The sequence below is a fragment of the Dama dama genome, chromosome 5 (genome assembly GCF_033118175.1).
Source record: "Dama dama isolate Ldn47 chromosome 5, ASM3311817v1, whole genome shotgun sequence".
Classification (NCBI taxonomy): domain Eukaryota; kingdom Metazoa; phylum Chordata; class Mammalia; order Artiodactyla; family Cervidae; genus Dama; species Dama dama.
This window is the reverse complement of record NC_083685.1, coordinates 94,665,178-94,787,073: the sequence shown is the minus strand read 5'-3', so window position 1 is coordinate 94,787,073 and position 121,896 is coordinate 94,665,178. Positions and strand designations below refer to the sequence as shown.

The following is a 121,896-nucleotide window of genomic DNA, read 5'->3' as shown; positions in this document are numbered from 1 at the left end:
GTATGCATATGGCTGATTCACTGTCGTCAGCAGAAACTAACATCATAAAGCAATTTTACTCCTAAAATACAAAATCTTTGCTGGGGCAGGAGGTAGGTAGATAAGGTATTTGAGAGGAATCTGGCATGAGGGGAGGGAAGTGGGCTGTTGAATGCAGACTTAAGGGAGGGAGGCAGGAAGAGGTGAGAGGTCCTAAAAGGCAGGTGAGGAAGATCCTGGGCGGCAAAGGGTGCCTGGAGCAGGGTCCAGGGGTCAGGAGCAGCTGCGGCCATAGGGCAGCAAGCCACTCTGGTTAAGGGGAGGCGGCCTCTGTTTTCCAGTCAGGGGGCCTGGAAAGCTATTAAGTGAGATGAATGATAAAGGAGAGGAGACAGAGAAAGGAAGAAGCATAGAGAATGTTTGGGTCAACAGCTGAGGGGATTGGGAGGTGTTGAGGTGAAGGTGCAGACGGGGAGACTCTGAACCTGGATTCATGCCAGGTTCATTTCCTTATCTGTAATGTAGGAATACTCCTTGCCCCCAACTGCCTAACTTGAATCCAAGAGGTAACACATGAACTGGGCCCAGTGTGGGAGATTACAGATGACCCTGGACACACCACCCACCGTCCAGGCTGGTGGTACTGGCTTTTGCAACCTTTCCCAGGCTTGGATGTTGTGCTGCCCAGGGTCTGTGTTAGGGCTGTGAAACTGCCTCTGGCTCAAAATGCGGACTTCTCCCTTTGAAAGCACACCATCCCAAATGGCAACCCGCTCCAGTATTCTTGCCTGGAAAATTCCATGGATAAGGCAGTTTGATGGGCTACAGCCATGAGGCACAGAGTCAGTCACGACTGAGCACATGTGTACATACAGATGCACGTCCCTGATTTGAAGTGTTCAAGAAAGGAATTATATCCTTGCTTTAGATAGTTGCTTTGCAGCTTCCCTGGTGGTCCAGCAGTTAAGAATCCACCTTTCAATGCAGGGAACACGAATTTGATCCCTGGACAGAGAACTAAGATCCCACATGCCACAGAGAACTGAGCCCGTGCACCACAACTACAGTGCCCACACGCTGCAACAAAGACCCAGCGCAGCCAAATTTTTTTTTAATTAAAAACACAAAGGACTACATAAATTGTTGCTCTGTTCAGAGACATCTGGATTTGCTGCATCTACACAAGCAAACGCTTTTCCATTTCCAGAATCAGCCTGTCTTGTTTCACCTCTATATGGGTCCAGCTCAGATTAACTCAGTGTGGCTTTTGGTTGTCAATTCATGTTTGCCTTCGGGCACAGGTCTTACATATAAGAATGGTCGTAAAAGGGCTCACAATAGCACATGGGGAACGGGAACAGGGCTGTGTTAGCACTGTTCATTCATCTGGACTTTCTGGATGTGTCGGCTTGTTTCTGGATGGTGAAGGAGTGAGTGCCAGAGCCCCTGATCCTGACCGGGGTGGGCGTTACAAGCAGGGCCAGGCCAGCGGCTGATCTGGCAGCCCAGGAGTCCCTGGGAAAGAAGCTGTTGGAGTGCAGAGTCCTTTTGTGTGTCGGTCCAGTGAGTTTCGAGTTGGTCATATTTGTGCCCATCAATGTCTGCCAACTCCAGAGGAGAAGGAGACCCGAGGGACAGCGGCAACAACAGACTGACCAGTACCAGGCAGGGTGCCACGCGCTGGCCTCAGTCACCAGACGGTGAGCCCGCACGGAGGGGCAGGAGTCCCGTCTGCAGAGTGTAGCCCAGTCTTCCCAGGCTCGCTCGTTCACGTAGGAGCCATCCTCCGGCTTGTTAGGGCTCTAGGCAGGGTTCCCTGGGGGTTACGGACACACAGGCTACAGCTTAGAGGGGGACAGAGCATGTGATGGCGAGTGGTGGGCAGCCTGGATACTCCCCCAAGTTGGGGTGGTCCAGGTCCCCACGATTTCTGTGCATAGGGTTTTCCGGCAACTGGTCACTCGGGGGGCCAGTTGTTCTCACACACACACAGTGGGGCTTGACACCTGGCTTAAACAGCTTCCTGGGAACGCCGATCCAGTCTCTGCTCACACCTCCACTAAGGAAAGAAGGAAAAAGGGCTTCTTATAAGCACTAACTCCTGAGTGTCTCTGGAGAGGGGAGGGAGGAGGCAGTGAGCCAGGCCTTGTGAGAAGTGAAAGCCATTCCACTTCCCATCTTGGTGTTTTCCCAAGGTGATGGTCTGCAGTGTTCACCTGAACTTTCATGCTCTCCCCCCACACCCACCCCGGCTTCCTCCAACTTCCCCTTCTGAGGGCAGAGTCCTCCTTTCTCTGCGCTTCCCCTGGCCCCAGATGTCTGCCTTCCCAGGAGACAGCCCCACTTCCCTGCTTGGTTAACAACCCCAGTGAAAGGCTCCCCCTCCCTCACTGGCCTGGGAGTATCTCAGAAGCCCTGTCTGGCTTAAGAATCACTATCCCAGGGCACATGGGTCTTGACAAAATTCTCCTGGGTTAACTCTCAACTTATGGCCTCAGGGAACAACTCAGACCAGATGACCTAGAAGCTGGATCTGGGGGAGAGGCGGAAGGAACAGATGGGAAGCCCATTTACCTCTGCTGGGAACACCAGAACCGGCTACCCCTGATGAAGCTCCACTCAGCGTTGCACGGTGGGAACCTCTGCTTCTCTATCAGCTCCTGTCTGTTCGCTTCCAAGCCTTTGGTCATCATGGCTTCTGCCTGGGTCAGTTCTGGGGTGGGGAGCCCATCCTCTCTGTAGAACCTTCCTATCACCCTTCCTGTGGCGGCAGGAAAGCTGACATCAGCACGGTGGTGGGCAGGGGCAGGACAGAGGCCTCTCCTGCAGAAACCCCAGGAGAGCTTGAGTCCCCAGGAGAGCTCTGCCCCTGGGGCTCTATGGCGGCCGGCTGGCTGCTGGTTTATCAGGAGCTGGCTGGAAGGACTTGTGGCACCTTCTGCCCCGACATCTCTCAATGTCTTATACCACTCTGGATACAAGCCTCCCTGTTCTGGGTGTAGAGACCTCCAGGACAGAAAACAAAATCTTCCCCCCTTCCAGACATCAGTCCCCGAGAGTAGAACCACCTGTCACTCGTTTTTAAGTGTTTCACAGCGCTTGAGGTGAGCAGGTGTTCAATACACGCTTGACGAATGTATCGCTAATTGCATAACATTTTTGTGGCTAAGTTCTTCCCCACATTGAATTATTTTGTCTTATGTAACATAAATAAGTCATCCATCGAGCGTTCACTCAGTATCAGGAGCTTTGCTGGCACTTTACCAATGTTTTGTGATCCTCATACACCCCTATGAGAGAGATATCAGTGCCCCATGGTCCTGGGAGATGGACCGGGAGATGTAGTAGCTGGGGAGTCTCTGAAGTTAGTAAGTAGGTCTTACCCCAAGCTCATGCTCTCCCCCATCCATCATTCTTTTCTGGCTCAGTCCTTCAGTGGACACATTGCATGGACTGGTTTTAGTTTAAAATCTGTCATAATTTGTAAGGTCTAAGCAATGGCAGCAAGAGCAGCTTCAGGAGGCCAGAGCCAAGAAGGTATCAGTTCTTGGATGCAGGGACTTTTATCTCCAAGTCCTAAAGTACAAGTGGCCTTCACTAGCAGCCCCTGTCATATGGCAAGAGAAGCAGCAGAAAGCACTTCTAGAAGGTTTATCTGGGGACTTCCCCAGTGGTCTGGTGGCTAAGACTCTGAGCACCCAACGCAGGGGGCATGGGTACGATCCTCGGTCAGGGAACTAAGACCTCACATGCGGTGCAGTGTGACAAATTCAAGACAACTAAATGAAATCTATGGAAATGACCTGCGGAATACCTACCCATGAATTTGTAATTCTTCTCATAGAATGAAAGCCAGTTTTGTAGTGTCAGCATCTCAGAAAATGACAGGTCGGATACATCATCTACAAGGCCTGCTTCAGAGTAGTCCCCGGTCACAAACGCTCTGGATGCATCTCGGCCTGCAGGAGAGATGTTTCCAGTAGATTAACTTGTAAATCACCAACACTATACCAACTCAAGAATCTATTTTCTGAGAAATACCTCCCCAAAACCCTCACTCCCCAACCCCAAGCAAAGCCAATCCCTCCTCCTCAGTGACAGATGCTCCTGGATCCTGGAGACACATTCTGGCACATACCCCATTCTTTCATTGACTTTCAGCAACATTTCACACGGCGGAGTCCCTTGGCTTCCGTGACACTACAGTCCTGGTTTTCCTCCTACCCCTCTAGCTCGTTTTCTACCAGTCTCAGGGATCGATTCTTGTTCATCTCTTCTGCTCCATCTACACCCTCCGCTTGATGATCTCATCCACTCTCGTGGTTTCAAGTAGCACCTCAATACCAAAGGTGTCAAATTTGTATCTTGAGCTCCAGACCTGTATATCCAGTTGTCTGCTCAACATTCCTTAGAGGACTTTCAGACATCACAAGTTCAAAATGTCCACATGGCATCCCCAGTCGCTGGAAACCTGCCTCCAATCTAATACTCCCTATCTCAGTTCATAAGTAGTTGCTCAATCCAGAAGTGCAGTCCTTGACACCTCCTTCATCCCTCACATCCAGTTAGTTCCCAAGTCCTATAATTTCTTCCTAAATAGTTCTTGTATCAGACTACCTGGCTCCATCTACCACTAAGCAAGCCCAGGCTGCCGGCATCTCTCATCTAAGCGATTAGGGTAAAGCCCAGAAGGTCTCCCTGTGTTTATTTCTGTCCACCACTAATCTATTTTCTGTATAACACTTAGACTGATATTTTAAACAAATTGATCATTCTCTGATCCCTGGTCTGGAAAGATGCCACATGCCGCAAAGCAACTAAGCCCATGTACTACAACTGCTGAGGCTGTTCTCTAGAGCCCAGGAGCTACAACTCCTGCAGCCCGTGTGCCCTAGAGCCTATGGCCTGCAACAAGAGAAGCCTCCTCAAGGAGAAGCCCGTGCATCACGATGAAGAGTTGTCCCTGCTTGCCACAACTAGAGAAAGCCTGCGTTCGGCAGTGAAGATCCAGTGCAACCAAAAAATATAAATTAAGTTAAATATGAGTTACCACATGACTCAGCAATTCCCCCTCCTAGGTATATACACAAGAAAACACATGTCCACAACAAAACTGGTACATAATGTTCATAACAGCATTATTCATAATAAGCAAAAGGTGGGAAAAACCTAAATATCCAAGAAATAATGAACAGATCAACAAAATCTACACAACAGAATATTATTTGGCCATAAAAAGGGATAAAGTACTGATAGACACCAATACATCATGAATGAACCTTGAAAACATTATGCCAAGTGAATGAAGCCGGACACAAAAAGTCACAAGTATGACTCATGAACATGAAATGCCAGAAGAGGCAAATCTTTTGAGACAGCACGTAGATACTCATTGCCAGGGGCCAAGTAGTCAGAGGGGATGGAGAATGACTCCTAACAAAAATGGGGTTTCTTTGAGGAGGTGACAAAATGCCCTGGAATAAGACAGTGGTGATATTTACGCAGCTCCGCATGTTGTGTGGGCTTAGTTGCTCAGTCCTGTCCGACTCTTTTGTGACCCCATGGACTGTAGCCCACCAGGCTCCTCTGTCCATGGGATTCTCCAGGCAAGAATACTGGAGTGGGTTGCCATGCCCTCCTCCAGGGAATCTTCCCAACCCAGGGATCGAACCCAGGTCTCCCACATTGCAGATGGATTCTTTACTGTCTGAACCACCAGGGAAGCCCAAGAATACTGGAGTTGGTAGCCTATCCCTTTTCCAGAGATCTTGCTGACCCAGGACTCAAACTGGGGTCTCCTGCATTGCAGGCCAATTCCTGACCAGCTCAGCTGCCAGGAAAGCCCAACTTCCCAAGTTAAAAACCACTAAATTCTACTGTCTAAAAGGGTGGAGTTTATACGATCTGAGTATCTTAATAAAAATACTGACTGAGCAAATGAATAAGGGAACGTATCTACTTCCCTACTAAAGTGTGTAGGGGGTTGGGGACAAGGCGAGCTAATGGTGGTGGTTAATAAATGGATGGTGAATAACATGGGACACAAAGGAACTCACTCTACAGGAGAGCACATTGCAAAAGAAAAATCACCCCAGAAAGGGAGAGGTTTTTGCTCACACGTGCATACAGCCGTGACAGCTGCATCAGGGCATGGCAGGAGAGTGCATCCAAAAGTGTCCTCACCTGGCAGGTGAATAAAACACTTGATTTCAGTTGCATCTCTGCTTCTCACTCACTGGGCAGCCCTGGGTAAGTCCTTTCCCTCTCTTGGACTGTTTGAGGACCTCAGCATCATCAACTGCACGTAATTCCTTCTCTGTCAGTGCTTCTACTTTTCAAGTTCTCCCTAGAGACAGGGACATGCTTTGTATTTAAGTGCCAGAGGCAACTTCCCAACTCCCCAGAGATAATGACAAATGGACAATGCTTATTTAATATCAGCTTAGTCACTGGCCTTAGGCTTGCTCCTCCTTTGCTTTTTCTCTTTTAATCTGGGAGGTGGTCATTCCTCTAGGCTGGTAAAGCAACATCTCTAAAAGGCATGGTCCTAGTCAGGACTTAGTTGTGAGGGCTTTAGGCAAATTACATCCTCCAATCCTCCCGGGCTGTAAAATAGGGTTAGAATAAGTCTCATTTGACAAATGTTCTTTGTGGCCTAATATATGCCCAACTTTGCTCTAAGTATAAAGATGGCCAGACTCCTTCCCTGTGCTCTAACCTGATGAACTTTATATGGCTGCACCAGATCTTACTTGCAGCACGTGGGATTGTCAACCTTCCCTGCAGGTAGCATTCAAACTTTTAGTTTCCTGACCAGGGATCCAACCTGGGTCCCACGAAAGTCCCCTGATAAACTTCTTTAAGACAGATATAAGCATTTGTACTAGAAGTAAACCAAATGTAAACCAAATGTACTATTTTTAGGGAAACCTGGGATGGGGGAAAGGAAGTCACTTCTCACTAGGACACATTGAAGAAATGATTGGAATCAGCTGGGGAACCCTGAGGGCAGCGACTCATCTCTGTGCCCTGAGAGCCACGCAGTGTGGCCCAAAGCAGGTCCTGGGAGCTTCTGCAGGCCGGGAAAGAGTAACTGACAAGAGGCAAGTGATGTGTTTCTCCAACCTAGTCAGGAGGAGCGGTGGGGAAAGACAGGGAGAATAGAGGCCGGTGACAGTTGCCCATAGTCAAAACACACCAGATGGATGATGCGGCGGAGCCCGGGCCCCACGCTGGCCTGACGAAATGTGGGGAGGAAAAAAAGGAAATAAACACACGAATAAATGAATACGTGCATGAATGAAGCGCAGGCGGCTACCCGCCCGCGTCGTAGCAGGAAAAGGCGCGAACCGCCCTGCTAATACCTGCGAAGCCGCTATAGTGGGCCCCGGGCTCGTAGTGCCTCCGGCCAGAGGACACATCGTAGACGCGGCCGAGCAAGGCCAAATAGAGGCCCGGGTCCCCTGGGCGGCCGCGGTAGCGGGCCAGCTCCTCGGGTATGAAAAGGCGAAAGTCGGCGCGGGGACTCCACCAGCCCATCAGCCATGCGGCCATCGCCGCCGCTGCCGCCACAGCCACGGCCAGGCCCAGCCAGAGCCCACGCCCGCCGAGCCCCGGCATTTACGCAGCCGTACCCCTCTTGGCTCCTCCGAAGTTGCCACCTCTCGGTCCACAGCTAAGATGGCGGAGAACCGGCCGCGACGTCACCGGAGCGACGCGCGCTTTCCCGGGTCCGCATGTCACTAAGGGGACAATGGGGCACTGGAAGGGAAAGTCTTTGGCGAAAAGCTCACTCCTTGGCTCCAACCTTCCTCGTACTTTTCCAGCATAGCTAGCGATTGCTGAGAGATACTAAGGAAGTGACTAGCGAGAGGATATTCTGGCCTGCCGGTTGTCCGCCCCCAACAAAGATGATAGCAAAGGAGGCTGCAGGTTACGTAGACGTAATGACAAAAGCGCCCTCTTGGAAATCAGGCTGTCCCCGGCTTGCTGTCTCACGACAGCTGGTGGTGTCCGCTTAACGGCGCCTTTGCGACAGCAGTCCTCGCTTGTCGGCGAGGAAGCCGGAAGCCGCAGCCGCCGCCGTCGTCCCTTCCCGGTCCCCGCCCGCCGGGTGCCGTCGGAGGTTGACAGGTCGTGGCGGGGAGGCGGCGGCGGCGGCAGCAGAGCCGGGCGCCCGAGACGGAGACCTCATGGGGAACGCTCCGAGTCACAGCAGTGAAGACGAGGCGGCAGCCGCCGGGGGCGAGGGCTGGGGCCCGCACCAGGACTGGGCCGCGGACTCGGGCACGACCCCCGGCCAGGGTCCTGCGGCCCCGGCGCTGCCGCCCGCCGCGGCGCTGCTGGAGCCGGCCCGGCTGCGAGAGGCGGCGGCTGCTCTGCGGCCCACGCCGCCCTGCGAGTCTCTGGTGTCCAGGCACCACGGCGCGCTGTTGCGCTGGCTGGAAGAGCGCCTGGGCCGCGGCGAAGAGTCCGTCACTCTGGAGCAGTTCGGGGAGCTGCTGGAGGCTCGTGGCGCCGGCTTCTCGGGCGAGCGGTTCGAGGAGGTCAGGACTGACTAGCGATTATGGGGCGGGGGCAGGGCGGTCGGCCCTAAGGGCGTGAAGAGGTAGGCAGTGGCTTTGGAGTGGCTGGGCAGGAATGGTAGGGTTGGCAGCTTCAGAGAATAGGAGCTTGGGTATGCCGGGACCCACAGTGGGAGCTTCCAGCCTGTTCAGTCTGGGAGCCGACTGTCAATCTCTCTAACCTTTACTAGAGCTGTGGAAAGCCTCGGCTGGCCGTTCTGGCTCAGAAGTACTGGATAAGATGTCTTTGCATGTTGCTGTAGCACAGACCTTTGTGCTGTTGCCTGACGCTGCATCAGCTGCCCTCCAGGATGGCCTAAGGGGATTGTAGTGCAGGGATCAGGGAGTGGCCATGAAAACCATTCGGTTTTACTGGCCAGTGGGTTTTTGCACAAGCACCTTCTGAGTCCAGTGTGGGGTCCTAACGAATGTGGGAGGAGAATAACATATATTGGAAAAATTCACATTCTGAAAGCCATTCTCATCTCGCAGAAACTAGCTTTTCCAAAACCCACATTGGTTTTTAGATCTTTGAAGGGTCATATTTTAGTCTCATTTAAACCTCCCTAGAACCTACAACTATTGGGTAAATACCAGGTTTCCTGTGACTACTTGTGATTATATTGTTTGGGGCATAATCACCAATATCAGCTTTGTTAAGTGATTAACAGCAAATTGTTATGGCAGCAAAGTATTTTCCTTGGAAGGGATCTTAGGAATTATCTGTATCAGACACTTCATTTTAGAATTAAGAAGCGATCTGATCCAACATCACCCTGTGAGTCGTTGATGAAACTGAGACTGACACTCAGATTTCTTGGCTTTTGTTTGTTTGTCTTATGTCACAGTACTAGCTTCTTAAGGCCCTCTTTCATTGAGTCCACAGTGTTATAACAAAAAGGTACTTAATTTGTGAAAATGGGTAAACCATGTAGTATATTCATTGTCAATGAGAGATGAGTACATAAGCAAACAGGCAAGGTATTTTAATGCCATTAGAGACTATTTCACACTTTAAAACCAGAGGCTTTTCAAATATTTTTTAAATGTTTTCCTCTACATGCCCAGAGTTCAGACAATGTAGTTTGTGTGTGTCTTATATTTTCTTTTAAGAATACCTGTAAGGCATCCGGCTTTTGAAAATGTCAGTCATGTTACTTAGTGAAAGGTCTCCTTTTTTTTTTAACCTCCAGGAATTTGCTTTTTTATTTTTTCTTTTTGGCTGCAGTGTTTGTGGGATCTTAGTTCCCTGACCAGGGCTCAAACCCTGGATCCTTCCCAGTGAAAGTGCAGAGTCCTAACCACTGGACCACCAGGGAATTCCCAGTACTTTCCACTCTAGTCCTAGACGTATAATGAGAAAGTGAAGCAGTCAGAAAGAGCTATGCAGATATCTTGATAAGACAATGGGGGGAAAGTGTTTACAAATGTGAGAGTGTCTGACAGGAATAGAGCTTCAAGAGTCCTGTAATGTAAGGCCAAGAAGTCCTCGAGGTGTGGTCCATAATTCATGCAAGGGCTATGACTTTATCTATTCTTTCACTGAGCAAATGCTTGTTGGGCATATACTGAGTGCCGAGGACTTGAATGACAGTGGACAAAGCAAGATACTTACTCTTAAAGAGTATCTACTGCTTAGGACTTCGCTGGTGGTCCAGTGGCTAAGACTTCACCTTCCAGTGCAGGGGAGTATGGTTCAATCCCTGATCAGGGAACTCAGATCCCACATGACCTGGGGCCAAAGGGCCAAAACATAAGACAGAAGCTGGCTCAGTGGTAGAGAATCTGCCTGCCAATGCAGGACATTCTGGTTGGATCCCTGGGTTGGGAATAGCCCCTGGAGAAGGGAATGGCCACCCACTCCAGTATTCTTGCTTAGGGTTGCAAAGAGTCAGACTGGACTTAGTAATTGAGCAGGCATGCAAGATAGAAGTAATAGTCTAACAAATTCAATGAAGACTTTAAAAAATGGTCCACATTTTTAAAAAAAAGAGTATTTAGTACTGAAAGAGATGCATATTAACCCAACAATTTGTAGGTGTGGTGAGGAAAAGGGAAAGCCTAATGAAAAAATAGCAGGAGTATTTGACCTCATCCAGGGTGTCAAAGAAGATATAACTGAGAAAGTAACTTTCCAGCTGAGTTTTGAAGACTGAAAGCAGACAAGGAGCAGAAGGTGTGAACTCTGTTTTCAGACAGCGGGTGTCAAGTGCACAAGCCCCATGTCCACAGAATAGACAATCGGGAAGACTGGTATGATGTCTTTGGGCTACAAACTGCTTCAAGGGACAGAAAATCCAGTGCATCAGTGCTTTAAACAATAAAGAAGCTTTTATTGTAAAAGTCCAAGTAGGCAGTCCAGGATTGATACATGCAAGTTTCACAGTCGCCAGGGACTGTTTCTGTCCATCTTGTGCTGTCATCTTCCACAGTCACCTTCTACTTAGTGACCCACATGACTCCTTTGCTGCTGCTGTCCACAGTCAGCCAGAAAGGGAAGGAGAGGGCCACAAACCCCTTTGACCAAACCCAGTCACATGGCCACCCTTAACTGCAGGGGAGGTTGGGAAAGAGCCCTTATTCCATGGCCATATATTCAGCTAAAAACCAGTAGTTAAATTACTGAGGAGGAGAACAGATATTGGGTTACGGTTTCGCCATCTTTGACTCACATGGCTAGATCATAGAACGCAGCAGGAGAACAAGGCTAGGAAGCCAGCAGTGACCAAATTTTAGAGCAGGTTCTCGTCGGGGTATAGTATTTACTAGTGTAATGGTGAAAATTTCCACGTTGTGTATGTTGGTTCTTTTGGCTCCTGCTGCCAACCATGTCTGTCCAGCTGTCTTGCCTTCACATTCCTGTGACCTTGCTTGCTTGAGGTGTCGTCCTAAAGAAATTCTTGAAGTTATATCGGGGACCAAAGTCTGAAACGTTATCATTTTATGGTTACAACACACCTCTTCTCTTCATGGGTGTAGTCCATGGAAAAGGAGTCTTTGATTTGCTCACAAGGAGCAGTATTTAATTGACTCCTATGCAGAAGAGGAATTGGAGTTAAGATTAAATTCTTATTTGACTCAGAGATTAGATATTGTGCTCTTACTATGATATGCTTCCAGTAGATCATGTATATGCTCTAGAGCAGGAAAAAAGTGCTGAGCACAGGATGATAGCAGATGGCTTGAAGTTGGGGATTTAGGATGAACAGGTCTTATTTGATTAATTTGCCTTATTAGCTCTGGTGTCTACTTTGTGAGATTTGTAGGGTTGTAAAGTCTGAAGGAAGGACTTTTTAAATTCATTTATTTATTGTCTTAGCACAGTCCCTGCTCAGAGTCAGTGTTTGATTTGACAGTGCTCATTCTCCAGCTTCATATTTTATATTCAATCCATTACCTTTTAATAGGAAGATAATTCTTTTCTTTCTTTTTTTCCGGCTGCACCATATGGCTTCTGGGATTTTAGTTCCCCAACCAGGGATCGAACCTGAGTCCTCGGCAGTGAGAGCTCAGATTCTCACTGGACTGCCAGAGAATTCCCAAGAAGATATTTATTGACATTGAGGAAGCAGTTAAATATAGTTTTAGTGAAAACTTTAAAAGATTCTTAGTCACTGCTGGAGTTTAGAGGAAATTTGGAGAAAAATACCGTCTTGGCATTGTCATGTCATAGTATTGATTAATTTAGAATGGCTCTGAGCCCAAGAACTATGCAAATAGAGTCATGCAGATGTAATTCTGTGCCCTTTCAAGACAGAGTATGAGAGCCACATATGTGTACCATGAAGAGGAAGTGGGCTTACCCCAAGCTGAGAGCCTGTAAGGGTTCCTCACTGCCAAAGGGACCAGGTACTTCTTCCTCGGAATGAGGTGGAGGCTGCAGGCTGGCCTGTCTCCTTGTCTGACCTCACCTACTTCTGTCCCCCGTGGGACGCTTGCCTTGTCCAGTGTGTGGCCCTTTCTTCTGTGCGTTCTCCAAGATTCCCCTCCTTGGCCCCATCACCCGGTCAGGACGGTCGGGACCGATCCTCTCCTGTGGTGTGATTCAGATGGCTTCTGTATCATGGTATTTTCACTCCTTCCCTTGAGGCTCTTATTTCCTGTTCTGCACAGGTCTTTTGACACTTAGAGCACACCGTGTGGTCTTGCTCTGCGTGAGGCTCCGAGGGCCCCGCCGCCTGCCTGCATGCCTCCAGCACACAGGAAGTCTTCATTGAGCGCTGGCCATTGATAGTGATGAGGCAGTGCAGAGAGGACAGTCCTGGGTGAATTGGAGGTTATTGTGGCTCTGCATGCTTTGCTGTGGGGGACACGATGGTATTGGTTTCTTTTGGAGAGTTTCATGATCCTCAAGAACTATGGAGGAAAGGCCACTGCTCTGTTTTGTCTTTCTCTGATTTCCAGACTACCACTTCATTGTGTACTGTCTTGCTTTAGGAATTTGAGTGGCTCCCCATTTTTCTGAGGGCCGTTTCCCCCAAATGCCTCTACCACTCCTGGGCTTCTGGCCTCCAGAGTGTCTGTTAGCTCAGGTCATAGTGGTTGACAGTGTGGGGTCCCAAATCATACCAGAATTCCCATCCAAGCTCCATCATTTACCAGTCCTAACCATGTGACCTTGAGCAAAATCCCTTACCTCTCTTTCCCTGTCTAGTTAAAGTGGTGGTACCAGCCTTAGGATTGTGGAATTTAGTGACTATTAGCTCTTGTACTTGTTATGCTGTTACTTCTAGTATTGTAATGATCACACCCATCACATTGCTGCTGCTGGTTTGTGGCTCTGTCTTCTAGGCCGCGGGGATTTTGGAGAGCTAGGAGTCCACCCTGACATCCCAGTGTGCACAGAGCCAAGCCCGGGTCAGGCGTAAGTGGCTCCCTGTCAGCTGGTGTTAAATAAGTGCTAAGTAAATTGGCTCCTGTGAGACAAACTAGGTGCTAAGTGGTAGATTTCAAAAGCTCTGCATTTTTTTAAGAAAAATTTCCCAAGTGTTAGGAAATTACATATTTGTTCCGTGAAGCTGTTAGTAGCACTGTTCTGATTTTTTTTTCTCACCCAAACTGTCTTTATTTTTTGTTTGTTTGAAAATTCTTTTGATCATATCCTTTAACTATTGACAGATCAACAGAGTCTGTTAAAAATAGAAAAATGTCACTTATTCGTATAGCCTTGCTCATATAGAAATTTTACCAGCAAGAGTTGTGTGGGAAGTTGGGAACAGACAGCACTTGAGATGAAGGTGGCACTTGAAGTGCAGAAGTTCTGGTGGGAGTAGGGCTTGAGGGCTGCTTGCGATTTAGAGAGAGTGAGTCTCAGCTTTAAGGCTGATGTTGAGTAAGCCTGGGCGCAAGGTGCCAAGAGCAAGGGTTAGAAGATGGAGGAAAGGGATGGATAAGAGAGAGGTTTGGAGCACCTGGTCTCGGACAGCAAGGAACCCCAGGGGTTATCTGGTCAAAGGAAGGAGAATGGGGTTGTGAAGAACACGAGCTCTGGAGCCTTGGAGTCAAATACTAGCTGGGTGACTTTGGGCAAGTTTTCTGACCTCTCTGTAAAATGTACAACTTTAAAATGAGGAGGTTAATAGTAATCTTGCTGTTATGTGGAATAAATGGTTTGTGCACTGCTTAAAATTTAGTGAGTGCTCAAATATTAATACAGAGCTTCCCAAACCATCTGTCATTCCGCATTGAGTGGGTTACCGCTGTGCTAATCCCCTCAGACTTTGAAGCATACAGTATTACTGTTCCTCACTGTGCTACAACGTGAAGGAGCTGTTACTGGTGCTGTGCATTCACGTCCTGGGGCCTCAGGGCAGACAGAGGCTGTGCTTCTGCTCTACCTCCCTCCACACCCATTGGCTCTACTCTTCACATTAGGGTGTGCTTCAAATGTTTTAATGTTTATAACTTCCTCTTTATCACTATAAAAGCAGCATATGTAGATTGTCATATTACCATTGTTAATATCTTGATATGTACTCTTTCAGATTATCGTTGTTGCTCAGTTGTATCCAATTCTTTGCAACTCCGTGGACTGCAGCACTCCAGGCTCCCCTGTCCTTCACCATCTGCCGGAGTTTGCTCAAATTCATGTCCATTGAATCAGCGATGCTGTCTGACCATCTCATCCTCTGTCGTCACCTTTTCCTTTTGCCTTCAATCTATCCCAGCATCAGAATCTTTTCCAATAAGTCGGCTCTTTACATCAGGCGGCCAAAGTATTGGACCTGCAGCTTCAGCATCAGTCCTTCCAATGAATATTCAGGGTTGATTTCCTTTAGGATGGACTGGTTTGATCTCCTTGCGGTCCAAGGGACTCTCTGCTGATAAATCTATGTATGTTTGGTACCAATGTGGAAAGTGCATAGTTGCTTTTTGTTTAAACTAACATGAGATCATTTTCTATCTAGTACTCTTCTGTAACTTAGTTTTTTCAGTTAGTGGTCTTCACTGTCCTGTTAATATCTGTTTCATTAACACCCAGTCCATATTCTAATTTATCCATAGTCCCAGAAATCCATCTGCCTCCCAGCTTCCAAAATTTTGTTGCTGTTGCAATATCTCCTGTTTGCTTTGTCCTTATACTTAAAAAAAAAAATTCCCTCTATAATATGGTCTTCGTGGAATTTCAGGGGGGAGCAGAGGTAAATGTATTTGTTTATTGTGACATCTTTGAACACTCTTGATGACTCCTTGTCCAGCTTTTGCTAACTGAAGCTTTGAGGGATGAGTTGGGCATTCTGTCTGGAGCCTCCTAATCCATCTTTACACCCCACCAACAACAGATGCATCCGTCTTTATGATGAGCTTTTCCCTCTAGCTTCCATCTGATGACCTTAATTATAACTACTCCTTCCCCTAATAGCCCATCAGATGTTTGAAATGGAGCCTGTTACTCCCAGTCATCTTTTCTCCTCACTGGAGATTCCAAGCTTTTCTCACAGGGCAATTTCTAGTCTCATCTTCATCACAGTCTGTTTCTTCTGATCTCTTCTATCTTATTTACTTTGGGTGTGTGACTTCCAAAGTAAATTCAGCTTTCCTGATTGGGTCTAATCAGAAAAGAACAGGATGAAGGACTTCCCTGGTCTAATGGTTAAGACTCTCAATGCAGCGGGCGCAGGTTTGATCCCTGATCTGGGAACTAAGGTCCTACATGCTGCGCAGCACAGCCAAAAAAAAAAAAAAAGGAGCTGAGGCTTATGGAGGCAAGGGAGTGTGTTGTGTGAAGTCACATGGTCAGCTAGTGACAGAGCAGGATTCAAGCCAAATCCCATGCTGTACCCAGTTCCCCAACATGAGCAGGGTGAAATTAGATTATCGTTAAAGGTTAGTGTATACAGGGCTGTAAAGTAGATAAACCAAGTTAGCTCTCAGGTCCAAAGAGAGTTTAAAATAAAAAGCCCTACTAAACCTGAGATGCTACCCTAAGCCAATGCTTTGTGTTTGGCACTTTGTAACCAGTTGAACATTTTTGCAGTGATTGCTTTCTTCTGAAATTATCTGGGAACAGGGGGCTTACTCTCTTGAAAGAGACGAGATGACAATGTTGGATGTTGTGCCTACAGGTAGCAATACTTTTCCACACACATTTTGCAGAACATCGTGAGTTACTATCCCAAACTTATTTGTTCTTTGAATGATATATCTGAACTCTTCCCACAACAACAACAACAAAAATCACTGGTCTTAAGAAGTGTCAGTTATTCAAAATTTGGAACCCATACATACCTGATTTTCTTGCCTCTCTTGTCTTATAGGCCTTTGCCCAGTTTGATGCTGAGGGTGATGGTACGGTTGATGCTGAGAACATGTTGGAGGCCCTCAAGAATTCCAGTGGAGCTAACCTTCAGGGAGAGCTGAGCCACATCATCAGACAGTTGCAAGCCTGCTCTCTTGTTCCAGGTGAGGCCCTCATCTGAGGGCTGAATGCTGAAGAATGCTCTCTTAGAGCTCAAATGAGCTTTGCTGTAATATGGGTTGTAATTAGACAAGCTTGTGGGCACCATGAAATAGTCATGATTTTCTGATAGCCTTCACTAAGCTCGTGATCTAAATGTGTGTTGAGTGTAATCATTTCTTGTGTTCCCCACACAGCGGTGGCTGAGCAGTTCTCCCGTCTTTATGAACCTTTGTCATGAGGCCACCTTCCTTACTGGATCTCTGCGTTTCACTCTCTCGAGAAGTCTTCCCTGGCCCCAGTTGTAGGCTTTTTTAGCATTGTGTGTTTGTTTTTGTTTTTTGCAACATATCACTGTGCTAATTAATTAATTATTACTCACTTGTTTGTAAATATCTGACTTCACTTTTGTCCTGTGAGCTCCACGAGGGCAGGGAACCTTCTCTTTTACTTCTGCTGAGTCCTCACATTTAGTAGTTTGGCACTTGGTAGGCACCCAGTTTTTTTAATTTTTAGAAAGCCATTGCTCTGAAATTTGTGAGAATAAAAATAGCTTAAAATGAAACAGTACCTCTGCATTGTCTCTATGAAAAAACTTTGTCTATATTTTTTGATGGTTTTATTTAGGGAGCTCAGAAACAGAATCAAAATAATATTACCTTTTCTTGTTTTTTTTCTAGTGAGAAAGCAATTGAGTTTGAAAGGAAAAGATGAAACTTGGCATGTCATCCTTTCGGTTCAGTTCATTTTATCCAGGAGCTTTCCTGCTTTTGCACTTGGAGTCATAATATTTAGCACAGAGGATCTCAGGCAGCAGGGAGGCAAACAGACTTGTTGGATCCATAAATGTAACTCTGATTGACCTCTCCGGCTTCCTTCTGAGGATGTATTGAGCTAGGGAAGGAGGGTTTCTGTATATTAATGAAGAATGCCTACTTCTGCTCTTCTTCAAATTGTCTTGAATTACGTAATTTTTATAGAGCATTATAGATAGCCTGACATATTAATTTTTCTCCTGTCCTCATGGCAGTAAAAATTACACTTTGAATTATGCATAGCTAACTTTTGGCATTTCGTATTACCCCCACCTCTGTATTACCAGCATATGGGTAGCCTCAGGAGCTTTATTTGAACACCTTAAAGAGGTGTTTTGGGAGGAGAGGAAAGGAGTGGAGACCAGGGGACCCAGCAACACTTAGCGCGTTGTTGCTCTGGGTGACCCTAAGGGGCGGTTGGGTTAGGCTCGAAAAACTAGGGGGCCAGACCTTCTCTAGCAGGGTTGTGACTTAGGACTTTCTACTGAAATATTTTATCTTTTATTTTAACTTAAAAGAGTTTTTCTTTTTTTAAAAAAAAAAAATCACAATCCTAGGCTGAAACTTGGCGAGCTGAGCTCATCTCTCTGGTGGAATCCCACGTTCCTGGTCCCTCTGTCTAACCTAGACTGACACTTATTCCTTTCGTATCTCTTTGTACGAGTGCTGAATGGTTAAAAAAGTGACAGCCCATTTACCAGATTCATTGCTTGTTTCACCATATGATAAAAGTTTTCCCACTACAAGCATCAGTCTGTTGGGAGCAGATCAGTGCAGTACCAGCAGCGTCATCGCATGAAGTCTGGGTGTTACCCTGGGTGTCCGTTAAGAGGAACTGAAAGAGGAGATACGAGGGATGGCGTAAACTTCTGGGGCTTGGGAAATCAAACCAGGGGCTCCTGGTTTTGTGTAGAGGCAGAATCAGATGGGCCACTTCTAGGGCACAGGTTCTCCTCAGGCTCATGTTCAGCTTCAAAAATTAAAGCAGTTTCCTTCTGCTCTAATATAATCTTTTTGTTTCACACTTAAAAGCAGTTTCTCCTGCGGACTTCTGGAATCCTGCTCTAGGTGCTGCTCACTTGGGTGTGCTCAGCTTGTGACAGTTCATCCAGTAATACAATGATAATATATGTACTTTTGTTTTAATTAGAAAGTAAAAGAGAAACAAACAAACAAAGAAAACCTTCCCCAAATCTATAAGCATGTCTGAGCTCCAGGAAAAGCTGCCGTGTTTATTCTCTCTTCACTTAACTGTCTGGGTCATGTGCACCTCAGTTGAAAGCTTGTTATTGAAGCTAAACCTACAATAACAAGAGCAGGATTCCAGAAGTACGCAGGAGAAACTGCTTTTAAGTGTGAAACAAAAAGATTTTATTAGAGCAGAAGGAAACTGCTTTAATTTTTGAAGCTAAACATGAGCCTGAGGAGAAATTGTGCCCTAGAACCTGCCCATCTGATTCTGCTTCTTCCCTTGTGGCTCAGCTGGTAAAGAATCCACCTGCAATGCAGGAGACCTGAGTTCGAAGCCTGGGTTGGGAAGATCTCTTGGAGAAGGGAAAGGCTACCCACTCCAGTATTCTGGCCTGGAGAATTCCATGGGCTGTATAGTCCATGGGGTTGCAAAGAGTCGGACACAACTGAGCGACTTTCACTTCACTTTAGACATGGCCTGTTTTGTGTTTTTGAAAGGTTTCTGAGGTTAACATCAGAGAAAATGCAGCCAGGGGAGCCACTTAGGATACCTGGGCGGGTGTGTGAACGGAGGTGTTGAGGCCAGAGTCTGGACCGTGAGCAGAGGGAGGGACAGATGGAGGAGCCTTCAGAGGGGCCACTGCGGAGAGAGAAGACTGGAGTGGTGGAGGGAGAGCTTGAAAGCAGTGCAGGGGCTATTTCCAGTCCTGCCTCTTGCTGCTGACCCGGAGTGTCACCTGAGCCTCGCTTCCTCAGTTTTAAGAGGAGAGTACCAGACCCTTCGGTGCCTTCTCCTCTCCACCCTCCACCGCCACCACTTACTATGGGGACTGACTGAAATGATGTCTGTGGCAGGACCTCGAAAACTATAAAAGGCAGTCAGGAATTGTGGTCAGGGTAATGGTTGTATTTTCATTATCATTATCTTCTGTAGCTTAGAATAAAAGCAGTCACACCATTACACTTTAACGTGATAAACTTTATTCCTAGCCTATATTCAATATGCAAAACTTTTTCAAGAATTTCTAGTTAGTATTTATATTTATAAATTAACCTTATAAAAATTGGACACTTGGATAGAAGGAAATAATCATTATTCTAAGTCTTCTAAAATTTCTGTGAAACTACAGTGAAATTAATTTTGAAATTGAGATCACCACTGGTTCATTTCTTAAAAACGTCTTTAGATTTTTAAATGATTAAAGCTGAAACTACCAGAGAGGATTCTTAATGGCTGCTTTTGATTCAGATAATTCCTCTAGGCCGCCAGGCAGGGGATGTGGAACCTATTGTGGTAGGTTCCCAAAAACATAAAAAATGGACTTTTTCTGCTTAGGTTTCATAGACATATTTTCAGAGTCCAAGGAGGGCCTGGATGTCCATGCGGCGATGATCCTGCGCTTCCTGCATCGCAACCGGCTCTCCAGCACCGTCATCCCCTACCCCATGTTGGACCACTGCAATAACATGAGCACCATGAGAGCCTCTGTTCTGAAGGAGTCTCTGGATCAGCTGGTACAAAAAGAAAAGGGTATGTGCGCGGGGGTGGGGCTGTTCTTGAGGATGCCTGATGATCATTTCTTCCAAGTGAGTGTTTATTGACAGGATGAGCCAGCCCTCCTCCCTGCTTTTATTTCTGAAAATATAGTGACCAGTTTGTAGCAGAAGAATGTGAACTGCTCTCCCTTTCCCTTTCCTTCCCCTCCCTCTCCCCCTTGCCTTATTCTTAACCCAGCTGCTTTCTCATCATCCGAGTCTCCGCTCAGATGTGGCAGGCCTCTCCTCATTACTCTTGACTGATGCCCCCACTGCCTCCACTTCCCCCCTTTGGTCACAATCCCCTTTGCAGGTTTAAAAGTCTAAATGGCACTTATTACCTGAAGTTGTAGCATTTTTATTTACTTGCATTTTTGTCTGTCTTAGTCACTTCATTATCCTTGGGACCCAGAACTATGCTTGCCACACAGTAGGTGCTCAGTGAATAGTTGTTGAATAAATGAGGGAAGCCACTACAGACTCACTGGTGACCGCAGCAAAAGTTGATAATGTGAATTGGCGGGTCCGTGGAGTCTCACAGTCTAGAAATAGACCCAGTTGCATGTGGGAACATGGTACCAGATGTAGTTAGTTAGCATTACAAGTCAGGGCAGGAAGTGAATTAGCCTACAAATTGGGTTAGGGAACTGGTTAGACATTTGGAGAAAAAAATAAAACTAGATTCTTAACCCACTTAATCAAATAAATTTCAGATAGATTAAAAAGTTCAACCAAAAAGAAAGCTGTAAGAATGCTAGAAGGAAGGAGTTCCACTTTATAAAAGCCCTGACATGGGAAAACCTCTCTAAGTAGGACATGAAACTACAAAAGAAAAGATCAGTAGGTTAGACTGTATGTAAATTTAAAGTTCTGTACAGCAAAAACCTATCATAAGCACAGTCAAAAGACAGATAACATTTTATGGAACAAAGGTATATTTTGTAACATTGTGGCAGTGTTTTTTTTTTTTAACTAACTCTGACCTTGGGCAATTACTTAATCGCCTTAGTTTCCTCATCTCTAAAATGAATTAATACATAGAAAATGTGTAGAAAAATGCCTGGTTCACAGTAAACAGTCAATAAATATTACTTACTATGTGTGTGTATGTATACATTACATAATATATACAAAATGTATAAATTGATAAGAAGACTTGTGACCCAGTAACAAGTAGATGAGGATAGGACAAAGCCATACTCAGAAACACAAGTGGCTTATAAACAAGTGGCTTAAAAAGTCTCACTCATAATTAAAGAAATGTAAGTTAAAACTGCAAGACACCATTTTCATCTCTTGGTTAGTTTTGCAAATATATCAGTGATTTATGCTGTACTACAACCAACCCGTGGAACAGTCCTTGGCCAATTTCTTCTTTATACATGTTGTCCAATTTAGAAGGAGATTTTACAGAGCATTTATTTTTCTAGGGCCAAAGTGCCAGGAATATTTCTGTTAGATATTTTATTTTTTTCAATTTCTCCTTTATTTATTTATTTATTTATTTCCAGTGGGTTTTGTCATACATTGATATGAATCAGCCATAGATTTACACGTATTCCCCATCCCGATCCCCCCTCCCACCTCCCTCTCCACCCGATTCCTCTGGGTCTTCCCAGTGCACCAGGCCCGAGCACTTGTCTCATGCATCCCATCTGGGCTGGTGATCTGTTTCACCATAGATAATATACATGCTGTTCTTTTGAAACATCCCACCCTCACCTTCTCCCACAGAGTTCGAAAGTCTGTTCTGTACTTCTGTGTCTCTTTTTCTGTTTTGCATATAGGGTTATCATTACCATCTTTCTAAATTCCATATATATGTGTTAGTATGCTGTAATGTTCTTTATCTTTCTGGCTTACTTCACTCTGTATAATGGGCTCCAGTTTCATCCATCTCATTAGAACTGATTCAAATGAATTCTTTTTAACAGCTGAGTAATATTCCATGGTGTATATGTACCACAGCTTCCTTATCCATTCATCTGCTGATGGGCATCTAGGTTGCTTCCATGTCCTGGCTATTATAAACAGTGCTGTGATGAACATTGGGCTGCATGTGTCTCTTTCAGATCTGGTTTCCTCAGTGTGTATGCCCAGAAGTGGGATTGCTGGGTCATATGGTAGTTCTATTTCCAGTTTTTTAAGAAATCTCCACACTGTTTTCCATAGTGGCTGTACTAGTTTGCATTCCCACCAACAGTGTAAGAGGGTTCCCTTTTCTCGATTAAAGATCTAAATGTAAGACCAGAAACTATAAAACTCCTAGAGGAGAACATAGGCAAAACACTCTCCGACATAAATCACAGCAAGATCCTCTATGACCCACCTCCCAGAATATTGGAAATAAAAGCAAAACTAAACAAATGGGACCTAATGAAACTTAAAAGCTTTTGCACTACAAAGGAAACTATAAGTAAGGTGAAAAGACAGCCCTCAGATTGGGAGAAAATAATAGCAAATGAAGAAACAGACAAAGGATTAATCTCAAAAATACACAAGCAACTCTTAAAGCTCAATTCCAGAAAAATAAATGACCCAATCAAAAAATGGGCCAAAGAACTAAACAGACATTTCTCCAAAGAAGACATACAGATGGCTAACAAACACATGAAAAGATGCTCAACATCATTCATTATCAGAGAAATGCAAATCTGTTAGATATTTTAAATGACCTTTTTAAAAAATGCTTTGTGAAAAAGATGTCATGATAAAATCTGGTTTTTCTCACAGAGAGCCCTGGAGATCTAACTAGAAGCCCAGAGATGGACAAACTCAAGTCTGTTGCGAAGTGCTACGCTTACATAGAGACATCCTCCAACCCTGCCGACATTGACAAGATGACAAATGGAGAAACCTCATCCTACTGGCAGTCAGATGGCAGCGCCCGATCACACTGGATTCGGTGGGTGCCACAATACCAGATTCTTGGGTGAAGGTCCAAGGAAATTACCGGCTTTCTTTCTCTTACCCTGTCAATGTGTTAAAAAACTCATTTTTTAAAATTTTAGACTATTTTTTAACTTAACTGCCTAGTTTTTTTCTTCTTTTGATTATCTGTGAAGATGCTGTAAGAATTGAGTTAAAAGAATCATGTGAAATTATATAACCATGTTCGTATATTCATAAATACGGATAATTTCTTTACTGGTATTTTAAGGGAGAAAATTAACATTTGACTAGTATTTATGATACTAATATCAGACATTTTTCACTAGTTTTTCAGGAAGGTTAGTGTCACAAGGAACAAGGGATACTTTTCTTATATCTGATGTGATTTTAAGATCATTTCTACACATTTAGTGCATGCAACTAAGTTGGCCAGTTTGGTAGAGAAAGAGGGAATGGGTGGTCAAGAATCCTGAAGTGAAACTGATGACAGTCAACTGTGATGTTTCTATATGTTCTGAAGCTGCTGTCCAAAATATCACCTGTCCCATCAGAAAATGGGCTGATTTCAGTTGGTGGAAATAGAAATAATTACTGTTTTCTCATAAAGGATAAATAAGCTCTTTAGCCATCTATACATGAGCAAATCTACTCAGTTCTTTGGATACAGTTAGAACTTGCTTCATACTGGGTAAAGGAATTTTATTAGAATGTTCATATTATACTTTCCTGCCTGTACTGGTATCTTAAAAGGAAATAGAGGGTATCCCTGGTGGCTCAATGGTAAGGAATCTGCCTGCCAGTGCAGGAGACATGGGTTCGATGCCTGATCCGGGAAGATCCCATATGCCTCGGAGTAACTGAGCCTGTGTGCCAGAACTATTGAGCCTGTGCTCTAGAGCTTGGGAGCCAGGACTCCTGAGCCCATGTGACACAACTCCTGACACCTGCACCCCTAAAGCCTGAGCTCCACAGCAAGAGAAGCCACTGCAGTGAGAAGTCCAGGCACGCCACAGCTAGAGAGTAGTCCCCACTTGCCACAACTAGAGAAAAGCCCGAGCAGCATCAGAGACCCCGCCCAGCCAAAAATACATACATACATAAATAAAGTTTAAGCCTTAAAAAAAATAAAGAACTAGAAGATTGATCTTGAACTGAAAGGAATTTTAGAAACTTGGGAAGGTCATAAGAACTTTGAAACTAGTAGCCAGCTTTTCAAGTTAGTTGCTTTTAGGGGAGTCAGTCTTTGGGTATATATCACCTGTAAGATCTTGGAAGTGGGACTTGTGGGCCCTGCCAGTTCTCAGCCTGTATTCTGCTTTCTTTTTGTGTTTTCCAGTTTAAAAATGAAGCCAGATGTCGTACTCAGGCACCTGTCCATTGCCGTGGCGGCCACTGACCAGAGCTACATGCCGCAGCAGGTGACCGTAGCTGTGGGGAGGACGGCCAGCGATCTTCAGGAAGTCCGCGACGTGCACATTCCCAGCAATGTCACTGGCTATGTGACACTGCTGGAAAATGCCAACATCAGTCAGCTCTGTGAGTCAACCAAGAGGCATCTTGCCCTTCTAACTAAGAGGACTGGAGGGGAGGAAGGAAGTCCTGTTTTTTGGCAGGAAGACCTCTGAAGTAGAAAGCCTGTTTGTTTTTCTTTGGAGATCTGATTTGCTTCTCATCATGTACATCAAAGTGCTCATTATTTCACCTATTCAGTGTTTTGAAAAGTTATAGAAAAGCAGTAAAGTCTTTTTAAATGAAAAAATTTTTTTTTCTTATTAGAAAATTAGAAATATTTACACAAACAAAAAATTATTCAAAATCCCACTACTCAGGGATTGTAACTGTGAATTCATTGGTATGGATCCTTCCAGACCTTTTCTTATATTTGTGTATGTATATAAATATACACACACAGACATATATATATATATATATTTTAACTTAAAAATAGGTTTGCATATATATATATATTTATGTATATCTTTACGTATCTTTTTACAAAAGTGACATTTCGTTCATGCTGTTTTGTAACTTTTTAACTTGTCTTATCATATATTCATGCACACCTTTACTTAGTGTTGTTAAGATTGTGCCTTAATTTTAACAAGCTTTTTCTTCTTGGACATTTCGGTTGTTTCTATTTTTATACTATTATAACCTTGCTTCACACACAGGGTTTTGGAAATAATCACAATTCTGTGATTTTTTTCCAGGCTTATTTCATTCAGGGAGCCGGAATGCTTCATGTTTTGTCTCATTTCTCCTAATGTTTTCCTGGGCCAAAAGAAGTGTTCTTACTTTGCTCAGAGGAACTGAGGCCTAGGGAGGTAGAGTCTTTGTGTCTCACCCCTAGGCAAAGAAGTAGTTAAGCTTGTGGAGTAGCAGCTTCCTGTTTTACACTGTGGTGGTCTTTTCTCTAAGTTGTGTCCCTTTTAACTTCTCACCTCCTCCTCTCCAACCCAAATGAGAAATTCTGACAGCTCTTAAAAGTGAGTCATGCCTATGTCATCTATTGGGACTTGATTATTAAAAAGAAATTTTCACAACAGCTATGAGCCAGCTGCTGTTTTATAATTAAATCTAAATTTTGGAACTTTAGGAAAAATTCTAGACATTTTCTTACCATGTGTTTAGCCAGGATTTTAAAAATACAGTTTTGTGTTGATTTTCAAGAGTCATAAATTCCTTTGAAGCGTTGTGATGTAAAGATTTAAGCCACCCTTAATTTTACACGTGATACTTTTGACTCCTTAGATTAGTCACTGCTCTTTTGACAAATTGATTGTACATGTGCTCCATTGCACACACCGTTTATTTCTGGCATCAAAATATATCTTCAGCATTTTTTTTTTCGAAATGTGAATTACTCTTTTGCTTTTAGTTGGAAGCCTAGCATTTGCCGAACTGAAGAAGTTAATCCAATACTGAATTTGTTGTTTGCGCTTGACAGATGTCCAGATTAACATAAAGCGTTGTCTTAGTGATGGATGTGACACTAGAATTCACGGTCTGAGGGCTGTTGGCTTTCAGAGAGTCAAGAAGTCTGGGGTCTCAGTCTCAGATGCTTCTGCAATATGGTATTGGTCTCTACTGACGTCTCTGGTGACGGCTTCCATGGAGACAAATCCTGCGTTTGTCCAGACGGTGCTGCGCAACACTCAGTAAGTCACTGGCTTTCCGGGCCAGTCACGGCGTGCTCACTCTCCTGCTGGCAGGACGCGTCACTGCGCACCCTCGACCTTTGAGACTCAGTCAGTAGCCGAGCCCCAGGTGCCCTGCTGTCTCCTGTTTGTGCCTTCAGCTTCAGGCTTGGTGGGGGTGGAGCTGGGTCACATATGCCATCCCTGTTCCTTATCTGCTGGGCTTGCATTTATATGTTTATATGGGATAAAACACCTTGAGATGCTATACATTTTTTACCTACTTGCATTGCAATATGTATGTGTAAAAATTATCCCTATTTTACAGTCAAGTGTACTGTGACCTTTCCTGGGTACATGACCAAGCAATGATGGATCAGCTAGAGGTCTTTGGACCTTGGCCCTAGGTTGAAGGCTCTTTTCACAAAAGAGTCAAATCTTTTCAAGGGTACCAAACTAATCTATTTTTAAATGTAAAGCACCTTTGGAAATTTTCTTTTAAAAAACTGTTAGGGTGTACTTGCCTGGCTGTCCAGTGGTTAAGACTCGGCGCTTACACTTCAGATGGTGTAAGTTCATATTTTGTGAGGAGGTACTTGGAGACTCTGTAAATATCGCATTCCTCATTAGACTTTACTTGACGTGACTCATGATTCCTATTTTACTCCTGGAGTTGTTATCCATCACAGCACTGCTTCTCAGATTGGCCCAGATTTGGCCAATAGGAACTCGGACAGTCTGGTTCATGTGTCCTTTTGACATGTCCTCATCTTGGAACTCTTCCTTGGATCAAAATATTCCAGGCTTACCTTGAATGTTCCCTGCCATAGTCCTAGAATTAGCCTTTTTTCTCAAGAGTCGTGGTCACTTTTAGTGGAGAGTTGTGTTTATGAACTGAACAAACTAAACCCATTGCTGTCGGAGTGTTGCTTCTCTCAATGGACACAGCTGGGAAATATATGTGTATGAGTAATAGACACATGTGTATACATAGACACAGTGACTCCTGTGTTTATTTCTTGTCTGTAACACTGAGAACTCTTGAGTTTACACTGATACTTCTAATCCAGTACTACCATGTTCATTGTGATTTTCTCTTTCTGTGTTTGTAGCTCCCTGCTATGACTGTGAGAAACTTGGCTCACATCAACCCTGATATATTTACTTTTTTAAAGAGTCCCACTCCGTATAACCAGCCTCCCAGCTCCCCGGCCCTTGCCTAAACACCCTCCTCACCTTCTTAGGGCTGGCATTCCACACCAGGCTGTCTCTTTGCTCAGTACCCTGCTCTAGTACCTCACTGGGCCACCATGTGCCCCACCCAGGCACACACGAGTGCCTGCCTTGCATAGCCCTACGCTATGGACTGAATTTTCAGGAAGGAGAAGAGGATGAGTTTCCTACCTTGTTTTTGTGGTTGTGGAGTTATGCCAAGTTGTCAAAGATCAGATATATTTAAAGTTTATATGCCTGATATTGTCTTCACAACAGGTTAGGTGGATTCTCTGTGGATGCCTTCTTTATATACAAACAGTATTTAGAATGCCGTTCTCAAGTCTAAAATTTAAAAAACATATATTTCTGAGTTAAACAACTCGAATTCCAAAATTTCAACTGAAGTGAGCAACTGAATACCAGAGTCGTGTGTATTCTTAAAGAAAACTCTTAAAGAAACTGTTTTAAGAGATTCTTAAACTCTTTAACTCTTCAAGAAATTCTTAAAAGGAACTCTCAAAAAAAAAAAAGAAAAGAAAAGAAATCCCATTAAACAGTTTAGCACTGGGACCCCTGTAGGAAAAAGGCTGATTTATATTATATGCCAGGTTCTCTGTAGGAACACTGTTTCTTAGTAAGGGTTTAATCCAAATAAGCTTCCAACAATGTATTTTTATTTGGTCTAAAATTATATTAGTAAATTTATTGTTGGCCTGGGTTTGTTCTGAATGTGCACCTTACACTTCTAGGAAGGCACTGCAGCACATGCCTCCGCTGTCCCTCTCACCAGGATCCACAGATTTCTCCACTTTCCTGTCTCCCAATGTTCTGGAAGAAGTGGACAGCTTCCTCATAAGGATTACTAGGTGAGAACTCAAGGTCGATAAGTGGGGTAGGGGGAGATGGGGGACTGGTGTTGGTGCCAGATAGAGGGCATATGTGCTTGTCAAGTCTTTATTTATTTTTTTTTTCTAATTTTTCAGTGTTTCATTTTTTAGTGACTGAAGAGAAAGTGAAATAACGGTGCCCTCCATTAACTAGCAGTGTCCCCTGACCTCAGGAATTGGGGGTGGGGGCGGAGTAGGCCTCAGATTAAGCTAGGGCAGAGGTGTCACAGTCCAGAACTCAAAGCCTCTCTGTTCCTTCACATCCCCAGCCCAGCAGCTGCTTGCCTCCATGGGCAGGCCTAACAAGCCTGGTTGGCCATAGACCTGGGAAAGGACACCCTGGTAGCTGATAGAGGAGTCGATTAGTGTGGGGACACTCAGCTCTGTCACAGAGAGCCCTGAGGACGTTACTGTGTTCGAGTACAAACCAGGCCCTGAGACATCTAGACAGTTTTAAAAGTTTCAGGGTAATGTGTTTAAGAAACTAGATAAGCGTGACATGGAGTAGATCTAAAATACATTACTGGTGCTTGAAGGAAAAAGCCCTTAGCTGCTTGAGCAAGCCAGGTCATTACTCAAGGCTTCTTGATAGCAGGCGCTTATTGCAACAGCCTATTTATTTTTGGTTTATAAAGTTGGACTTCTTGAAATTGATAGCATTATTTTATACTTACAGATTAAGGTTACAGAGGTGAGGGTTTTATTTCCTATTCCTCCAGACCGATTTAGTTTTTCTTTAGGATATCTTAAGGATTTTGAAAAAGTGTTTCTGGTAAATGGATGAAGCTTATGGCAGGTTGATTTTGCTTTTGGTGATCAGTTACACAAAGTTTGAACTACCTGGATTTTTTCTCGTTTTAAGAAGTGAAACGCTTTCTGCTCTTTCCTTGTAGCTGCCGTTCTACTCCAGAGGTGGAGCTGACTCTTCTGGCCTTTGCACTAGCAAGAGGAAGTGTTGCCAAAGTGCTGAGCTCTCTGTGTACTGTCACTGATCACCTGGACACACACTATGATGCCTCATCTCTCATCTCATCCATGGCATTGGTCAGGCAGAACCTGCTCCTTAAATATGGTAAGTGACCTCAGCAAGGTGCACAAAGATGCATAAAACCATCACCAGCGGGGGGCCTTCTGGCATCTTCTTATCTTGTTGGGTAGTAGTTTGTGCGCTGGGTCTTTGTAGTTATACCGTGGTTTCTGGAGGAACATGTCTTCTTTGACTAGGATTGATAGGAAGGAGGAAGATGTTGGTTCATTTTTGGATGCATTAGCAGAAAAGAAACTTGAGTGTTCACTGCACTGCACTACCAGGATTCACTGACCTAATGACTGAGGCTTGGTGGCCATTTGAATGCCAGACCCGGAGCAAAGGATCCTTGTCTTGGAATGCATCCCTCTGCATCCTCGTGATAGCTGATAGCTGGTTGGAATGACCTATATGGGCAGACATACATGCCAGCCTCCACTTTCCCTCCTGGGCCCAATGGCAATCCATCTTAGCACTTTTCCACTGATCCACGTTGGAGCTTCTTTCTTAATCCTTCTGAACACAGGAGTCTATACAACTGCTCCCAGATGACTGCACTTGACATGTGCCATCCTGGCCTCTAGGGCTAAAGCTTCTGTCCACAGAGTACAGCGTTGAATCCCATCCCGTCAGAGTACTGTGATCATTCCTTGTGGTATTTGTTGTTGTTCAGTTGCTCAGTTGTGTCCGACTCTTTGCGGCCCCACACACTGTATCCTGCCAGGCTCCTCTGTCCGTGATTTCCCAGGCAAGAATACTGGAGTAGGTTCCCATTTCCTTCTCCAAAGATGATATTTGTACCTTTGCCTTAATATTTCCTAATAGTTTACTTTTAATTTTTTAAGTCAGACAATAGATATCATGTAAATCCAGTTACCCCCTCCCCAATTTTGGGAAGATCATTTTTTTTTTTGGAAAAGTTGAGACCCATGGCCGGATGGGAGGGATCTATCTGGAAAAATATTCTCCAGAAAAGTTTTCGATTCAGTTTAGCTGTCATTTGGGCAGAGAGCCCAAACAGGGGAGGAACGCCTAGGGGGCTGTTCATTATTGATAATGTTCTAGTTCCGGTTTGGTTTATAGGTTAATAGGGTTATAGAGTTTTCATTATATTACTAAAACAAAAGAAAACATTTTTAGATCATTATAGTAAAAGTTGATCTGTTTAATTTTGAAAAGTTCCAAAATTTGCCTGGAGATAATTTTAAGAAACAAGACCCCAAACCCCAAGACATTATTTATGTATGTTTTATTTTATTTTTAGTTGGAGGATAATTGCTCTACATTGTTGTGTGGCTTTCTGCCATACAACAACATGAATCAGTCATGCGTAAGGATACATCCCCTCCCTCTTAAGCCTCCCCACTCCGCCACCCCACTGCTCCCCTACCACCCCACCCCTCTAGGTCGTCACAGAGCACCAGGCTGAGCCCCCGTGCTATACCGCAGGCTCCCACTAGCTGTCTGCTTTACACATGGATGTGGATATATGTCAGAGCTACCCTCCCAGTTTGTCCCACCCTCTCCTTCCCCGACTGTGTCCGCAAGTCCGTTCTCTGTGTCTGAGTCTCTATTTCTGCCCTGCAGATAGGTTCATCAGTATTATTTTTCTAGATTCCATAAATATGCATTACTATATGATATTTGTTTTTCCATTATTTATATATTTAAATTCAGTTACAGTAAAATTCATTATTGACTCCCAAACAGTGTCTTAGGAATTCCTCTCTCCTCCTGCTCAACACACAGCTACGTTAGTCTGTGTTATTAATCTATGTCTTACAATATGCTTTGTTTCTGACTAGTCGTTATTCTAGAGTGATTCTTTTTGGAATTACTTATTCTTTGTTTCTTTCAGGAGAGCAGAACAGGGTAGTATCACCTTTTATCTGATATTACTTCCTATGTTAGCTTTTAAATGGGTCAATTTTTAGTTAGCAATCTGGATGGCCACAGGCTCTCTGTTTCCACCGATGAGCATTCTAGTTTTCATTTTTTCATAGTGCTAGCTTCAGGCTCTCTCGCTTTCTCTCTTTTCTTTGATCAGGGAAACCTCTCCAATTGACTCTTCAGGCCTGTGATGTCAAGGGAAAAGAAGAGAAGTCAGGACCTGAAAACCTGCTTGCTGAGCCATGGACGAGGGACGGTGAGTGGTGGACCTGCGGGGTTTTAGTGAGTGGAAACGGCCACTGGAGGCCCTGTGGAACCACACTGTGGTCTTTGAAACTTTGAGGACGCGCAGCCTTCACTGCCAATGTGCGGTGTGCTTCAGTTGGCGTCAGTGGTTCCTGAACCGTTTGTGTGATTTCTTTACTACAGTGTTGCTATCTGCTAGGTATCAGTCACCTGTAACAGCTTAAAAGTACTTGAATGTTCACATTATACATTAGCGAGGGGACCACTAGGATGTTATACAGGCAGGTCAGGGGAGAACTCGTTAACACACGGAGACCAGTAGGAATGTTGACATGATTCTACAGATAGCCGCAAAATTAGTCAGTCTTCATAAGGAGTAATCAGCTGTGTTCCTATAGACACACTTTTTATTTCTGTGGACAAGAATCATTTGTATTACTATCATATTGTACAATTTAGGGAATTATCAAGTAGCTCAGAGACAATGAAAGGTGGAGAGAACTCAAGAGTGGGCTAAATAAACACTTGGGGGAGGCTTCCCAGGTGGCTCAGTGGTAAAGGATCTGCCTGCCAATGCAGATTGAATGTGGGCTCAATCTCTGGGTCAGGAAGATCCCCTGGAGGAGGAAATGGCATTCCATTCCAGAATTCTTGCCTGGAGAATCCCATGGACAGAGGATCCTGGTGGGCTACAGTTCATGGGATCGTAAGAGTCAGACATGACTAAGGACACATACAAACACACACATTCTTTTCTTGTCCATTTTGAAGACTTTCACAGTCTTTCCTGACAGTATTTGAGCAACTAATTCCTCTCTCAGCCTTTAAGTCTGCTTGCCCTTAACAGCCCAGCCAAACATCAGTCGTGGTTTTAGGAATGGTTCAGAAAGATGATTAACTGTCTAGTCTTTTGTCTCTTTGAATTAAAGTCACAATCTTTATCAACTTTTTATTTCTTTATTATTGCCTCAGAGCAGGGCTGCCTGTATAGTTGAAAAGATTGTGCTCTGACGAACTTATACCTGGCCCATTACCTGTTACCTGGTGGTTGATCAGTGGGGTTGCATCTGCCCAGAGAGGAATTCTTTTTCTAATTTTTATGAGAGGACCAGATGGGCTAGATGCCTCTGCCTTAAAGGATATGCCTTGGTTTTGTTGGTCTTAGTTCTTAGGGTTATTACAGATGTATCAGTCATCCTAATGTTAATTTTTCTTTTTTGTAGGTTTTCTTACAGAGACTGGAAAAACCAGAGCAAGTACTATTTTTTCTACAGGAACTGAATCTGCCTTCCAAGTTACTCAGATCAGAATTATGGTAATTCTTCTGCTGCCTTCTTTCAGAAATGTTACTGCTAGTTTTAAAAATAGGGTTGCATTGCAGAAGTCCATGTCCCTGACTTTTCATTGATTTTAGTGATTTTTCTGTGTCAGGCCTGTAGCAGACACAGGGGCACAAAGATGAATAGAGTTTAAGTCTGTGAATGGTGTGAGCGTAAGGATCAAAAATGTTGAGGAATCCTTTCTTGGGAAGCATCTTTCTTACTTTTCCAGGATTTAATGTATTTGAAATCTCTCTTTGTTGGTTTCGTTTTTTGCATTAAGTGCTTTGAATTTGACCACATTATTTGGGAACAGAATGGCCACAAAACTCTGGCCCTTCAGTGTTCTTTATTTGGATCTCTGTTTGCAGGTTCGACGTGGTGGCATTGGTGCCCAGTGTGGCTTGGTGTTTGCTTACAATTCATCTTCTGATAAATTTCACGCAGAAGAACACTTCAAAAGATTTGAAAAATATGACAGATGGAAGCTTCCGGAGTTCAGGCAATTTGTAAAAAGCAGGTAAGGAACAGAATAAAAATCTTTCTAGTTAATAAGATAATATACATTCTCTTACTGGTGACATATATTTTCTTTATAGAAGAAAAGTTGCTACTAACCCATCTTTAGTAGCCAGGAACATTCATTGCTTTCTGGCAGCATGTGTGAAGACATGTATTTTAATTTGTTCATAGACTTTTACTTGGTCCCTTTTGTGACCAGGTATATAGATCTTCAAAATGGCTGGGTAATGATAGCCACGTGAATTGTGGACAGCCTGACGTCTTTAGTCTTCTCTAGCCCCTGGGAAATGTACCCCGGCCCCAACTTCCTTCCTCCTGTTTTTGTGCTTTTATTGAAAATAATTATTAAGTACCTGTGATGTGCTCGGCCTGCTGCTAGGCACCAAAGATACCCTCATGAGCAAGTTGGCACAGTCTCTGCTCTACAGAGCCTGCTGTGGAGCTAAGGAGACAGATGGTAAAGCCTAGAGAGTCACTGTGCTGTCCAAGCAAGATAAGTGGGAGGGATCAGGTGTTCTAGGAGCACAGGGCAGAGCACCTGACCTGATCAGGGAAGGCTTCCTGGAGGAAGTGTTGAATTTGGAGGAGTTAAAGTTAATTAACCTCTTGAAGTGGTGGGGGGAGAATGTCCTGAGCAAAGAACAGAGTAGAGTTGAGAACTCAAAGGTGGAGTCTGACCTACTCGAGGGACTGGTGAGCCACACATTGCTGAGGTGTGTGGTGAGGCAGAGAGTGGGGTGAGGTGAAGCTGGAGAGAGAAGAGGGTCAGGTCATTAAAGGCCTTTTGAAAAATAAATAAATAAATAAATAAATAAATAGAGGCCTTTTGTCTCTGTTTAAGAGTTGAGACTTTTATCCTGAAAGCAGTGGGGGCAGGAAAAGGGAGTTGGGGATTGTGCTATCCTAGGAGAAGGAGGAGATTGCATGTGTGGTTTGGAAGTACTACTCTGGAGCCTGCTGTGTGAGGCAGGGGCTGGAGGAGAGTGAACAGGGAGGCAGGATGCAATGGGTGAGGCTGTTGCTGTCACCTTGGAGGCCAGAGTATGGGTGACGTCACCTAGAGCTGCGACAGGAGCAATGGAGAGATGTGGACCGACTGCAGACATGCTAGAAGGTAGAACCAGCAGGACTTTTTGTGTGTGTGTTAGTCACTCAGTTGTGTCTGACTCTCTGGGACCCCATGGACTGTAGCCTGCCAGGGAAACAGCAGGATGTGATGAGTGACTAAATGTAGAGCAGGAGAGGGGAGAAAGTGTAGGGATCACTGAGTCCTGGGTTTTGACTTGGCAGGAGGGACACTGGTAGTGCCTTTTTCTGAGATAGAACATACTTCTGGAAGGACAGGTTTGTGGGAAGATGATGAGCTCAGTTTTGGCCCTGTTGGCTTTGAGGCTGTAGGAGACATCTGAGATGTCCCACAGCTAGTTGGATAAGCAGGTCAGGAGCCTGGAAGAGACTTTGTCTTGAGGGCACAGAGAGCAGAAACATTTCAGCGATGGTTTAAAATGAATTCGAAGAGATCATTCTTGAGCATGTGTGCTGGGAAGAGCGCAGAGAGGTCAGTATGCTGAGAGGCACCAGTATTTCAGGGGCAGCAGAGAAACGGGGGCTGATAAAAGTGGCCAGAGAAGCAGCAGGAAAGCCAAGGGAAAGTCGTGGTCAGAGAGGCAGGGAGTGGGCAGCCCTGTTGGATGTTACCCAGGAATTAGTAAGATAAGTCTAGATGTAGTAAGCTAAATCTGCTGGACTTAGCTGCAGAGGGCATCGGTGACCTCCTGGTCAGTGTTGCCTCCCTTAGCACTAGTAGCAAGTGAAAACTCACAGAGCTGAGCCTGAGATTTGCTCTTTTTGCTCCTGTATTTCATAGGTAATAGGGTGCTGGAGATTTTCCTATCACCCAGTACTGTACTTGCCTGGAGGATTCCATGAACAGAGGAGCCTGGTAGGCTAAAGTCCATGGGGTTGTAAAGAGTCGGACACGACTGAGTGACTAACACACAGTACTCTACTGGGCTTTCATGGACTTACAAACCACTGAGAATTGTGTCAAACGTGGATTCTGATTCAGTGGTTCTGCATGGGGCCTGAGACCTTCATTTCTAACAAGCTCCCAGGCAACTCTGGTGCTCCCTGTCCATGGATCACATGTGAAATAGCAAGGTTCTAGACTAACTTCCTCTCTCCTCTGGGCTTCCTGTGGTGGCATCTCTGACAAATGCTTATTCAGCCTCCCTGGAATATCCTTAGTGGTGGAGCACTCGGTGCATCTCAGTGATGAGGACTCGTTCGATTGAAATCTTGTAGCTGTAATCTCAACTCAGTGGTCTTAATTCCAGTCCTCTAAATGAAACATCTCTCTCCCATCATGCATACATGCTTTTTAAAAAATGCTTTTCTTTTAAAATAATGATCAGAGATTAAACTGTTTTTAAGTAGCTTTGTCCCACTCCTGGCACATATTAATATAGGTCTTCTTCCCTAAACCTGCTGTTAAACAAGATCTTCCACATCTTATATAGGATTTTTTTTTTTTTAACCTAAATACAGGTTTATTCACTAGTCCATTGCTGATTTTAGCTCCTGGTTCCAGCCTGAGCTCCTCTGAAATCCTCATTTACTTGGCCTACATATTATCGGTCCCTCTTCAATTTGGAGATCAAAATGTTAACAAGACATGTGTCTGTCTTCTTGCCCTTTTTATTTACCTGCCCTCTTGTCAGACGTCAGTTAGTCAGCATGCTCTGGGACCAGCTTTGGGGTTGCTATACATACTTAAGGACTATACATATTCAGCTCTGTGTTTTCCACCCTGCCTATGAATTGATATAGTAAGCAAGGTTGCTTCTCCCCCTCTCTGACACCCTGCCAACTCTTTATATCTCAGAGATTACCTTGATGACTCCCAAAGTGAATTAAAAAGTCCTCAAACACTCAACACTGATGAGAGTCATTGACACGATTTTGGGCTTAGATGGAATACCACTGGTTTTAGGCTTAACTATGTCATGAATGTTTCATGCTTAGAATGACTTATGGTGAGAAGAGAATGTTTTTTCTCTGTCTGTTATAGAACTTCTTCTGGGTCCTTTGTTTTTTTCCTTGCTGTTGTTGTAAATGCCTGTGTTTGCTTTCTTAATCCATATAGAATTACGCATGTGTTGGCTAGCTTGTTAGCTGTAGCACAGACTAAATAAAGTTTTAGGAATGTTACTTGAAAAGACTGCCATTTTCTCCTTCTCATTTATTTAATTCCTAAAAAAGGAAGTACCATTCATGTATCAGTTTTTTAAAAGAAATGGCACACAGTTGTGCTTCTTCAGCTTTTGGGTTGAAATGCTTTCCTGTAAGGACTTCTCAAGGAATAAGAAAAAATCCTGAGGCCTGTGAAGGCTGAAGTTTTCCTTTTTTGGAGCTCCAGGATCTGAAAGCTCCCCAGCTTTTACCCTTCAGCTGTTGCAAGTATAAACCTCAGGCCAGTCGTGGGGAAAGAAAACTGAACCTGCCTCTCCTTTGACTCTTTCCAGAAACACATACCAGCTGTTGCATTGGACTTTATTCCTGAGTAACTCATCTTAGATACCTTAACTTCAGGTCTCATTCTTCAGATAATCTAGTTATCCAGAGAAGCAAACTTTCTCCTGAATTCTCAGGTCATATTTGGGCCTAATCGTTCAGATGAGGAGGCTGAGAAGTGGGGAGGAAGTTACCACCACTTCCCTTGTATACACAGGCACCAAGTGGCGCACCCCAACCTCAGTTGTTAACAGACAGGCCGTCTAAACAAGTTAAATGCCATGTAAAGTGAAAGTGAAGTGAAAGTCGCTCAGTTGTGTCCGACTCTTTGTGATCCCATGGACTGTATGATCCATGGAATTCTCCAGGCCAGAATACTGGAGTGGGTAGCCTTTCCCTTCTCCAGGGGATCTTCCCAACCCAGGGATCAAACCCAGGTCTACACTGCAGGCAGATTCTTTACCAGCTGAGCCACAAGGGAAGCCCAAATGCCGTGTAAGTGGTGCCTTATTTGTTAGACTCTTGAGAAGTTGAGAAATAGGAGAATGTTTTATGAGTACCTTGTGTTTACAGGATCGGTTGCTCGTCTGATATCCTCAGCGAAGATGATCCCATTGGCTGGTTTGAGCTGGAAGAAGAGTGGGATGAAGCAGATGTCAAGTTGCAGCAGTGCAGAGTTGCCAAAGTAAGCATCAGTGAGTTGTGGCCTTCACGTACCTCCTCACTCCTCCCCTCCTTTTGTCTGTTTTTTTTTTTTTTTTTTTCCCCTTTAGATATTTATTCATTTGGCTGGGCCAGGTCTTAGTTGCAGCGTGCAGGATCTTTGAGTTGTGGCATGTAGGATCTAGTTCCCTGACTAAAGATCGAACCTGCGCCCCTGCATTGGGAGCACAGAGTCTTAGCCACTGGACTACCAGGAAGTCCCATCCCCTCCTTTTGTCTTATAAGTGTTTATTGAGTGGTCATTGTGTGCCAGACCTATGCCAGCACTGGTACCCTGGAGGTGAATCAGACATGATCGTGACCCTCAAGGAATTCAGAGTCTAGTGGGAGTCACAGACATGTGAAACACTGCGATTGGGCTGAGACATACAGGGTGTTGTAGCCCAGAGGAAAATATTTACCCAGTCTGGAATTCACCACGGAAGGCTTCCCAGGAAAGTTGGTGTGATGCCAAGTGTTGAAAGTTGATTAAGCTGCCTTCTTTAGCCAGGCTGAGAGGTGTGGAGAAGGGCATCTCAGGCTTAGGGAACAGTTAAGTCCACAGGCATAAGTGCAAGAGAGATGTCTTACTGTAGCTGTGAAAGAAACAGTGATTATCTGACTACTTAATTTTTTGTAGCCGCCATTGTAAATCTTAGCAAGAAGCTCAAATAAAAGAAATAAGAATTATCTTTAGGATATATACATAGTAGCTGCTCAGTAAATGTTTATGCAACTGAGTAATGGATTCTGAAAGATCCTCAGCAAAGGAGCTTTCACTACAGAGAGTGTGCATAGAAGTTGGGCTTTGAAAATGACTTTAGCTCTGCGAAGACAAGGCTGTGTCCTGGGCTCCCAGCACATAGGTTACATGTAACTGGAGGGTTTTGAGATGGTCTTCTTAGGGCAGTCATTGACTGTTTTCACTATATAGCTGTTTTCTGTTTCAAAACAACTGTGCTGGGACTTCCCTGGCAGTCCAGTGTTTAAGACTTCGCCTTCCAATGCAGGGTTTGCAGGTTCAATCCCTGGTTGGGGAGCTAAGATGCCGCATGCCTCTTGGCTAAGAAAAAAACAAAAACAGAAGCAGTATTATAACAGTTCAATAAAGACTTTAAAAATGGCCCTCATTTAAAAAAGAGAAAGCTTCAAACAAGAAACCCAAGTGACTGTGCCACAGAGCAGACATCTTTCCCTTATTTATCCTGTCTTACTCTGTTTTTGCCTTGAAGAGGGGGTAATGCCATTCTCTTATTGTGATCTTTCCCAGAACCTGACTCCAGCATTTGTATAGTCTCTTTCCTGTTTGCTGTAGATTCTAGACTTATACTTTGTGTCCCCCGTGCTAGGCGTTGTGGGGCCTCATTAATCATGAAAGTCACAGGGAGACCTGCCCAGAGTGACCTTCACCTCCCTTTCATCAGTACCCAGAGCTTCTGAGTCCCTCTCATCACGTCTCTCTTGTTCTTTCCAGTATTTGATGGTGAAGTTCCTCTGCACCCGCCAGGAGTCGGCAGAGCGCTTGGGAGTGCAAGGCTTGAGCATCAGTGGGTACCTCCGGCCTGCGAGAGCAGGAGCGGAACAGAGCATCGTCTGTGCTCACTGCAGAAGGGGCACGGAGGAGAGCGTCTGTGGGGCCACACTGCTCCTCAAGACCCTTCAGTTCATTCAGCAGCTTGCCCACGACCTGGTAGCATTTCCTCAGTTGTTAAACCTTGTTGCCTTGGGAAAAGTCAATGATGTGTTTGGGGGAAGGAATACCATCCCATGAAACCTGGCCCTGCTGAGGCCATGCAGTTTGAATGAGGATGGCAGGCATCACTGCTGTGATGATGTTGGGAATTTAAGGGGAGTACAGTGTGGGGCATTGATGGCATCAGTAAGTGGAAGGCGGAGTGGCCTGTGATCACCATCTTGAGGTTTCCTGGAATAGACTTGCACAGAGATCTTAAAGATGCCCAGCTGGGATTGCCAGGGGTCACTGGGGAGCCAAAGCACATTTATGGGATTTATGTCTTCTATAAGTCCTAGAAGTACTCCTGAAGTGTAGGTGAGTTCTGTCTCTTTATTTTAACTCCGAAAATAATAACAGGATTTTTTAAAAGTTGAAATGTAGTTGACTTATAGTATTAGCTTTAGGTGTACAACATAGTAATTTGATATTTTTATAGATTACACTCCATGCAAAGTTACTATAAAATATTGGCTATATTCCTTGCTATACATTATATTCTTATAACTTAAAATTGATGTTATACCTGATAGTTTGTACCTCTTAATCCCTTCACCTATTTTGCCTTTCCTCTCACTCCTTTTCTCACTGGTAACTAGTTCTGTTCTATGTATCTGTGAATCTGTTTCTGTTTTATTATATTTGTTTGTTTCATTTTTTAGATTCCACATATAAGTGAAAGTTTACAGTATTTGTCTTTCTCTGTCTTACTTCACTCTAGGTCCATCTATGTTGTTACAAATGGCAGAATTTCATTCTATTTATGGCTGATTAATATTCCATTGTGTGTGTGTGTGTGTGTGTGTGTGTGTGTGTGTGTGCCATATCTTCTTGATCTGTTCATCTGTTGACGGACAGTTAGGTTGGTTCCACATCTTGGCTATTGTCAGTAATGATGCTGTGAACATTGTGTTTTCGATCCTGACTTTTGCAGTCGCTAATGAAAACACAGTGACAACCCACTCAAAGATTTTTGCAGTCGTCACCATAGAGAACGTGGCTTATGTCTCAGGAATCTCATAGCGCTCTTCTGTGTGGGATGCAACAGTGTCTACTCTTTACCTTCATTCTGCTTCATGGCACATTCAGAGACTGATAACTCAGTTTGTATGTGCACTGTTTGGTCTTTGGAGCTCTCCTATCACAGCAGAAAAGAGCAGATGAGAGAGAGATGCGTAGATGTAGCAAGAGCGTTTACAGCAGGATTGATCTTTCAGCCTGTGTTCAGGGAAGGATCAAAACAAGCTGCAATATGATCTTGGACAGTAGTCATCACCACGTAGAGGTTCCCTCATGTCCCAGGTGTCGTATCTGTGAAGTCAGGGAGCTTTCACAGGGATGTGTGTGCGTATGTTACATGTATATATACACTCACATGCATGTGTACACACACACACATATTTTATAGTTTCACCCAAAAATAGTTATCCACAGATTGTCATTTAAGGGTCACTTCAGTTATGTTGGGATTGTACACATAGGAGGAGCTACCTTATCCCTTAATAATGAGAAGTAAATGAGCTGTTACAATATTTCTCCAAATGAATTTTTCAGTTTTATTTTTTCTGGTCTTTATAATTTTTTAGGTACAGCAAAAGGAAAGTGGCTTAAAATATAAATCTTTTCTGGACTTCGCGGGTCTTGACTTGCAGATCTTCTGGAATTTTTACAGTAAATTAAAGCAAAAGTAAGTCGGAATATGTTACAAGATGATAGTCACATGGGACTTCCCTGGTGGCTCAGATGGTAAAGATGATAGTCATATAAGCACAACTGAAAACTCTTGAGTTTTGCTATTCTAAATAAACAGTTGTTTTTTTTTCCCCCCAGGATTTTTTGCTTGCTACTAGTTTATCTTGTTCTGATTTGAAAGATTTGGTTATTGTTGAAAATAATATCTTACCTTTCTGTAAAATGCTTTATTTGAGCAGTGTTTTTGCAAGCATTTTGCCCTTTATAGTACCTTGTAATGATAGCCAGGTCAAGTATTACAGCATCTTCATTTTTCCTGCTGATGAAACGGAGTCAGAAATGCATTTCCTTGCAACAGAGTAGGCAGAGTCAGACAAGGTCTGTGTCTTCAGACATACCATGTACACTGTTCTTTCCTTTCCACCTTTCTTCTGCTCAGTTGGCATTTTTCCTGAGCCTGGTGCCTAGTGGGGAGAGTCCTTCGTAGACAGCTGTGGGAAAACAACAACAGCAAGGGGAAAACAACTGGCCCTTTTGCTCTCTGAAGGTCTTTGTCTTTCTGTAGCCCCAGGGAAGAGTGCATCTGTGCCCAAACTCTGCTTCTGCAGCTCCTCCAGAGCTGCTTCTCGGTGCTGCAAGGAGACGCCCCGGCCGCCGCGGAGGACGCCAAGGCTCCAAGCCCGCGCCCTAGGCCGGTGGAGGCTGCCAAGGAGCTCTATGCACACCTGTGCAGTGGTAGGATTGGGGTTCCTCTTTACTGTGACCCTATTCTGGTGGTCTGCGGGGCCTCTCACTGTAGAGAACCAGGGATTCTTTGACCATGCAAACCCAGTAAAAGGTTTATGTCTTTGGAAAATGAGTTTCCTCGATCTTCTCTGAATCATTATTTGGAGTTCAGGATTTAGTCCTCCTCAATGCCTTCCTCCTGGTTTCTGACATACAGTTGTGTTATACTGAGAGTAATTATTATTACATTCTCCAGTCTTTTTGCCTTTTCATACTGTTCATGGGGTTCTCCAGGCAGGAATACTGGAGTTGTTGCCATTTCCTTCTCCAGTGGAGAATGAGATGGTTAGATAGCGTGATAGACTCAATGGACATGAATTTGAGCAAATTCCAGGAGATAGTGGAGGACAGAGGAGTCTGGCATGCTACAGTCCATGGGGTCGTAAAGAGTCAGACATGACTTAGTGACTGAATAAAAACAACAGTCAGTCTTTCCTTCAGCTAAGACACAGGGCTAAGGCTGACGGATTGAAGGGAGGAGATGGTAATGATGGATTGAGAGTAAGACATGCGATCATCTGAAGTTATTTTTAAGACTTTGCCAAGTTGTGTCTCAAAAGAGCAGAGAAATAATGAAAGAAAAACTGGAACATAGAGTCTTTATTTTTGTTAAATGTAAACAAACCAAAAAATAATTCCTTTACACTGCCTAGCTTGTGCAAAGGTATTTCTTTGTTCTGGTAGTGCGTTTATGGATTAAAGCAAATATATATATTGTAAGTGAATAGATGAGCTATATTAAAGCTGATTGTTCATTTTTATCAGTGGTGGATAGGTTGGATGGAGACTCTGTGCCCGTGGAAATACTGAAACAAGAAGTCAGGAACACCCTTCTCAATGGGGCTGCCATCTTCTTTCCTGACCGACAGACCCGGCGGAATCATCTCTTCACCATGATGGTAATTATTTATGTTATAAGTGCAGATTCCACTCTTGACCTATCTTGGCATGAAACTTAGTAGTTTTTATTTTCTCTGATGTCCTCTCGGTTTCCGTTTCCCAAAGGTGTATTTAATACTTGCCATATGCAAAGTTTTGTGTGGGATACAGGTATCTAAGGACATAGTACTATACTCAAGATGGGGATGACAGATAATCCCAACCTCCATTTCACAACTTGTTGGATCACAAGGGGAGGGTTTAGTCTCCTTCATCTTTATGACATGCCTACAACCAAGTGTTCTTTTTAACATTTTAACTTTTTATTACGGGAAAATCTAAATAGAGAACTGGACTAAATAATACACATCAGTCCTTCCAACCCCTCAAATGTACTCATCACCTAGATTCAGTAATTACAAACTCAAGCTAAACTTGTTTCACCTATTGTATACCTCGAATACTTCTCCCTGTACACCATTATATCAAAGTAAATCCCTGACTTATTCGTTAATATTTCAGTTTATGTCTATAAAGAAAATACAGCTAAGTTTTAATCCTCAGCTGCATCCTCTCACCCAAAATCATGATTGAGTTTGAGTTATCCTAGGAATGAAAGGATGGTTTAACAATAGAAAATCAAAAAAAAAAAAACAATAGAAAATCAGTCAATGAAATCAGAGAGGAAAAAGATCAAATTGACAACTACAGAAGATACTTTAATAAGATTTAATTCTAATGATGACTAAACAACAAAACCCTTACAAACTCCCCTAATCTGGTGGAGGGCATGTATCTAAAACCTACAAAAATCAATGTACTGGCCTTTGGATTACTGACTCATCCCTTTCAAAATGAGGTATAAGCCAAGGGTGCTTACTGTCACTGCTTCTCTTGATATAGTAGTAGAAGGCCTAGCCACTGCTGTAGGACAAGGAAAAGAAATTAAAAAAATAACAAATAATAAAACATACAATCATTATTAGTCTGTTTAGACAAGCGACTAAATAGAATTACTGAGAAGAGTTGATAAAGAAGACGAGATGCAGCATTTTAAAAAGGCATTTCTGTATGTAACAGCTACTTAGCACATGCAATAGAAGTGCCCCGTCAGATGCATAAAGCCCTACAGAAACAAAAAAGGGAGTAAAAGAAACATAAAATGTGGTCCCTGTTGCCAAATGATTGCAGTACAGTTGGGGACACTGCCACAAGGAAGAACTGACCCCAGGTTGCAATAGACATTTTAGAGGAGAATTCTGTTAAGTGGTTGAGGAAGGTTTCAGAGAGGAGGGAGGATTTTTCGTTGTTTTCAGCTGTCTACAAAACGTGCATATCAGCTTGAGGGATCAGGTTTTTGTTTTTTTTCCAGTTTTACTGATATAATTGACATACAGCATTGTATAAGTTTAAGGTATACAGCATAAAGATTTGACTTACATAAGTCATGAAATAGCGCAATAAGTTTAATTAACATCTATCATCTCATATAGCTATAAGATCAAGGAAATAGAACTTTTTCTCCGTGTGGTGAGAACTCCTAGGATTTATTCTTTAGTTCACTTTCATATGTAATGTACAACAGCATCGATCACATTGGTCATGTTGTACTCTACACCCTCAGTACTTATCTATGTCACAACTGGAAGTTCATACCATTTGACTACCTTTATTCAATTCCCCCCATCCCTCCCTCCAACCTCTTTTTCTGTGAGTTTCTTTGTTTTTGAAGTATAATCGACCTACAACACTACATTATTTCCTGTTATACAACATAGTGATTCAGTATCTCTATACATTTCAAAATGATCACCACGCTATGACTTGTCACCATCTGAGAATATTATTTAGTTATTGACTGTATTCCCCACACTGCTTTTCATACCTGTGACTAATCTGCAGCCAGAAGTCTGTAGTCTTAATCTCTATTATCGATTTCTTTCCTCCTTCCACCCCTCTCAGCTCTGGGAACCACTGGTTTGTTTTTTGTATCAGTGACTTTGTTTCTGGTTCATTATGTTTGTTCATTTGTTTTTTTTTTTTTAGATTCCACATATGAGTGAAATCATACAATATTTGTCTTTCTCTGTATGACTCATTTCACTTAGCATAATACCCTCTGGGTCCATCCATGTTGTCACAAATGCAAGATTTTATGACTAATATTCATACATACATATATGTATGTATATTCCACACCTTCTTTATCTGATCATTGATGGGCACTTAGGTTGCTTACATATCTCAGCTTTTGTGACTAATGCAGCAGTGAATATTGGGATGCATATATCTTTTCTCATTAGTGTTTCTGTTTTCTCTGGATAAATAACCAGGAGTGGAATTACTGGATCACGTGGTAGTTCTGTTTTTAATTTTTTGAGAACTTTCAAAAGCTGTTACTGTTTTCCATAATGGCTGTACCAGTTATATTCCCACCAGTAATGCATGAAGGTTCCCTTTGAATCAGTTTTCACTTTGTGAGTATAACCTCTGACAGCATCAGCTGACGTGACCCATTGGATTGTGGGCAAGTCTCTGTCCCGCTTGTTTGCTGGAAGTGTTTACCAGGCAGCTGAGCAAACTTTTTTTTTTTTTTTGCTAACCTGTGTCCCACACAGAAAAATAGAAAGAGGACGTGCAACCTTTTGAATGACATTGTTGTCTGTTAGTAGAGCAGCTCATTAACTTTTCCTTTGTCCATCTATCTTGAGGGCTGTATTTTTTCCCTCTTCTCATGCAGATGAATTAAACTGCTGTCCTTTGTGACCATATCGTCTCTCTCCCACTCTCTAGTGCCAGGCAGGGCCTTGGGTCTTAAATTCTCTGGAAATCGTCCCCCGTGCCTTGCTAGCAGTAGATGTTCAGTACATTTATTGAATTAAGAAGAGAAAAAACACCTGCAAAGTAACCAATAGCCTCATCGGGGTTGTGATTTCTGTAACTGTCACCATTGGCTCTTTGGACTTACACAGAGAAAGCTTAGATCCTGTTTTTAAAAAAATAGGAAGCTCATAAAAAATGTTCTCCATCTCTGCTCCCTCTTCTCAGGATGGCATGCCCAGTGATAAAAGTATACATCTTTTGGAAGTCACCTTCCTAAACATTTGCATCAGACTTTCTTGCAGGAAAGCTTCACCATGTCAGCTTCAGCAGTGAAGAGAAGTAAACCTGCCTGCCCTCTTTTATTTAGGCAGGGAGTTCTGCTCCCTCTTAGCACTAGGCCAGGTCTCAGTCCAGCCCATGAGGTGGTCTGCCAACCACAGCGTTCATCATGTTTGGGAACAGTGGGCCATGGTATTTCGTTCTGCTCAAGGGCTCTGGAACTTCCATGGAGTAGATTTCCTGAATGTGCAGTTTCTTGTTTTCTAGAAGAATGTCACCGAGCAGGAACATAAGCAGTCCATGCAGCTCACTTTCCGCTCTCTCTGCACATATTTTAGGTAAGTTTATAATTCTCAATTGTCCGATACTTCAGATCTTTGCAACGTTGTTTTCCTGAGTTCTCCCTTCCTTTCAGGTGCTTCTGGAGTAACCAGGTACTTCCCTCACTCAGCCAGGTTTCTAGAGTGAGTTATCACTGGCCTTCGACGTGACTAAAAATAGTGATAGAACGATAGTCTTGTCAAGAGCTTGCTCCAAGTCCCAAGTCACTGTAAGACCATTTAGAGTGGAGCTCATTGGGAGTCTCCTTGAACACTTCAGTTTCTACATAATTTTTGAAGACAAAAATAGAAGCTGCAGGAGTTTGGGCTAAAAACCCAAATATGTGAAAGCCCAACTGCAGAGGCACAGAATGGTAGTTCAGCAAAAAGTGTGCTGGGAGCGGTGATGTGGAGACTGCTACCTGGATTGACTACCAGAGAAGCTTATGGGCCTGTAGGTTGCATTATTGGAGGTATAAAGTCTTGAAGAAGGGAGGGGATTAAAGCCTGAGCTGTCTGCAGGTAAACTGTGCCTTGTATGGACGCCAGGCTTAGAGAACTCTATAAGATGTCTTCAGAATCAAGTGTCAAGAATGATGAAAGGACCTGGGGCTCATGTGAAGAACCTTTGAAGATGCAGGAAATATTCAGCCTGGATTGTCAAGTCAGCAGTCGTGAAATTAGGTGTATTTCCTATTGGTGGCCAAGGTGATTTATTCATCATATTTATTCCCTGGCATCTTTTCTAAGGACTCGAAGATTTATGGGCCTGTGCTTATATAAGGACTTGTGGATGGACAGTGGCACAGACCCCACTGGGACCCTGACCCTCTTCTGACTCAAACCCCTCACATGCCATAGAACTGACACTGAAAACTTGCTGGGTTCTCTTTTGAGATAGAAAGCATGAAAATCCCCTTCCTGACACGAGGTGTCATGACTACTTTATGTCCTTCCAGTGATAAGGATCCTGGTGGCCTTCTGCTGTTACCTGAGAAAGGCGACCTGGCCAACATGGACATCAACGAAGTGCTGGCGGTCATGAACACCCTGCTGTCTGTTGCCGCTCGAGAGGTAACCGATGCCGCTCCATTTCCTTGGAGTCATGGCTCCTTCCCCTTTAGCCCTCGTTTACGGCGTGACTGTAACTCCATGCCTGTGAGCACAGAGGTTCCCTGTCTGCCTTTGCTCCAAGTCAGGTGAGGGGACGCTCCCCTGCCTGGCGGTGGTCGGCCAGCAGTAAACACCCGAACATGCCCGTGAAGACTCCCTTTGAAGAAGAGGAGGGTATTTACCGAATGCTCTTGTGGTGTCAGTCAGTGAACCCAGCACAGAGTCATGTATTTGTGGTGTGAATTCTGTGGGAAATCACGTATAACTTTTTTAAAAATTTATGATTACTTTGCAAATTTGCAGGCTGATCAAATCTGAAAGGATGGTCTCTTTTCTGTGCTAATGAATTTTAAAATACTTTTTTCCTTTTTTTTCTTTTTTAACATGAAGGGGAAAAGCTTGAGAAAGGCTTTTTGGAGGAGGTGGTACTAGAGCTCCTCATGAGCCCACGGATAGCGTCTGATCAGGCAGAGAGGGAGGGGTGTTCCCGCTAGAACAGCATGTGTAACCAGTGACAAGATGGGGAGGGGCCAGTATTTGAAGAGGAGAGTGATCATGGCTAGACTTTGAGCATGTTGGGTTTCTGGTCAGGCAGGACTTCACATGACAATGTCTGGTTGAACACTCAAGCTGAGTCAGTGCTGGGAATGGAGATTTGCCATCATTAACCAACTAGTGCTAGTTGAAGCCATGAATGTTGGTGTCCTCTCATCACCAGTAGGCATCTATGTAGATAGGGTGGCCAGGAGAGTAAAAAGGCCTGGCAGGAAGAAATGCAGGAGAGATAGAAGCAGAGCGAGGAGAGAATTCAAGGACAGTAGTCAGCGGAGCCCTCAGGACTTAGGTCAAATGGGGAGGCTGTCTCTAGGCAGTGACCAATGCCTTTGAGGACCAATATCAGCGAGTGGTGGGACCCGAAAGGGTAAAATGACAGGGAGGGGAAAGGCAAGGACAGCAGGTGTGAGCAACTCTATCAAATGGAATACATGTACCAAAAAAATGTATGTTGATGGACAAGTTAAAGAAACGGCTATTTTAAGAACCAGAATGTTCCCAGTATTTTTGAAGTCCGTTCTCACCCGCTGTTCCCTTCCATGGGTCATCTTCCTTCTTCCTCACCAGAGGGAACCACTATGTTAAAGTTTATATTCATCATACCCTTGTTTTAGTTTCTAGTTATCCCTACTTAGCATACTTGTTCTGCCTGGTTTGGGCTTTAATGGAATCATATAGTATACAGTATTCTGGGACAAGTTTTTTTTCACTCGGCATTTTTGAGATTCATCCATGTTGATGTATGTGCTACAGTTCACCCTCCTCCCCCACACCCTTCACCGGTTCACAATATTCCCCTTACGCATCTGCTATAATTTATTTATCCACTTTATTTTGGAGGGATAGTTAGGTTGTTTCTAGTTTGGAGCATTTACATGAAAATAACAAATTTTGTGCTTTGTGGATACAAGAATTTGTCTCTAGGTGATTCTTTGGAGAAACTGGAGAATAAAGGTGATGGTTAGAGAGCCATAGAGGGATAAAGAATTGTTCTGTAAAATGGATGTTTTTTGTTTTTTTTTTTTAATTTGGATTGGTGTATAGCTGGTTGACAATGCTGTAATAGTTTCATGTGTGCTTAGTCACTTTAGTCATGTCCTACTCTTTGTGACCCTATAGACCAGAACCCACCAGGCTCCTCTGTCCACAGGATTCTCCAGGCAAGAATACTGGAGTGGGTTGCCATTTTCTTTTCCAGGAGTTCTTCCCGACCCAGAGATAGAACCCATGTCCCATATGTGTCCTGCATTGGCAGGCGGTTTCTTTACCACTAGCACCACCTGGGAATAGTTTCACATGAACAGCAAAAGGACTCAGCCATACATATGCATGCATCCATTCTCCCCTAAACTCCCCCCTCATCCAGGCTGCCACATAACATTGAGCAAAGCTCCATATGCTATATAGTAGGTCCTTGTTGGTTATCTGTTTTAAATATAGCAATGTGTCCTAAAATGCGAGAGATTTGATTGAAGGTTCAGGGGAAGGAGCCAGAGAAAAAAGGAATTTTTGAAGATGAGAGAGAGGAGGAGAGACAAGTGAGATAGGTGAGATAGAAAGAGAGAGAAAGGTGAGATAACTAGGGTGTAGGGTCCCTAAGGGGCAGAAGCGGGATGGCACACAGAGCCGAAATCATCTCTAGAGGTTCTGAGAAGCCGGAGGGCAAGAGAGGAGTTTTCATGCTACCATCTTTCTCGGTCACTTTGGGGTTGAAAGCTCTCTCATAACTATTCCCCACTTGCCTATAACCTCCTCACTTCTGACAGCCGCGCTCATAGAGAGCGTCCAGGCTGCGTTCTGTGAGTGGCTGTGCTGCAGACACTCTCCTTTTGTCTCCTCCCGTGCAGTGTGAGCTGTTGATGGTTGACGGCGCTCAGAGGGAGGCGGGCTCTGTGCTCTCCTCCCTGTTCTGGTCTGTCCAGGGCAGCCTGCTCGCCTGGTGCTACCTGCAGCTGAAGAGCTCGGACTCCGGAGCCAAGGATCTCGCCGCCGACCTCACTGACAGATGTAAGTGTCAATACAGAATCCATGAAAACAGATAGGCGTTTGGGTTTGGCTCTGTGTGTGCTCTCATCTTAGTACTTCACGCATATTGTAGAGTGTTTGTGCTTTTCATTTCATTATTACAAATCAGATGTCTTCAGCTTGTTGTGTTGTGTTTTTTTTTCTTTTTTCCTTAAAATAGAATTCTGTAGCATGTCTTTTTGCTCTGAGTTTCCTTTCTGAATGTGGTAGTGTGCCCAAGTGTGTTTATTGAAGGGCTGAGTCATTTCACAGCCCAAACATCGCCTCTGCAGTCACACAGCACTCTGAGATGATACCATCCTCTTCAGTAAAGTTTGTCCTCCCTCTTTTAATCAAGTGATCCAAAAAAGGAAGTCTCGAACTTTCAAAATCTAAGGTACATGTGAGCACTTCTGTGATCCTTGCTGATGGTGAAAATTTTCAGATTCACGTCCCATAAATCCTCAGAAAATCATTGGAAACCCAGTAAGTTCTGAGAATTTGTATGTGGAAAAATCAGTTCATCAAACCTGATCTTGGAGCTGTGTCAAAAATGCTTACAGTATTGAGTCCTGACTCTTCAAGTTTGGCCTGTCGAATGGTGTACCTGGAGACAGGGCCTTTGTAAACAAAGGGAAAGGCAGATCAATAACTGGCTTGGTCAGCCATGTACTTTCATTTATAAAAATCATACCTCCACCCCATTGAAAAGTAGCAAAGACAAAAAAAAAAAGTCCCTCACTTTTAAGAGTAAAATTCTAATGAGGTTCGCAGTGGTTTTCCCTCCCAGAGGAAAACACTTGTAGGACACTTGATGGTCTCATGGACTTCCCTTGTGGCTCAGCTGGTAAAGAATCTGCTTGCAATGCAGGAGGCTTGGGTTCGATCCCTGGGTTGGGAAGATCTCCTGGAGAAGGAAGAGGCTACTCACTGCAGTATTCTGGCCTAGAGAATTCCGTGGACTATATAGTCCATGGGGTTGCAAAGAGTCAGACACGACTGAGCGACTTTCACTGATGGTCTCATGGTCTTTCTGATGAAGTCCCTCCACAGCTCCTGTGACCTTCTCCAGCTTTGTCCTGGATGGTCACCAAGCAAGTGATGTTTCTACCATAGAAACTATTAACTCTTCTCCTTATGTTTTGGCAGATGTGGGGCAGTTTCTGGCACGCATGAGAGTGATTTTGGAATCCCTTTTGTCACAATATAGCGGGAAAACCATAGTAGAGAAATTATGTAACTCGGTGTTTTCGATGGCAGCTCGCCAGCTGGTAAGACAGAGTGGCAGCCGTTTGTAAGAGGCGGGAGGCGGGGTTGGTCATCTGCATCCCTGGCTGACTCCAAGGCGGACGCTGAGTGCTTCCTTCATCTTCCTGCAGGTGATCTTTCTGCTGGACTTTTGCACATTGGACATTTCACACTGCACACTCTTGAGAGAGTTCAGTGCCCTGACAGAGCTGCTGAAGGAGCTCTGCCGTGACGCCGATGGAGGGGTGAACAAGGTACCTCGAGCTGGCCTTTGCACACGCCTTGTAGCCCCTCTCAGGAGCACCGTGCCCATGCGTCACGAGACAGACCACTCAGTACAGGTCTACACAAATAAGTTGCCTCTGGAGGAGCTCCCTCTGTCTTACCAGTATTTTTTCAGTGTTTATCAACTTTACCAGTGTTGGTTTTGCCAACAAGGATAAACGCCAGTCTGGGTTGATTTGACGTGGTCAGCATTAGACAGGAGACACCAAGGAAGCTGTACATAGATTAATTTCATCATTGTGTGGCACATGATGTTATATAAAAACCATATAAATGATTAACCAGATTGAAATCCAGAAGGGAAAATCTGTTGTTGAAAGGCAAATTAGAGGGTTTGTTATTTAAAAGCATTTTCTCCCTTACTCAACTTGACAGGACTCAAAGTTTTTTCAGTGTCTTATTTGGATCTCACAACTCTGGGGAATTCAAAGGGCGTATATTTAAAGGCCCATTTTAAAGAAAAAAAAGCAAAGACTGAAAAAAGGAGGGAGAAGACAGGATAGGCTCAGGTTTGCCAAATAGGGGTGTCAAGTCTTAAAACCAGTGGAAATTCACACTAGTACTGGTTTGTAAGAAATAGTTCTCATAGATAGTCATAATTAAAAAAATAAAAGCTAATCGGAGTTACTGTAGTGCAATAGAAACTCCATGTCTACTCTGCTGAATAAACGTATAATGAATCTTGGTCGATATATATAGATGAGAACGTCAGGTGGAGTTTTAGCCCATGTGGTGATTTGTGTGGGGGTGTCAAAGGCTGCCATCAGGGGTGCTGATGCAGGACACAGCTTCCTGTGTGTGGGTGGATGTAGAGTGACAAAAGCCCTCCTCTCTTGGCTCGTTTGTCTGCTTAGCTGGATGTTGAGACTTGGCAGCAGGAGCGCCCTGTGGTGTTGCACACGTGGACCAAGGAGTCTGCCCACAACTATGAAAATAACTGCCATGAGGTGTCTGTCTTTGTCAGCCCAGGGGCAACCTATTTCGAGGTGGAATTTGATGAGAGATGTGAAACTGAAAAAAGGTACAGCTCATCTGTTCTTTTTTCCCCAAGCAATAATGGATCAAAAATGAGAGAAGGAAAGTGATAGAGGTTGTGCTTTCACAGGTATGATTATCTAGAATTTACCGACGCCAGAGGTGGGAAAACACGGTATGACACAAAAGTTGGCACTGACAAGTGGCCCAAGGTGAGTGGTGTTTCCAGAGAATCATATGTGGCCTGTTTCTGCAACAGTTCTCCTTTTATCAGCCTCAGGGGATAATAGGGATAACGGTCTTTGAAGGGAAGTACTTATGTCATGCTTTTGTAAAAGGAGGTGTTTATATCAGAGTTCAGCACCTGTTTTGTAATTAATTTTTGGGGGGTACAGCCATGCCAGTTTGTTTATTTTTCGTTGTTGCTGCACTGACATAGCAGTGGGGTGGTTGAGTCACCACAACAGAGACTCTGTGACCCAGAAAGTCTACACTTGATCTTAGCCAAAAGGCCGAGAAGTGGTGATGACCCAGAAAGTCTAATAACTTGCTCTCTGGTTCTTCATCGGAACAGTTTGCCGCCCCTGGTCTATATCACATTGTCCAGAGTACATGGCGAATTGTTATCCTTAGTAAGAAGGGCCAATCGGTCCAGGAAGTCCCCTACCATGGTGGTGAAAGCCAGGATTCCCTCATAGTCAGGGCCACGTGGTCTCTGGGGCTGGGAAGTAAAGTGTTGCTTCACTGTCAGCGGTCTTGGTTGGGAGCAGAGGAGCAGACAGGATGGTCTCTGGCTGAGTAAGTGGTGGGCAGATGGGCATCTGAGATTTAGGAAACCGACCAGCAGTTTTCAACTTTGCCTCTTCATAAGGTGCAGTGGTGAATTTTCTATTTCACCACTCCGTTGTTCATTTCTCTGTTAGTACTTTCATAGGGGGTGATAAGACATGATGGTGGGAATTATAGGCCAGTTTTAAATTTAGACTTTTTTGAGTCAAGAAGAACACGCTTCTTACTGAAATGCTGCCTTCTCTAAGTGGTTTGACCCCATGACTTCTTTGTTTATCTCTAGAAAGTGACCTTTAAGGCTGGTCCCCGGCTGCAGTTTCTCTTCCACTCCGACAGCAGCAACAACGAGTGGGGCTACAAATTCACCGTCACCGCCTACGGCCTGCCTGATGTCGCTGTGTCTTGGGGGCTGGATTTACAGCTCCTGGTGTCTCGGCTGATGGGACGCCTCGCTTCCCAGTGCATGGCGCTCAAGTCTGTGCACCGTAAGTCCTGGAACTGTCCCTTCCCTCCTTGCTACAGCTACACTAAGAGCAAAGTGGTATCCCTGTCCTGTAAGTTGTCTCCACATGATGGCACAGCAAGGGGACTGATAAAATTCCCTCTCAGTTTCCTTGAAACCCAACCAAAGTAAAATGTCCCCTTGACGCCAGTTTCATCAAGTTGCTTCACTCAGGCACTGGGGCACATCGCCAGGGCCACGGTGCTTTCCCTGTCTGTGGAGGACGAGTCAGGGAGGGGCTGGTGTGGGCAGCACCGTCATTTTTTTGTTAAGTTTTGATACCTTCCAACAAGAAGGCAGAAATTCAGAATAAGTTAATTGTATATTCTCTGATTATGTGACTATTTATGTGACTATGTGTAAATATGTGAACATGGATTTTACCTTAAAGTGATTTCTTCAATTTATGTGTTAAATTCATCCAAGAATGAATGAAACAAATAGAATGAAGCTATCTAGTGTAATTTTTTTCCTGTATAATTTCCTGAGTTTTTCTCCTTTTTAAAGTAAAATATGGTAGAAAAAATTGCATAATGGAAAAAGGCTAAGGGGAAAAGCCATTTTTAATCCTAATACCCAGACATGGCTATTATTAACATTTTAATCTATTTCTACCTAGTCTTTTTTTATTTGTTTATTCATAAATGCATATATGGTGGGTATTTTTCTATTACTGTTATTCCTTTTCAGTTCAGTTCAGTTGCTCAGTCCTGTCCAACTCTTTGCAACCCCATGAACTATACAGTCCATGGAATTCTCCAGGCCAGAATACTAGAGTAGGGAGCCTTTACCTTCTCCCAGCGATCTTCTGAACCCAGGTCTCCTGCATTGCAGGCGGGTTCTTTACCAGCTGAGCCACAGGGGAAGCCCAAGAATGCTGGAGTGGGTAGCCTATCCCTTCTTCAGTGGATCTTCCCGACCCAGGAGTCGAACCGGGATCTCCTGCATTGCAGGCGGATTCTTTACCAACTGAGCTATCAGGGAAGCCCTTTTACAAGCTTAAGTTTACAAATTATGAACATGGCATTTCTAAGTGGTCTCCTGTTATACCCAAGAGATGGTTCACATTCTGTTTTCAGTTTGCTTCATGGCTTAGTTATTTCAGAGGGACCTGTACCTGAACCTGTCATACAGAATGGCAGCTTTTCAGGACTGCCTAATGATTTCGGTTCACCAGGGTATGTGTTTATGAAGGATCACAATTAGGTTCTGCTAAATGTGGATAAATTCCCTGAAAGTCTTAATGCCCAGGTTTTTTTTTTTTTTTTTTTTTTTAAGCCTTTCCTTCATCAGTTCAAAGTTTCTCAGTATATTAAGGGAAAAATAGAACTCTCATAAGCCTTCTTCTTCTCTTTGCAGAGTTAGGCAGTAACATGGCAGTACCTCAGGCAAAAATGGCATTAGTCCTAAACTCTCCCTTGTGGAAACCTGTCTTCAGGCACCAAATACATCCAGAGTTGGGATTAGAAGCAAGCTGGCCCACTCACCCACCCCAGGATAATAAGGAGGTATTTACTTTTCGCTTATCTTTGTATTTGGAATGAGAAATGTTTACTAATGTTTATTACTTTAAATTATAATCATTTGTGTATGTATCTTATCACCCCGCACGAAGCTGTTAGCTCCTCGAGGGCAGAAACTATCCCTTGTTCATTTGGGGTCCTCACAGGGGCCAATGTAACGGGTGTTCAAAAATATCAACTGACAGACTCTGCAGTGGTAATATAGTAGGTGCTCAGTAAATCTCTCTTGATGGCCTTGTTTAAATGAGTTGAGTTTATTTCCTGTGCCTGCTGAGTCACACTTAAGAACACATGGTGTATGCTATGCTTATTTGTTCGCCACAGGACAGTAGCACATTATTTAGGCTTATAATATTATAAACTAAACAAGTTTGCCCACTATATCTTTTCATCTCTCTGTCCCCCTCTCTCAGTTCTACCACTTTTCTCCCTTCTTCCCACTTTCCCCCACCCCAGTTCTTCAGTCATTAGTGGCTGGATCCAGGGACTCTTCCTTAACTTCTCTGCTCCTTCAGACCCTTTCTTCTTGTATTCCGTGGCAGTCCACTGTCTTCTCTTACATGTCTCCACTCCCCCTGCCTCCTTTATTGACCTGTCTTCTTCCTTCTTCTATAAAAAGTGGGCTTTTTTCAGGCTTTCTCTGCTTTCCTGCAACCCACCAAGACGTTATTCTGTCTCCTCTCTTCTGTCGTCACATCTGTGTGAAAAAAACCTAAATAATCAGTTTCCAGCCCTGGTTCTTCTCCCAGGCTCCAGTCACATATGCCTATCTTCCTGTTAGTATTTCCATTTCAGTGTTCTGACTCCCTTTAACTCAGACGTGTAAAACCAGGATGTCTCCCCGGACTGTTTGCTCCTGTTACTGTCATTATTGTTCTCCCAGGCATAAGCCATTGTAACCTAGCATCACCTTTATCCCCACCTTGTTCTCCCCTTTCCTTCCAGTCAACTGCAAGCCCTGTGGATTCTTCCTTGAGATCTCTTTCCGTTTTCTCTGTCTCCATCTTTATCCAGGCCCTCATCTCGCACTTGCATTGTTACATTGGTACCTACCAAGTTTGTTTTTTTTCTTTTTAAATCACTGCATTATCTTGTCATTCCACTGCCAAGCACCATTAATGGCTCCCCATTGCCCACAGGGTGAAGTCTAAACTCCTCAGTGTGACAGTCAAGGCTCTCTACAGTCTCCTTTCACCTTACCTATCTGACTCTAGTTCCCACCACTCCCCAGCTGAGACTTCAGGCCAGGTCAGTCTCCCCACTGGCTCTTAACTTCTGCTAATGGTTGTGTTCCTCAGGGCCAAACCTGCCCAGTCTTCAGGGTCCAGACCAAAACCCATCCCCTCCAGAAGGCTTTTCTTAATTACTGTAACCTGCCAGGAGCTCTCTCCTGTGAATTCTCAGCATTGGTGTCCCTTCTAGGCATTTGACACTCGATAATCTTTATGCTTTATGGTAGTGATAGTTTAAATGCTTTTAACGTTTTATTTATGTTTACCTTTTTTTTTTTTTTTTTTAAATAACCCATGTGTCTGTCTGATCCCCCCTAAATAGACTGAAACTTCCTGAGAGTATGCACTGTGTTTTATACTTCTGCTTTGGCCTAGTAGTTGTTCAGTAAACTTAATTTTTTTAATGAACATGTTAAACAGGATGGTTTTTCTTGTTTTTCTTGTTCCCAGGTTAAGAACATCCCTGATGATCCCTGCCATCAATTTCTTCTTGACTTTGCACAGTCAGATCCTGCCCAGAACTTCTGTGGGCCATATTCAGAACTTTTCAAAGGATTCATACAGGCATGTAGAAAACAGGCCCCAAAGACAGATATAGTTGCTGGTTCCACTATTGATCAAGCTGTGAACGCCACCTTTGCTGCTCTGGTGTATCGCACTCCAGACTTATATGAGAAGCTGCAAAAATATGGTAACTTATACTACAGGGAATATTTTTGATCTGAAGGCCAATTGCTAAGTTTTAAGAAAGCTTTTCTTAAGTGAAAATTTTAAAATACTTTGGAACATAAACATCCTTCTACAACTATAGACTTCACCTTGTCACTCCTACTGTGCCAATCAAGAGATTCGTGACCAATTTATAGTCAGCAGATTGCAATATATATAGCAAGTAGCCTTGGGTTTCCTCATCAACAGGTAATTTGTCTTTATCCGGAATTCTCATGGAAGACTGCTGAGAAGTTTAATGGAAAGAAAACTTAACTTGGGTTGTAGTTCCAGCTCACAAACCAGAAGTTGTGCAGCTTCAGATTAATCAGATAACCTTTGTGCACCCGAGTATCCTTATCTATAAAGTTTAGAGTTGATAAGCTCTAACATGTTAAGAAATTCCAGTGAAAACCAAAGATGTTTTGATAATTGAACGTGCTACTAACCAAGAGGAAAATGCAGGTATTAACTCTTATCTTTAGACTTGCAGCTTCTTAGTAGCATAATCCCTGCTCAACTTCCTTTGTCAGTAGCCTGCTCGTTGCCATTTCTTTTCCTCACGTCCCTTAGGGATACCATCTCTGTGTATTTACAGTAAGTGTAGACTAGAGCCTTAACAGGACCCACAAAGAGGGAGGGCCTCTCCCTACTCATAATCTTTCAGGGGAGAAAACCTTTCAAACCCAGTGTAAAGACAAGGTATGGCTGTCCCGAGTACTTTGGCAGGATGTCTGTTCTTTCCATGGTGCCAATGAAATTAGAAACAAATGCTTCCTTCCTTAGAGTAGATAATTGATTATTGTTCTAATTATTATTATTACTACTAAGGATATTATTAGCACTGCTACCTTTATTGCTTAGTTCTTTGTGTCTCACATTGCAGAGTTTATTTCCTGAGGCCTAAAACATCTCAATTACTCGCTCAAACCTTAGTATTTCCTTTAAGAAGCTGCTCAAATAAATAAAATTACAGTGAAGCATGAGTGACTTAAGGAAACAGCTGTCACATGGAAGAGTGTTATCTCTGCTATTGGATGGGGGTGAACTGACATCATCATGGTTTGGGGGAAAAAAAAATTCAGTGTATGTTTTCATAGTCAAATTGTAGTAAGAGAACTTGACAATCTTTGTTACCTGTGCAGGCTGTCAGTGGAAGGATAAAAGCCTTGTGAGTAAAAAGCTGAGATACAGAAGGTTTCTGGCTGGGGGAGAGGTCCTCCAGCTCTTTTTCCAATCATGTTCATACCTATCTGCTGTTGAGATACACACAGTCAAGTTTGGGAACAAGAACTATTTCACTGTGTACAAATTGTTTCTAGAATACCTACCACTGTTGCTTTGAAGGAGGCACAGTTGGTCCCAGTCCTTTCTGTCCCTTCCTCTAAGGGGCTATTTGTGGATTCTTCAAGACTGATCTACTTTGAGAGTGGTCCTTGTCTCACTAACTTGCTTATCTTTTTTTTTTTTCAACTTGCTTATCTTTGTCTAAAAATTTGTCACCCTTTTGGGTTAGAAATTTTCAACTAGACTGTAAGCTGTTTGAGGGCAGGGGCCATCTTTGTTTATCTCAGCATCGCATTCCCAGTACCTGATGTAGAGCCTGGCACATTCTAGGTATTCAGAAAATTCATTGCATCAACATTGGGTCAACAGAGAGTGTCACCCTGTTCTCTTATAGTATCCTTTGCTATTTATTTGTTTTAATATTTATTTATTTGGCTGCGCCAGATCTTAGTTGCAGCATGCAGGATCTTCAGTTACAACATGCAAACTCTTAGTTGCGGCATGTGGAATCTAGTTCCCCGACCAGGGATCGAACCTGGGCTCCCTGCATGGGGAGCGTGGAGTCTTAGCCACTGGACCACCAGAGAAGTCCCTCCTTTGCTTTTAAGATGGAAAGAAGGGACTGGCCTCATAGGATTTATTACACAAAAGAAACCTTAAAAACATTTTTTTTCTAATTATAAAAATAATACCTATTCATGTAGAAACCTATAAAGTACAGAAAAGCTTAAAGTAATTATCAACTGTAATTTCACCACTTCAAGAACATTTTTCTATGGTCATTTTTCTTTGTATCTTCCTGGCTTTTTATTTAGTTATATATACACATATATGTACATACCATGTTTTTACTCTATATGCTTTGTATTTTTTATTTTACTTTTGAAATTATTTATTTATTTTATTCTATTTGTCTGCGCTGGATCTTCACTGCTTCGTGCAGGCTTTCTCTAGTTGTGGCAGTCAGGGACTACTCTTAGTTGTGGTGCAAGGGTTTCTCATTGCAGTGGCTTTTCTTTTTGTGGAGTCACAGGTTCTAGGGCTCACAGGCTTCGGTAGTTGCAGCACATGGGCTCAATACTTGTGGCTTACAGGCTCTGGAGCATGGGCTCAGGCTTAGTTGCTCCACACCATGTGGAATCTTTCCAGACCAGGGATCAAACCCATGTCCCCTGAGTTAGCAGACAGATTCTTATCCACTGCACCACCAGGAAAGTCCTGTATACTCTTTTTAAATAATTTAATTTTGTATATAGTGTTTCATAACCAACCTTTTTCACTTAATATATACCATGAATCATGACTTTTTTTCATGTTAATAAATATTTCTTACTCACTTTTAATAATTTTTATTTTGCTTTTACTATTTTTTATATTTTATATTTTACCTTAATATATTTATATTTTACCTTAATAGTATATCCATTTCAAATGCTGTTCATTTGAAAAAAAGTTAGTTTGAAGTAACAGAGAACCCATTACAGGTGTTTGTAGTTCACTGATGGTTTTCTACCCCCAGGCCTCTCTTAGCACACACAATGTGCAAGTGTCAGGGGAAGAGGTTTCCTGTGCGGAGATTGGGAAGTGACTTTGGGCTTAATGTTGCAGTAGTGAATTGTGTTAACTGAATGTAACCTCTCCTTTCCCCAGTAAACAGCGGGGGCAAGACAGCCTTGAGTGAGGAGTTTCCACAGGTGTATTCCTTGGCTGATGGGATTCGAATATGGATGGTAAGATGTTCTTTTGTGATTTGTATATATTTTGAGTTTTTCTACCATATCTTTGAATTAAGGTAAGTAGCTCTCTTCTCAAGAATATAACTTTAGGAATGCTTTTCAGAACTAAAGTTCAGTGATGCGAATGGATAAAGGATAAAAAATAATTTAGGACCCTTGAAATCATAATTTGGTGAATATTAGATTGTCAGAGTACACAGGAGTCAGTTGAGCCCCCCTTACTTGCCTTCTTCTGTAACCCAAAGGCTGCTTGGTGGAACCTAACCTGGTAGACTAGGAGAAAAAGCATTGCGTTAGATTCTGGGCAACCAATAATGGTTTTAGGCAGAGAGGAGGCCTTTCTCAAAGAAGAGGGCTTTCTGCATTTTGGAAAAGTGATTCTGTAGCATTCTTTGTGACAGCAATAAACTTAGAAGAGCAAGACATTCATTCATAGGAGATATTATATTAATATTGTACTATATTACAGTGAAAGTAAATGAAATAGAGCTGCCTTTATTAGCATGGATGGAGCTCACAAGTGTGAAGATGAGCAAAACATAGCAAGTTGTAGAAGGCATAGGTATGGTATTCCTCAAATAAAACTTAAACATAAACCAGATCTCTCTGTCATGTACATAAATACATAGTAAAATTACACAAATGCATGGAAATGATAAACAAGTAAAAGAGAATTCTTTTTACTTCTTAGGTGTGGAGATGAGTAGGTATATTTTAGTATTATTTATATATATATATATTTACAACCATCTTAAATATTGTATAGTAATTGAGGAAGCAATCTTAAAATGAGTAGAGGATGGATAAGATTGAAAGCAAGAGGGGACTTCCCTGGTGGTCCAGCGGGTTAGACTCTGTGCTTCCATTGCAAGGGGCATGGGTTCAATCCCTGGTTGGGGCACTAGGATCCCACATGCTATGAGTCTAAGAAATTAAAAAAAGAAAAGAAAAAGCTTGAATGCAGGAGATTAGTTGTGATAATTAAATGAGGATGGCTTCTGCTACTTGGGAGGTAAGATAATTAGACTGTGTGATTGACGGGTATGGTGAAAAGGCAGATGGAATTTAGGACTGTTCCTGTGTTCCGTGTTCCTGGTGGGGGTGACTTGGTGAGTGGGGAAAGTATTAACCAGAGTAGGAAGAATGGTCTTGGATCTGGGAGTGGGGAGCTAAGTTCAGTTTGGGACATGTTAAGTATGAGGACACCTAGGTTATCTAAGATATCTAGCTGGAGAATTTAATAAATGTGAAATAATATACATGTCAAGGAAGAGATAAGAATAACTTCAAATCATTGGTAATAGGTTTTTTTAAAAAAATTTGTGTTTTTCTAGGAACACACAGCCTTGGACAAAGTCCCCGATGATAACATAGTTGGTGCTCAATGTAGACTAGATAGATAGGTGGAGACCCGAATGAATAGGATCTCTCAAAAGAAACTTAAAGATATCATCATCAGAATGGTGGGAGGAGAATCAGTGTACTGACAATGTATTGACAGAGAAACCAAGGCAGTTGTTCAGTCGTTCAGTCATGTCCAACTCTGCGATCCCATGGACTGCAGCACGCTAGGCTTCCCTGTCCTTGACTGTCTCATGGATTTTGCTCAAGCTCCTGTCCATTGAGTCAGTGATGCCATCCAACCATCTCATCCTCTGTCGCCCCCTTCTCCTCCCGCAGTTAAAGAAAGTGTGTCTGATAAAGTCAGCTCCCACAGACAGCTGAAGTGAAAAGGGTTTGGCACTTGGGACAAAGCATATTGTAGACTCTGCTCCTGGTTCAGCATAGGACAGACTGCAAATGACTGGACAAGATGCCAGCCTTCTCTCTTAAGACCCTGGTCTCCATACATCATTGGTCTTCTGCCTGGGCTGTCAACACCATGGCCCACACTGTGACCATTGCCTGTGCTAGTACTAGAAGCACCATTCTCCGCCCGGCAGTCTTAGCATCACTTAGAGGCAGTCTCACCTTCAGAGCAGGATAGAGATCAAGTTTTAGTTCAACCTCTGCTGCAAACTGGATGTGTGATTTTTGGTCACACCACACAGCTTGCGGGATCTTAGTTCCCCAACCAGGGATCAAACCCATGCCACTTACAGTGGAAACACAGCGTCCTAAAGGCTAGTGCTAACCAAGACCTTACTTCTTTATTAGTAGGTCAGTTTTAGGTAAGGGCCCCTCCATCTCCAGCGTTCTAGAATTTTTTAAAGAATAGGATCATGGTTACAAATCCCTCCCATATAACATATAGTTGAAAAGGAGGTAGTTTTGCAGATAGACCTTTAAGCAGCTTCAAATTCTGGATTATTTCTAGGACAAATGAAAACAGTTTGGTCCTGTGTGCTCACCATAGGGCTATAAAGTTCTCTGGGATCTCAACACTGTGTGCTTTTGAAGTGTTAATAGTTTGCTGTGGCTGCTCTTCCTGCCCTGTCTGGACAACGTAACCATGTGGCTCAAACCCTCCCCCAGTTAGAGATGAAGCAGAAGTCCCTGATGAACCTGGGGAGCGAGGCAGAAGAACCGTGTGGGCCAGAAGCTGCTGAGGCGAACCCCGAGAGCCTAGGTGAGTGCCCACTCCAGCTGTCATCTCTGATTTAGTAGGAAACCAGTGACCCATCTTTTGGGTTAGTTTAGTTGAAGCAGTGTTTACCTAGAGAAGGTAACACAGGCACTAAAGGTCTTTTCCAAGAACATGTCACAAATAGGGAAGTGCCAGTTGTTAATTGTTCATTGTGTGTGTGCGTTAGTCACTCAGTTGTGTCCAACTCTTTGAGACCCCATGGACTGTAGCCCACCATACTCCTCTGTCCATGGAATTCTCCAGGCGAGAATACTGGAGTGGGTCACCATTCTCTTCTCCAGGGGCTCTTCCCAACCCAGGGCTTGAACCAGGGGCTCCTTCATTGCAGACAGGTTCCTCACCATCTGAGCCACCAGAGAAGCCCAGTTGTTCATTAACATGATCCAGATGGAGCCTTTTTAGAAAATACCTCTCTTAGGCACCAAGTGCTTTTTGAGCTACAGCTCATTATGTTTTTCAGAAAGTGTGCGTTTCTTGGTAATATTATTACTTAAAACTCTTTTTAGTGAAATACACTGAAGATTTTGCAGAGGAAATAATGTGATGCCTGGGATCTGCATGGAAATAATCCAGGGGGTTGTGGCGGGTGGAGGGGGTGGTATTGGGAAAGACTGTCCTTGGATTGATAGCTGTTAAATCTGGGTGAGGGGTACATGGAGGGCTCCTTATACTAGTCTCTCTATATTAGATTAATGTGTGTGAAAATGTGCACAGTAAAACTTTAAGTGTGCTGATAGTGTTAGATTCTGATGTGTATAGCGAGAGAAAATATGATTCCCTTCTGTCGGTAGATGTGTACATCCCTGTATTATTGGAGGTATTTCCTGTCCTAAATTGTAGACTTTAAGTAGATTATTTTTAATTCCAAAGTAGGCAACAAGTTTCATTTGGACTTTTTTTTTCATTCTCCTTCTTGCTTTTTTCACATTCAGCAAAAGAGTGTTATCAGAAGAGTCTTCTACTATTGAAATTTTTGCCCACGGGTGGAGGTTCAAAAGAAAGCTGTGACAGGTTGGTGGCCGTGGATGACACAGATCACCTGCAGCCACTGGACAAGCTCCAGAGGACAAGCTCTGTGGTGGAAGAGCACTTCCAAGCCTCGGCGTCGCCCACTGAAGCAGCGCCCCCCACTGCGGGAGACCGGAGCCCCGGCCCAGATGTGCAGCCCACGCTGCCCCCCAGCAGTGGCCCGCCTGCCTTGGAAGTGTCCTCTGTCCCAGCAGAGGAGCCCTCGTCACCTTCCACTCCCACCCGGCGGCCTCCCTTCACCCGGGGACGACTCCGGCTGCTCTCCTTCCGCTCGATGGAGGAGGCTAGACCGGCACCCACGGTGAAAGAGAAGTACCCGGTACTGAAGGACCTCATGGACTTCATTAAAGATCAGTCACTCTCCCACGAGAGGTGAGCACCTTCTCTTTTCACCTGCAGGTACCCAGTCTCATCAAAGACTCGAAGTTCATGTTATTCATAAAAATGAGCAAATACTACTTGAAGGACAGGTCAAGATTTATCTCAGAATCTTCAAGAAAAAAGCTTTTTTTAAAAAAAAGAGGTATTTTTTTCACTTGAGATTTGTACATTATGCTATATGTAAATTTTCTCTCAGTAAGGTACTATTTGGATTAAAAAAAAAGAAACATTTGGTAGCTGCCAAAATAAATCTGTCTTATTTTAACCCTGGGAGAAGTTTTGGATTTGATGTTTTTTGACAGCATTACTTGTCAGTGAGTCTACACCTCTGGAAGTGTTGCATGTTTTAATTTCCTATCTGAAGTTAGTCCTGTTTACCACAGAGGCAGAGTTCCTTTTTAATTAATTAGTTGTTTAACCTGAGTCATTGGGCTTCCAAACAGTGAGGTGATTTGTAATGTTGCTGAGTAATGACTAAAAGTAGCAAACATACCTCACAGTAGTATTTCCTTTTTACTAATATGGCCTCAGAACTCTGGGCGGGGGTCTGTTTTCTTTCTGCCCCAGCTTGCAAGTTTTCTGGGTGTTCCTGACTTGAGTTCTGTCTCCAGTGTTGTGAAGGTTCTCTCCTTGAGGAAGGCCCAAGCCTGGAGCATCCTCGAGGTGCTGAGGATTATCCAGTGTTGTACTGAGTCCCTTGGGCAGCCTCACTGCTTCCACCCGCCTTACATCCTTTTCCTGTTGGAACTCCTCACCTGCCAGAAAGAGTTTACCAAGTAAGTCCAAAGTACGAGGGATCGAACCCACGTCTCCTGCTTTGGCAGGCAGGTTCTTTACCACTGAGTCACCGGGAAAGCCCTGAAGTGCTTCTTTCACACCCAAGTAAATATGTTAAGAAAATGGAGATAAGAGGAGAGGATTGAATTTGTGAAGAATACTTCACATAGTACCAGGCACTCTGGTAGTGGTGGGAAGGGTGGTTTTTATATTAATAAGGAAAGATTAGTAATAGTTATCTCCATACTCCTGGTGGGTGGCCTTCTTGACACAAGCAGAATAGTCATTGCTGTTTTGTCTGCTTACTTTCTGCAGTTGTTATATTTACTTAAGTTTCTCCACCACTTTGTTAGCTTGCTTCTTCTTCGCTCTTTTCATGTAAGGAATAATGATTATTAAGTAAATGTTTTGGCCATTAAGTGACCGGTCATGTCTTCTGTTTCTAGTTATTTTGGACACCTGGAAGGCTGTGGTGCAGATCTACACAAAGAAATTAGAGACACTTACTATCAGTTTGTTCTGTTTTTGGTCAAAGCAGTCAAAGGATTCAATAGCAAAAATGACAGGTATGAGAGAGTTTAATATGATTTCTAGAGAAAAATCATTTCCGTTTTTTCTGACTTTTAAAGAAATGCGTGTCTAATGTTAAAAATATGGAAAAGCACAAAGAGTAAAATAAAAATAACCCCTAATCTTGCCATCTAGAGCTAGTTGCTAATGTTAACTTATCAGTATATTTTCTCCCAGCCTTTTTTCTTTATGGTATATACAATTTTTTTTTTTCATTTATTTTTATTAGTTGGAGGCTAATTACTTTACAATATTGTAGTGGTTTTTGTCACACATTGACATGAATCAGCCATGGATTTACATGTATTCCCCATCCTGATCCCCCCTCCCACCTCCCTCTCTACCTGATCCTTCTGGGTCTTCCCAGTGCACCAGGCCTGAGCACTTGTCTCATGCATCCAACCTGGGCTAGTGATCTGTTTCACCCTAGATAATATACATGTTTCGATGCTGTTCTCTTGAAACATCCCACCCTCGCCTTCTCCCACAGAGACCAAAAGTCTGTTCTGTACATCTGTGTCTCTTTTTCTGTTTTGCATATAGGGTTATCGTTACCATCTTTCTAAATTCCATATATATGTGTTAGTATGCTGTAATGTTCTTTATCTTTCTGGCTTACTTCACTCTGTATAATGGGCTCCAGTTTCATCCATCTCATTAGAACTGATTCAAATGAATTCTTTTTAATGGCTGAGTAATATTCCATGGTGTATATGTACCACAGCTCCCTTATCCATTCGTCTGCTGATGGGCATCTAGGTTGCTTCCATGTCCTGGCTATTATAAACAGTGCTGCGATGAACATTGGGGTGCACGTGTCTCTTTCAGATCTGGTTTCCTCGGTGTGTATGCCCAGAAGTGGTATTGCTGGGTCATATGGCAGTTCTATTTCTAGTTTTTTAAGAAATCTCCACACTGTTCTCCATAGCGGCTGTACTAGTTTGCATTCCCACCAACAGTGTAAGAGGGTTCCCTTTTCTCCACACCCTCTCCAGCATTTGTTGCTTGTATATACAGTTTTTTAAAGCAGATGGGTCTTGGTTCATCTAAGAATCTGTAACCTGTTATTTCAGTTTTAAAAACTTAAAAGCCATTCCCCAGTCTCCTCCATAGTAAGTGGTATAGACATAAACCTTAAATCAAATGGTTCTCCTCTACATCTGAGCGGCATGACCCGGGCTCGTTGGGGCTGGCCCCGATCTTGCTGTTGATCAGAGCTGAGTTGTGTTATTCAGTCTTTTCCCATAAAATGTCCCCTGTGGTAGTCCTGGCAGGGTGGAAACCTTGCTACTTGATGCTTTCAGAACTCTTTTGCTTAAGATGTTTTTTGAAGAGGGTTTGTATGGAGCCTGAGAAATGTGAAGAGATATCGTAGGGAACCCAACCCAGCAGTCTGGGGTTCCCTCCGCTGTCCACTGACAGACATACCAGGTCTCTGACTCGCGCTGTTTCTGTCATCCTGTGGGTGATGGGCAGCTTTGGTAACTTTCACCTTCACGCCTCTTCAGGTCCTTGCTGCCTGCCCTGTCCTGCATCCAGACGGCCCTGCTGCACCTTTTGGACATGGGCTGGGAACCCAGTGATCTCACCTTCTTTGTTGACATTCAGTTACCAGATCTCCTCATGAAAATGTCACAGGAAAACATAAGTGCCCATGACAGTGTGATCAGGTAAGGACACGATCTGTACTCTGCAGTTCCCTCAGGAGCTCGTGAAGTTCAGGGATCGTAGCAGTAGCACAGGGGTTCAGAGCTCAGGCCTGGAGCTAGGCTCTCTGAGGGGTATCCTGTCTTTGCCACATCCTCACTGGATGACCTCAGACAGCTTTTTAAACTTTGTGCCTCAGTTTCCTCATCTTTAGAACTGGAGGTAATAAGAGTATCTACCTTATAGGAGTGCTGTGAAGAATGAATGCGTTCTCAGTGTTCGGCACGGTGTCTGGGGCATGGTGGTGTATAAAAGTTGGTAGCAGTGGTGCTGTGAACTCAGCATGAGGATCTTCTTTGTTTGTGGAGATCCTCATAGAACTTGTTGAATTGAAGAATCCTTTTCTGTATTTTTTTGTTCTGTGTGTGTGATTTCCAGCCACTATAACCTCTTGTACATTGTAAGGACTTAAGGTATAAGGGGTAAAAATAGTAACAAAGGTTTTTTTTTTTTTTTCCTATCCACCTTTTCTTTTATATTATTATTTTTTAAAATACTTATTTGACGTATCGGGTCTTAGTTGCCGCACACGGGATCTCCGGTGAAACAGGCAGGACCTGTCGTTATGGCGCACAGGCTTCTCTGGTTTCAGCTTGTGGGCTTAGTTGCCCTGTAGACTTGTGGGATCTTAGTTCTGCAACCAGGGATCAAACCTGCATCCCCTGCGTTGGAAGGTGAATTCTTAACCACTGGACTGCCAGGGAAGTTCCTCCTTTCCACATCTAATGAACGTCTTTCCACCCTACTCAAGTTCACTTACTCATTAATCACACATATCTGTAGAAAAGAAAGAGAAGAAAGCGGAAAGAAGAGCAAGAGGAGAGAATCAGGAGGAAATGAACGATCTGCGTCCACACCTATTTTCCCTCTCTCAGAAGTAGGAAAAAGGAGATAGACTATAAGTGATCCCCTCGTTTACCAAACCTCAGCCATTGCCCTGCTGTCAGAGGGCGCTCTTGGCAGAGGGAGGGGGCCCGCAATGGGAGGAAGGGGTTGGGGGGTCAGCTTTAAGCTATCAGTCTGCTCCTTGTTTCAAGCTTCACCTGCAGCTACATGAGCCAGTCCTTGAGAGTAGGGACTGCACCTTCCCCACCAGTTCCCACATCCCCTGGCCCAAAGCTCAGAGTGAGTAGCCCCGAAATCAGTTAATTGGAACATGTCAACAAACGAATGTGTCTGTGTCAGTTGGTAGATGCTTTGCATTTGCTGTTGAGTAAATACTTTTGTATTTAAAATTCCAGTTGCTGAAACAAGCTATTGACTGAAATTATGGAAATCTATACTTTTGCCTCTAAGAGGAATCCCTGAGATTATTTGTTAGACATGAGGAAACTGAGGACCAGGGCCGAGTGCCATGTCCAGGTCTTACAGAAGCCAGCGAGAGAGCCGAGGCCCTGGGGTCTCCCGACCCCCTTCTCATGCTGCTGCCACGGGTGTGCTGAGCATGTCCAGTTCAGACCCGTTTTTTGGTGCCTGGCACATAGTAGGTTCACCACAAATGGTTGTTAAATGGGCTTTTGCCATGTAGGTACAACCTTTCAAGCTCCAATTCCTCACCCATTGTAGTAGGCTTTGGAAGGGCCTCCCCCCCCCACCTTTTATTGGTATGTATCTATCAAACATTTGGCAAACCCTGGGGCTTTGAAAACCAGATTGCCTTCTTGCTCTCAGAAGTCTCTAAGCACCTCGGGTACTAGACCAGTAGGACAGAGTCTGCTAACCTGCACTTGCCTTGATTACTGGCAGAGGCATGCTTTTTTCTGTTTATGTCCTTTTTTCAGCCAATGGAGTGAAGAAGATGAGCTTGCTGATGCCAAGCAGAATTCAGAATGGATGGATGAGTGTCAGGATGGCATGTTTGAGGCCTGGTATGAAAAAATAGCCCAGGAAGATCAAGAGAAGCAGAGGAAAGTAAGACCTCTCAACGAGGGTAATCTGAAGTGATTTGCTAGGAGTTTGGAAATGAAAGTCTGTATCGGGGCATGCCAGCAGGCTCTCTCCTGAGAGGGCTCCAGGGGGTAGTCAGTACCCTAGTGAGTGGCTGTCACTGAGCCTGGTCTTTTAACCTGAGGGTCCTGAATCCTGGCTTGACCACACTCAGGCAGTGGCTCCCTCCCCTAGCACTAGATTCACAGGAAATTGGCTCATGAGGCTGAAGTAAAATAATTAGGTGCCAGTTTATTAATTTACAGTGAGAAACAGAATTCCTAAAGGCCCTGGACTCTGGTGTCCTTGGTACATACTTTTCCTGTAGGCAAGCAACACGGGAAGGCACGTTTCAGTCAGCAGGTTGCCTGGTGAGCGTGGAAGCAGCCATATGTGCATAGAATCAGTTACCTGATTCCTACATGTCATCAGGCTCAGCCAACCTGCCACGTCCATCTCCACATTGGGGGTTTATCTGTCACTACCACACTACACCAGGTGTCTGCTGCCTCAGATGCATTCATTTTCTTAGCTTGTGTGCCTACTATGTGCCACTTACCTCGCTCATGTAGCTTCTCTGTGGTGCTCGGATCGAGCACACCAACTTGGCCTTTGTGATTTTTCTCTCTTGTATGTTAATACCTCATTGGGAGCCATTCTCTAGTCCTAAGGTGGCTTGGCATATTTGCTGTGTTCTACTGCTATATGCTGACTCAGTGATTTATGTCCCTTATTTCCAGGCCATAAAGATAAACCATCCTGCAGGGACCTTGCAGTAAAACGGTTTGCTCATGACACGGGCCCTTAGTCTTTCCCCAGAAATTTTTTCTCCTAAAGTGCCAGCAAACAATGCTTCTCTTGCAGTGTTTCCTGTATCTGAACCCAACCCTTGTCCAGCCAAGTACCCCAGCCAGAAATCTGGATGCTGTTCTTGACCTTTCGCTTTCGCTGGCCCCCATAACCAGTCAGCCCCCAAGGCTCCTCACCAGTACCTCCTAATACCGCTCAGATCTGCCCCCCTTTCACTGTCTCGCTTTCTGCCCAGCCCAGCCCTTGTCAGCAGTCGGGGGCTGCTCTGACAGCCGCCGTCAGGGTCAGTCTCTGTGGCTCCAGTCTTGCCCACTCTGACCCATTCCCACTCAGTCACCAGGGGAGCTGTCAGAATGCTCACATCTGATCATGCTGCTCTTCCATCCCAGCCTCTTGCAGTTTAACCTTCCTAACTGTATCCGGTCAGCCCTGCTCCATGGTGTGCTCTACATTCGGAATTATTTCCAAGTGCACAAGCCCCCGGCTTGATCCTTTTATGGTCTCCCATAGAACCTGCTATTGCTTTTATCCCACATGTTCATCACCTGCATCTCCACCCAGCTGATGCCTGTTTGCCCCTCAGGTCTCAGCTGAGTAATTAACTCTTTTTGAGAAACCTCCACGTGCTCTCTAAGCCTCCTGAATTTGGCTGCCCATACATCATACTGTATGCTGTCATCTTTTTCTTTAAGGGAATTCCCAGCTAGACACTGAGCTCCTTAGTCTCCCAATCCTAGCATCTAGTACAATACCTGGAGTGTTTTAAGTAGCTAATGAAGGATGGATTGATGAGTGAATAGTGGCCACATTAGAAGTCTGTTGGTTGATTGTGTTTTATTTCACCTTATAGATGCATATGTTTATTGCTCGCTACTGTGACCTGTTAAATGTGGACATCTCCTGTGATGGGTGTGATGAGATCGCCCCCTGGCATCGCTACCGTTGTCTGCAGTGCAGCGACATGGATCTCTGCAAGACTTGCTTCCTAGGTAAAGTTCACGGCCTGAGTGTGCCATCCCCACAAGGAAGAAGCGTTTCTATCTTCTATGATCTTGTCATTTTGTAACCTTCCACTGTACAGTGACAACACTGCCCAGCAGTGTTCTCTGTCTTGTCGGCAAATATGACCTCACTTCCCCAGCTGAGTGACAAACTCCAGAGCTCTGTTACCTGACAAGCTTCCACCTTCCACGTCACTGGGTGTAGACACTTGATAAACACTCAGCACCAGTGAATGTCCATCCAGTTGAGTTTTCAGGAAATGATTTTGCCCTCTGAATCAGGCTGTTTACAAGAAGTAAAATACACACAAGCAAACTTCAGAAATTCTTGAATCCTCTCAACTGGCAGGTGCTGAGGCAAAGCAGGTTGACAGTAGTAAGCGGCGGAGTGCTGTTAGTGCGCATATCGCCTGGCTGTATAAAATACAACCCCTGTCCCAGAAGCATTTACAGCTGTGGCAGGAGACAGGACCTGCTCACGCAAGGTGTATTCCAGGATAGGAGTGTCCCTGCTGAGTTACAGATGAGCAGTGCACACTATTCTGGGAGAGTTCAGAAGGAGGGAAGGCTGCCGTTGAAGGAAAGCTGGTGGAGGAGGTGGGATGTGAAAGTGAAAGTCACTCAGTCATGTCCGACTCTTTGCGACCCCATGGACTATACAGTTGATGGAATTCTCCAGGCCAGAATACTGGAGTGGGTAGCCTTTCCCTTCTCCAGGGGATCTTCCCAACCCAGGGATTGAACCCAGGTCTCCAATGTTGCAGGTGGATTCTTTGCCAGCTGAGCTACAAGGAAGCCCAAGAATACTGGAGTGGGTAGCCTATCACTTCTCCAGCGAATCTTCCCAACCCAGGAATCGAACCAGGGTCTCCAATATTGCAGGCGAATTCTTTACCAACTGAGCTATGAGGGAAGCCCCTAGGGATGTGAATTGGGCTTTAAAGAAAGTTAACAGTGGAGAGTGCGTCATCCTAAGACTGAGAGAGTCCAGGGCCGGAGGAGTGAGCTTCTGTAGTGTGTTTTGATGGACTTACCAGTGTCCACAGCTGAGTGATGGATTGAGACAGGTTGGGCCCAGGTTATGGGATCCAGAGATGCCAGTCTCAGGAATTGAATGAGTGTACAAACAGAAGGGGAAGTTTTGCCACCAGGGTATTAACATGACCAGAGCTATGCTAGAGGAAGCTGGTTCTGTTCATGTAAGGGCTTCCTTTAGGAAATCACAGTAGTGACAAGGGGTTTCGTGCCTGGCCTACCTTTCTGGACGTGGGAACAGAAATGGGTCAGAGGTGAGGAACATTCAGCAGAGTGTGTGATGGGGCTTGGAGACCCACTGGACTCAGAGTGAGAAGGGGACCAGAGCTGTCAGTCTCTTTCGTGACTCACTTTCTTTCTCACTCAGTGGGTCTGGGGTTATGGAGTCTCTTTTCATCTATGATTCGGGAATGAAAAAGCAAATACCTGATAACTTCTCAGTGCTTGTTAACAAGAATATACCAATAGATGCTTAGATGTGTCTGGGGAGGGTTCATGGAAGATGGCTTACAAATTGGCATGAGGACTTGTGCTGCCAAATGGAGGTCATAATGGGAATTGGTGATCTATTTGATCAGGCTCTGCATTGCACTGAAAAAGGGAGGTCAATCCATGGTACCACTGCTAAGAAGTTTCTGTGCCAAGAGTATCATTCATATGCTGAGAACCACTGGGCGGAATGCACCGGTTTCTGAAAGAGGCCTGTGGTCCCTGACATCAGGGACCTGAGCGATCTGTTGGGAGCAACTCTGCTTCTGGGTTTGGTTTGGGTTTGGAAACCAGCCCTTCTCAGAGCCCTTTGCCCAGTCCACCTCACGCTGCTGTTCTTCCCCCAGGTGGGGTGAAGCCTGAAGGCCATGGAGATGACCACGAAATGGTCAACATGGAGTTCACGTGTGACCACTGCCAGGGTTTGATCATAGGCCGGAGGATGCACTGCAATGTATGCGATGACTTTGACCTGTGCTATGGATGCTATGCAGCCAAGAAATATTCCTATGGGTATGTCTCACATGACCTCCAACCCAGCAAACTTCTTTTCATGTACTTGTTTGCTCTTTTTTAAAAAAACCTTACATTATAAAAAATTTAAAACATACCCACAAGTAAAAAGAGTAGTACAATGAATCTTCAAGTCCCTTTTACCCAGACTCAGCAATAAGGAAGATTTTGCTATGTGTGCTTTGATTCTTTTTTTTTTTCCTTCTGCTTTGTTAAAGTATTTTAAAGCAAATTCCAGACCTTCAGTCATTTCTTTCCTACATACTTCATATCCATCTCAAAAAATTGTGGGCATTTCCTCACATTAGCAAAATGCTATAAGCGCACCCTGTGAAGCTTCACAAAAATAAAGTCTTACTTCACTTGGTTTCCATGGACAGTCTTCTAGGGGTTATGAAATCCTGACATGGATTGTGTAGTGTTTGTGTTCATTCATTTTTCTAAAGAAAGGGCCAATACCTATCTTGAAATTTTCAGTAACAGCCTTAGAGGTTACTGATGCCCACCTGTGACCTTGCATGTGGTCCCCGGAGGTCCCATTCTCCTTTTCGGACACTCACAAGGGCCTTCAGGCCTTAAAAGTATCTTCCCTTTGCAGCCACTTGCCTACCCACAGTATCACTGCCCATCCAATGGTGACCATCCGGATCAGCGACCGGCAGAGGCTCATCCAGCCCTACATCCACAACTACTCCTGGCTGCTCTTCGCTGCCCTGGCTCTCTATAGCGCCCACCTGGCCAGCGCCGAGGACGTGGATGGCGAAAAGCTGGACCCACAGGTCCGCAGCAGCGCTGCCACCCTGCGGAGCCGGTGCCTGCAGCTGGTCGGGGACTGTCTGATGCAGGCTCACCAGGGAAAAGGTAAGTGTTCCTCAGGCTCGGAAACCAAACCAGCCCTAAACTGTTCATGAAGGAATAGCCGCAGCAGAAGTGAAACGCAGTGCTCAGTGTGAAGGTGTCAAAAATCGAGTTTTCCACAAGAGGTGCTCACCATGGAGTGGAACTTAATTTTATTTATTTATTTATTTATTTAATTAGAAAAAATTTTTTTATTGTTACTCTTATTTTTATCTTTTGGCCATGGCCCCCGGGATGTGGAATCTAGTTCCCTGACCAGGGATTGAGCCTGCCCCCCCTTTGTTGGCAACTCAGAGTCTTAACCACTGGACCACCAAGGAGGTCCCCTGGAACTTAATTTTAAATCTCCAGATGCATTTGACAGAAACACTGGCATTATAAATTCCTTTCAGAATAACAGACCAACTCCTCACCCTAGTAAACATTAGGGAGTCAGACTTGGATGAAGTCGCGGTGGGTAACACTGGTGCTTCAGATCTGTCTTGTAACTGTTTGCCAGGGAGAACTTAAGAACCTCGTTGTGTGGGGATCCATAAAATTTTCACGTTTATGATTTTCTAAACAGGCAATCCTCCTGTATCTTTTGTCCTCTGTTGTAATAAAGCACAGGTGGTCCCCGATATCGAAACTTCTAGTGTCTGAAGTCAGGAGCTGAGTAGATGTGTGGGATGGGGACGGGGGGATTAGATTGAGTACTCTGGTTCAGCTTGTGGCGAAGCTCAGCCATCTCTTTCCATATAGTAGTAAAGGGATTTATGGCATTTGCAGGGAATAACCCTCTTATAAAACTTTTAACCAACCTCTTTTTTGCTTCCCACGTTTAGGTCTTAAAGCTCTAGCTCTGCTTGGTGTATTGCCAGATGGTGGCTCTCCTCCAGAAAACCAGGCCCTGCCAGTCACTGCGCCCACCCAGTCATCAGAGGAGCAGCCAGGGAAGAAAGCTGTGCAGGCTCCCATGGAGCTGGCCCACGCAGGCCCTGCCGGGCGCCGCGGTGTAAGTACAGTCTTTCCTGTGCAGTCAGAGGTGAGCCCAGAGCTGTCACGTGAGGGAGCAGAGCAGCAGTGTGAAGGGTCCAGGTTTGTGACCCAGTTTGCTGGAGTGTGGGTCCCTGTTCTGTCTGACTTTGGTCATATCACGACATCTCTTCAGTCTTCAGTAAAATGAAGGGAGAATGATAGCTATTCCTTAGGGTTGTTGTGAGGATTTACATGCATCACACACACTGAATTAATGTCTCAAGTCCTCAAGGGAGTTTCTGGTGGTCCAGTGGTTAAGAATCCAGCTGCCGATGCAGGGGACACGGATTCAGTCCCTGGCTGGGTAACTAGGATCCCACGTGGCATGGGGCAGCTAAGCCTGTGCACCACAACTAGAGAGAAGCCCTCACGCTGCAACTGTAGAATCCATGCGCTCTGGAGCCCCGGCGCCACAACTTGAGAGAGGCCCGCATGCCAAAACAAAGACCCCGGGTACCGCAGCTAAGACCCAGCGCAGCCAAAAATAAATAAATACATAAAGTGCCTAAAACAGTGTTCATGGTAGGTTCTATCGGTGTTAACTACTCCTGTTCCCCGCCTCCTGTGGCTTTTATAAGGATTGAGTAAGATTACACACCTAAAGAGGTTGGTTCCTTCCTGGCCTGTGGTGAACACTATATACGTGAAACTATTTTTATATTCAGTCAACAAATAGGTGATACTAAGTGCTTAGTACTTACCAAGTAGTTTACATAGGTAATTTATAAGAGTTTACCTGTGCTTGTTGAAGTGGAAGAAAAGCCTTCTTGGATCCAGATGGAACCTCCGACAGTGACACTGAAGATCATTTTATGCAAGAGCAAGCAGAGGTTCCGTGATGCTGCCTTCAGAGCCTGAGTGGGTGCTGTCAGCGCCCTGGCTTTGACTCAGGAGCTGCTGCTGTTTCTGTCCCCTGTCTCTGTCATGAAGGATCCCCATTGGTGCTTATCGTTCCCTGGGATCCTGTCGTCTTTTAGAGGAGGACAAAAGCAGAGATGGCAAAAGCTTGAAAATTCCATTAGCTTCGGTCAGCCAGAAAGCCAACACAAGGACAGGCGACGTAATAACCTTCAAGCCTGCTGTGACCACAAAACCCCTTCTCCAGGCAGCACTGTTCCCATCCACAGGTTGTGGTGGGACAGGGCAAACATTATCAGCAGAGTCGGGCTAAATCAGCAGTCTTGTCTTCACCTTTGAGCCTGAGAATAATCATGTCTTCTTGTGAGCCCCAGCATCATATAATGTGCCACCAGTCAGCACGGCGCTCCTTGTGTGTCTACTTATTCACTAATTTTTATCAACATGGACTTGAACTTTTTTATTTAGTGGATTAAAATCTTAGTTTTTATTATTGATTTTGATGCTCAAGTTGTCCCATGTTTGGCTAGTGGAAGCTCCTTCCAGCTGGCTTTTGTGTCCTTTGCTATGTCTTGATTATTCCTTGAGCACTTCTTTAATTTTTGATACAAAAAGAGGTTTCAGGCTTATCTTAGGCTTTCCCTGCCTAGGGACTGGAATTAGCCTTTTTCTAAGGAACCCTCAGGGCATTCTTTTTATTCCTGAGGTATCCATACCTTTTGGATCCTCTTACCATCAGTAGCTGTGTGCACAAAGGGTACCCTGCCCCTGGCTCTCTCTCTCTTAGTCTTCTATGTGGCAAATTGCAGTTTCTGCATCTTCTGCCTTGGAAGGCAGATTCTCTTTTTCTTTTCCTTTGGCTGTGCTGCGTGGGAGTGGAATCCTGCTTCTCTGACCAAGGATCAAACCCATGCCTCCTGCCCTGGGAGTGTGGGAGTGTGGAGTCTTAACCACTGCACTGCCAGGGGAGCCCCTGGAAGGCAGATTCTTAACCACTGGACTACGAGGGAAGCCCTTGGCTAGTGATTTTTTAAATTGTCTGAATGTAAAAAAATTAAGATTTCTTTCACATAAAAGTTTACTCACTCTCCAATTTGTTTTTAGGGGAAGAGAGATGCTCCTAAGGAAGTCAGACCTTTAGATAGCAAGCAGAGAAGTAAGGCCAATGAAGGTGTATCATTAAGGAAGGATCCTTCCTGCCCGACTCAAATTTCAGACTCACCTGCAGATGCCTGCACACCTATAGGACTTCCAGGTGAAAACTCTTTGACAATTACCTTGATCTCTTTCATCTTAAAATGCACACATGCCCATCTCTGAGTTATCTCTTACACACAGTTTATAACTGGTTAGCCCCCAAGGGTGCATGGTTTCTCAGTTCTGCCTCAGATAGTACTGATACCACTTCGAAAATCATCCTTCTTTCATCTTGTTTATCTAATTTCCTATCTTGTTTATTCCCCGATTTACTGAGTGCCTTCTGTGTGCCAAGCACTGTGCTAGACTCTGGGGATGAAGCAGGGACCAGGTCAGACAAATGGACACATAGCTCCTGCCCTCATGAGGCCTGCAGCCTGGGAGGGTTTAAGACAGGGTGCGTGTAACTGTAATTTGAGGTGCGATGTGCTCCTGTCTGGAAGAGAGGCCTGAGTGGGTGGTAGCAGTGATGGGGATCCTACTTGAGCATGTTGTGTCCATATAAGGCCTTTGTAAAGAAGGCCTGTAGGTGACCTCAGAAGTGCTGGGATTTGCTAAGGGGAGGAACACTCAGGGCAGAAAGGACAAGAAGAGCAAAGCCCCAGAGAGGAAATCCCCAAAGGAATCCATGGAGAAGTCTGTGGGGCAGGTGTGTAGGGAGGAAGGGGAGGGAGTGGAGCCCTGAAATGGGGAAGTGGAGAGGTGCATGCACCCTGCAGTGGAGGCCCTGGGCTGCCTGCTGGGGATGGTGGTGAGGTCAGAGCTGTACTGCAGGACAATTGAAGAGCCAGGAGATGGAGGTGCTGTGGACCGAGGAGACTGGCAGCAAATGTCAGCCTCCTCAGGGCAACTTGGGGAGGCAGGGTCCTTCCCTGATGCCCGTTCTGTGACAGAGGCAGGGCTGAGCACCCAGCGTCCTGCCCTGTCCCAGAAGGGGCTGATGCTCATCTCTGCAGATCATGATTCTAAGTTCAGGAAGCAGTCTGACATTCCATGTCAGTTCAGATCATCAAAACCTACTCTGGTCTGATCCGATCTGAGGATCAGCATCCTGGTTACGTACGGTTGCTTTAGCCATCAGGGATTTATTGAGTTGCTGCTGTGCTCCAGAAACATTTTTAGGTGTTTGTGATACATTACTGGGGGGGGGGAGGGGCGATTCTAGAAGGGAAGTCAAACAATGACCAGCCAGTAAAAAAGTGATAGGGTGTGTTAAAAGGTAATTAGATGCCATGAGCACAGAAGAGCAGGGACTGGAGAGGGCAGAGGGGTTCGGGGAGATGGGAGGGCAGGCTCGACATTAAAACGGTGATCGGGACAGGCTTCCTTGAGTAAGACGTGTTCAGTAATAGCTTTTAAAGTCTCGACTTGATGCTGTAGTGGCACAGGGCAGTACAGTGATTTACCTGCCTCTTCATACATGCATGGAACCTGGCAAAATCTGATAGCTTGCTGTTTTATAACTCAGATGCTGAAAATTCAGAAGCGTCCTCTCAGAAGCCCATTGAGGAAAAGGCAGTTATTCCAAGCCCTGAGCAGGTGTTTGCGGAGTGTTCCCAGAAGAGGATTTTGGGATTACTAGCAGCCATGTTACCTCCCTTAAACTCGGTGAGAGACAAAATGGCATTTAAAAAAAAGAGAGAGAAAAAATAAATAAAAAGAGAGAAAGAGTACATGAGAGGGTAGTGTTATGCATAGAAAAAATTTTTGGAAAGCCATATACTAAAATGTTAATTGCGATCATCTGTATATCCCTGGGGTAAGAATATGAATTGGAAGTAAGATTGTAAGATGATGCCTGAGAATGTTTATTTTACAGTCAGTTGTACCTAAGCCATTTGTGAAAGACACTGCATAATTCCACTGGCACCAGGCCAGTTATAAATAATACATGAAGACAATGGAGTGTTTAGTTGGTGTGGTTACCTAGATGTCTTATTGAACAGATTTTTCTCCTCTCTCAACAGGATCCCGCAGTCCCCCTGATAGACCTGGAGCACGTGCTCCCACTCATGTTCCAGGTCGTGATCTCAAACGCAGGCCACCTGAACGAAACCTACCACCTCACCCTGGGTCTCCTCGGCCAGTTAATCATCCGCCTTTTACCAGCGGAGGTAGATGCCGCCGTGACCAAGGTCCTCTCAGCCAAACACAACTTGTTTGCAGCTGGGGACAATTCAGTCGTGCCAGACGGCTGGAAGACCACCCACCTGCTCTTTAGCCTGGGGGCTGTGTGTCTGGACAGGTAGCCACCCCCACTCTATCCCACCTTGGTGTTCATTTCTTTAGGTCATTGATCTGGCTGTTGATTAATTTCAGCGTGCTTCGGTGCTATTTTTGCCCCTGTATTGTCTAGGGATCTTTTGTGAGAATAGAATTAGTTTTATTAGCAACATTATCAACTGATATTAAAGCTGTACTTAAAACCCACATTAGAACAGCTGTTGCCACCTGGGTTCTGTCTGCTGATTCAGCCTCTCGTGATATATATTCTGGTTTGTTTTTTCCTGAGAGTAATAGGTACAGGCTTTGAGGCTGAAGAAAATAGATCTATTTTCATTATAAAACCAATGCCTTGCACCTTGTCAGTGTGTCTGGTGCTATTTTATTCCCCCTACCCATCCCTGCCCCTCACCACTCCTTGCAGATCTCAGTTCCCTGACCAGGGGTTGAACCCAGGCCACAGTAGTGAAAGCCCAGAATTCTAACCACTAGGCCACCAGGAAACTCCCTGGTGCTTTTTTAAATATATTTCCTTCCAAGCTTCTTTTCTGTGCATGAATGTGAGTGTGCATAAGTGTACATTTGTGTGTGACCATTTATAGAGATTTTTAAAACCTTAACTATAGACTGAGTATATAAGTAACAAATCTTGATGCTTTCCCCCCCACTTATCATTTTTGAAAAGCATCATTCTAGTAGTTTTTAAACTACTAACCAGTGAATGGCTCCTTGACATGTTTATGGGTCTGCCTTGGAGTGTGGTGAGCTGATGCGTTGAATTTGGGGCCTGTGCACCACCACCTGATGGCGCTCTTGCCTTCCAGCCGCGTGGGCTTGGACTGGGCGTGTTCTATGGCAGAGATCCTGCGGTCACTCAACAGCGCCCCTCTGTGGCGAGACGTCGTTGCCACCTTCACAGACCACTGCATCAAGCAGCTGCCTTTCCAGCTGAAGCACACCAATATCTTCACGCTGCTGGTGCTGGTCGGCTTCCCCCAGGTACACCTCTCTGAAGGCCTCGTCTCCTCTTTCTGTCTTCATCAGGCATATCAAAGTCCCTATAGCATATATCCTTGGGAGTTTTTTTTCCTTACATAATTCGCTTTTACAGTACTGGTATATTCTCAAGATTTGGGGATGGTTTGTTCAACTTACGTTTTTAACAGTTTAGCCAATTGGCTCATTTTATTAGCCAGTAGTTGGCTTTGAATAAAAAGGTAACTAGTTGACTCATTGGAAAAGACTGTGATGCTGGGAGGAATTGGGGGCAGGAGGAGAAGGGGACGACAGAGGATGAGATGGCTGGATGGCATCACCAACTCGATGGGCATGCGTTTGAGTAAACTCTGGGAGTTTGTGATGGACAGGGAGGCCTGGCGTGCTGCGATTCATGGGGTCGCAAAGAGTCGGACACGACTGAGCGACTGAACTGAGCTGAACTGAATACCCTATTAATAAGTTACAGAGAACTTCAAAGTATGATTGTTCTTCACTTTGGCCTTCAGCTTGATCTCATTTCTAATTTTCAACTAGTTGGAACAATGAAGGCTGTGAAAGCATGGCTTCATTCAGCAGGCACGTAAACAAGTTCTGTGCCAGGCCTGTGCCAACCCTGGACTTACAGATGGGAAGAATCCTGACCCTGACTACCTGCTGAAGTCAGTGGCACGAGCAAAGAGACTGTTCTATGCGCTGCTGAGTTTCCTGTTCTTTCTCTGTCGTTGTTTAGGTCCTCTGTGTGGGGACTCGCTGTGTGTATATGGATAATGCCAATGAACCACATAATGTGATCATCTTGAAGCACTTTACTGAGAAGAACAGGGCTGTGATCGTCGATGTCAAAACCCGGAAGAGGAAAACAGGTCCCAAGCATAATTATTTTATCTAAGAATCAGAGCACATTTTCTGTATACGCTAAAATCAGTTAAAATATCTTTGTTCTTGCCCCTGCATATGAATTTTTAAAAAATTAAATTATAGCTCTCTGAATTTCTTTTTCCTGGAGGAGGGCATGACAGTGCACTCCAGTATTCTTACCTGGAGAAACCCATGGACAGAGGAGCCTGGTGGGCTACAGTCCATGTAGGGTTGCAAAGAGTTTTGGACACAACTGAAGTGACATGTAACTTCTTTTTCCTCATCTATGAAATGGTGTGGTTGAATTGGGATCACTTTGAAGGCTCTTTCTATGTTGTTATTTTATATATATGACTCTTTGTTTTGGGATTGGCCAGATGTTTAGGTTCTGAACATCTACTTTTTTCATTTGCCAGTATAATTTGTTTTCTAGTGGATAATTTAAACATATGGTGGCTACAGGAATGTAAAGTAACTTCATATAATTTGTATTGGCATACGTGTCACTTTCCACTTTGCTTCATCAATAGGACAGTGAAGGTATTATCATAAAGTGCCCTTTTGATTTAAATTGCCAAATCCCAAATGATCTGGAGTGTCTTATTATTATGTGCCCACGTCTGCTCTTAAAATAATCTGCTTTATAATTTAGCTTCAATATTAGGCACTGTCTATGCTATTTTTGTATACAGTTTGATGTCAATGTCAAGGTTTATTTTATTTTTTTACATGTGAATCTCACTGTTCTAGGACCATTTGTTGAGCAGACTATTCTTTCTCCATTGAATCATCTTGGTAACTTTGTGAAAATTAATTGACCCATATATCTTGGTGTTTGTTTATGGATTTTATTATGTTCCATTAATCTATATATTGTATATTTGTCCTTACTTGAATGCCACATTGTCTTGACTGTTGTTGTTTAGTCTGATTCTTTTGTGACCCCATAGACTGTAGTCCACCAGGCTCCTTCTGTCCACAGGATTTCCCAGGCAAGAATACTAGAGTAGTTTGCCATTTCCTTCTCCAGGAGATCTTCCTGACCCAGGGATCGAATCTGAGTCTCCTGCATTGGCAGGCAGGTTCTTTACCACTGAGCCACCAGGAAAGAAAGCCCTTGAGTGTTATAGATTTCTCTTGAGTGTTGAGAGAAAAATCAGGTCCTCCAACTTTGTTATTCTTCTTCAGAATTGTTTTGGCTAGTCTAGTTCCTTTGTCTTTTTGTTTAAATTTTGGAATCAGCTTATCAGTTTCTATTAAAGAACCTGCTAGGGTTTTGGTCAACATAACATTGAATCTGTAGATTCATTTGGGGAGAAATGATGTCTTAACAATACTGAGTCTTTTGATTCAGGAGCATGGTGTATCTCTCCATTCACTTATGAAACAAATTTAGGTCTTATAAAATGTAGATCTTTAGTTTCTCTGAACCTCGCATGGGGTATCAGCTGCCTTCCTTCATTCCTGATTTGGGTAATTTGCATCTTTTCTTTTTCATTGCATAGACTGCCTAGCCAGAGATTTATCAATTTATTTGATATTTTCCAAGGACTGGCTTTTGGTTTCTTTGATGTTTCTCTGTTATTTCTGATTGCTGTTCCACTAATTTCTATCTTTTCATTATTAATTTACTTATTTCTTTCTGCTTTTAGTTTAATTTGCTCTTTTTTTTCTTTTTCTGGTTTCTTAAGGTGGAAGTCTAAATCAGTGATTTGACTTCATCTTTGAGAGACAATTTTGCTGGGTAAAAAATTGTGGGCTGAGAGTTTTTTCTTAGCATATTTTAAAGATATTGATCCGTTTTCTCGTGGCTTTCATAGTTTCTGCTGTGAAGTCAGCCATCATTCTCTGTAACTCTTCAAAAGGTGTCTCGGGGAATTCCCTGGCGGTCCAGTGGTTGGGACTTGGGGCTTTCCCTACCGTGGACTTGGGTTCGATCCCTGGTCAGAGAACTAGGATCCTGTAAACGGTATAGCCAAAATATTAATAAACAAAGTGTGTCTCTTTTCTCTGGCTACATTTAAGATTTTTCTCTTAATCCTTCAGTGAAGGACTACCAACTGGTCCAGAAAGGAGGAGGACAGGAAGGCAGTGACTCCCAGGCCCAGCTGAGCCAATACTCTCAGCACTTTGCCTTTATTGCCAGTCACCTTCTGCAAACCAGCATGGACAGCCATTGTCCCGAGGCAGTGGAAGCAACTTGGGTCCTGTCCCTGGCCCTCAAAGGATTATATAAAACCCTAAAGGTAATGTTGAGTTTCTTCCATTTGCTAATCAGTCTGGCTGTGATCTAACACCTGCAGGGTATTAACTAGAAGGAAGTATCATCTGATTTCAATGAATAGTTAATCATAGGATCTTGATTATTTTTAGAAATTATTGGGGCCTTGCACAAGGATAGCATTAAGGAAGAAACAGAATTTTCCCAGTAGTTGGTTCTCTGTAATTTTTCAGTCCTGCCTTATGGAACCAGGTACTACTACCTTATGGGCACATAACCTGGGAAGATGAGAAGAAAAATTGACAACAGTTTCTCACTTCCTGCTGAACCACAATTCCTTCTGGTTCATCATAGGGAGAATAAAGGGGACTAACATCTTATGGGATCTGTAGGCAGTAGGTTTGGCATTTGGGGTGAGCGAAGGCAGACAAGTTGAAGAGCTGGGCAGTAACTGACATGGAGATGAGAAGCCTTGACTTGTGGGGAACATGATTCTTCTACTACTTGAGGGGCATCGGGAGGGAGGGAGGGATCACTTTAAGGATAACCTTCCCAACAGAACTAGCCAAGAAGAAGGATTTCCTCTGGAAGGCTTATGAGTTCCCTGAGTTGGGCAGCACTGGCAAGGAGGACATGAAAGGACTCAAGCAGCACAGGAAGACTGGTCTAGGTGGCATTTCAGCTCTGGCCCAGCCCTGAGAATTTATAGTTTTAGGCTTGAGACCACACATCTGCTGTTTGTTGATTTCATGGCATTTATCACAATCTACTTTGTTTTGGTGGTTTTGCATTATAGTAGGTTTGGGAAAATAAGCTCCCTGAGGGCAGAGACCATTTATGCCTTTGGATCCTTGATTCTGTAAATATTTGTTGAGCACCAGCTGCCAGATGGAACTGATTACATAGTGTTGAACTAGAAAGAAGGTCCCTGCTGTTATGGAGCTTTCAGCCTTAACTATGAGGGAGACACCAAGGAGCCTGCAAGGAAAACCACAGGAGTCAGAAAGAGCCTTCCTGAAGAGGTGAAATTTGAGGTGGTAGAGAAGGAGTCTGAGCAGAGTATTGCATGCTGGGAGAGAGCAAACTCCAGGCGCAGGAGCAGGCCTGGTTGTCAGAGAACAGAAGGAACACCTCAGGGCTTCGGGACAGTGCTAAGGAGGAGAGGAGACACAGGCAGGCAGGGAGCCTGCAAGGGCCTTGTCAGCCATGAATAGGCACTCAGACTTCAGTCTGCAGGACAATGGGAAACTTTGGGGAGGCAGAGAGCAGGAGAGGGACATAAACCCTCTGTTCTTAGCATAGGACTCAGCACGTACAATGTACGAGGCTTCAGAAATACTCGTCAAGTGAATGAATTAGAGAGTGGACAGACTTAGGTTATGACTCAGTTTCAGAGTTTCATCTTTCCTATGGACTCTGGAGTCTTCACCAGAAGGTGGACTTGGGCCAAGAGCTGAGACTGGGCTCTGATAGGGGCCTGCTTCTCCCTGAGTGACCCTTGACTTTGTTCACTCTGAGGCAATTGCAGATCATTCTTTTTCTGTTTGGCAGGTTCATGGTTTTGAAGAGACGCACGCTACCTTCCTGCAGACTGATTTGCTGAAGCTGCTGGTGAAAAAGTGCAGCAAAGGGACTGGCTTCAGTAAAACGTGGCTCCTTCGGGACCTGGAAGTAAGGGACGAGGGTGACTCCTGCTACCGCTTCCTGCTGCAGATTTACAGGCCTGGGAGTTAGAACAACCAGTCAGTCACAGCTGGTTCTGCCCTGTGCACTCTCATCCGGCGCAGTTAAAACAGTGTCTTATATTTGTCTCCCTTTTTGGAAATAGAGATTATGACACCTGTCCTCCCCTGTCAGGGAAAATGAATTTGATGTTTGTCCAAAGAATATTGGAAGAGAAGTAATTTGTGGAAACACACGGTTGACCATTATATCATGGTAATAAATCTGCCCTTGAATTATAATTTCCCCTTAAAGTTCCTTTGAGCTAAAATCAGTTTCTAAATTTGTCCTCCACTTATGTTTACTTTATGTAGGATTTCAGTTGATAATATTCATTTTATTGCTTTTCTCCATAAGCCTTAGATTTTTCTTAGTGGAATTACTGTGGTTCCCTGGGGTGTTTCTGTGCCAAGTGCCAGCTTCAGGGCAGGGAAGGCTGCTGCCGTATGGGGGGCACTCGGTCAACCATTCTGTCACACAGAGGCCTGAAGTCCAGGAAGCAGCTCTCAGTTGTCACAAGAGGATATGATTAGATTTTAGGAAAATATGCTGAAACATAGTCATAGATTACCTGGTGATCTTTTGCACTCTTGCTGTTTAGGAAATAGAGCAAAAATAGCAAAAATTCTAAATTAAAATAGAAAAAATTTGTAATTAAAATTTTTTATATTCAAAAATTTACATTTTTTTATGTGCAGAAAATTTGAGAAGTAGAAAAGAAAGAAAAACTCCAAATTTCACCCCCTCCAGGCACATCTACTATTAGTATTTCATGTATTTCCCTTTTCTGATTGTTTTCCTTCTGTGTCTGTATTGCATACATAGATTTGGCTTGTATAGTGGAGCATGTTACTGAGATAAATTGAAGTCTTGTGATGGCCGTTTTTCTAAGTTGCTGGGTAGTTTTCATAACCACCATTTTTAACGGCTGCATATGATCCATAAAGTTGGACTTCAGTTTTTGCCGTTAACAAATGCTTCTTTGACTCTATCAGGAGTATAACTTTTTACACATTTTACATTATTCCTAAAAGATGAGTTGTGGAATCAAAGGTTATGAACATTTGTATAGGTCTTTACTGCTGCTGCTGCTGCTAAGTCGCTTCAGTTGTGTCCAACTCTGTGCGACCCCGTAGACGGCTGCCCACCAGGCTCCCCCATCCCTGGGATTTTCAAGGCAAGAACACTGGAGTGGGTTGCCATTTCCTTCTCCAACGCATGAAAGTGAAAAGTGAAAGTGAAGTCACTTAGTCGTGTCCGACTCTTAGTGACCCCATGGACTGCAGCCCACCAGGCTCCTCTGTCCATGGGGTTTTCCAGGCAAGAGTACTGGAGTGGGGTGCCATTGCCTTCTCCGGTATAGGTCTTTACGTTTCACCAAAATGCATTCTAAAAGGATGATACCAACTTATGCTGTCAGTGGCAAAGTTAATAAACACAAAGTTCCTTTGAAGTTTTAGTTAGCATGTCTTTGGTTATAAGTACGATTGAACATGCTTCCATATCTACTAATTAATTACTTTTTTTGGATGTGGTGGGTCTTTGTGGCTGTGTTCAGGCTTTCTCTAGTTGTGCTAAGAGGGGCTACTCTGTTGGGTGCACAGGCTTCTCATTTCATCGGCTTCTCTCTTTGCAGAGCACGGGCTATAGGTGCACAGGCTCTGTAGTTGTGGTACACAGGCTTAGTTGCTCCGCAGCATGTGGGATCTTCCCGGACCAGGAATCGAACCTTTGTCCCCTGCATTGGCAGGCAGTTCCTATCCACTGTACCACCAGGAAGTCCTAATTTTACACTCTTTCTGTAAATTCTGATGTCTTTTAAAGAGTCAAGTCAAATATTTTCTACCCTTTAGGGGCTAAAGGTCTTCTCACACACTAAACACTGAGGTTCCTGCCCTGCCTGATTTTTGTTCTATCTAGATTTTGTCCATCATGCTGTATTCCTCAAAAAAGGAGATCAACACTTTGGCTGAGCATGGAGAGCTGGAGCTGGATGAACGAGGGGATCAGGAGGAGGAGGTAGAACGGTCGGTCAGCAGCCCTGGTGACCAGGAGCAGAAAAAGCTAGACCCTCTTGAGAGCCTGGATGAGCCCACCAGGATATGTTTCTTGGTATGTTCCTAGGTCATGGTGTGGCGTGAAGAAGGGACTCAGGAATGGATTATCTTTGGCTTGGACTGAGTTTTAGCCTCCACGTGGAAATGCTTCAGGCTGATGTCCTGTGAATGCACTTCTGGGAAACTCGGTCTATATTGTACAGAACTGACCTGGAAGGATGGAAAAGCCCTTTCAACAGTAGTTCTTAATGTTTGGGAGTCGTGGACCCAAAAACTTTAGATTGTTTCTCCCATAAACTACATGTGCAAATACTTATATGTAAAGTTTGGCATGTAATGTCGGGCCCATCCTCATAATTTCTCAAGTATGTCCTTACTTTCCCTGGATAATCCACTCTTCCTCAAAATGATGTGAAAATGGGCAGAGGCTTAGACTTCAAAGGCTCTAACTATGTGAAGAGTAAACAGAGACTATGGGGTGGATGTAAGAAAAGCAAATACAGCTTTTCAAAAACATCAAAAGAAAGTCTAGTACTTAGATTTACGTGCCAGTTGTCATGCTTGAGGGCAAGGCAGCTACTGCAGGAAAGCTAGCAGTGAATAAATACCATTTGGCAAGTAATTATTGACTACTAGCATTACATTTTGTTGGTATAATTTTTTTTCTAATTATCATCTTTATTTGCTTTTTTGTTCTTCCTTTTTTAAAGTAACATGCTGTACCCCCTCATCTATATAATCTTTAACAAATGCACAATCACAGATAACTATGGCACAAATAAAAGTAAAGTACCAAAAACATGGACTTCAGAACTAGGAGATTTTCCTTTGAATTTATATTAGTAATCCATATTTTGGAGCTTATACTCTTACATGCATGAAGTGTGATGTTCTTAAATTAAGTGATGTGACGTTCTTAGATTATAACTTGTAGTAACTATAGAAAATAATTGTTTTATCACTTTTGAGTTCAGGTTATCAGTAATGTGTTGAGGCACTTCAAATTTTCTCTCTTCTGTTTCTTCCTCGTGGCCTCCAGATGGCTCACGATGCCCTCAATGCCCCTCTGCACATTCTCCGGGCCATATACGAACTGCAGATGAAGAGGACCGACTCTTTCTTCCTGGAGGTTCAGAAGAGGTAAGGATGCAGCCAAAGTATAAGGAGCAAAGGAACAAGTGAGGGTGGGACTCTGTCTACCTCCTGCTGACAAGATCTGAGAGGCCAGGAGCAGCTGGAGGACTGGTTTTCAGGTCTTCATAAAGTGACATGAAAGCTGGCTTCATAAAGTGCCATGTGGCATGGCTCGTCTTTGAGTTGTATTGTGTGTTCCTTTAGGAAGAACTTCATATTCGCAGTCTGCCTCTTAGAGTAAACTAGTTATGAATGCAGAGACTGACACAGACACCAGGGTTTCTCCTGTATCAATCCAGGGAGGGAGCAGTGTAGAACAGGAACTTCTGTTACACTCTGGTCAAAGTAGTCTTCGTTTTTTGTTTCACTTGTATACATTATTTTCTTATTTTTTCCTCAAGGGTATATTAATGAAAGGTATCTTATAACAATATACCCTTCATCTTGGCCAGGAAGTTCAGAGCTAGTTCTTGAGCCTAGCTCTTAAATTTATGGAGAATTTTATGTTTCTGCATCTAACCTCCTCTTCCATTCCCCACATCCTGGTTTTGACTTCTTATTCTAATTTAGTTCCAATTCCGATTTAATTTTCTTTTTTTATTTCGTATTTTTACTTTCCCATATGTATTTCTTATCTGCAACCTCAAATCTTTTGTGAAATGAAGCAGGATTACCCCAGTTAGGGCACAGAAATTTGTTGTCCTGTCCCGCCACAGTCCAGAGGTAGGCAGCAGCCCAGGGTGGGTGGGCAGTTTGCTTCCCAAGTGACCCGGTGTCCCCATGGCTGCTGGGCTCCTCTGTGTCATCAGTGCAGGCTCTCCCACACCCACTCTTAGTTCCACCCCAGAAGAAAGAGAGAAGGTGGGGAATGGAGCACCTCCTTAACCCAGCTGCTTGAGGGCAGGCCCCGAATGCAGCACACATCACCTCCCTGGCCTCCCATTGGCATGACCCCGGTTGCATTGCTGTATCCAGCTGCTGGGAGGACTGGGAACCATGTCTCCACCCCGGTGATTGTGTATCTTGCTAAAACTTTGTTTCTAAATGAAAGGGAGAATGGATCCTAAAGGACCCTTCCATCTCCACTGCAGGCCTCCAGGCATGCCTGCTCGGGTAGATTAGCACTGTGAGTCTGGTGTTGGAAGGGTGGACCGTACTATCTAATTCCTTAGTAACAGGCAAATAACTCTGATCAGCATTTCTGCAAGTTTCACTGAAGGTTAAACTCTCACCTCTCTGGAACACAGATGCCCAGCTTTGTGCTCCTTCCTTCTCTTCAGGTTTGACGGAGATGAGCTCACCACGGACGAAAGGATCCGGACCCTGGCTCAGCGGTGGCAGCCCAGCCGGAGTCTGAGACTGGACGAGCAGAGTGCCAAGGCAGTGGATACAGACATGATCATCCTGCCCTGCCTGGTACGTGGGGCCCCCCACCAACCCCTACCCCTGGGAAGGAGGGTGTCTACCCGCCCCCCCCGCCCCCCGCCCCCCACCCCAGTGGTGAGATGGCCAGGCCTCAGTGACGGTGCTCTCTGGGCTTGCAGTCCAGGCCCGTCCGCTGCGAGCAGGCCACCGTCGAGTCGAACCCCGTGACCCAGAAGCTGATCTCCAGCACGGAGAGCGAGCTGCAGCAGAGCTATGCCAAGCAGCGGCGCAGCAAGAGCGCCGCCCTGCTGCACAAGGAGCTCAACTGCAAGAGCAAGAGGGCCGTCCGGGACTACCTCTTCCGCGTGAACGAGGCCACAGCCGTCCTGTACGCCCGCCACGTGCTGGCGTCCTTGCTTGCCGAGTGGCCCAGGCACGTGCCGGTGAGCGAGGACATCCTGGAGCTGAGCGGCCCAGCCCACATGACCTACATTCTGGACATGTTCATGCAGCTGGAGGACAAGCACCAGTGGGAGAAGGTAACCAGGCAGCTGGGCTGGGCACGCACTCCACTTGCTCCTCCTCTCTGCACCCCCCCCCCCCCCCCCCCCCCCCCCCCCGCCCCAAGTACCCTGTGGGGGTTTTGAACAGGCTTCCTCTAGGGGGTGCCTTCCTGGAGTGAGGTTCTCTGTGTGGCTGTACAGCCCTCCGATAGGTGTGAACCCAGCAAAAGCGGACTCAGGTCACAGTTGAAGTCTCCCAAGTCTTGGCCTGGAGCCAAGCTCACGGCCCAGGCAGATAGGATGCTCGGAGAGCATTTGAAATAACGATCCCACAAATCCCACCTTTGCAGTCTTCCTTTTTTGTTTTCAGACTTCGAAGTCCAGCTTTCCTTGCTGGCCTGTCTCTTCTCATGTCCCCCGGGATCTCACACAGCATGAAGTCCAGGGGACTGGGTTAGTTACGAATGTGACAGCCTATTCCCATAATACAGGAAACCTTCCAGAAAGGTTTATATCTTCTGTTTTAAATGATCATTTCTAGAGTATCTGCTCCAGGTCAGACACTCTGCCAGCACTTAACACCTGTGTTACATCATGACCCAGGGAGAATTTTATTGGTGAAGAAATCAAACCCAGGAGGTTTGCCCAGGTTCCCAGCTTCTGGGCGGCAGACATGGTATCTTACAAAGTCTATGCATTCTCTTCAGTCCAGTGCTCTAGTTTAAATTTCAAGTTTTCAGGTGGTGACCATCTTTTGTTTTTAAAATCAAATCTTCAACTGAGCCTTGCAAAGTGGTACTGGCTTAGCAGCCTTTCACAGGGCTGGAAGCATCTCTTCTACCTCCTGCTGTCAGGAACTGGGGGACCCACAGGGCAGAGCTCAGGAGCCCTGGGCACGGTCTCCAGCTGAGCTCCATCATCTTGCCCTGTTCTCTGCCTGTGTCCCACCAGATCCTGCAGAAGGTGCTCCAAGGCTGCCGGGAGAGCATGCTGGGAACCATGGCCCTGGCTGCCTGCCAGTTCATGGAGGAACCAGGAATGGAGGTGCAAGTGCGAGAGTCGAAACACCCGTATAACAACAACACCAACTTCGAGGTATGAGCCAGGGTCGGCCAGCCTCGCCCAGCCTCGGGGCATATGACTGGCAGGACCCACAAGGGCTGCCGAGGAGCACGAATCTCATCACCTCCCACTGTGGTTCTTTACCCCCACCCAACAGACCTAGCCGAGAAAGTGCTCCCTTAGTCTCAGCAGCCATCTGCCTCCCTGAAGCCAGTCCCAGGATTCTGTACAAACAAGTCCTCTCTTCTCCTGACCTTGTTGTGATAGAAAACCAGAGGGCCCCCCACCCTGGAGGAGAGATTACTTGTCCTGCAGCAAGCTCCTTGGACTAAGAGCTCTGTGTCTCTGGCAGACTTTCCATCCTCACTCTGTCCTTCTCCTGATGACCCGGCCATACCTGGGGGACTCCATCCCCTTTGTTTAATTACCCAGAACTGAAAGGCCTCATCTCTTTTATCCTTAACCCTGCACCTGGACAGGGAGAGGTGGGGCTTTGGATGAGGCAGAAGGCGTGGGGTGGCCTTAGTGGTCCTCATAGGCTTGGTGCTGCTTGTGTCTCTTCGGCTCCTTTCAAAATATGGGAGCTGTCATTCTGAGTAGTTGGGTGACAGACTCATCTAAAGTGTGCTTGTTGACAGCTGAGAGTTTGTTTTACAAAATGTAAACCTTCTCACTCTACCTTCTTAGCCTCTTCTCCCCCAGTCCCTGGACTCTGTCCCCACTCCCGACCCCGCCACCCCCTGCCCCGTAAACACACCTAGCGAGCCACTGCGTTCGACCTCAGAGGGATCGCCTTACCTCTCTGCCGCCCTGACTCCTCCCCCTCGTTGGGTCCCCCTGGCTGCTCCTCTCTCCTGCCCCAGCCCCGGCCTTGCCACACCCTAGCTGGCAGTGATCCTGGTACAGCACAAACCTAATCCAGGCTTTCTCCTGCTTACCGCCTTCCCGGGGCGCCCCCTGCTGTCCAGACAAGTCTTGGCGCTTCATTTTAGCACACACAGCCTTCCCTTTTCCATCTGTCCCTCCCAGCCTCTGCAGGGTCACGTCACCCCATCCCATCTCCTTAGCATGTGTGCATGCGAAGCTCACCCATTACCTCAGACACCCCAAGCTCACTGCTATCCCCTAAACTCGTTAGGCTTTCCGATGCTGTTTGCTTTGCCTGAAACACATCCCCACATGCTCATGTCTCACCTCTTCCTCCATTCCTCCCTCCCTGACAGTCCTGTCCCGTCCTCCTCAGTCTTCACAGCAACCAGAGCATCCCTTCCCTGGGACTTTTTTCTGCCCCTGCCTCCCTCACCTCCCCTCCTTCGAGCTGTGCCCAGGCGGCACACTGTCCTTCCTGCCGTGTCGGCAGCCACGTGCATCCTCCCCACCCAGCCGGGCCCAGAGCTCCTGGAGGCAGGGGCCCTGACTCACTGCTTCTTCAGGCCCAGTTCTGACTGCAGGACATGGCATGAGGAAGCCCTCAGGAACTGTCCAGTGACCACTGACGACGGCGTGTCCTTGTTTCCCCTCCTAGGACAAAGTTCACATTCCTGGTGCCATCTACCTCTCCATCAAATTCGACCCTCAGTGCAATACAGAGGAAGGCTGTGATGAGCTAGCCATGTCCAGCAGCAGTGACTTCCAGCAGGACCGACACAATTTCAGTGGGTCTCAACAGAAGTGGAAAGATTTTGAGCTTCCAGGTAGTAAAGAAATACCAGATAATACAGACTCTTAATGCTAAGTGCTGAGAAGGGAAATTGCTGAAGGATTTGGAACTGGGCTTTATCTGTTTAGTGGGAAGTCCACACGGGCCTTTCCCTGTCTGCAGTGTCCTGACCTGTCTGTGCTTCTTCTGTGCCCAGGAGACACTCTGTATTACCGCTTCACCTCTGACATGAGCAACACCGAGTGGGGCTACAGGTTCACTGTGACGGCCGGACACCTGGGGCGGTTCCAGACAGGTGTGTGCGCTGGGCCGTCCGTTCACGTGCTCTCCCTACCCCGGGCCCTCATGGTTGCCGTTAAGTCACTGGTCTTTGTTAAAACCAAAGCGGATGCCTTTCTGTGAGACTTCAACGAATTTTTCTCACAAGCCCCACACACATCACTTGTGAATGTACTAGAGTTGGGAGGTTGTGACTTCTCTACAGCTGGAGAGAGGAGCTACCTGTCAGGACCAAGGAAAGATCCTGGTTCTCTTAGAATTTACCCGGATATTTTGCAAAAAAGGAAGAACTGAAAATGTTCCCATGTTGCTTTTCCATAAGGCGTAATTTCAGGCAATATTTAAATGATCATAGTGATTTCATCCTATTTATTAAAACTTGAGCAGTTTTATGTCTTTTTTAAAATATCTGTTTTGTGGGGGTTGCCAGGATTTGAGATTTTGAAGCAGATGCTGTCAGAAGAAAGAGTTGTGCCACACCTCCCATTGGCCAAAATTTGGGAATGGCTGGTGGGTGTGGCCTGCCGCCAGACTGGTCATCAGCGGTTGAAAGCCATCCACCTGCTCCTGAGGATCGTGCGATGCTGTTCCCACAGGTAAGCTGCCTTCCGGATTTGACTCCTTGGCTGGGTATTTGTATTGCAAATATCTCCCCCACTTCAGGGCTTGCCGTTCACTCTGTTAGTGGTTTCTTTGATGAAAAGAAGTTTCTGATTTTAGTGTCTTCCAGTTCACCTGTTTCCTTTATGACAGAGCTTTCATTGTCCTGTTTAGGAAATTTTTGCCTCACTTGACGTTGGGGTCATGAAGGTGAAGCTTAATTATTTTTTTTCTATATTGAGATCAACAGTCCACATGGAATGAATTTTAATGCATGGTTTGAAGGGTAGAGTTAAGCTTCTCTGTATACACACATTTTTTTTCTCACATGGATCTCCACTTGACTCTAAAGTCCATCTTTCCCCTCACACACTGCAGTGCCATCTTTGTCACAGAAAAGTGTCCTTGTGCACATGGATCCATCCCGGATGCTTGTGTTCCAGTGGTCTTTTTGGTTATCTTTGTGTCAGTACCACGCTGTCTTATATATTATAGTTTTATAGCAAATTTACATATCTGGCAGTATAAAGCCTTCAACCTGGTTCTTCACCTTCAAGATTATCTTGAAGATGCTACTTGACCCTGCATGTCCATGTAAATTTTAGACTGTTTAGTTTTTCCTCCCACCCCCCAGCTTTACTGAAGTATAATTGACAAATGAAATCGTAGTGTATTAAAAGTGTAGAATATGATGACTTGATATTCTTTATATTAATACATTGAGAAAGGATTCCCACAATAAGATTTACTAACATCCCTCACCTCATGTTGCCTTCTTTGTGGTGTGTGAGAACACTTAAATTTCACCCTCTGTCTGCAGTGTGCTTTTCAGCAAATTGCTCTCCTCTGCTATGGTGTTATACACTGTTATCAACTATAGTCACCATGTTGTATAATAGATCCGCAGACTTTACTCATCTTACAACCAGAAGTTTCTGCCCTTCTACCGGCCTTTCCCTGTTTCCCACATTTCCCAGCCCCTGGCAGCCACCACTCTAACTCTCTGTTTCTACAGGCTTGACTGTTTTTGGATGCCACATAAAAGCGATACCATGCAGTATTTGTCTTCCTTTAGCTTACTTCACTTGGCATAATGCCCTCCAGGTTCATCTATATTGTTGGAGATGACAGGATTTCCTTCTTTCTCATAGCTCAATTATATTTCATTGTGTATGTACACACCACATTTTCTTTATCCATTCATCCATCAGGAGACATTATTTCCAGACATGTGGCTATTAGGAATAATGCTGCAATAAACGTTGGTGTACTGATAATCTCTTTGAGACAGTGATTTCATTTATTTTGGATATACTCAGAGATGATACTGCTGGATCATCTGGTAGTCCTTGAGTTTCTTGAGGGCCCTCCATACTGTTTTTCAAATCGTACCAGTTTACATTCCCACCACCAGTGTACAAGTGTTCTCCTTTTGCTCCGCATCCTCGCTGGCTTTTGTTCTCTCTTATCTTTTTGATGGAAGCCATCCTAGCACAGGTGAGGTGATGCCGCATTGTGGTTTTGATTTGCATTTCCCCGATGGTTAGTGGTATCGAGTACCTTTTCATGTTCCTGCTGGCCATCTATATGCTTCTTTGGAAAGATGTACGTCTCTTTAGGTCCTTTGCCTACTTTTTTCTTTTTTGCTATTGAGTTGAATGAGTTCCTTGTGTATTTTGGATATTAACTCCTTGTCAGATATATGACTTGCAAATACTTTCTCCTGGCCCATAGGATGCCTTGTCACTCTGTTGATTGTTTTCCTTGCTGTGAAGAAGCCCTTTAGTTTGATGGAGTCCCACTTGTTATCCAAAAAAAAAAAAAAAATCATTGCCAAGACCAGTGTCAGGGAGCTTACAGCCTATGTCTTCTAGAAGTTTTACAGTTTCAGGTCTTACCTCCAAATCTTTAACCCAGTTTTGAGTAGATTTTTGAGTACAGTGTGATGTATATGAAGCATGTGTCCCATCTCTCTTGTCATCAGACGGGAGGGCCCTTCCAGGCTCCATTGTGGGTACATTTCTGCAGTCTGCTGCCCATTGCCAACCCTCCTTCCCGTAAGGACATTCCCACAGCCCCTTGGTCCCAGAGACCAAGACTGGAGCAGGCAGAGGGAAAAGGCAGCCCCCAGGGGATGGGTGGCCACAGAATAACTGCCTGAGTTCTGCCACAAGCATGAGTTTGCAGGTGCCTTTTCCTTCCCACTCCAGTGCTGTCCTGAAAACTCAACTGTGAAGCCAACTTTTTAAATCAAACCTTGTTTTCCCATTGGTTTACTTTATGAAGACTTATTCCTCTGGGAGAAAGTGATTCACTCCAGGATCACACTTAAATGTATAATCAGGAGTCTTTTAAAAATGATATATTAAAAAGAAAAGGCAACACTGTAGATTATAAATGTATAAAATTGTGTAGTAAGTCCAAGAAATCATAATGTGTCTCCTCTGAAGGACTTTAAACTGGAATTAAAGTACAACCTCCCTCTGAGTAAAAAACATCAGTGCAGTCTCAACAGGCGTCTGTTGAGTGAGGAGGACTCTGCTTTATATAGAGTTCTGTCCTGAGCAACTTTATAAGCACATTTCTTGTTTTATGAGCTTAAGATCATAACAATGGTTGCCATTATCTTTTAAACCAGATATTTTTTTCCTTTCTGATTACTTAAAATGGTGAGCATTATAGAAAATCTAGAAAACTGACAGGGACAGCCACTGATAAGATTTTTGGTGTGTTTATTACGATTTTTTAAATATGGTCACACAATACTACATGTGCATTTTTAAATTTTTTTGCAATTTTATGTTGCATATTTTGGTCTTTTCTACTTAACATTTATCTGGAGGTTTTTTTCTGCTGTCATTGGAAGTTCTTCTTAACAACCATTTTTAAAGATCCATAAAGTTGATTTGTGTGAATGTGCTGGAGGGTCTCCTTGTCCCCGGAGTTCTGGTTTGAAGTTGAGATTTTGCCCCTTTTCTTATTTGCCATTGGCAACTATTTGGGGCTGTTTAGCGGGTGAGGGGGGTGATTGGAACTGGCTTGGCCTGACTTTACTAGATGTCAGGGTGGCAAGGAGCCTTGGAGCTGCAGTTCTGTCTGATGTCTGGTGGGCATGACCCCAGGAAACTACCCCCCTCCTCCCACAGCGACCTCTGTGACCTCACGCTGTTGAAGCCCCTGTGGCAGCTCTTCACCCAGATGGAGTACAGCCTGTTTGAGGACGTGACCCAGGCTGGCATCCTCCTGCCCCTACATCGCGCACTCACCGAGCTCTTCTTTGTCACCGAGAACCGCGCCCAGGTGAGGGTCTGTGCTTCTGCTCCCCACTGCGAGCCCTGGGGTGTCGTCGAGGTCCCAGCATAACTGTGCAGGGAGATAGGCCTGGCCTGGGGCCCCGGGGTTCCCCTCTCCCCCACCCCAGGGAGCCGGTCCGCCCTGTGTGATTGTCTGTTTGCTCAGGCCTGATGCCAAAGAGGGAAACAGCCCTTGACAGCAATGAGTTTGAGAAAACAAACCAACGGCCTTTTTCTTCCTTCTTTCTTCCCCTCCTCAGCACAATAGACTCATTGACCAGGAGAGCTGAAAGGGCCTTTCAGAGCTCTCTAGCCTATCCCCTGGGTTTATAGTGAGGAGGCTGCGGGTGAGTCCGGACACGTGGCTCCCCCCATCTCACTCCTTCTGAGGCTCCCAAGGAAGGTGGGCGGTGAGGTGCCCGGCGGAGCAAGCAGCCATGTCCCACCGAGGCTTCCGTGGCCCTGGGTCGTGGGTGGGCGTCATCCCCGGGAGGTGGGCATCATCCCCAGGAGGTGGCCTCTGACCGCTGCGCCCTGCTCTCTCCGCAGGAGCTCGGCCTGCTGCAGGACTACCTGCTGGCCTTAACCACTGATGACCACCTTCTCCGCTGCGCCGCGCAGGTACCGCCTCCGCGCCGCCCCGCTCCCCGCGCCCCGGTGCAGGCTCCACCCCGGGTCTACACGGAGCTCTGTTCCCAGTCAGCCACTTCCTGCTCGTGTCACAGACAGCGGCCGAGCCCCATTTATCAGTGACGTTCATAGTAAACCGTGGGGTCAGGAGACACCAGCAAGAATTTGTGTCTTTGAAACCAAAACAACCAGTGTCTTAAATTTATAGTTTGGCTAATCCCTAAAGTTTCCATAGAGTTAGATTTCAGATATTTTTGGATATAACTTTCTTCCCTAGTTGGAGAACTCCTCTGACAGCTGTTGGGCCCCAGGGCCCCTTTCCACTTAGGAATTACTGAGGATCCCCAAAAGCTTGTGTTTATGTGCATTATAGAGATTGATATATACTGTTAGAAAGCAGATTTTAAATTTAGACATTACGTTAGAAATTGAAATATTCAACACTTATTTGTCGATTTATTTTTTAAAATAACCATCTCATTATGTTTAGCAATACAGTTGTGAAAACCAACTGTATTTTTTAAGACCGAGCAGTTTTTGAGAAGGGCAGCGTCGGGTTCCGTTTTTGCAGCGCCCTTTGCTGTCTGCCTTCATGGAAGACAGCTGGCTTCACAGAGCCGCTTCTGCTTCCGGCTGCGCTGTCAGACAGGAACCTGCGGGGCGCTCCCCGTAGCCTCGCGAGAGTACGAAAGTGAGAACAGCCAAATAATGTCGTGCTGTTAATGTGAGAAGGTTTTCACAGTGCGGGGCCTCTGCAAGGGTCTCGGGAGCTCCCAGGCCCCAGACTCCGTTGTGAGACCCTCAGGCTCAGAGTCCTTGGATATAGTAGAGCGTGTGGTCTGCGTCCAAAGTGGACGGATGGGGACGCCGAGGCTCCAGGGAGAGGTGTGCCCGGGGTCTCACTCGAGGAGGCCTCCATCCAGCTGAGACTCCCGGCCAGAGCCCTGCGCTGTCTTCCTGGCAGGTTTTCTCAGACCGTAGGTTGGTCCTCCTGCAAGAAAGGGTCAGGGTGCGGCTTAGAAGCAGGCACCCCCCGTCCACTGCAGAGGGGTTTGTGTGAACTGTCTTGAGACCTGTAGGCCGAGTGAAAACTCTCCCCGCCCCAGCTCCTGTCAGCTGATAGAACAAGACCGGCAGCTGAGCACTGGGGGGGTGCAGGGGAGAGGCAGATGCAGGCCAGGTGTGGCACCCCTCACCTGGGGTGCCACAGTCTAGAGGGAAAGAAGCAGCGGCACTGCCGCTGCAACCCGTAGAGTCAGGGCACACGGTGCAGTCCTGACATCTGACGGTCGTGACTCCCAAAGCTTGACATCGCGTGCGCTCCTCCCCCTTGCCTGTCCCGGTGTTCAGCCTCTAACCCTCATTCTCTCCTCACTTCCCTCCAGCCCATCCACTCTGCTGGACCAGTGCTCTGCTTCTCCCGGCCTCCACCCCTTCTTCCCCATCTGCGCCCCCTCTTCCTGCTGCCTTGGCTTGGAGACCAACCTTGGCCTGGTTCCAGGGCGGCTGCCCTCCCAGCTCTGCTTCTGGGGGCCCCACCACTGGCTGTTTCTTCCTGTCCACACTTTTGTGCTGCTGCCCCACTCCCTAGAGCTTTCCCAGATCCCCCCTGCCCTCGAGGTGTCCTCTGATCCCCCAGTGTTGCCCCTGCTCCTCTCTCAGGGCAGTGAGGATTCTGCCGACCTGTGGAGTTTCCATGTGTCTTGATCGCTGCTTCTTTCCCTCTAGACTGTGGCACCCCAGGTGAGGGGTGCCACACCTGGCCTGCATCTGCCTCTCCCCTGCACCCCCCCAGTGCTCAGCTGCCGGTCTTATTCTATCAGCACTTAATGACCCAGAAGGTGACTAGTTTCCTGACCATGGTGATGACTCTCTCCCTCCACAGGCTCTGCAGAACATCGCTGCTATCAGCCTGGCCATCAACTACCCGAACAAGGCCACCCGCCTCTGGAACGTTGAGTGTTAGCCCTTGGTGTGGCGTGCATGGAACTCGCTAATCTGTCCACGAGGATCTTAGAGCAGATGCCTGCACTCATTCGGGAAGATGCCTGTGGCATCGGTGCCCGGCTCTCCTTGAGCTCCCCCCTTCCACCCCGACTGGAATGCCAAGCAGCCACGTCTCCAAGAATGTCCTGTGTCACAGCGAGGCACCCGCGCGTCCCATAGCATGTGAGAACAAGCAGAGCAATGCAAAACCATTCAGAAGGCGCCAGCTGCAGGCCTTTGAGAAGGTTGTTCAGAGGCTGCAGCCCCTGAAGACCCGGCCGCAGCCTCTCTGGGAAGGGCTCTGTCTCTGTTGAGCTGGAACTGCCTGCACTTGCCCTTCAGGGGATGATAGGGTCTGCCTGGACCCACGTTTCTCAGCAGAACCTTCAGCAACAACCTGGCCCGGGAGATCTTCTTTCGCTTTTGCTTCTTGAGACTGGGTCGTCTAAACCAAAAGCAGTGAGAGCCTGGCCGCCACCCGGCCCCCACCATTCGGTACAGGACCTGCTGCCATGCTGGCCCCTGAGTAGCCTCGGCCGTCCCAGAAAAATCCTTGGTGAGAACAAGTGCCCTTGGGAACAGCCAGCAGGCCGCCACGCACGTCCACCGTGCACAGCTCCCAGCTCAGCCGCGTTGTTTTAGTTGTTGTTTTAACACATATTTCAGTTTCCACCTCATGTTTTTAGAGAGAACCACACTGACTCCCTTGAGAGGGCCTCGGGGAGGGGGGCACGACCAGCAGATCAGTCATTCAGGGGGACACACTGGTTTGTGTGGAAGGAGCAGATCTTGAAGGTCTCTTCAGTGTCTGTACCCAAAGACTCAAAGTGTTATCAGAGGAGATCTTATTTTAGAAGTCAAGCAAACAAAAAAACCACACGGTTGTATTTCTGCTCCACGGTCGTGGTAATCCATCACGTCCGCCTCTGGGACTTTCCATGGTTATCTGGCCGTCACCTGTCTCTAGCAATAACTACATCAGTTCTAACAAATGCTGTTTTCTGCTTTCCTTTCGGTGGTTGTAGTCCTGCCCTGAAGTGCTGGTGATTATCCTCTTTCCAAAGCCAGGCTTTGGAGTGTGAGGCTGGGTTGGCAAGTGGGCCGTGGACAAAGCCTCAGTCGGACTCGTCACTTGAAGAACCTTAGAGCCAGCTGCCACTTAAGGCGGGGATCTTGGCCCAAGTATGTCACCCCACACACAGGGCGAAACCCACGGAAGGCTCATCATAGCCAGGCGGGGTTGAGCAGATCCACATGCCACAGCCCTGGAAGCCCCCTCTGCAGAGCCCAAGGCTGTGGGGTCCTGGAATCCCCTTATTGCTGGAGCACTTCCACCTTCTGGGTCAGGAAGCCGAGGTGCTGCAACCTTCTGCAGCCCTAGAATTGGATTCTTGGCCCAGCCCCAAGCTGCACGTGGAGCCCTTATGGAAGGAGAACTCACAAGAGATGGAAACAGGGCAGGACCCGAGGCTTGGTGACCTAAAGCCCAGGACCCTGACATGGGCACAGCCCGGGCCTGGCCCAGTCTCCCATGGTGTTGGGGTATGAGTAGACGAGCGCTGCTGGCTTGGTAGACACCCCTTTCTCACCTTTTGCTCCTCTGGCATCCCCAAGGAAGGCCCCAGGCTCTATCCCGCGCAGCCCCACGTGTTGTCTCCCAGTGAGGAGGGAAGTCACAGAGATCACCGAGCCTGGGAGGAGAGGTGCCTGCCGTCGGCTCGGGCTCACTGATGCAGAGACGGCGTACTCGCTGCTCCCCCTCACCCTGCACCCCCTCGCCCCCCAGACTTGCAGCAGCCGCAGGGGCCACACCCCTCATGGCAGCAGCCATTGGCTTTGCCCCCCAACCTCCCACCAGGAAGACAGAACTGTAAATAAAACGCCGGGCTCCTCAGAGCTTCTCTCTGTACACCGCCCCTGCGAGTCTGGCCTCTCTGTATTCAGTTTGCATAGAGTAAGCCTCTGTTTTCTCTTCACCCACAACTGCTGCTCTCCTGCCCGCGCCCTGCTGGGCCCAGCGCCCTGCCTCCCACCGCCTCTGCTTCCAGCCACTGGGTGGCGCTGCTGAGCCAGGCCCACTCCCCTGGTCCCCAGCCGGGCCAGCAGTATCCAAAAGTGATTTCCATCCAGATGGACAGCCCTCTGATCCTTCTTAGGAGGCGGGACTGCCTGGAGTGAGGTAGGACTGGCAGGAATGAAGGTGTTGTGGAAACATGTGCCTAATCTATAAAGAAATCTGTTCCAAACCATGTATATTGTACAGACAGACGCTGTTCCTTACGGGGAGTGACTTATTTTCATCATCGTTTTTAATTTGTTTTCTTACGGGTTTACGATTTTGAATTTTTCTTATTTGGTTGAAAGAAAGAATTTTGATTATATCAGCTGAGTAAGTTCAGCCTGTAAAAAGGATGTTAAGTTGTGGGTAAAATATGCAAATGAAGAGAAATATATTGTACAAATTCTATATAAAAAGGTACACTTGTGTGTGGGCTTTTCTTTTTTTCCCTTTCTTCGCCTCCTTCTGCCTTGCTTATGAAGATGATGCTTGGAGTTTTTACCAAGTCTGTACTGATGGAATTTCTAGACTCCCAAGGCCTTGGGGTGGGAAGGAATCAGAAAGGTTCTTAGCTCCCATCCCCCTCCCAGTAGCTCCTCCTGCCCCTCCCCTGGGTCTGTGCTCTGGGGTCTTATCCTCAGACCCTGCTCCCTGGGTCTGCATACACATACACACGCATGCACGCGCACACACACACACACACACACACACACACAGTCACCCAGTCACCTCCTCTCCAGACACACCCCAACCCCATCCCGGGCATGCTTCACCTCTTAACAGCACAGGGTGTGTGTGCTGCCAGCCGAGGGGAGGACGGCAGAGGTGTTCTGATCACAGGGCTGCTACCTTTCCAGGGCCTGGCTTCCTCCTTGCCTGCTTCTGGACCTGCTTCTGACTCAGCACCAGGCCAATGTCTGCCCATCCCGGGGCCTCGAGCTTCTTCCTCCTTCAGGTCACTGGTCTGCCGCTTACCGCTCTGCCCCCTCCTCAGCCACTTTCCTGGTGTTGAGGGCTGTCTCGTGAATTAGAGAAGAGAAACTGGTGGGGGCCGGACTTAACCAACCTTTAAGGCCCATCTGTTTTGGTCTGAAAGCACCTGACACGTCCCCCAAAAGCCCCCACCCTGCCTTCTGAGGAATCCAGGGACAGGACCCAAGACCCAACCTCGACCCTCATCATCCCTGAGGCCAGAGAGAACTGGATCAGCATGAGGCTCAGCAGAACTGGTGCTCCCAAGGTGTTTGCAGCCCCCGAGTTCCCCCTCTAGGGCCTGTTGGTGACACGTTGGCCCTCTCACATCCTGCAGTGTTGCCTCAGTTCAGTCGCTCAGTCGTGTCCCACTCTTTGTGACCCCGTGGACTGCAGCACCCAGGCCTCCGTTCCTCACCAATTCCCAGAGCTTACTCAAACTCATGTCCATTGAGCTGGTGATGCCACCCAGCCATCTCATCCTCTGTCGTTCCTTTCTCCTCCTGCCTTCATTCTTTCCCAGCATCAGAGTCTTTTCCAAGGAGTCAGTTCTTCGCGCCAGGTGGCCAAAGTACTGGAGTTTCAGCTTCAGCATCAGTCCTTCCAATGAATATTTAGGCCTGATACTCAGGCAGTGTTGCCTGAGCAACATTTATTCACTGAGTCTTTAAAGTTGGCCCAGAGAGCCTGTGTTGTGCTCTATCTGTCTGAGCCCTAGCTAGGCTAGAAAGGCTGCAGAGATTAACCTATGAGTAAACAACAGGGCTTCCTGGGGAGCTCAACTGGTAAAGAATCTGCCTGCAATGCATGAGACCCTGGTTCAATTCCTGGGTCGGGAAGATCCCCTGGAGAAGGGATAGGCTACCCACTCCAGTATTCTTGGGCTTCCCTGGTGGCTCAGATGGTAAAGAATCCACCTGCAATGAGGGAGACCTGGGTTCAATCCCTGGGTTGGAAAGATCCCCTGGAGGAGGGCATGGCAACCCACTCCAGTGTTTTTGCCTAGAGAATCCCATGGACAGAGGAGCCTGGCGGGCTACAGTCCATGGGGTTGTAAAGAGTCAGACACGACTGAGTGACCAAGCACACACAATAGAAGGTCACAGAGGTCAAAAGCAATTTGAACTCAAGCCTTTCAGAACGGAAGAGAAACAGTTCAACCAGCCAAGCCTCTTCATTTGAGAAAGAACGAGAAGCTGTGAGAGGTCATCCTGAAATTGCACAGAAGTAGTGGCAGAGCCAGGCCCGCCTAGTTCTCCTCAGGTCCAGCTGTCACCACGGCAGGCACTCGCTCATTCATTCAATAAATAAGTTCACTCAACCAGTCAGAAGCATGCGCGGTATCAGTGCTTCAAATAAACCACTGGTTAAAAACCCAAGTTCCTGCTTTAAATTCTGTTATTTTCAAGAATTTTAAGCCCCCAGTGTTTTCATATACTAGATTCTCCAGACTACATTTTACTTAAAGTGGTAAATTTCTATTAAAAAATAAATAACCCAGCCTCCAGATTGAGGCCATACATAAACATGGCCCTGTGCACCCCTTATTGTGATGCCCTGTCACTCACGACCTTGTCTCGCCCACTTCCCTTCCCTGCTAACAGAATCCAGTTTTGTTGCAGGTGATGACTGCTGATGCTTTACTCTCAAGAAAGGTAGGACCTTCCACTCGCTCCTGAGGAAAGTCATGACTGGTTTGCGTCCCTCTCGGTAATCTCATTTTAATCTGCTGAACTTTCACTTTCCCAGCCCCTCCTGCAGCCAGGGTAGCTGTGTGACCCAGTCAGGCTGAAGAGAATTCAGCTGAAGCCTGCAGGGAGGGGAGGGGATTTTGCCCCGGCCCCTGCTTGTTCCCTTTGTGGAGAGGGGGCACCATGCTTGGCACCCAGGCAGCAGTCTTGCTGCCATGGGCAAAAACAAGCGGCAGAAGGAGAAGCCTGACCCCTTAGTTACACTGAGCATAAGCCCTAGAATCACTAGCCTCCAGACTAGTGTGTATGTGTGAGAGAGAGAATGAGAGAGAGAAAATGTTTGTTTTGGAGCTGAAAAATTCTGACCCAAATTTAGGCAACAATTTGGCTCCAGTAGTTGGAAAAAATGTTGTCGTTCTGTCTCATCACATACCATGTGAACGATATATGGAAAAGCAAATACGTAAAAATTCCTGACATAAAATCAGAGAGACCCCTGACAGCAGCCAGTCAAGCCACAGATGGCATTAAGCTGCAAACACTGACAGGTTATTCTCCTTGCTAGGGATTCTTGGTGCTGAACGGAGCCTTGCTCCTTCTCAGTGAGGTTCCGAACTCAGTTTGGAGGCACTGCCCTGGACTTACTGGGATTTCTACAGTTGCAAGTTAAACCCACTCCAAACTAACTTAATTTTAAAAAGAGAATTTATTGACTTAACAAATCTGAAAAAGTCCAAGAGTTGCACCTGGCTCCAGGCAAAGCTAGATCCCAGGTCGGTCTGTCTGTCTGTCTCTCCCTCCCCTCCCCCGTTCTGCTTCCCTCTTGGGCTCTCACGAAGGTGAAGATAATGAACCAAGTGATGGTTCTCATCTCCTTTCCAACCTGACCGCTGCCCGCCCCTGACTGCCCAGTGCTGAGAGCCTGTCACCGTCTCTTCCTGGGACTCTCCCCTGTGTTGTTAACTGATGTTTTCTAGCCGTGATCTAACTTCATGTTTACAAAGCTACCTGGGAGACCCTGAATTTGCAGGCTGTGGGCCCAGCACAGTGTCCATGACACCTGGGCAGGCGATGTGCTGGGAGAAGCCCACACAGGCGCCCCGGGGGTTGCACCAGCACACCTGCTCGACCGCTCAGCTACCCGGTCAGGCAACGTGCCCCTCATCCATTTGCGAGTGTAGACATCTCCCACGCAGAAGTGAAGAGAAGCGTCCCTAAACAACCGATCTGAAAACAAAAAGGCTACATAGAAAAGAATGAGGACAAGTATATCAAACAGATGCAAACAGAAAATCAGGGTCACTTAGTATCAGGCAATGCAACTCAAGACAAAAAAAGAAAAACTGGACCAAATGTCACTTTATGGATCAATATTTTCTGTGTATAAAGTGTGTAATTTGCAATTAAAACAGGTTTCTGTACCAAATCCCACCAGAAATTACATAAGGCAAACATGGATAGAAAGGTATGGAAAGCTGAGCAAACTCAGTTGTAATGGGAGGTGGGTGACATCTTTCTAATTTACCAGCAAGTTATTTGAAAAAATGAGTTGTAAGGAAGTTTCATGACAAAGTTCTCCCTCGCCGAGACTGGCCTTGGAGAGAGAGCCTCCTGAGAGCGTGGCCCGTTGACCTTCCCAAGCCTGCCTCCTGACCCTGAGAGCCCCCTTCCGGGTGGACCCTGTCGGGCTGGCCTGGAGGCCTTGTGCTCCCTGCGCCCGGCAGGCTGGCTGTGGACATAGGCCTTCCCCTGCCTCCCCATGTCAGCCAAGGCCGGGCTGGCCGGCTCATCAAGGCTTGTCAGCTGGACACGGCAGAACAGGCAGAAGCCGGAGCACAGCCAAGTCTCCCACAGGTGACTGATCAGCTCTTGTCACCAGAGGGGTTCCCCGCTGGGAGGAAGTGCCCTTTGGGATTCAGAAGGGACAGGAACTACCTTTCCCCCGTCTAAAAAACCTTACACCAGGATGGATGGCGGTTTGGAGTTAGCAGATGCAAACTATTACACATAGAATGGATCAACAGCAAGGTCCTGCTCCATAGCCTGGGGGACTATATTCAATATCCTGTTCATCGATAAACCATGATGGAAAAATATGAAAAAGAATGTATATGTGTGTGTATATGTGTGTCTGCGTGCTCAATCACATCTGACTCTGTGACCCCATGGATGGCAGACCACCAGACTCCTCTGTTCACAAGATTTTCCAGGCAAGAATACTGAAGTGGGTTGCCCTTTTCTCCTCCAGAGGATCTTCCCAACCCAGAGACTGAACCCAAGTCTCCTGCGTCCTCTGTATTGGCAGGTAGATTCTTTACCACTGAGCTGCCTGGGAAGCCTATATATATATGTGTGTGTATATATATATATATATGTATATATATGTGTGTGTGTGTATATATATATATATATACACACACACACATATATAGGCTATATGTGTGTGTGTGTATATATATATATATACACACACACACATATATAGGCTTATAATATATATCTGCCATATAGTAGAAATAAACACAATATTTTAAATCAACTATACTTCAGTACAGTAAGTTTTAAAATAAAAAAAGCACCTTGCCCCAGCCCCTGCTCCAAGTCCTCACTGTCTCTCCCAGGTCCAGTTCTTCCCACACTGATAGTCAGTGGTGATGTCCAGTCCGACAGGGACACTGCCACCCAACCTCACTACATGGCGCTTACAGGCTGGCTAGACCACAACGCAGTCACCCACCATCTCTCCGCTCAGGAGGGTCTTACAGCAGTTAATAGCGCAGGTCTGTTCTTCAGTAAGTGCAGGTGTGCTCCCATGTTCATATGCAGATCATGCCCATAGAGCTCATGAATGATTCCTAAAAATGGGCCCTCTTTCCGGCCACTGTATTAGATAGGCCGGGCTTTGCATCTCTCCCCCTAGAATCTTTCTGTGTCAGTGGTCCCTTTTTTCACACCGCAGGGTTGTAGTTCCTCTTGCTTCTGGTGTCTGCCCCCCAGTTGGATTAATCTGATCCAGGGGCTTGTGTAGGCTTCCTGGTGGGAGGGACTGGTGTCTGGTGGATGGAGCTGAGTCTTCTGGGCCGCGGTTCCGGCACAGATGGTGGATCTGAAAAGCCTGTTTTTGTTTTTGTTTTTTTAAATTTTTTGGCCATACCACATGGCCTCTGGGATCCCAGTTCTCCGACCAGTGATCGAACCCATGCCACCTGCATAGTAAAGTTTGATTCCTACTTCACATCAACATAAATTCCAGAGAAAGAAATATAATTGACCAAAAAACACTTGAAAAAATGTGCAGGCTCATTTATAATTGAAATGTAATTCAAAACAATTGTTTTATCCAGGAGGTCCACGAAAGCTAGAAAATTCTACCTTATACAGATCTCTCACACATTGCTGGTGGGTGTGCAAACTGATGAAACATTTCTGCAAGATCTAAGCAAATGCTGAATACATTTACCCTTAGCCCAGCACTTTCACACCCAGGAATGTATCCTTAGAACATGTACACAAATTTCTCTCTCTTTTTTTTTCGGCACCAAGTGGGATGCAGGATTTTAGTTCCCGGACCAAGGATCAAACCTGCACCCTTTGCAGTAGAATCACGAGTCTTAACCACTGGATCATCAAGGAAATCCCACAAATGTGTCTCTTGGTTATTCTGTTGAAAGAAATTTGGGAAACTCATAAATATATGAAAATACTCCTAAATAATCAATGGGTCAAAGAAGAAATCAAAAGGAAAATTAGAAAATGAATTGAATAAAAATGAAGGTAATAAAACACCAAAGAGCATACTTACAAGAAATTTTAAGCCTATATTTTTAAAAGAAGAATGATTTCAAATCCATAACCTAACTTCTCCCTTAAGACAATGGTAAAATAAGAGCAAAATAAGCCTAAAGAAAGCAGAATGAAGACTGGAGTGGAAATAAACGAAATAGAGAAAAAAATCAAGGAAATCAAACCCTAGGTTTTTGAAAAGATCAGCAAAGTTGACAAAGTTTAGCTGAACTGACCATGAAAATAAAAAAGAACCCTCAAATTACTAGAATCAGAAATGAAAGAAGGAGCATTATTACCAACTTTACAGAAATAAAATGGATTATAAAGGAAGACTGAACAATTGTACACCAATCAATTAGATAACTTGGAAGAAACAAATAAATTCCTATAAAGATATAGACTACCTTTAGGAAGAAATAGAAAAAAACTTTTTTTTTCGGTACCGCTGTGGCTTACATGACCTTAGTTCCCCAAACAAGGATTGAACCTGGGCCCATGGCAATGAGAGTGCCAAGTCTTAACCACTGGAATGCCAGGGTATTTCCAGAAATAGAAAGTCTTTAACAAAACATTGAATTAGTAATCAAAACACTACTTACAAAGAAAAGCCCAGGGCCAGATGGCTTCACTGCGGAATTTTACCAAAATTTAAAGAAGAATTAAAACCAAAGAATTCTTCATAAACTATTCCAAAAATGGAAGAGGAAGGAATACTTCCCAACTAACTCTATGAGGCCAGTACCACCAGCACCCAAATTGTGATGATAGCACCGGAGAAGGAAAATATAGGCTAAAAAAAGAGAAAACTATAGGCTAATATTGCTTATGAATATAGATTCAGAAGCCCTCAACAAAATACTAGCAGACCAAATCCATAGCATATAAAAGAATTATACACTATGAGCAAGTGGAATCCACCATAGGAACACAAGGTTGTTTTAACATCTGAAAATCAGTTAATGCTATACATCATATCAATAGAATGGGGCTTCCCAGGTGGTGCGAGTAGTAAAGACCCTGCCTGCCAAGGTGGGAGACATAAGAGATGTGGATTTGATCCCTCGGTTGGGAAGATCTGTTGGAGGGGGGCATGGCAGTCCACTCCAGTATTCTTGCCTGGAGAGTCCCATGGACAGAGGAGCCTGCTGGGCTTCAGTCCATGGGGTCACAGAGTCGGACACGACTGAAGGGACTTAGCGTGGCACATATCAATAGAATAAAAACGAAAACCACAGGATCATCAAAAGACATAGAAAAAGTATTTGACAAAATCCAACACTCTTTCTTTTGAACTGTGGTGTTGGAAAAAACTCTTGAGAGTCCATTGGACTGCAAGGAGATCAAACCAGTCCATCCTAAAGGAAATCAGTCCTGAATATTCATTGGAAGGACTGATGCTGAAGCTGAAACTCCAATACTTTGGCCACCTGATGCGAAGAACTGACTCCTTGGAAAAGACCCTGATGCTGGGAAAGATTGAAGGCAGGAGCAGAAGGGGACGACAGAGGATGAGATGGCTGGATGGCATCACCCGACTCGATGGACATGAGTTTGAGCAAGCTCTGGGAGTTGGTGATGGACAGGGAAGCCTGGTGTGCTGCAGTCCATGGGGTAGCAAAGAGTCGGAAACAATCGAGTGACTGAACTGAACTGAACACTCTTTCATTAACACACTCAACATAGGAATAGAAGAAATCTTCTAAGGGCATCTATGAAAAACCCACTAACATCATACTTACTGATGGAAGACTGGATGGGTTCATCTCGGTATCAGGAGGAACACAAGGATATCCACTCTTACCACTTCTACTCAACCCTGGACTGGAGGTTCTAGAAAAGGCAATTAAGCCAAGAAAAAAAACACTGCAGATTGAAAAGAAAGAAGTAAAACTATCTCTATTTGCAGATGACATGATCTTATATATGGAAAATCCTAAACAATTCACTAAAAAATTGCTAACACTAACAAATGACTTCAGGAAGGTTGCAAAATATAAGATCAATATAGGTATAAATTAAATAATACTTATATGAAAATGAATCAGTTTGGGGACTATTGCCATCTTAATAGCAATATCTTCTGATCTATGAATATGCAATGTTTTAAAGTATGTTTAGATCTTTAATTTCTTTCAACATTTCATGGTTTTCACCTGATAAATTTTGCACTCCTTTTGTTAAATTTACTATTATGTTATTCTTGATTCTGTGGACTATCTTTTATTGGTTTCTTAATTTCATTTTCAGATTTTTCTTGACAAATATGTAGTAATATAACTGATTATATACATATAATCGATTATATGTAAATAATCAATTATATCAATTATATATTGACTATGTAATTGATTATATATATTGAATATTATCAAGTATATATATATTAATCACACTCTCAATTTCAAAATTTACTGCAAAGCAACAGAATTTCAAGATAATGGGATACTGGCATAAAGACAGACATATTACTGAATGAAAAAAATGAGTTATAAATAATGTCAACAATCCCATTTATATAAGAAAAATATGTTTTACCCTTAAGGAAAAGTCTCACAACATTAACACTGTGTGAGTAGCAGCTCATGCAGATAAGGGTAAAATCAAATATAGAATCTTGAGGCCTGGCGGTTGGGATTCAGCATCCAGCGTGGCATGGTGACCCAGGTGTAGGCACTGCTCAGAGTCACGGCTCCAGGAGAAATGGGCAACTCCTATTTATTCCAAACTCCCAGTGCCTCTCAGGCAACCTGGAAAAACACAATTCCCCAAGCAGGAAACCCGCTGCATATTCCAGCTTGGAGCCCAGAAAGCCAAACCCTGTGACAAATTTAAAAACAAAACTTGAAAAAGCAAGCTCTCACAATAGACAGGGGTTTTTTTATGTTTGTTTAAAAAAAAAACAAAAAACTTTATTTTCCTTTCTTATTAATAAGTGCTACACATTTATTGTAAAAAAATTTTTTCAAAATACAGATAAGCAAAAAGATAAAATTTCCCATAATCTCACCACCAAAGATGACCAATGTTTTTTACTGCAAATGTGAGATTTTCCCTACAGGCAAAAACATTGTTGACACTCTAATTCGTTTTCTCATTAATACGTTGTGAACGTTTTCACATCAGTAGGTATACATGTATCGATATAATACTATGTAAAACACCTGTTCTTGCTATTTTTCCTCCTCTTGCAGTTTTTCTAAGCATTCTTTTTTTAAAAAAAATTATTTATTTAAGGCTGTGCCGGGTCTTTGCTGCTGTGTGCGGGCTTCTCACCACGGCGGCTCCTCTTGTGGAGCACAGGCTCTAGGCACGCAGGCTCAGTAGTGGTTGCACACCGGCCTAGTTGCCCTGTGGCATGTGGGATCTTTCCAGACCAGGGATCGAACCTGTGTCCCCTGCATTGGCAGGTGGATTCTTTACCTCTGAACCACCAGGGAAGTCCTCACAGAAGTTTTTCTCTCCCTGTGACTCAGCCAGCAGGATGCCTGCTCCTGGCCTGGACCCAGACCTGGCCAATCAGAGCCATCTGTTCCCCTGCCGCCGTGATTCACCCAGGGCTGGGTATGTGACCCACATCCTTCCAGTGAACCAGGTGCCGTGCCAGGCCCAGCGACGGTGGTGACGGATCCAGTAAGGTCCAGGCTTCCTCCTGGTGGCTGACTGTATTCGCGGTATTCCCACCCAGTCTGCCCACTAAGGCCGTCCTCTGCATCCTTCCATCCACAGAGCCCTGCAGAATTTTGTGAACTCTCCTACATGAGTCCCTTCTCGGCAGGAGAGCAAGAAGCTGAATTCACATTCCCCCTACACGCTTGACATCACATTCCAAATTTCTTAATGTTTCCCACAGTAGCTCCAATTTTGTGTAAGTTCTGCATTCTCTACTAATATATCTTAACATTTAAAGAATGTGTTCTCTGAAAAATCTTAGAGTAAGATACTTCCTGCTTCTCCTGTATCTTTTGGAAACTAGACTCTTACCAGATATATGATTTGTAAATATTTTCTCCCTTTCAATGGGTTGTCCTTTTATTCTAATAGTTTCATTGATGCATTAAAGTTTTTAATTTTTAAAACTGAAGTACCGTTAATTTACAATATGTTAGTTTCAGGTGCATAGCAAAGTGATTCATATATATGTATATTCTTTTTCAGATTCTTTTCCATTATAGGTTATTACAAGATATTGAATATAGTTCTCTGTGCTATATAGTAGGTCCTTGTTGTTTATCTGTTTTATATATAGTAGTGTGTATCTGTTAATCCCAAACTCCTAATTTATCCATCCCCTCTCCTTTCCCCTTTGGTAACTATTAATGTAAGTTTGTTTTCTATGTCTGTGAGTCTGTTTCTGTTTTATAAATAAGTTCATTTGTATCACTTTTTTAGATCTCACATGTAAGTGATTATATGTGATAAAAGTGATATCTCACGTAAGTGGTGTCATTTCTCTGTCTGACTTACTTCACTTAGTGTGATAATCTCTAGGTCCGTCCATGCTGCTGCAAATGGCTTTATTGCGTTTCTTTTTATGGTTGAGTAATATTCCATTGCATACATATGTGTATCTGCCACATCTTTTTTTTTTTCCATTTATTTTTATTAGTTGGAGGCTAATCACTTTACAGTATTGTAGTGGTTTTTGCCATACATTGACATGAATCAGCCATGGATTTACATGTGTCCCCATCCTGAACCCCCCTCCACCTCCCTCCCCATCCCATCCCTCTGGGTCTTCCCAGTGCACCAGCCCTGAGCACTTGTCTCATGCATCCAACTTGGACTGGCGATCTGTTTCACACTTGATAATATACATGTTTTGGTGCTGTTCTCTCAGATCATCCCACCCTCGCCTTCTCCCACAGAGTCCAAAAGTCTGTTCTATACATCTGTGTCTCTTTTTCTGTTTTGCATGTAGGGTTATCGTCACCATCTTTCTAAATTCCATATATATATGCGTTAGTATACTGTATTGGTGTTTATCCTTCTGGCTTACTTTGCTCTGTATAATGGGCTCCAGTTTTATCCATCTCATTAGAACTGATTCAAATGTATTCTTTTTAATGGCTGAGTAATATTCCATTGTGCGTATGTACCACAGCTTCCTTATTCATTCATCTGCTGATGGGCATCTAGGTTGCTTCCATGTCCTGGCTATTATAAACAGTGCTGCGATGAACACTGGGGTGCATGTGACTCTTTCAGATCTGGTTTCCTCGGTGTGTATGCTCAGGAGTTGCCACATCTTCTTTGTCCATTCATCTGCTGATGGACACTTAGGTTGTTTCTATATCTTGGCTATTAAAAATGTGCTTCTGTGAACATTGTGGTACATCTATCTTTTTGAATTAGACTTTTCATCTTTTCTGGAAGTGGGATTGCTGGATCATATGATAACTCTATTTTTAGTTCTTTTAAGGACACTCCATACTATTTTCCATAGTGATTGCACCAACTGACATTGCCACCAACAGTGTGTAAGTGTTCCCTCTCTCCACACGCTCTCCAGCATTTGTTATTTGTAGATTTTTTTTAGCCTCGTCACACAGCTTGCATTATCTTAGTTTCCCAACCAAGGACTGACCTCAGGACCTCAGCAGTGAAAGCATCAAGCCCTAACCACTGGACGACCAGGAAATTCCCATTTGTAGACTTTTTGATGATGTCCATTCTGACTTGTATGAGATAATACCTCATTGTAATTTTGATTTTCATTTCTCTAATAGTGATGTTGAGCATTTTTTCATGTGTCTGCTGGTCATCTGTATGTCTTTGGAGAAATGTCTATTTAGGTCTTCTGCCTTTTTTTGTTGTTTGGGTTGTTTTGTTGTTTTTTACATTGAGTTGTATGAACTTTTGAATATTTTGGAAATTAAGCCTTTGTCGGTCACGTCATTTGCAAATATTTTCTCCCATTCCATAGGTTGTCTTTTTGTTTTGTTTATGGTTTCCTTTGCTGTGCAAAAGCTGATAGGTTTGATTAGGTCCCATTTGCTTACTTGTGCTTTTATTTCTTTTGCCTGGGAGCCTGACCTGGGACCATAGCAAACATTGCTATGATTTATGTCAGAGGATATTTTGCCTATGTTCTCTCCTAGGAGTTCTAGGTGTCAAGTCTCAAAGTCTTTAAGCCATTTTGAGTTTCCTTTCGGGCGAGGTGTGAGGGTGTGTTCTGATTTCCTTGTTTCACAGGCAGCTGCCTGCTTTCCCAGCACCACTTGCTGAAGACACCGTCTTTTCTCCACTACATATTCTTGTCTCCCGTGTAAAAGCTTTTAATGTTGATGAAATAAAATTTATCTATTTGACTTTTGTTGCTTGTGCTTTTAGTGTCACATCTAAGAAATCATTACAAACTTCAAGGTTATGAAGATTTACTCCTCCGTCTGCATTTGATCCTGGCATTGGGAAGGTCCCCTGGAGTAGGATATGGCAACCCACTCCAATATACTTGCTGGGAAAATCCCATGGACAGAGGAGCCTGACAGGCTATAGTCCATGGGGTCGTAAAGATTCGGACACGACTGAGCACGAACGCATAGTTTCTTTTAGGAATTTATACTTTTAGCTGTTTGATTCATTTTGAGTTAACTTTTGTATATGGTGTGACATAAGGGTCCAATTTCAGTCTATTGCATGTGAATATCCAGTTGTCCCAACCACACAGACCCCTGGGCTGGGTGTTTCCCAGGCCCTCTGAGAACCTTGAAAAAAAGGGCACAGTCACACCATTTCGGAAGGGATAATTCTGCTAAATGCCAGACCCTGTTCAGGCCAAGATAGTCTGAGTCTGAGAAGATGAAGAAAGACAGACTAAGAGAAACAAATATGATGAGTAAAGACAGGACAAGAAGACAAAGCAGGCGAGGAAATGAGCTGGGGGAGGTGGGAGGGCATTGAAATGGGGGGACCAGAGGCAGGCTGGCTGGAGGGATGGGGAGCCCAACAATGACCAAGAGTCTGGGGTTGGGGTGAGACTGAGGCTGAAGACAGGAGGAGACATGGAGCCAAGGGTCCCTCACCCACCCAACCTGGCAGGCCCTGAGGATAAGGACCCTTAGATGAAGCTAGGCTAAGAGTGCCTGGCAGACTCTTCTCAGCTCCTGGGAAAATAACTGGTCCCTCCCCCACACCTCAAAACAATAGATGTCATCGTTTCCAGGCAACCACACCGGTTGGGCTCCTGAACCATCATCAGGGTTCAACTCCTGAGCCTACCATAAACAAGTATGTGCCCTTGGGCAAGTCACTTAGCCTCTGTGAGCCCGGATAAACAGTCGAAGGGGGAAAACCTCAGTGGAGATAAAGGGAGTCAAGTCAGGCAAAAAGTGCTCAGATTACACCAGCACAGGCTGCCTGCCAAGTGTCACTCATTCTCTTATGCCAGGAACTCAAGATGTTTAAGGATACTTGTTTTCTGATTATTTCCATATTTAGGTTTCTTACAGTGATGGTATTTACACTTATGAGCACCAAACACAGTGACATTTAGGATCTGTGTCTTGGCATTTTAACCTGGGGCTGCTCCCGGTTGGGGATAGGAGGCCGAGGGCAAGGGTCAGCCTATTGCTTTGACCCGAGCAAGCGCAGCCAGGCTGCACTTGGCTGGGAGCCAGCTGCGGCAGGAAGCGTTTGCTGCCAGGAATCCCCGACCCTTCGTGCCTGGGGATGCCCGGCATGGGCTGCCCCCTGGGAGGAGCTGAGGCAGACCCTCCTCGGAGGGGTGCGAGGGGTGGGCTCATGGGGCCTCACAGAGGCCACCAGGCTGGCACGTGACCCACACTACAGCTTGGGAGTCATCTCAGAGGGTGGGCGACCTGCTGCGGATTTCATGCAGGCTTCTGGGGATGGAGCCCCAGTCTAACCGGGCTCTCTGCACCCCTCTCAGAAAGCTGAGGTCCAGGCCTGGGGGCCGTGAGAGTCTGAGAGCATCTCCCCAGTGGGGACTCACATCCGCTGCCTGGCTGCGGGCGTGGGCTCTCAGCACCTCCTTGGGGGGAAGCTGGCATTGTGTTCTCAACGCCGGTTGTGGAAAAATCGCACACGCAGAGCAGAGTAAACAGAACGCTGGAGCTGCCGCCATGGGAACCGCCGGGCGGAGGCGGCAGCTGGAGGCCAGAGGAGGGAGGCTGCGGCTTGGCCCAGGCTCACCTTGGAGCCAGTAATCTGCCAGCACAGATCCAGAGGGCCTGAAGGTGGCTTGAGGGGGGTCTGACTCAAGGAGTTCCCCAAGGTCACCCGTGAGCCAGGGCAAGCGCAGCACCCAGGCTCTGGCCCTCCTGCTCCCTGCTCTCCCAGCCAGAAAGGCTGGCAGAGGGATAGCAGGAATTTCTTTCTGAGCTCTCAAGTTGAGGAGACTTTGGGGACAGCCCTCATCCTTGGTCTTCTAGACTCTGACCTTGACGGCTGCAGAGAAGCAGGGAGTCATCAATACCCAGGTGACACTGAGTGTCATTCCAAGTGTTGCTTTGTGTACTTTCATTACAGCCTTTTGCAAACCCCAGAAAGATGCTACTACCTGGAAGACATTGGCACACAGAATGTGGAAGCACATGGAAGTATTAGCACATGGTGGTGTTAGCATAAGGAGGTAATTAGCACATGGCAGTATTAGCCCTTGGGAGACAGTCCCACTTGGATGGTATTAGAAACAGAAGTACTCAGTGGGATGGGTCAAACTCATAACACACCACCTGTGCTCCCTTAATAAGGACCTGATCAGGGATCCCTTTATTTAAGTGGATGATGAATCAGTTGGAGGCTTAGAAGCAGCTCTATTAATTAGGCTTCCTTGTGTGACTTGCAACACATGCCTTTGGAAGTGGCTGGACCCCTGAGCCATCTTGGGACCTCGGGATAAGGTTGGTTTGCTCCTAGGAAGCTATCACTTCCTGTTTCTAAAAATAAGGGTGAAACAGCATGTCCCTCAAGAGTCTCACAGGAGAGAGACTTGTCCACCGAGGCCACCAGCCCTCCTCAGCCCTCTGTCATCCATGAGGCTTCGTCTCTGGGCTGCTCTGAGCTCAGCACTCACTCGGTGTCTTTATGCTTCCTCCCCAAGGAGTGTGCAGCTGCTGAGGCTCTGCAGAGCCTGGGGCCGGCCAGGAGCCCCCTCCTCTTCTCTCTGAGAAAATCACAGTGGCTGCCCCAGAGCCGGCCCCTCTAGTGTCCATGGAGGACGTCCCTGACCTGGCCTGCTCCCACAGCTACGGTGGCCTTGCATGTTCCTGCCTGCTCAGCATCTCTTCCTCCAGCTTCAGTATCTCAACTGTCCTTTGGGGACCCCCCTTCAGCCCTTGTGTTGACCTTGTTGCCCTTCCCACTCCCCCCATCTCCCTGATTCATAGCATATGACTCCGTATAGCCAACTGGAGCATGACAAGGATTGGTTCAGGAGTGGATACAGGATCCACGACTCGTGGGAGCACAGGATATGAGGCTCAAATCAGGGCTTTTGGTGAAACTGTTGGCAGAGAGAATCTCCTTCCTCTGAGGTGGCTACACAAGAGAGATGTGTAGAGCTCCTGGCAGCCACTTTACCCCCACGAGGAGAGAACCCCCTTGAAAATGGAGCCACCACAGAGAAAACAGCCCAGAGGCAGAGACAGACAAATTCTCTGATTCATAATTTGAGAACCCTCAATGCAGCCATTTCTGAAGCCATCTCATCCCCTAAACTTTTCAGAGAAACAAGCCAAAAACTTTCCCATTTGTGCTTTGGCCCGTTGAAATTGGGCTGGTGTCCCTTGAAATTGAAAGGGACAGGACTTGTCCACCACATCCAATCCAGACTGCTGGACTTGTGGGGAGCTTCCTGATGCCCCTTCCTTTCCTCTGGAAGATCCCAGGCATGTGACTGGCTTCCTGGTGGCCTACTTCACTCACTCTTCACTTAGACTAAGAGGGCTGGGGCGACCCAGAAGGCCGGGCCAGAGGGGTACGAGGTGAACCAGGAGACACCCTGCTGGGCGATAGTTTGTGCAGGTGTCGGGGGGCCAGGGCAGGGCAGGTGCCTGGTCCCAAGGCATGAGTAGGTCCAGGGTGCAGCTGGAGAGGTTTCTCCAGGCCATGAAGTGAGTGGTTGGTGAAGGGCTGCTTGGTGAAGGGCTGGTGAGGGACTTCCCTGGAGAGCCAGTGGTTAACAATCCACCTTCCAATGCTGGTTCGATCTCTGGTGAGGAAACTGATTCCATATGTCACATGGCACCGCCAAAAATAAATGAATAAGTAACCAAAATTTTTTTTAAAAAATTAGAAAAAAACCAAAAGACTGGGGAAACCATCCTGTCCAGGTCCCATTGTGCCAGCAAGGTGACTGCAGCCAGAGGGGCAGGGACTGCCCAGGACCCAGCCTCTGGGCAGGGCTCTGTCCACTCCGGGACTGTAGGGGAGCAAGTGAGGCTCCAAGGCCACCCGGCCCCATCCCCACCCCCACCCCTGTTCCTCGTACTGACTCTCTGTGCAAGGTCTCCTTTGAACACACGTGTCTGCCCCAGACGGTGTAAAACATCACAGCCTGGAACTGAAGGGGGACAGCCTTAGAGACCACCCGATCCCTCCTATACATCCCCACCCCCCAGCCACTGTGCAAGGGGGGGAACTGGGGTCCAGGGAGGGGCTGGGATCTGCCAGAATTTGTATGGCAGGTGCGGAGTGGAATGAGGATCTCCCGGCTCCCAGGCCAGGTGCATCCAGGCACATCCATTCTCTAAGTCTCAGGAGGGAGCAGGCAATGGGGGAAGTGAAGAGGGCAGGCCAGGGCCGCTGTCTGATCATGTGTCTGCGTTTCTGTCCCTGAGGCCGGGTGGAGGTGTGAACATGCTGTAGCCAGTGTCCCCAGTTCCCTTGGAGAAAGGAAGGCCTCAAAATAGTCCAGAAGGCTGAAGACAGGCAAGATTTGCCAAAGGTCCCCCAACAAATGGGAAGCTGGCTGAGACCTGAGCCTGATGGCCTGCAGCTGTGTTCAGGGAGCCCCGGCTTCCGCTTCCGCTTCCACCCCCCCTCCTTCCCCCACATCTCCTCCTGTCATCTGGTCTCTGAAGGGGGCGGGAGGGACCTTATTTAACCTCTCCTCCCATGGGGTGCACTCTTAGAGAGGAAGCCCCAGTGGTGGATTCACGGTCATTGGCCGGCTCCACACTTTCAGCTCTGGGCAAGGTCACCGCTGCTCCTGTTCACAGCCACAGTAGATTTGCTCCTGAGAAGGCCCGGTTTCTTCTCCTGCAGCTGGCAGAAGCTTCTGCAACCACTTACCTGCTGGTCCAAGCCCTGCCAAGTTCTGGAGAAGCCACATAGCTTCCCTGCAGCCTGCAGGGGGCTCCTTTCCAGAGGGCAGAGCAGCCCTTCTCTCCCAGGAGGGGTGGGCAGTGCAAGTTCCCAGGTAGGGATGCTCTGTGATGGTCTAGTTCACCAAAGAGGCAGCTGAAGCACCTGGTGGTATCCCAGGCACCTGGAGTGCTCCCATTCCCCAGGAACCCTGTGTCCAGGCTGGTTGGGGGATGACTGGACGTGTAGTTCCTCAGGCTGGGCCCATGGGTTGAGCTGGCTGGCAGGGTCCATGGTGTCGGGTCGGCATCTTACTGGTCAACCCTGGGGCTGACATCAGGACATCACAATGAGAATCTCCTGAGACCTGGGCTGAGCCCTGGGTCAGAGGGAAAGATCCAGCCAACTCAGCTCAGGAAGACAAAGGAGGGCACATAAAGCACACATGCACATGCACACACACACACACACACACACACACACAGCCTGGCACTGGGGCTGGGAAACCGTTTCAATGTCCTCCTGGGCAGTGGACAGGGGACTGGTGGGCAGGGGGAGAGGCAGGGAGAGTTTACATTCTCAGGTTAGAAAGACAAGATCAAAGAGTACAGACCAGGCTGCATGGGGCTAGCTTGCCTTCCATAAAGACAAGATCATGTTATTTTTTTTTAGTTAATTTATTTATTTTATTTTTGGCAGCACTGGGTCTTTGTTGCTGCATGTAAGCTTTCTCTAGTTGCGGTGAGCAGGGGTTACTCTCTGTTGCGATGCATGGGCTTCTCATTGCAGTCGCTTCTCTTATGGAGCATGGGTTCTAGGGTGCCCAGGCTTCAGTAGCTGCAGTATTCAGGCTTAGCTGCCAGGCAGCACGTGGAATCTTCCCAGACCAGGGATCGAACCCGTGTCCCCTGCATTGGCAGGTGGATTCTTAACCACTTGACCATCAGGGAAGTCCAAGACCCTGTTTTAAGGAGCACATCCTAGAGCCTACCAGAGCCCCTGTTTTCTCTGGTCCCTGACAGCACTGGGCTTTAGTCTTCTAATTTATGTTAGTTTAATAGGCATGCGAATTACTTTGGGCTGCATAATTTACATTTCTTTCATTGGAAGGGAGAGTCTATGCCTTCCCCAGCCACAGCCGGTCGTGTGTGCATCTGGGGGGACGGGTTTTCCCTCCATTGTGGGCACAGGTCCAGCTGGTGCCAGCTCTTAGCATTGCCATCCGTTGAGTAAGAATGTGCGGTCACTGCCACCAGCATCGCCATCCCACGGGGTTCCCGTTCTGTGGCTGTTCTGTGGTTCCCATTCTGTGGCTGTTCTCTTGACATTTATAGTAGCAAATGTCATCACACAAACGTGTACTGTTTTCATCGGCCACCATGAATCTTCTTGCTGACAACAGGCCCTGTTTCTTCAGGACTCTGACCCCTTTTCCCTCTATGTGGCCTTGCTGTTTCTCCCTGGGACAGTCCCTGGCCTCTCTGGGCTTCAAGTCTCACGTGTATGAGGAGAGAAGATGTGAGAAGAGGACTCAGAGGCCTTTCCAAGTCAGATGTCCCGGGTTCTACTATTTTGTCATTTTGTGAGGGACGGAGCCACAGCCTCCCTGCCCACAGCTCCCCAAGGCTGAGCACTGGGTCCATTAACCCCTTCTCAGTCTGCGCTCTGAATACCGTCCTCTGCCTGCTGGTGCAGCCACACTGCAGACTGCTTCAGGGCAGGCCCCACACTCAGTGCTGCCGCCTCCCCGATGAGGTGGGTTCTAGCAATTCCCATTTCTCAGACAGTGACACAGAGAGCAGGTCTGCGCTCTTAACCTCCGCGCCACACTGCTTCCTGTTGAAAAAAAAAAAAAAAAATGCAGCCCCTAAAACTCAATTCAGAATATTTACAACCCAGGAAGCTAAACGCTTGAAAGCCTTGGTGACTGAGACATGGGATTCACCTTGGTTGGGTGTCCCTTGTATCGCAAGTTCCAGACCCTTTCTGTCTTCACTGATACAATGTAAAATGGGGTCAGCTTTTGAGATGTCGAGTTGTTCACCCCAGAGCCTGGGCTAAGTCCAGGCTAGGACCTGCATGAGGTCACAGGCAGATTGTGGTAAGGAACAGCCTTGGTTCATGAATTCAGACTGTATTCAATCCCTTAGGTTCTAAATGAACTGTATTTCTCCCATTTCCTCTCTTTGTTCTCCCTGGGAAACCTCTAGCAGAGGGTCAGCCCCTCGTTTGCTGGTTCCACCTCAGCTGTTCCATCCAGGTGGGTACTAGGCTCCTCCAGCAGTTCTGATTCAAATGCACAGATGGCAGAGGTGCATAAGGCAAAAACTGAGGCCGAGTGAAATTACCCTTGAAACCCTCCAGGAAGGGGTGGGGAGCCAGATGCCAGTGCTTGTTGGTGGCTTTAGCCAGCTGGCTTTCCTGCCAGTGAAGCCCAAACACAAAGCTATCTTTGCACCCTGAGGTCCTAAGAGATGCTTGACCGAGAAGATTCACAGCTCTCTCCCACCGACCCACTGAGTGGAAAAGCAATTGGAGTGACCTACACCATTTAACATTTACATAACTCCTCTCCTACTTGCTCTGAATAAAGGCTTTTAAAATCACCTCTCAGAACAAGAAATCTGGCTGTGGGCAATCTCAGGCTGTTGTGAAGCTCAGCAATGCCTCCCTATCCCAACCTCCTTTCACATGGCCAGGCTCAAAGTGGGTTTCTCATCCTTAAGCGGGATGCCTCACGGCCACAAAATAGCTGCTGCAGCTCCAGGCATCCAAACTCTTCAAAGGGAGGAAGCAGGGAAAGCAATGGTTTCATCATCTGCATTTTATTCAGGAAGCCCTCAGCAGGCTTCTGCTTAGATTTCTCTGGCCATAAAAGGATCATATGGCTGTCCTCAGCAGTCAGGGAACTGAGAAAGCGGTTACCTGGCAAAGATGATTTAAGCTTGCAATTGGCTTAAATCATTAATGATTCAT

General features: G+C 45.4%; 2 protein-coding genes across 4 annotated transcripts; one reads left to right on the top strand and one right to left on the bottom strand.

The window, feature by feature from the left end:
* Nucleotides 1-1,070: 1,070 nt before the first annotated feature.
* Nucleotides 1,071-7,879, bottom strand: LOC133057077 (neuferricin). Of its 3 annotated transcripts, none has more exons than XM_061143153.1 (4): nucleotides 7,614-7,879; nucleotides 3,798-3,938; nucleotides 2,554-2,740; nucleotides 1,071-2,038 (listed from the first exon to the last, which is right to left on the bottom strand). In XM_061143153.1, the coding sequence occupies exons 2-4, from the start codon at nucleotides 3,850-3,852 to the stop codon at nucleotides 1,825-1,827; spliced, it is 456 nt and encodes a 151-aa protein (XP_060999136.1). In that variant the 5' UTR covers nucleotides 3,853-3,938; nucleotides 7,614-7,879; the 3' UTR covers nucleotides 1,071-1,824. The 3 variants fall into 3 exon arrangements, with proteins under 3 accessions (XP_060999136.1, XP_060999135.1, XP_060999138.1); XM_061143152.1 differs by lacking the exon at nucleotides 7,614-7,879 and adding an exon at nucleotides 7,344-7,606; XM_061143155.1 differs by lacking the exon at nucleotides 7,614-7,879 and adding an exon at nucleotides 6,163-6,580.
* A 144-nt stretch (nucleotides 7,880-8,023) lies between these two features.
* Nucleotides 8,024-101,626, top strand: ZZEF1 (zinc finger ZZ-type and EF-hand domain containing 1). Its single transcript, XM_061143148.1, has 55 exons — nucleotides 8,024-8,525; nucleotides 16,301-16,445; nucleotides 19,783-19,977; nucleotides 22,716-22,887; nucleotides 24,211-24,410; nucleotides 25,822-26,032; nucleotides 27,976-28,092; nucleotides 29,007-29,185; nucleotides 31,188-31,286; nucleotides 32,500-32,591; nucleotides 32,967-33,115; nucleotides 37,204-37,315; nucleotides 38,807-39,022; nucleotides 40,651-40,751; nucleotides 41,322-41,491; nucleotides 42,308-42,441; nucleotides 45,794-45,861; nucleotides 46,803-46,917; nucleotides 49,359-49,518; nucleotides 50,665-50,786; nucleotides 50,895-51,017; nucleotides 51,903-52,069; nucleotides 52,154-52,235; nucleotides 53,096-53,297; nucleotides 54,674-54,822; nucleotides 56,520-56,760; nucleotides 59,715-59,794; nucleotides 62,276-62,369; nucleotides 63,320-63,788; nucleotides 64,409-64,573; nucleotides 65,021-65,140; nucleotides 66,653-66,814; nucleotides 68,633-68,762; nucleotides 70,438-70,576; nucleotides 72,460-72,625; nucleotides 73,224-73,486; nucleotides 74,308-74,477; nucleotides 76,463-76,613; nucleotides 78,024-78,163; nucleotides 78,523-78,800; nucleotides 79,603-79,777; nucleotides 80,508-80,640; nucleotides 82,682-82,881; nucleotides 84,408-84,527; nucleotides 86,499-86,690; nucleotides 87,675-87,775; nucleotides 89,050-89,185; nucleotides 89,314-89,673; nucleotides 90,589-90,732; nucleotides 92,225-92,393; nucleotides 92,556-92,654; nucleotides 93,069-93,234; nucleotides 96,385-96,538; nucleotides 97,081-97,152; nucleotides 99,047-101,626. The coding sequence occupies exons 1-55, from the start codon at nucleotides 8,172-8,174 to the stop codon at nucleotides 99,125-99,127; spliced, it is 8,904 nt and encodes a 2,967-aa protein (XP_060999131.1). The 5' UTR covers nucleotides 8,024-8,171; the 3' UTR covers nucleotides 99,128-101,626.
* The last annotated feature ends 20,270 nt before the right edge of the window (nucleotides 101,627-121,896 follow it).

What these genes read in the sequence shown, in the direction of transcription:
- ZZEF1 (XM_061143148.1), top strand. Translation starts at nt 8,172, where the DNA reads ATGGGGAACGCTCCGAGTCACAGCAGTGAAGACGAGGCGGCAGCCGCC. An exon ending in TGAGCCATGGACGAGGGACG is followed by an intron (nt 31,287 to 32,499) that starts GTGAGTGGTGGA and finishes TCTTTTTTGTAG; the next exon opens with GTTTTCTTACAGAGACTGGA. An exon ending in ATCAAGAGAAGCAGAGGAAA is followed by an intron (nt 68,763 to 70,437) that starts GTAAGACCTCTC and finishes TTCACCTTATAG; the next exon opens with ATGCATATGTTTATTGCTCG.
- LOC133057077 (XM_061143152.1), bottom strand. Translation starts at nt 7,599, where the DNA reads ATGCCGGGGCTCGGCGGGCGTGGGCTCTGGCTGGGCCTGGCCGTGGCT. An exon ending in CCACTATAGCGGCTTCGCAG is followed by an intron (nt 3,939 to 7,343) that starts GTATTAGCAGGG and finishes TCTCTCCTGCAG; the next exon opens with GCCGAGATGCATCCAGAGCG. An exon ending in TTCTGGTGTTCCCAGCAGAG is followed by an intron (nt 2,039 to 2,553) that starts GTAAATGGGCTT and finishes TTCTTTCCTTAG; the next exon opens with TGGAGGTGTGAGCAGAGACT.